Genomic DNA, 122,200 nt, shown 5'->3' on the forward strand with positions numbered 1-122,200 from the left:
GGTAGTCACGGCCGGTGCGGGAGGCCCCTGAAATGAAAGCAAGAAAACTAAGCAGCAGCACAAACCAGGGCGCAGTCCCGGCCGGTGCGCGAGACCCATTCAAACGGAAGCCACCTCAAGAGACTGCTGCCAACAAGGCCCCTAAGGGAGCCAAGGGTAGTCACGGCCGGTGCGGGAGGCCCCTGAAATGAAAGCAAGAAAACTAAGCAGCAGCACAAACCAGGGCGCAGTCCCGGCCGGTGCGCGAGACCCATTCAAACGGAAGCCACCTCACAAGACTGCTGCCAACAAGGCCCCTAAGGGAGCCAAGGGTAGTCACGGCCGGTGCGGGAGGCCCCTGAAATGAAAGCAAGAAAACTAAGCAGCAGCACAAACCAGGGCGCAGTCCCGGCCGGTGCGCGAGACCCATTCAAACGGAAGCCACCTCACAAGACTGCTGCCAACAAGGCCCCTAAGGGAGCCAAGGGTAGTCACGGTCGGTGCGGGAGGCCCCTGAAATGAAAGCAAGAAAACTAAGCAGCAGCACAAACCAGGGCGCAGTCCCGGCCGGTGCGCGAGACCCATTCAAACGGAAGCCACCTCACAAGACTGCTGCCAACAAGGCCCCTAAGGGAGCCAAGGGTAGTCACGGCCGGTGCGGGAGGCCCCTGAAATGAAAGCAAGAAAACTAAGCAGCAGCATAAACCAGGGCGCAGTCCCGGCCGGTGCGCGAGACCCATTCAAACGGAAGCCACCTCACAAGACTGCTGCCAACAAGGCCCCTAAGGGAGCCAAGGGTAGTCACGGCCGGTGCGGGAGGCCCCTGAAATGAAAGCAAGAAAACTAAGCAGCAGCACAAACCAGGGCGCAGTCCCGGCCGGTGCGCGAGACCCATTCAAACGGAAGCCACCTCACAAGACTGCTGCCAACAAGGCCCCTAAGGGAGCCAAGGGTAGTCACGGCCGGTGCGGGAGGCCCCTGAAATGAAAGCAAGAAAACTAAGCAGCAGCACAAACCAGGGCGCAGTCCCGGCCGGTGCGCGAGACCCATTCAAACGGAAGCCACCTCACAAGACTGCTGCCAACAAGGCCCCTAAGGGAGCCAAGGGTAGTCACGGCCGGTGCGGGAGGCCCCTGAAATGAAAGCAAGAAAACTAAGCAGCAGCACAAACCAGGGCGCAGTCCCGGCCGGTGCGCGAGACCCATTCAAACGGAAGCCACCTCACAAGACTGCTGCCAACAAGGCCCCTAAGGGAGCCAAGGGTAGTCACGGCCGGTGCGGGAGGCCCCTGAAATGAAAGCAAGAAAACTAAGCAGCAGCACAAACCAGGGCGCAGTCCCGGCCGGTGCGCGAGACCCATTCAAACGGAAGCCACCTCACAAGACTGCTGCCAACAAGGCCCCTAAGGGAGCCAAGGGTAGTCACGGCCGGTGCGGGAGGCCCCTGAAATGAAAGCAAGAAAACTAAGCAGCAGCACAAACCAGGGCGCAGTCCCGGCCGGTGCGCGAGACCCATTCAAACGGAAGCCACCTCACAAGACTGCTGCCAACAAGGCCCCTAAGGGAGCCAAGGGTAGTCACGGCCGGTGCGGGAGGCCCCTGAAATGAAAGCAAGAAAACTAAGCAGCAGCACAAACCAGGGCGCAGTCCCGGCCGGTGCGCGAGACCCATTCAAACGGAAGCCACCTCACAAGACTGCTGCCAACAAGGCCCCTAAGGGAGCCAAGGGTAGTCACGGCTGGTGCGGGAGGCCCCTGAAATGAAAGCAAGAAAACTAAGCAGCAGCACAAACCAGGGCGCAGTCCCGGCCGGTGCGCGAGACCCATTCAAACGGAAGCCACCTCACAAGACTGCTGCCAACAAGGCCCCTAAGGGAGCCAAGGGTAGTCACGGCCGGTGCGGGAGGCCCCTGAAATGAAAGCAAGAAAACTAAGCAGCAGCACAAACCAGGGCGCAGTCCCGGCCGGTGCGCGAGACCCATTCAAACGGAAGCCACCTCACAAGACTGCTGCCAACAAGGCCCCTAAGGGAGCCAAGGGTAGTCACGGCCGGTGCGGGAGGCCCCTGAAATGAAAGCAAGAAAACTAAGCAGCAGCACAAACCAGGGCGCAGTCCCGGCCGGTGCGCGAGACCCATTCAAACAGAAGCCACCTCACAAGACTGCTGCCAACAAGGCCCCTAAGGGAGCCAAGGGTAGTCACGGCCAGTGCGGGAGGCCCCTGAAATGAAAGCAAGAAAACTAAGCAGCAGCACAAACCAGGGCGCAGTCCTGGCCGGTGCGCGAGTCCCAGTCAAACGGAAGCCACCTCACAAGACTGCTGCCAACAAGGCCCCTATGTGGGCCAAGGGTAGTCATGTCCGGTGCGGACGTCCCCTGAAAGGAAAGCAAAAAAACTAAGAAGCAGCACAAAACATGGCGCAGTCCTGGCTGGTGCGCGAGACCCATTCAAACGGAAGCCACCTCACAAAACTGCTGCCAACAAGGCCCCTAAGGGAGCCAAGGCCGGTGCGGGAGACCCCTGAAATTAAATGAAAAAAAAAATAACAACAAGAAAACAACCATCAGCACAAAACCAGGGTGTAGTAGCATCTGGTGCGCAAGACCGATTAAAACTATGACCTTTTCACCATACTGTTGCAAATAAAGCTCAGAAGAATGCCAGAGGTAGGCAAAGCCAGTACAGGAGACCACTGAAATAAAATTAAAAAGGAACCAAGCAGCAACACAAACCTGAGTATAGCCCTGGCCAGTGAGTGAGGACTTTTCAATCTAAGATACCTTCAAAGCTGCTGAAAATCAGGTCCCAAAGGATAGGTTGTCTTGGATCGTGTGAGGGACCCCTGAAGTGAATGGGAAAAAAAGAAAACAAAGCAACAGCACAACCACCGGTGTCCGTTAAAGCAGACGTGTTAAAGGACTTAACAACTAATAAATATATATTTATCTAAATTCATTGCAGTTTAATGAATAAGATAAATTCTCCACTGAATTATGTCTTGCAAATACTTTACAGCCTATGGCAGCAGATTAGCAAAGTGTTTAATACCTAAGTGTTAAGTAACACAGCATCAACCATATGCAGCCTGTTTCGCTATATTGGGACTCAGTCTCATTTAAATCAATATGGTTGATGCTGATGTATTTGAGTATTTCATCTTTTGCTATAGGGCTGCCTTTCAGATTGATAAGTGAATAAGTTGTTTGCTCTACTTAATGCAGTGGAGAGATGATGAGCCCCAAATAGGCCAAACAGGCTGTCTATGGTTGGTGTTGTTGTTTGACTCAAGTATTCATTTTAACACTGTAAAGTAGGAGGATGAGAAATTGTGTTATCAGTCACAGAACTAGCAAAAAGCTTTAAGGCTTAAATCAATGCTTGAGTCAAATAACTTAACACCTACACCATACTGATGAGCCCCAAAAAGGGCGAAACAACCTGTCTATAGCTTGTTGTGTTGATGATGGTTTTCATATATGCAGTTTCACTCAATCTTTATCCCTTCTAATGTGAGAATAACATTTTCAATGCTGGATTTGAGAACAAGACTAATATTAATAGAATGAGAAACAACAAAATTAGTTTTAAAGATCATTTAACATTAACAATGTAACAATAATCAAATTTAAATGACTTATGTACTATTTATTAGAGATTTATTTTGTGATGAATTAAATATAATACTTATGAAATTTAGACCTGTATCGATGTCCAGTACTGCTGCAAAATAGATACACATCCAAGTGTTTTTTTGCTGTCGCTATTGAAAGTGGAGAAATGCATTTGCTAGGCAAGCAGAAAAGAGTCAAGGAATTACTCTTGGTTCTTTGCCTCTTCACCAGCTGGTGATTACATGAAAATAAACATGTCGGCCAGCTTCCTGCTGATTATAATTATAACCAATGGGGGAAAGAGCATAAAGACAATGTTTATACTGCATAGTTGTTGAAGATCAAGCTCTCCCAGTTCAATAATCCTATTAGAGATTAGTGAGCATGAATACATATAGTGGAGCTATTAAAGAGCTGCAAACCCCAAAAAGTTAAAAGCTTTGCAGAGAACAAAATAAAACCCAATGATTCCTCATAGAAGTCTATTAATTATTTAAAATTTTTCCATAAGTAAGTTTAATTAAAATATATTTGGTTTCACACTCCTACCCAACCACTGTCTGGAATGCGTGCCACCATGTTGTGTGCAGAACTAATTGTGGCTGGATGATTAATTCCCTACATCACAACTGTGCATGCAAGCTCTCTACCATGACACAGCAACATTTAGAGCATTACTACTATGATTATATTTTTTAATCTATGGAAATCCAAGCAATGCACAAAGGAGATGTGCCTAAATCCACTGAAAATGTGTTTATTGGTAACATGCAGGAAGACATCTCTATTCACATTGAAAGTGGATTTTAGTTCATCCTCTCTGTGAAGACACTTGCCCTATTCCTGATCCCTTTCTTACATCTGCAATAAATAAACACTAAGCACTAATGCCAACATTCTAACTGATACTTAGTGCAGATGATGACTGGTCACTGTACCTTTATCTTAAGGAGCAATTCTGAATAAGAAAAAAATATGCAGAAGCTCACTATGCAGAATGCTGTGATTAGAGTAGCCCACAAAAAGATTTACCCCTTATTTTAATAGCAGGTTACAACCGGAATTCTTGCTATATTGTTGTAAGTATATATAATAAAAAAATATATAATCATTTTATATACATTTATTAGTTTGTAACTACAAATGAAAAGTGACCTGACACTTTAACGCATTGAGGGTGAGTTTTTTTTTTAAAGCAAAGAATCATAGGTAAGGTCTGGCCACTTGAAACATGGTATACAAACCTTAAAAATGGTGCATCCTTTACGCAGAACGCTCAACTTAGAGAAAATTTCATAAAAATTGCATTCAGATGGTACCTCCATCCCACTAGGACACACGAAACAGGGGGCTCACTATCACAGCTTTGTTATAGAGAGTGCGGGGAAAGAGGCACATATATCCACATGTGGTGGGAATGCGAGCAAATTAAGAAAACCTGGGATTACACCTCACAACTTTTAAGTGCAATCTTCCAAAAACAAATAACATTAACGATAGAGCAAGCTCTGCTTCATTTCCCAATCCCAGGAATTCCAAAGACCCACCTTAAATTAGTCATGATGGTATGCACTATAGTCAAAATCAGCATAGCCCAATTCTGGAAATCCACTCCGCCTGACGTAACCTTTATCTATAATAAATTAGAGTATCATTATAATATGGCAAGTGCAGCAGCCGAAACCCTTAACGATACTGAAAGATTCCTCACAAGATGGGATCCTTTTGTAATGTACCATGAGTCAAAAAGAAAAACCACCCAGAATAATGCTCATGCTCCAGATTCTATAATTTGAAACAAGACCCGGGGCCCTTGATGAGGACAAGTGTAAGGATGGTAAAGAGCATATAAATATCCTGTTTTCACTGAACTGTAAACCATGGATAGATTTTATTTCTGCTGAGGTTATATACTGTAAAACATGAACATTACGAAGAAAAATGATTGACACATGTATTTTATTTTATTTTATTCTATATTATTTGTTTTTATTTGTTTTGTTATATGTAAAACTTCAATAAAAACAATTCAACATAAATATATGTGGATATATATAAATATATATATAAATATGTATATATATGTAAATATGTGTGGGTATATATATATAGATATATATGGATATATATATGTATGGATATGTGTATATATAGATATATATAGATATGTATATGGACATATGTATATATGTAGGTATATATGTATATATGGAAGAAAAAAAAGAAAGTGGATTTTAGTTCATCCTCTCTGTGAAGACACTTGCCCTATTCCTGATCCCTTTCTTACATCTGCAATAAATAAACACTAAGCACTAATGCCAACATTCTAACTGACGCTTAGTGCAGATGATGACTGGTCACTGTACCTTTATCTTAAGGAGCAATTCTGAATAAGAAAAAAATATGCAGAAGCTCACTATGCAGAATGCTGTGATTAGAGTAGCCCACAAAAAGATTTACCCCTTATTTTAATAGCAGGTTACAACCGGAATTCTTGCTATATTGTTGTAAGTATATATAATAAAAAAAATATAATAATTTTATATACATTTATTAGTTTGTAACTACAAATGCAAAGTGACCTGACACTTTAACGCATTGAGGGTGAGGTTTTTTTTTAAAGCAAAGAATCAGAAAAAGGTGCCATACCAAATACAAGATGTACCATTTTAGAACTTGAGACACATAGCTGCAGATACAGACTTTAACAGTTATCAAAACTAAAAAGAGATGTTTGGCCTTAGCTGACTTAGCTAAAGATTTTATTTCATTTTTTTCATGTATAATTTTAATTTTTGTATTTACTTTAAGTAAATGTTTAAAAAAATGATGTAAAATAGTGATGCAATGGTTATCTGGTGCAATTAATGTAAAGTTATAATAAATAAATAAATACATAATTATTTGCAAAAGTTGTTGAGCCCCTGCCCGAGATTTGATTGGAGAGTTGTGTAATAGAGTCCCATGTGCATACTAGCAAGTTTCAGAATAAAGGAAGAGAACAGTAAATGCTAAAGATTTATTCTTTCCATTACCAGGACACAATAACCACCTGCTACATCTGGCACGTGTGCGGTTGCAGCAACAGTCAGATGGAGTTCACTAGAGGTACTTTCTGGTTATGGAACTGAGCCGTAAATTTAAAATGGCCTTTTAGACTTGGTCACAGTGAAGTAACTTTATTAAGCAGGAACTGTTAATGTACAGTATCACAGGTTTGACTCAAAGATTATAAAACTGGTTACCTGTGAACAGATAATGTATGCAGCATGCAGTCACACTGGAGGAAAAAAATATTTTAGGACACAAAAAGCAGACGAACGCTAGTTCCAGTAAAGTAAGCAGACTCATAGAAACTCAGAAAACTTACAAATACTTTGAGACTGACAAGAGACTGGATACCCATATATTGTTGTTACTGATAGGGCACACAGGTACACAGTAGGCATGCTGGTAACTGAATACACAACTACACTGTGACAGGCCAGTAACTGGATACTCACGTACACTGTGGCTACAGGAGACAGGATAAGTAAATAATACAGTATTAGGAACATACATACTTAGCAAGTTAGCCTAGTTAAAGGGAAAGTCAACACCAGAATTTTTATTGTTTAAAAAGATAGATAATACCTTTATTACCTATTCCCCAGTTTTGCATAACCAACATAGTTATAATAATGCACATTTTATGTCTGTAAATACCTTGTATCTAAGCCTCTGCAGACTGCCCCCTTATATCAGTTCTTTTGACAGATGTGCATTTTAGCCAATCAGTGCTCACTGCTCGGTATATTTTTGTGCGTGAGCTCAATGTTATCTATATGAAACACATGAACTAATGCCCTCTAGTGATAACAAACTGTCAAAATGCATTTAGATTAGAGGCGACCTTTAAGATCTAAGAAATTAGCATATAAACCTCCTAGGTTTAGCTTTCAACTAAGAATACCAAAATAACAAAGCAAAATTGTTGATAAAGGAAATTGGAAAGTTGTTTAAAATGACATGCCCTATTTGAACCATAAAAGTTTTTTTGGGCCTTGACCACTTTAACATATGATAATCATAAAATATAACATTAAAAATGTTATGAGCTGCTTATTCTATTTTCTTTATTTTATATTTTTAACCAAACATTTCCTTTTCTTTTACTGAACCCTTCTCTGAAACTGCAGATAATAAGTTACACAAACATATAACTTTGTTTTGGCTTTTCTCATATCTAAATATCTTAAAATCAAGGCCTCTTTGTCTAGTATTATTTTTCCAACCCAATTAGCCTCTGGCCAAATTCCGAGAAAGCATATCTTACTAATTCTAACATAGGGAACCTGTATTTTTTAGCAACCACTAATCACATGAGATTTATTAGCCAATTGTTTTTTTTTTTTAAACTTTTATTTATAACCAATAAAGGGTGCAAAGTTACAGGGTGCTTATCCAGCCCATCTCGCAGGATGAGCCAGGAAGGCAGATAGTACAGTACAATCAATCAATTGCAATTTCATATGATAACATGCAGATATCTTCATAAACTTTCAATAGGCAGTTATTGTTCTAAAAGACAAGGGTTTGCACCGCTATATTGGGGTTTTTTAACCTTATTATAAAACAAAACAAGACAAACAGGGGAGGCAAACAAAAAAAAGGGGGGAGGTGAGGGAATGGGAGAATGGGAAGGAAAGGGGGAAATAAACAGAACAGGGGAGACAAAGGGAGGCTAGGGGGAAGTCGGGGAGGGGAAAGGATAGAGTGGTAAGAGGTGAGGGGGGCCTAGTAGGCTCCTATTATAAGGGCGTATCTCCCTGTGCAGGGCATATTGAGAATATCTGTTAGGACATTAGTACATTAGTCAGAACGAGATACCCTATAGCATGCAAATTAGGAATTTTCTTTTATTTTTATTTATGAGTTATCCAGATGCCCCGCCCAGTATCTAGGGGTTATGGTCTAAGATTGAAAGTAGAAATATGAGATGGCAGTTAAAGGGAGACATCTGTGCCACAGCAATCTAGTATTAAGTAATATACTAAAAGTTAGTAATGTATAGTTAGTTATGAAGCCTCAGTATAACTTGGGGTATTTACAAGTTTAAGTGGGGTGGTGGGGAATAGCTTGCAGGTTAAATTTAATGGCAAGGTGGTTGCAGGTTACATTTAATGGCAAGGTGGTTGCAGCATTGGCGAGAGAAGCATGAGTATGGAATCCAACATCTGCTACTGCAACGTGTGGCACTACACATGATATATCAACACATTCTTCAAGAGAGTAGGGATTAACAAAATAAAATAACATTACAAAATTTCCAAAGATTAAAACAGTAAGCACACAACTAAGAAAATATAACTCTTGTAATACAACAGACATTTGTGTAGTCATCAGACAACAATATAGGTTTCATTGATAAACTATGTAGGGTCTATGAGAGCAGGGGGTCTGTAATAAAAGCTACTGAGATAACTGCAGGCATACAATAAGGAAACTTGATAGGTATGCTGATGTATTTGGACAGAATATAGGGTTGACACTTATATTTAATAACAAGGGCAAGGACTAAGCCCACAGAAACATTAGAACAGTAACATGCTGCAATCTTGTATAGGTTGATTTGGTTCAGATGCTTTGAATAATATAGTGACCTGTGTAGCACCACACTGATATGATATTAATGATCCTTTAGTTAAAACAGTGTAAGCGTTAGCAGGGCGGTATATTTAAAAGTATCACTAATGTAGACTTGGGATCGCTGCCCTGATTAATGATGTACTAGTATAGCCATTTTCGTCGGGGCCAGAAATCCACGCCCCGGGCAGAGAGAGTGCAAATCAGCCGATACCCACAGCCAAACGATTCCCACAAGCCGGCCAAATGAAGCTTGAATCCGCCATAGTCTGAGGATGAAAGCAAAAGGGTCTCCTCACAGCAATGCCCTGATTCTTCCGGTGATCTGTGGCTGATTCTATAGAGAGGCTTACAGGCAGACGTTTAACTTTAGCATAGGGCAATGCCGCCCCAGCTTTAGGTGCCATCATAGTAGTGACGGAGAATTTTCTATGCTCCTGTCTCTTTACTGAAGTCCTGTCTCTTTACTGAAGTAGCAGGAGGGTTTGTAGCGGCTTGTATGGAAGGACTTGCAGGCGGGTTTTCAATTGCAGCATGACTCAGCGTCGCTCCAGCCACAGTTGCCATCTTAAAGATATCGGAGTTAGCCGCCTGTTCAGCCGTCCCTAAAACATAATAGTAAGAGGTGTCAGGTTCAAGGCAATCTGCAGCCTGTCCAGTCGACTCTGTCAAAGAATTATCTTCATCCAGGCAGGGTACGAGTTCCGTTTTTTCTCCGCGTCCCTGGGGAGATCTCTCCTCTGCAATGTCGCAGTTGTTATTAGAAGATACAGCTTCTAATCGGCGCCATCTTGTCAAAACATTTTTAGATCCTGGTGCCTGGATCTCCGTTAACAATTGGTGTGTAGCTTCTTCCAGCTTAATGAATGCTGGTAGTAACAGGGTTTTTAAAGAAAGCACTAGTTCCAAGAGTTGGTTATCTTCTGAGCATGAGCTAACCATCTTGTAGTCTAGGCTGCACAGGATGACACTCTGTACACTGCTCCGGTTCTAAACTTTCCGGATTTCACTCAGTTCTCTGACTTCTCGGGGGCCAGGTGATATTAATCCTGATCCCAGAAAGGTTCCCAAACAGCCAAACTGCTAAGGGAGATTAGGATGGCTTGAAATATGGCCACTTTCAAATAGAAATTTTAAGACGATATGCAGAGCTTCATAGTCTTGCGGCCATCTTGGGTCGCCGCCCACCGGAAGTCCAACCTATTAGCCAATTGTTATCAGCCAATTAGCTCTCTGCTTTGTAAGGAACTGTAATAGTATAAAAATGCATGTAGATGAAAATGTGTTAGTCTTGCGTTGCTGTGTTTTGTGCTGGGACTCTGTTGCAACAATGTAATAAAGATAACCTCTCCTGAGGTGAGCCCTTGTTTGTTTAATATCTGGTCTGGACCTCTTTATTACTGCACCTGAGACAAGCTCACTCACGACAAAATGTTATAAGAAAATGTAAATATTTGCTCACTAGTAGGCAAATGAGAATGTTAATGTAATATATTAATAAATACAGGAAAATGAGAGAACAGAGGGGCGCCTCATGTGTGCATTAGCTGATGCTAAGTCTGATAAACGCGTTGCATTACATGTAACCATTGCTTGTTACTGGTTTTAATATTGTTTTAAATAAACTAACTTGTTTTACACAAGCTCTGGTTCAGCACCTTCTTGAGCAGTATTTTACTGTTCCTGACTATTTTTGGAAACCAATATACACCGTGTGTGGCAGGATACCCCTCCACTGGTCAATCTGCACCTGGAGAGGGTTAGCCGGTACACCCGAAGTTACCAGCCAGCTTCTACTAGTACATAAGTGTACTTGGGCAGAATGTGAGTACCCATTTTGCATTGCCTGTTTGATTTATTCTGACAAACTGATGCACACATGAGGCGCCCCTCTGTTCTCTCATTTTCCTGTAGCTACTTCCGGACAAGTCTGTGAGGAGGAGAGCAGCTTTTATCCTGTGCCCCATTCAGAAAGTGGGACTATCTGATTATACTGGAATTACCACACCCTAATCTAAACCAATAACCCAATTGGGACTCTTTGTTGGGACTGTTGCAATCCACGACCATTAGATCTTATGGTTTGATCTTATGGTCTGATGAATATGCTATATTAACATTTGTCTTTATCAATGTTTTTTTAAAAAAAATAATTGTATTAAGTATACATAAAATTATATTGGTATATAGAGCATTAGAGTGCCCCCTCAAACTCTGGTATTTATCATTTTTATATTAATAAATAGCTTGTTAGATCGAGACTATATACACAAATATTTTATATCCAATAATTAGTTTAAGGCCATAAATAAATTACTAATATCAGTGTAATGTATTAAGCAGTAACTTGCCAGAGGAGATTCAGAAATAAAATGCACTTAAAAGAAAAATACATTAGTTTAGTTTATTTTTTTATATATTAAAATTATTTAGTAAGACCAAGAATAAATGAGTCTACTAAGTAATAGCAAACAAGGTTTAAATATTTATACATGGCGCATCCAGACACACATATGACAATGGTAGTAGCAGCTGCATCCCTTGCACCCCTAGCACTTCTGTCTATACTTAAACAAACAGACAAACCTCCCCTAGCAAATGTAACCCAACGTGTATACTCCTCGGCCTCTCTGTTTACCCATTCACTCTTATTATCCTCTCCTGGGCTTCCCAGAGTTGCTAATTGGAAGGTAAATGAAATCATTTTACTTATTTAGAAAGTGAAATAAAACATCATATAACCATGGATTCAAGTACAGCGCACTTTTGGAAAAGTAATATTTAAAGGGATAGTCAACACTAAAATGGTTATTGTTTAAAAAGTTAGATAATGCCTTTACTACCCATTACACAGCTTTGCACAACCAACATCGTTAAATTAATATACTTCATAACATTTAAACCTCTAAATGTCTGCCTGTTTATAAGCCACTATAGACAGCCTCTTAATGACATGCTTTTTATTTGCTTTTCCCAACAGGAGACTGCTAGTTCATGTGGGCCATATAGATAACATTGTGCTCACACCCGTGGGTTCTTCACAACACAGCTAAAATGCAAGTCAATAGATAATAAATAAAAAGTCATGTGATCAGGGGGCTGTCAAAAGAGGCTTAGATAGAAGGTAATCACAGATTTTAAAGTATAATAATATAACCATGTTCACTGTGCAAAACGGGGGAATGGGTAATAAAGGGATTATCTATCTTTTAAAACAAGAAAAGTTTTTAGTTGACTGTCCCTTTAACTTAAAAGGGCATTTTAGTCTAAATACACATAGGTCTATGCACCAATCGCCAGCTTTGTAGGCTTTAAACAACTAGAAAAGGAATTGGATCAATGTGTAAAATATGTATGGCTGGTGGTTTTTCTAATTACAGTATATTTGGAACTCGGAACAAATATAACAGGGCCACAAAGCCCCAGTAACCTTTAGACTAGAATGTCCGTTTAGCTTGTATTTAAATTATCACTTGCTAAAAGCTAAAGCCAAAAGCTACCAACCGTGTGTAACAGTGTTGGTTAATTAAACGGACAGTCTAGACCCAATACTTATTCTTTATTACTTATTGTTACATACCAGACAAGCATCTTGCAATGGGCTCCACATCTATAAGTTTGTAATAATGACATGAAACTTTTAATTGATCATTATTTGTTAGCAGCTGAAAATGGCCGCCAATCTTTGAACCACAGCTTTCTTCTTGTCCCGGTAGCTGTTCTCTTGTATGACAGTTTAGTGGTGCACGTTTAATATCTTTTAGTTAGCTATTTCAAATTACACATGCACAAACTAGCTTGTGCAAGTAGGAAAACTTATTCACGAGTCGGTCATGATTGGAGAAACTTAACATATCAAAATACACATGCAATTGGTGGGCGGGGTTTGGTAGCCATTTTCAACTCCTAAAAAACTATGAACATTTAAATGTTTCATGTACTTCTTACAAGCGTATAGATGTGGAACCCATTGCAAGATGCTTGGATTGTATATAACAATATATAATCAAAATGATGTATTGGGTCTAGACTGTTCCTTTAAGACAAAATGCTGTGCTAGCCGGACAGATTTTATGAACTTACCTGTTAAAGCTCATCAGCTGCTCAGTCATTGGGCAAGTGACTCACCACTACAATCTGGAATTAAACATAAAAATGTTAACCATTAATAGTCACATCACATGTTACCAAACCAGCTCTCTATTATTAGAATCTGAAGGCACTATATGACTTACTATTATTTACAATTATTCAAAATCTAATAGCAAGATACAAGGATAAAAATAACTATATACCCCTTAAAAAGACAGGGACTTCAGCACTTGTAAAAAATTACTAATTACATACATACACATACAAAATTACATACATACAAACCTACATACGTACATATACACCTATACACATACACACATGCATATATATATATATATATATATATATATAAAACACACACCTACATACATACAAAATTACATACATACAAACCTACATACATAAATACATACATATACACCTATATACATACATATACCTACATGTACAATATACATACACATACATACATATACCTACATACATATACATACATTGATACACCTACATACATACATGCACATTTATATACGTACATACACACATATATCCAAACACATACAAATACACACATACATTTACACCTTTCAGCCCTTCCCAGTCCAACACCTTGTCATATACCATATGTTTTTTTATTTCACTGTTAAAACATTTATTTCAATATAAAAACTTTATTTTACATTTAAAATTAATATTACAAATAAATAAATGAATAAATATATATACAGTAAATATATTGAACAAAAAACAAGCACTCTTTGGTCTTTTTAAAATTAATCTTTTACTGTGAAAAGGAGTCTGAGGAAGGGGATAATTTGTCCCCGAAACGTCACTACTTTTCACAGTAAAGGATTAATTTTAAAAAGACCAGAGAGTGCAAGTTTTTTGTTCTGCTGTACTCACTCTGCACTAGCACCCTGACAGTTGTTTTATTGAGTGAGAGTATATATATATATATATATATATATATATATATAAATACTTTGATACATTATACATGTGTTTTGTTATGTATATATTCTAGCCTTAAAGGGATAGAAAAGTCAAAATTAAACTTGCATAATGCAGAAAGAGCATATAATTGTAAGACACTTTTAAATTCAATTCTATTATCAAATGTGCTTTGTTCTCTTGGTATCCATTGTTGCAAAATAATACGCACATATCAAACACTAGTGGGAGCTGGAAGCAGATTGGTGCCTGTACACATTAGTCTCTTGTGATTGGCTAACTAGATGTGTTCAGCTAGCTGCCAGTAGTGCAAAGCTGTTCCTTCAGCAAAGGATAACAAGAGAATGAAGAAAATTTGATAACAGAAGTAAACTGGAAAGTCATTTAAAATTGTATGTTCTATCCAAATCATGAAAGAATTTTTGGCGTTTCCTGTACCTTTAATACTTTACTTTTCCAGCACTATTGTTTGTTGCATTTGAGCACAACACATATCTCGAGAAAGAGATAGAGAGGGCACCACATAGCGTGATATTGTTTCAAAAGGAGTGATACAAAAGCAGTGAGGTAATGCGCTTACCAATAACTGTGGTGCTGTGCTGTGACCAGTACAATCTCGCCTGCTAGCACTTAAATCAGTGGCTAGTACACTGTCAGACAGGATCCTTCTGACAGTGTACTAGCCACTGATTTAAGTGCTAGCAGGCGAGTCCCAGGAAGGATCCTTCTGACAGTGTACTAGCCACTGATTTAAGTGCTAGCAGGCGAGATTGTACTGGTCACAGCACAGTACCACAGTTATTGGTAAGCGCATTACCTCTCTGCTTTTGTATCACTCCTTTTGAAACAATATCACGCTATGTGGCGCCCTCTCTATCTCTTTCTCTAAACAGTTACATCTCCGCTCTCTGGGAATAAGAGGAGCTGCCTTCACAGAAACATCGACGATCAAGATTACCACATACAAACGGACCGTTAATCATTTTTTCCACAGCCATCAGCCGAGTAAGATATACTCGATAAAGACTGAGTAACTATTTGCGAGAATATTATATGTCTAGGATTATATTTTCTTTTTTTATTGTATGTCTTTTATGTCTATAACAGCGCGCCTTTGTATCCCCTTATGAGATACTATACAACACATATCTCACCTTTTGTAATATGAACAATGATAGCGCACCCTGCTCTATCCATTAAAAGTATAGGTTGTGCTAAAAAACCATGTCATTGCATTAAGGTTCTCTGTTTATTCTTATTACCATTCCCTTGCAATACCATGTTGTGTAATATTCTTAGAGGGGAGTGATATGGATAATGCACTCTGTGCTATCAATTACGCTACACTTGTAATCTACGCTATGATTGGCTGTAGCACAATGTAAAAGTTTAATTTAGTTGCTTCAATAAAAACTAATGGCTCCTTTTGGAAGGTCACAATGATTCGCCAGGTAAGGAGCTTCTTAACCCCATTCACAATATCACTGATACCTAAGTCATACAAGTACCAGTGTAACTGCCTGATATTCCTAACTGTAATTTGCCTTAACCACAATTATCCTTAAAGGGACATTAAACCCAACATTTTTCTTCCATGATTCAGATAGAGAATACAATTTTAAAAAATATCCCAAATGACTTCTTTTATCTAATTTGCTTCATTCTTTAGATATCCTTTGTGGAATAACTAGAAATGCACATGGGTGAGCCAATCACACAAGGCATCTATCTGCAGCCACCAATCAGCAGCTACTGAGCCTATCTACATATGCTTTTCAGCAAAGGATATAAAAAGAATTAAGCACATTAGATAATAGAAGTAAATTAGAAAGTAGTTTAAAATTGCATGCTCTTTCTAAATCATAAAAGACAAAATTTGTGTTTCATATCCATTTAATCCCCAACACAACTAAACCTAATTGTTACCCTGCCACTCAAATGCAAGTGTCCCTTATCACAACCCAACGCTACATCTGCTAGTATTCCTTAACAGAACCCAGGTTTACAACTACTAGTGTCCTTCATCACAATTGAGACTCACACGTTCAATTACTTGGCTTTCTATGCAATTAACATTCATTGCAACTTGTGCCAGATGCAAATATCTATATCTGTGATCCAGCTGCCCAAAACTATTAACCCTAACTGTAAAATCACAACACAGCCCTCATCAAAAATGATCATGCTAGTGACCTGTCTTGCCAATATAATATATCTCTAGGGATATGTGTGTTGCTATACCCACCGCACATACCCCTAACAATTCAAAACCAGGACCTTTCCATTTAATCATGAGTATTCAAAATCAAAACTGACCCCTGACTATTATACCGACCTAGAACCATTAAACTGAGTTGGCCCAACTATGTTGGCCCAACTATACAACCTCAATGTCCCCTAACCTTTAAAATATAAAGAAGAAGAGCACAACACCCAAAAACCCACACCCAAATCAGACCTAAGGTTAGATCCTACAACCCCATATCCACATCAAGGGTCCAATCGTTAACCAGACCCTGCATTCCCATTCACACATCCCACTTCTGATCAGATCCCTAACACTGCAACCCCATGCCCTAACCAGCGGTCTCATACCTTTGGGGGTCTCAAGGCCAGGTCACATTCACGTGACTCTGGTTCTCCTAGTAAGCAGTAAGTTGAAAACAGAAGATGAAAAAGGAAAGCTACTTACCTGTCAAAGCATCCCCACTGCACTTCTAAGGCACCACTCTCTGTATTGTTTTCAATAACTACAAACACAGTGACTTTTTCCTCTCTCTCCATCTAAATTGTAAATAAAAAAAGTTATTGTCACTATTTTATAAAACATCACATTTATAAAAAAGAAAATAAATAACGTCTAGAATAACGTATTTTAAACTTTCTCTTTGAAAGTCATTAGCTTGTTTTAACCATCAATAATAAAAAGATAATTACAGGTGGCCCTCGTTTTACAACGGTTCAATTTACACCGTTTCAGAATAACAACCTTTTTTTCCAGTCATGTGACTGCTATTGAAAAGCATTGAGAAGCAGTGCATTTATTAAAATAGCCAGTAGGTGGAGCTGTCCGCTTGTATTGCAGCAAAGCCAAGCAAGCTGAAAATAATCAGTTTAACCAGACCTGAGCTATCGAACAGATTTCAAAGGAACAAGATCTTCCTGTTTATAAATCAGTCCAGATTGGAATGCATAGAAAGAACTGTTTGCAGAAAAATGCAAGTGAAGTCTGTCTTGTGTGATTATTTTATTAGGTTTATAATGCTGTTTAGCAAATGTTTTTGTTCATTTAACTTAGTTTAATTATATATTCTGTGTTGTGTGATTATTTTATTAGGTTTATAATGCTGTTTAGCAAATGTTTTTGTTCATTTAACTTAGTTTAATTATATATTCTGTGTTGTGTGATTATTTTATTAAGTTTATAATGCCGTTTACCATTTAAAGTCTTCATTTCAAAGCTTTAAAAATAATGTATTAGGTCAGTGATTTTCAATTTTTTTTTGCCGTGGCACACTTTTTTACATTAACCATCCCAAAATTTTACAAAATCACACATTGTAGCCTAATACAGCATATATTATACATCATAATGATTGTCTGTGAATGAATGTCAATATGTCATGGTTGTAAATGATGCCTGCCTGTCTGCCTGATGAGCCTGTCACATCAAAACAAGCAACATTTAAAAAATATGTCACACTGTTGTCAGTCTGCCGCGGCATACCTGAGGATCTCTCACGGCACACTAGTGTGCCATGGCACACTGGTTGAAAAACACTGTATTAGGTGATACTTATGTCAATTTTGAGAGGGGCCTGGAACCTATCTCCCTCACTTCCCAATGACTTACATTATAAACTGGGTTTCAATTTACAATGGTTTTGATTTACAACCATTCCTTCTGGAACCTAACCCCGGCGTAAACTGAGGGCTACCTGTAATGTAAAAAATGCTGGTTTTAAGATGCGCCACATCCAGCCTGTTTCACAGCAGTTAAACGAATACGGTATGACAAGAAGGGACTGTACTTATAAGCACATTCATTTCTAAACAAGTCCCTGTGACATCACTAAGAAACAACAGTGGTGTCTACTGAACTAACAGAACACAGTACTTGGCCTACCCACTGATCGTACTTCTCACAATGTGCGATCAAAAACAAGAAAATGCTGATGTGTAAGGTGTGGCTGGCACCTCTTGGCCTAAGGTGTATAAAATGATGCTTCTTGAGAACAAATTATTTTGTGATATAAATGTGATCTATAAAAGATATATGGATCTCGGCCCCTAAGATTGCAGGTAAATAGTGTAAAAATATATTACAAAGATCTCGGCCCCTTTAAGATTTCAGGGAAATGGTGTAAAAAATATAATACAAAGATTTATGGATTATAAAAATCATGTAGGTAGTAGCAACAAACACTGTGGGGGACTTTAAAAATGCATGGGACAAGCATAGGGCTATCCTACGAACTAGATAAGTTTATACTGTTAGGTAAGGTCGGGCAGACTTGCTGGGCCTATGGCTCTTATCTGCCGTCAATATCTATGTTTCTATGTACATAAAAAATGAATAAATTAATACAACAAATTGCTGCATAATGGATGCTAAATTTGACTCAATAAAAATTAACGACACCGGTGTCTAAATATTCTAACTCAATAAAAACACATTTCTCCAACATTGGTGTGTCCGGTCCACGGTGTCATCCATTACTTGTGGGACATTCTCCTCCCCCACAGGGAAAGGCAAGGAGAGCACACAGCAAGAGCTGTCCATATAGTCCCTCCCAGGCTCCGCCCCCCAGTCATTCTCCTTGCCGCTCTGAACAAGTAGCATCTCCTCGGGGATGGTGAGGAGTTTGTGGTGTTTAGTTGTAGTTTTTTATTCTTCTATCAAGAGTTTGTTATTTTAAAATAGTGCTGGTATGTACTATTTACTCTGAAACAGAAAGGGATGAAGATTTCTGTTTGTGAGAGGAAGATGATTTTAGCAGACAGTAACTAAAATCGATTGCTGTTTCCACATAGGACTGTTGAGATGAGAGAACTTCAGTTGGGGGGAACAGTTAGCAGGCTCTTCTGCTTAAGGTATGACTAGCCATATTTCTAACAAGACCATGTAATGCTGGAAGGCTGTCATTTCCCCTCATGGGGACCGGTAAGCAGTGACGTGCAGTGACGTCAGAGGCTGGTGAGGCAGTGGCAGGATACGCCTTCATTCTTTGTATATCCTTTGTTGAAGAAATAGCAATGCACATGGGTGAGCCAATCACATGAGGTATCTATGTGCAGCCATCAATCAGCAGCTACTGAGCATATTTAGATATGATTTTCAACAAAGGACATCAAAAGAATGAAGAAAATTAGATATTAGATGTAAATTGGAAAGTTATTTAAATTTGCATATGGGTTTCATATGGGTTTCATGTCCCTTTAAATGGTGTCTTGGAAAACTGGTCAACTTAGTAAACATCTGATTTTAGTTTAAAGGATTGTAACAGAAACTCTTGCCAGATAACACACTGCTTGCTCTGATTATGAGATCTAGAAATCCATGCCCATTAAAATATGTTTAAAACATACTTTTTACTTTAATGCTGCAAATTATGCTTATAGATTCTTTCATTACATAAGGGATGACAGTCAGAGGGGGGGGGGGGGGGAAGAGAGACAGAGAGAGAAAGAGACCATGGGGGAGAACAACACATAAGGAGAGAGATGGATAGATAGAGAGAGAGACACACACACAAGGGGGGGGGAGAGGGATCACTGCATTTTAAAGTAATAAAACAGCAGAGCTACAGAGAGTTCAGAAATTTAGTGTGAAGGACAGAGGCAAGCTGCTAAGTTAGTGGGTGTAAAGTTTGAGTAAACAAAATACAAAAACGACCCTGCTATAAAAGAGTAAAAAACACTAAACCACATTCATTAAATTATCATTTTCACTAACAGAATCTCTTTCAGTAAAATCTTACTTTAATAAGATGTGGGTGAAACACTGCTCTCTGTGCCTCTCTCCTGCTCTGGAAGGATTCAGGAAGTGAAAGTGGCACATTCCACTGCACTTAGAGGGGAAGAACAGAACTCTCTTTTTTACTTTAGCAAAGCTAGCAGGTTCACAGGACAGCAACAAAATATATAAAAGTTGTTTTTTTCCGTTCTTGTTTTGTTTTATATGATTTAACATCCAGCCCCAACCCTATGTTCCACTTACTAATGCCTCTCGCTGGATTAGTTCAGCCCAAATAGGACTGTCTCAAATAAGCAGTTAATGGGCCATGCAATGATCTTAACCACTTGCATCCAGTAGATGGCGCAGCATGTTGTGTAATGGTGGGCAGACCTACTTGTGCCTCTTCATTGCACAACATATAGCTGTGAGGAAAAAAAATGCTGGGAAAAAAAATTACAATTTTTTTTAAAGCCAATAAAAAAAAATATATTTTTGCCCATATGAGAGGTGATGCACTGCCTCACCTGCCTCTAGTGACTGCACATCACTGCCGGTAAGCCATTTTCTTAGTCTCAAACAGAATAAAGGGCTTATTATGGGCTATAAACTGGTAGACACTTTTAGGGGCTAAATCGATTGCTTTATTTAAGTATTATATGCAGTTTGAAGTTGTATTTCACACTTTTATAACATTGGGGAACGTTTTTAGCACCAGGCACTTGTTAAGACACCTTCCCAGTCAGGAAGGGCCTTTCTCTGTAGTAGGCAGAGCCTCATTTTCGCGTCATTACTGTGCAGTTACTTTTGAGTACAGTACATGCAGCTGCATGTGTGAGGGCCTGGAATCCACTAAAAACGTTCCTAGAAGGCTTCATTTGATATCATATACCCCCCTGGGATTGGTGAAGTTGCAGCAAAGGCTGTGGCTGGGACTGTAAGGGGGTTAAAATTAAAAACGGCTCCGGTTTCCACATTTTAAGGGTTAACAGCTTGAAAATTGGGGTGCAATACTTTGAATGTATTAAGACACTGTGGTAAAAATTTGGTAAAGATTGGATAATTCCTTCATAGTTTTTCACATATTCAGTAATAAAGTGTGCCCTGTTTAACATTTAAAGAGACAGTAACGGTTTTGTTTTAAAATGGTTTTTGTGCTTTATTAACCAGTTTAAGCCTGTTTAACATGTCTGTACCTTCAGATAGATCATGTTCTGTATGTATGGTAGCCAATGTGGTTCCCCATTCAAATATAGTGTTATAATTGTGCCATTGCGTCCAAACAAAGTAAGGACAGAACTGTCACAAATTGTAAAGTTGCCCAGGATGATTCCTCAGATGAAGGAAGTAGACATAGTTCTACATCATCTCCTTCTGTGTCTATACCAGTTATGCCCGTGCAGGCGACTCCTAATACTTCTAGCGCGCCAATGCTTGTTACTATGCAGTAATTGACGGCAGTAATGGATAACTCCATAGCTAATATTTTATCCAAAATGCCAGCATTTCAGAGAAAGCGCGATTGCTCTGTTTTAAACACTGTAGAGCAGGAAGGCGCTGATGATAATTTTTCTGTCATACCCTCACACCAATCTGAAGTGGCAGTGAGGGAGGGTTTGTCAGATGGGGAAATTTCTGATACAGGAAGAATTTCTCAGCAGGCTGAACCTGATGTTGTGACATTTAAATTTAAATTAGAGCATCTCCGCGCATTACTTAAGGAGGTACTATCTACTCTGGATGATTGTGACAATCTGGTCAACCCAGAAAAATTGTGCAAGATGGACAGTTCCTTGAGGTCCCGGTGCACCCTGATGCTTTTCCGATACCTAAACGGGTGGCGGACATAGTGAATAAGGAGTGGGAGAAGCCAGGCATACCTTTTGTCCCTCCTCCTATATTTAAGAAATTGTTCCCTATGGTCGACCCCAGGAAGGACACATGGCAAACAGTCTCTAAGGTCGAGGGGGAGTTTTCTACTCTAGCCAAGCGCACGACCATTCCTATTGAGGACAATTGTGCTTTCAAAGATCCTATGGATAAAAAATTGGAGGGTTTGCTTAAAAAGATTTTTGTACAGCAAGGTTACCTCCTTCAACCTATTTCGTGCATTATTCCTGTCACTACAGCGGCGTGGTTCTGGTTCGAGGAACTGGAAAAGTCGCTCAGTAGGGAGGCTCCGTATGAGGAAGTCATGGACAGAATTTACGCACTTAAATTAGCTAATTCCTTTATTTTAGACGCCGCTTTTCAGTTAGCGAGGTTAGCGGCAAAAAATTCAGGGTTTACAATTGTGGCGCGCAGAGCGCTCTGGCTAAAGTCTTGGTCGGCGGATGTATCTTCCAAGACAAAATTGCTTAATACCCCTTTCAAAGGTAAGACCCCTTTTGGGCCAGAATTGAAAGAGTTTATTTCAGTCATCACTGGGGGAAAGGGACATGCCCTCCCACAAGATAAACCATTCAAGGCTAAGAATAAGTCCAATTTTCGTTCCTTTCGCAATTTCAGGAACGGACCGGCTTCCAACTCGGCAGCCTCTAGACAAGAGGGTAACGCTTCCCAGACTAAACCAGCTTGGAAATCAATGCATGGCTGGAACAAGGGTAAACAGGCCAAGAAACCTGCTGCTGCTACCAAGACAGCATGAAGAGGTAGCCCCCGATCCGGAACCGGATCTAGTAGGGGGCAGACTCTCTCTCTTTGCTCAGGCTTGGGCAAGAGATGTTCAGGATCCCTGGGCACTAGAAATAGTCTCTCAGGGTTATCTTCTAGAATTCAAGGAACTACCCCCAAGGGGAAGGTTCCACATGTCTCACTTATCTTCAAACCAAGTAAAGAGACAGGCATTCTTACATTGTGTAGAAGACCTGTTAAAGATGGGAGTGATACTCCCAGTTCCAACTGTGGAACAAGGTCAGGGGTTTTACTCAAATCTGTTTGTAGTTCCCAAAAAAAAAAAAAAAAGAGGGAACTTTCAGACCAATTCTGGATTTAAAAATTCTAAACAAATTTCTCAGAGTGCCATCGTTCAAAATGGAAACTATTCGAACGATTTTACCTACAATCCAGGAGGGTCAATTTATGACTACCGTGGATCTAGAGGATGCGTATCTGCATATTCCTATCCACAAAGATCATCATCAGTTCCTAAGGTTCGCCTTTCTGGACAAACATTACCTATTGTGGCTCTCCCATTCGGACTAGCCACTCCTCCAAGGATTTTCACAAAGGTGCTCGGGTCCCTTCTAGCGGTTCTAAGACCCAGGGGCATTGCAGTGGCACCTTACTTGGACGACATCCTAATTCAAGCGTCGTCTCTTTCAAAGACAAAGGCTCACACATTGTTCTAGCCTTTCTCAGATCTCACGGGTGGTAGGTGAACATAGAAAAATGTTCCCCGTCTCCGTCAACAAGAGTCCCTTTCTTGGGAACAATAATAGATTCTTTAGAAATGAAGATTTTCCTGACAGATGTCAGAGAGTCAAAGCTTCTAAACGCTTGTCAAGTTCTTCACTCTGTTCTACGGCCTTCCATAGCTCAGTGCATGGAAGTAGTAGGGTTGATGGTTGCAGCAATGGACATAGTTCCTTTTGCGCGAATTCATCTAAGACCATTACAACTGTGCATGCTCAAACAGTAGAATGGGGACTATACAGACTTGTCTCCAGTGATTCAAGTAGATCAGAAGACCAGAGACTCACTCCGTTGGTGGCTGACTCAGGATCACCTGTCCGAGGGAATGAGCTTCCGCAGACCAGAGTGGGTCATTGTCACGACCGACGCCAGTCTATTAGGCTGGGGCGCGGTCTGGGATTCCCTGAAAGCTCAGGGTCTATGGTCTCGGGAATAGTCTCTTCTCCCGATAAACATCCTGGAACTGAGAGCGATATTCAATGCTCTCCGGGCTTGGCCTCAACTAGCAAAGGCCAGATTCATAAGATTCCAATCAGACAACATGACGACTGTTGCTTACTTCAACCATCAGGGGGGAACAAGGAGTTCCCTGGCGATGAGAGAGGTGACCAAGATCATCAAATGGGCGGAGGATCACTCCTACCACCTGTCTGCGATCCACATCCCAGGAGTGGAAAACTGGGAGGCGGATTATCTGAGTCGTCAGACCTTTCATCCGGGGGAGTGGGAACTCCACCCGGAGGTGTTTGCCCAGTTGACCCAATTATGGGGCATTCCAGACATGGATCTGATGGCGTCTCATCAGAACTTCAAGGTTCCTTGCTACGGGTCCAGATCCAGGGATCCCAAGGCGACTCTAGTGGATGCATTAGTGGCGCCTTGGACTTTCAACCTAGCTTATGTGTTTCCACCGTTCCTTCTCATTCCCAGGCTGGTAGCCAGGATCAAACAGGAGAAGGCCTCAGTGATTTTGATAGCTCCTGCGTGGCCACGCAGGACTTGGTATGCAGACCTGGTGAATATGTCATCGGCTCCACCATGGAAGCTACCTTTGAGACAGGATCTTCTAGTACAAGGTCCATTCGAACATCCAAATCTAGTTTCTCTCCAGCTGACTGCTTGGAAATTGAACGCTTGATTTTGTCTAAGCGTGGGTTTTCGGATTCTGTGATAGATACTCTGGTACAAGCCAGAAAACCTGTGACTAGAAAGATTACCATAAAATATGGAAAAGATATATCTGTTGGTGTGAATCCAAGGGATTCTCATGGAGTAAGATTAAAATTCCTAGGATCCTTTCCTTTCTCCAAGAAGGTTTGGATAAGGGATTATCAGCGAGTTCTATAAAAGGACAGATTTCTGCTTTATCTGTCTTGTTACATAAACGACTGGCTGCTGTGCCAGATGTTCAAGCTTTTGTTCAGGCTTTGGTCAGGATCAAGCCTGTTTACAGACCCTTGACTCCTCCCTGGAGTCTAAATTTGGTTCTTTCAGTTCTTCAAGGGGTTCCGTTTGAACCCTTACATTCCATAGATATCAAGTTGTTATCTTGGAAAGTTCTGTTTTTGGTTGCTATTCTTCTGCTAGAAGAGTTTCTACATTATCTGCTCTGCAGTGTAATCCGCCCTATCTGGTGTTCCATTCAGATAAGTTTGTTTTGCGTACTAAACCTGGTTTCCTTCCAAAGGTTGTTTCCAACAAGAATATTAACCAGGAAATAGTTGTGCCTTCTTTGTGTCCGAATCCAGTTTCAAAGAAGGAACGCTTGTTACACAATTTAGATGTAGTCCGTGCTTTAAAGTTCTATTTAGAAGCAACAAAGGATTTCAGACAAACGTCTTCTCTGTTTGTAGTTTATTCTGGCAAGAGGAGAGGTCAAAAAAGCTACTGCTACCTCTCTTTCCTTTTGGCTGAAAAGCATCATACGATTGGCTTACGAGACTGCCAGACGGCAGCCTCCTGAACGAATCACAGCTCACTCTACTAGGGCTGTGGCTTCCACATGGGCCTTCAAGAACGAGGCTTCTGTTCATCAGATATGTAAGGCAGCGACCTGGTCTTCTCTGCACACTTTGTCCAAATTCTACAAATTTGATACTTTTGCTTCTTCGGAGGCTATTTTTGGGAGAAAAGTTTTGCAAGCCGTGGTGCCTTCTGTTTAGGTAACCTGATTTGCTCCCTCCCTTCATCCGTGTCCTAAAGCTTTGGTATTGGTTCCCACAAGTAATGGATGACACCGTGGACCGGACACACCAATGTTGGAGAAAACAGAATTTATGCTTACCTGATAAATGACTTTCTCCAACGGTGTGTCCGGTCCACGGCCCGCCCTGGTTTTTTAATCAGGTTTGAAGAATTTCTTTCTCTATACACTACAGTCACCACGGCACACTATAGTTTCTCCTTTTTTTCTCCTAACCGTCGGTCGAATGACTGGGGGGCGGAGCCTGGGAGGGACTATATGGACAGCTCTTGCTGTGTGCTCTCCTTGCCTTTCCCTGTGGGGGAGGAGAATGTCCCACAAGTAATGGATGACACCGTGGACCGGACACACCGTTGGAGAAAGTAATTTATCAGGTAAGCATAAATTCTGTTTTTAAAAACACATTTTGACTTACAATCCAACTATAAGCGTGATTTCATATAAAACCACAAATATACAATCACAATTGATCAAATCCTGGGCAATTAATGTTATTACTGTATATACCTAAACTTTAGTTTGAAGCGGTTAATTTGCGCTATATTATATAGTCTCTTACGTGCGCAATTTCTGAACTAATTCGTTGGTTAAAGTGACAGTAAGCAATTGTGTATATCTCTCCTATTTGTGGGTACGATGATATATTCAACTTTTGTTTGAACTGTCCCTTTATGAATATTTGGGAAATCCGCTATGTTCTGATTTACAAAGCAACTTGAATTTTGCAAAAACCTTTAACTTAGGCACTCCTTTGATGTTGAACCATTAATGGTCAAAAATTACCGATATGAGCAGTGTGAATATCCGATTGCAATAGATGGATACAAAGTTACTGATGTATGTACAATTTTTGTAAACCGCAAGTGTTTCTTTTGAAAGTGTTGCAATTGTTGCAATAACCCCTCTGGGTGTAAGCGATGTAGCTTGCGTTCACACTGAATTGTACTCACTGATTCTTCGGAGTCCCTGCCAGACCGATAACTCTCTGCGGTCAGTTGGTGATGCGTGTGTCTTTTGCCCAATCTGTTCAAGGGAGTGAAATGTGCGCACTTATTCGAAAAACAACTTGTCTCTTTTTCAAGCTCCTATCGCTTAATTATTTGACAATTCTCAATTAAGTGGTTATGGGAGTTCATCCGAGATTGGTATCTAGATACTGTGGAGCTGTAAAATGGAACGTCTACGCGTTTCAGCTACTAAGAGCCTTTGTCAAGATGGTCCTCTTTTCCAGCTCCTCGTTTATATAGGGTTATATATTAACCCTTCCTTCACTTAGCATCATTCGATCTTTGCTTATTCTTCTTGGTTTATTAAGTAATCTGAAATATTTTGGTCAAACCAGTAGGAAGTAAAGGGAACATCTATTAGGTATTGAACATAATAGAAAAGATACTTATTCAAAAATTATTAGGTTAATCACAGCACCACTGTAGTATTCTATCCACGGTCAAAACATTCCAATGAAGAATTATTTAGATATTTAGGGTGCAAGAGTCTAGTAAAACCTCCAATTCTACCATATACAAATAACAAAAAAGAACTCAGCACACCTCAATTTAACAAAAATTTTAAATGCATTTTATTATAAAGTATCTAAATACAATTCTATAGTATGAATCCACAACTTTCAGTCCATCCACACATGCAAACCACTTTCATTCATAAAACAATCAGATTCAACACAGGCGTCCCTGGAAGAATCAACAAAGGCTCTCAAAAAACCGCTATTATATCTTAGAAAGTTCATTTAGATGAAAAAATGGACAGTCCCTTAGACATGCAGAACTTTCACAGTTATATTTAAATGTATAATCTTTGATGCAATTTATCAGATACAGTTGCTGTGAGAATTTTTTCTTTTGATTACAAACATATCCTCTTAGGCATGAGATTTGAATGACATTTTGAAAGATGTAATCATTCCCTTGTTCAGCATACACCTTTTCATGATAGGTATAAGCACATCTATAGGTTAGTGCAAAACAAAACAACAGCCGTTAGTTCATCCAGCATATGTATTAAAGTCAATCTTGTGTTAACACTCAGTATACTCCAAGGCTCTTTCCAAGTTCCCCTCTTTAAACCACACTTGCGGTCGGGTAATATTCAGCCCGGGTATCAGTGCATAACTATTCTAACAGTTCATGTTGTAACATATGCATAAAGTTTCTATCACTTCCCAGCATTAGTATGTTAGTGAATTAGAGCGTCTCTAATGTGGTAGAAGCCGTGAGTTAAATCAGCATGTGTATCACCAATCATCTGTATTGCGTCTGAATTAGTATAGAAGCTGGCCAGTTAGAACATGCATGTTAATTAGCTTTATAATACTTGCGATTTCATGTCCTTTCGAACAAATGGAGATACCCCCGACATTTATCCACTCATGCGGACGGGAGAACAAACACCACTTGATTCGGTCTTGTATCCTTATAGAACAACGGCTCTTTCTGTAATCTTTTTGCATCAAAGTCCTTGTATCAACAAGCGGTTTAGTGAGCTGCCTTACACTCCGACGCGCGTTTCGGGACTCCGCCCTTTTTCAAGGAGTATACGTCATCCAGTGACGTGCAGTGACGTCAGAGGCTGGTGAGGCAGTGGCAGGATACGCCTTCATTCTTTGTATATCCTTTGTTGAAGAAATAGCAATGCACATGGGTGAGCCAATCACATGAGGTATCTATGTGCAGCCATCAATCAGCAGCTACTGAGCATATTTAGATATGATTTTCAACAAAGGACATCAAAAGAATGAAGAAAATTAGATATTAGATGTAAATTGGAAAGTTATTTAAATTTGCATATGGGTTTCATATGGGTTTCATGTCCCTTTAAATGGTGTCTTGGAAAACTGGTCAACTTAGTAAACATCTGATTTTAGTTTAAAGGATTGTAACAGAAACTCTTGCCAGATAACACACTGCTTGCTCTGATTATGAGATCTAGAAATCCATGCCCATTAAAATATGTTTAAAACATACTTTTTACTTTAATGCTGCAAATTATGCTTATAGATTCTTTCATTACATAAGGGATGACAGTCAGAGGGGGGGGGGGGGGGAAGAGAGACAGAGAGAGAAAGAGACCATGGGGGAGAACAACACATAAGGAGAGAGATGGATAGATAGAGAGAGAGACACACACACAAGGGGGGGGGAGAGGGATCACTGCATTTTAAAGTAATAAAACAGCAGAGCTACAGAGAGTTCAGAAATTTAGTGTGAAGGACAGAGGCAAGCTGCTAAGTTAGTGGGTGTAAAGTTTGAGTAAACAAAATACAAAAACGACCCTGCTATAAAAGAGTAAAAAACACTAAACCACATTCATTAAATTATCATTTTCACTAACAGAATCTCTTTCAGTAAAATCTTACTTTAATAAGATGTGGGTGAAACACTGCTCTCTGTGCCTCTCTCCTGCTCTGGAAGGATTCAGGAAGTGAAAGTGGCACATTCCACTGCACTTAGAGGGGAAGAACAGAACTCTCTTTTTTACTTTAGCAAAGCTAGCAGGTTCACAGGACAGCAACAAAATATATAAAAGTTGTTTTTTTCCGTTCTTGTTTTGTTTTATATGATTTAACATCCAGCCCCAACCCTATGTTCCACTTACTAATGCCTCTCGCTGGATTAGTTCAGCCCAAATAGGACTGTCTCAAATAAGCAGTTAATGGGCCATGCAATGATCTTAACCACTTGCATCCAGTAGATGGCGCAGCATGTTGTGTAATGGTGGGCAGACCTACTTGTGCCTCTTCATTGCACAACATATAGCTGTGAGGAAAAAAAATGCTGGGAAAAAAAATTACAATTTTTTTTAAAGCCAATAAAAAAAAATATATTTTTGCCCATATGAGAGGTGATGCACTGCCTCACCTGCCTCTAGTGACTGCACATCACTGACGTCATCATGGAAACGGCCTCTTTTAGAAAGGCCCAAGCGTGATTCTATTGGTGCATTCACACACACCTATCTAATGCGTCACCCATTCAATTATCATGTGGAACATAAACAATATAACTTAAGACTATATTAAAACAGACTGAATGTGGTAATCTCACTTCAAGAGATTAATATTTATTGATGCAGCAACGATGCAACAAAATGACAAGGTCACAACATACCAAACGAACATATGTAAATGAGAGTTAATTCGTAGCCTACATGTTTTTTGTTACTTAAACATGTATAGACCTGCTTGTACAAAACAGGTCTCTTTATAAGGGATTAAATTCTCACTCAACTAGATGGGTATTATATTAGATTCAATCTACCTGTATTGTTGCGAACCTAATAAAAGGCTCTATATCACAATTACTGTTTGCTGACTGAATTTATAACACAAAGAAAGGGGGACAAAATAAATATCTACATGGGGATTACTTTATCCAGACTATCTAAATAATATTATTGTATTCTAAGATCCCATTGGATATTTAGTCACAATGGGAAAATCTTATTCATACAAAATGCCCCCAAGAGATGTCTCTATTAAGGCCCCTAGGTGACAATGTGTCCAATTTTCTTATCCATTGGGCTTCTTTCTTAAATAGTGCTTTTTGTCTATCCCCTCCTCTCCTAAAAGGAGGGACATCGTCTACTATTTGAAACCCCAATTGGCTTTTATTATGGGATGCCATTGTGAAATGATGAGATACTGGAGCATCCCAGTCTGAGTTGCCTATGGCTGCTTTGTGTTGTCTGACCCTGTCACGGACACATTGGGTGGTCTCTCCCACATAGGCAAATCCACACGGACACTTAATGACATATATCACATAGCTTGAGTTGCATGTGTATGTGTTCTTAATTTCTATTTTACGTCCAGTGTGTGGATGTGTCACAATATCACCTTTTATCATGGAATTGCATTGTGCACAGTTATAACAAGGGAAACAACCTTTCTTTTGTAAAGATGGAGCTGGACTTCTAGTCCCTAGATCAGCTCTAACGAGTACATCTTTCAGGTTTTTGTTTCTCTTGTATGATAAAAGGGGTGGATCTTTGAAAATTTCTGCCAATTGTGGTTCCTCTTTTAGAAGGTACCAATGTTTATTAATACAGGTTTTAAGTTTTCTACTATGAAACCCATATTGTGTTATCAGGGGTACAGAGAATTGTTTCTTTTCCTTGAATTTAGGTTCAAGGAGAGTAGCTCTCTCAATCTGATCTACTACTACTCTTGCACCCTAAATATCTAAATAATTCTTCATTGGAATGTTTTGACCGTGGATAGAATACTACAGTGGTGCTGTGATTAACCTAATAATTTTTGAATAAGTATTTTTTGCCTCTTTGAGTCACATGCACACAACCTTAATTGAGTATTTATAATGGCTTTCTTACAAACACAAAACACTGAAGGATCCAAACTTTTTGCCTATTCTGAATTTGATGCAGCAAGGATAGCAACATTATGTACAGGAAATAGGGATTTTCTCACTAATGAACAATGTAATGCTGAGCCAATAACACTAGAACAAATTACTAAACAAAGAATCATGTATGATTTACATTCAGTGACATTGGCTGAATATTACAGACAGAAAAGAATACCTAGGGGACTAAGGAGCAATTTACATCCAACTTTATTCAGAGAAAATAATGAATATTGCGATAAATTTGAAGGCATACTGAACAAATGTGCATATGATATAATTATTTTGACGATAGAGTATATTCAAAAAGAATTACCAAAATTGCAGAATGAAATTGACATGTTAGAAGGGAACATGAGATCTGTTAAAACAGAATCTGAGTTTAAAGATATGAAATCCAAATTGGATGAGGACATGTCAAATTTCAAAAAACAATTAGAGAGTAAAAAATACAAAAAATTTCAGAGAGATTTATCAGATTATCAAAATAATAAAGTATATAGATGGAGGAATCCAGATTTCGTCCCTTTTAGGAGAGACAATAGGAGGACATACAGATCTAATGAGTTACTGGGAGATACATCGTCAGAAAGTGATACAAATGATCAATCTCCGTTTTTTTCTATCAGGGGTCGTGGAACCAGGGGTACAAGAAGAAGAAGACGAGAAGAGGGGGGAGGAAATATAGGAAGTCGAGGTCAAACCAATTATCGAATGACAACCAGACAGAACAGACGATAGAACAAGAGAGCCTGGTAGTAAATATTTCAAAAAGGTCATTTGATGAGGCAACTCTGAAAGTCTTACAAAAAGGTTTATCATTTATACCATCTACACAGCCAAATTTCTTTGAAATTGAACGTGATCTCCAAAGATTTTTTAGACAAATTAGACTTAAGAGTTACTTTGCGAATAACCCTATTGAATACACAGAAGGAGACAATTCAGCCTTCCAATTCCATCTAAAAGATATTAGACCAAAAAGTAAATTTAATCCTCCTCCCACGAATTCAGCAGTTGAAGCGTACATCATACTAGTAAAGAGAGATTTTGAAAAGATGCGCAGAAATTTTAAATTTAGACACAAACATAATTTAACAATAGAACAGAAGAAATTATTGACAGAGGTACAAAGTGACAATACAATTGTATTGAAATCGGCGGACAAGGGCGGAGCTATCGTCATCATGGATCGTGATGACTATAGAAATGAGATTCTGTCCCAATTATCCAAACAGGAAAATTACAAAATGATCTATTTTGATCCAACTAAAAGGATACAGAATAAAATACTGGAAATAGTAGAGATGGCAAAAGAAATGAACATAATTACATCTAAACAAATGAAATTTCTTATTAATCAACATCCTATTATTCCAGTATTTTATATCTTACCCAAGATTCATAAGAACTTGAAAAAGCCTCCTGGCCGCCCAATAGTGGCAGGCACAGATTCAATTTTTCAACCTATTGCCATATTCTTAGACACTCTAATTAGACCGCTCTTGGGAAGTATTGCATCTTATCTACAAGACACTACTGACTTCATAAATAAAATCAAACAGATTAGGGTACCCTCTAATGCAATTTTGGTTACTATGGACATTTCAAATTTATACACCTCTATTCCACATGAATTGGGCATGGAAGGTGTCTTCTATTACATTGATAAAGAAAGGCTATTTACACCTTCAGAAAGAAGATTAATATCTGACTTATTTAAAATAATCCTTTATGAAAGTTACTTTATGTTTGAAGACACCTTCTATGTACAAACCAAAGGGACCGCAATGGGCTCTAATGTAGCCCCTACATACGCAAATCTTTTTGTAGGAAAATTTGAGGAACAATATGTCTATAATGAGGAACTATTTAAGACCAACATAAAATGTTGGTATAGATATATAGACAATGTATTCCTATTATGGACAGGAGAAGAAAATACTCTTATACAATTTCTAGAGACCCTTAATTCAAAAACAGATTATCTAAAATTTACCATGGAAAGTAGTACAGAGAGAATTAGCTTCTTAGATACAATGGTATATATTGAAGAAGGCAAATTAGAATGCGATATATTTTCAAAAGCAACAGACCGTAATAATCTACTTAGCTTTGATAGCTTTCATCCTCCTAATACCATAAGAAGCTTACCATATAGCCAGCTACTCAGAACGAAGAGAATCGTATCTGATTCTAACAAATTACAAATAAGATTAGATGAAATGGCAAGTAAATTCAGGGAAAGAGGATATCCTAATCAAGTAATACAAGAAAATTTGGAAAGAGTAGATCAGATTGAGAGAGCTACTCTCCTTGAACCTAAATTCAAGGAAAAGAAACAATTCTCTGTACCCCTGATAACACAATATGGGTTTCATAGTAGAAAACTTAAAACCTGTATTAATAAACATTGGTACCTTCTAAAAGAGGAGCCACAATTGGCAGAAATTTTCAAAGATCCACCCCTTTTATCATACAAGAGAAACAAAAACCTGAAAGATGTACTCGTTAGAGCTGATCTAGGGACTAGAAGTCCAGCTCCATCTTTACAAAAGAAAGGTTGTTTCCCTTGTTATAACTGTGCACAATGCAATTCCATGATAAAAGGTGATATTGTGACACATCCACACACTGGACGTAAAATAGAAATTAAGAACACATACACATGCAACTCAAGCTATGTGATATATGTCATTAAGTGTCCGTGTGGATTTGCCTATGTGGGAGAGACCACCCAATGTGTCCGTGACAGGGTCAGACAACACAAAGCAGCCATAGGCAACTCAGACTGGGATGCTCCAGTATCTCATCATTTCACAATGGCATCCCATAATAAAAGCCAATTGCGGTTTCAAATAGTAGACGATGTCCCTCCTTTTAGGAGAGGAGGGGATAGACAAAAAGCACTATTTAAGAAAGAAGCCCAATGGATAAGAAAATTGGACACATTGTCACCTAGGGGCCTTAATAGAGACATCTCTTGGGGGCATTTTGTATGAATAAGATTTTCCCATTGTGACTAAATATCCAATGGGATCTTAGAATACAATAATATTATTTAGATAGTCTGGATAAAGTAATCCCCATGTAGATATTTATTTTGTCCCCCTTTCTTTGTGTTATAAATTCAGTCAGCAAACAGTAATTGTGATATAGAGCCTTTTATTAGGTTCGCAACAATACAGGTAGATTGAATCTAATATAATACCCATCTAGTTGAGTGAGAATTTAATCCCTTATAAAGAGACCTGTTTCGTACAAGCAGGTCTATACATGTTTAAGTAACAAAAAACATGTAGGCTACGAATTAACTCTCATTTACATATGTTCGTTTGGTATGTTGTGACCTTGTCATTTTGTTGCATCGTTTCTGCATCAATAAATATTAATCTCTTGAAGTGAGATTACCACATACAGTCTGTTTTAATATAGTCTTAAGTTATATTGTTTATGTTCCACATGATAATTGAATGGGTGACGCATTAGATAGGTGTGTGTGAATGCACCAATAGAATCACGCTTGGGCCTTTCTAAAAGAGGCCGTTTCCATGATGACGTATACTCCTTGAAAAAGGGCGGAGTCCCGAAACGCGCGTCGGAGTGTAAGGCAGCTCACTAAACCGCTTGTTGATACAAGGACTTTGATGCAAAAAGATTACAGAAAGAGCCGTTGTTCTATAAGGATACAAGACCGAATCAAGTGGTGTTTGTTCTCCCGTCCGCATGAGTGGATAAATGTCGGGGGTATCTCCATTTGTTCGAAAGGACATGAAATCGCAAGTATTATAAAGCTAATTAACATGCATGTTCTAACTGGCCAGCTTCTATACTAATTCAGACGCAATACAGATGATTGGTGATACACATGCTGATTTAACTCACGGCTTCTACCACATTAGAGACGCTCTAATTCACTAACATACTAATGCTGGGAAGTGATAGAAACTTTATGCATATGTTACAACATGAACTGTTAGAATAGTTATGCACTGATACCCGGGCTGAATATTACCCGACCGCAAGTGTGGTTTAAAGAGGGGAACTTGGAAAGAGCCTTGGAGTATACTGAGTGTTAACACAAGATTGACTTTAATACATATGCTGGATGAACTAACGGCTGTTGTTTTGTTTTGCACTAACCTATAGATGTGCTTATACCTATCATGAAAAGGTGTATGCTGAACAAGGGAATGATTACATCTTTCAAAATGTCATTCAAATCTCATGCCTAAGAGGATATGTTTGTAATCAAAAGAAAAAATTCTCACAGCAACTGTATCTGATAAATTGCATCAAAGATTATACATTTAAATATAACTGTGAAAGTTCTGCATGTCTAAGGGACTGTCCATTTTTTCATTTAAATGAACTTTCTAAGATATAATAGCGGTTTTTTGAGAGCCTTTGTTGATTCTTCCAGGGATGCCTGTGTTGAATCTGATTGTTTTATGAATGAAAGTGGTTTGCATGTGTGGATGGACTGAAAGTTGTGGATTCATACTATAGAATTGTATTTAGATACTTTATAATAAAATGCATTTAAAATTTTTGTTAAATTGAGGTGTGCTGAGTTCTTTTTTGTTATTTGTATATGGTAGAATTGGAGGTTTTACTAGACTCTTGCACCCTAAATATCTAAATAATTCTTCATTGGAATGTTTTGACCATGGATAGAATACTACAGTGGTGCTGTGATTAACCTAATAATTTTTGAATAAGTATCTTTTCTATTATGTTCAATACCTAATAGATGTTCCCTTTACTTCCTACTGGTTTGACCAAAATATTTCAGATTACTTAATAAACCAAGAAGAATAAGCAAAGATCAAATGATGCTAAGTGAAGGAAGGGTTAATATATAACCCTATATAAACGAGGAGCTGGAAAAGAGGACCATCTTGACAAAGGCTCTTAGTAGCTGAAACGCGTAGACGTTCCATTTTACAGCTCCACAGTATCTAGATACCAATCTCGGATGAACTCCCATAACCACTTAATTGAGAATTGTCAAATAATTAAGCGATAGGAGCTTGAAAAAGAGACAAGTTGTTTTTCGAATAAGTGCGCACATTTCACTCCCTTGAACAGATTGGGCAAAAGACACATGCATCACCAACTGACCGCAGAGAGTTATCGGTCTGGCAGGGACTCCGAAGAATCAGCGAGTACAATTCAGTGTGAACGCAAGCTACATCGCTTACACCCAGAGGGGTTATTGCAACAATTGCAACACTTTCAAAAGAAACACTTGCGGTTTACAAAAATTGTACATACATCAGTAACTTTGTATCCATCTATTGCAATCGGATATTCACACTGCTCATATCGGTAATTTTTGACCATTAATGGTTCAACATCAAAGGAGTGCCTAAGTTAAAGGTTTTTGCAAAATTCAAGTTGCTTTGTAAATCAGAACATAGCTGATTTCCCAAATATTCATAAAGGGACAGTTCAAACAAAAGTTGAATATATCATCGTACCCACAAATAGGAGAGATATACACACTTGCTTACTGTTACTTTAACCAACGAATTAGTTCAGAAATTGCGCACGTAAGAGACTATATAATATAGCGCAAATTAACCGCTTCAAACTAAAGTTTAGGTATATACAGTAATAACATTAATTGCCCAGGATTTGATCAATTGTGATTGTATATTTGTGGTTTTATATGAAATCACGCTTATAGTTGGATTGTAAGTCAAAATGTGTTTTTAAAAACAGAATTTATGCTTACCTGATAAATTACTTTCTCCAACGGTGTGTCCGGTCCACGGTGTCATCCATTACTTGTGGGACATTCTCCTCCCCCACAGGGAAAGGCAAGGAGAGCACACAGCAAGAGCTGTCCATATAGTCCCTCCCAGGCTCCGCCCCCCAGTCATTCGACCGACGGTTAGGAGAAAAAAAGGAGAAACTATAGTGTGCCGTGGTGACTGTAGTGTATAGAGAAAGAAATTCTTCAAACCTGATTAAAAAACCAGGGCGGGCCATGGACCGGACACACCGTTGGAGAAAGTAATTTATCAGGTAAGCATAAATTCTGTTTTCTCCAACATTGGTGTGTCCGGTCCACGGTGTCATCCATTACTTGTGGGAACCAATACCAAAGCTTTAGGACACGGATGAAGGGAGGGAGCAAATCAGGTTACCTAAACAGAAGGCACCACGGCTTGCAAAACCTTTCTCCCAAAAATAGCCTCCGAAGAAGCAAAAGTATCAAATTTGTAGAATTTGGACAAAGTGTGCAGAGAAGACCAGGTCGCTGCCTTACATATCTGATGAACAGAAGCCTCGTTCTTGAAGGCCCATGTGGAAGCCACAGCCCTAGTAGAGTGAGCTGTGATTCGTTCAGGAGGCTGCCGTCCGGCAGTCTCGTAAGCCAATCGTATGATGCTTTTCAGCCAAAAGGAAAGAGAGGTAGCAGTAGCTTTTTTGACCTCTCCTCTTGCCAGAATAAACTACAAACAGAGAAGACGTTTGTCTGAAATCCTTTGTTGCTTCTAAATAGAACTTTAAAGCACAGACTACATCTAAATTGTGTAACAAGCGTTCCTTCTTTGAAACTGGATTCGGACACAAAGAAGGCACAACTATTTCCTGGTTAATATTCTTGTTGGAAACAACCTTTGGAAGGAAACCAGGTTTAGTACGCAAAACAACCTTATCTGAATGGAACACCAGATAGGGCGGATTACACTGCAGAGCAGATAATGTAGAAACTCTTCTACCAGAAGAATAGCAACCAAAAACAGAACTTTCCAAGATAACAACTTGATATCTATGGAATGTAAGGGTTCAAACGGAACCCCTTGAAGAACTGAAAGAACCAAATTTAGACTCCAGGGAGGAGTCAAGGGTCTGTAAACAGGCTTGATCCTGACCAAAGCCTGAACAAAAGCTTGAACATCTGGCACAGCAGCCAGTCGTTTGTGTAACAAGACAGATAAAGCAGAAATCTGTCCTTTTAGAGAACTCGCTGATAATCCCTTATCCAAACCTTCTTGGAGAAAGGAAAGGATCCTAGGAATTTTAATCTTACTCCATGAGAATCCCTTGGATTCACACCAACAGATATATCTTTTCCATATTTTATGGTAATCTTTCTAGTCACAGGTTTTCTGGCTTGTACCAGAGTATCAATCACAGAATCCGAAAACCCACGCTTAGACAAAATCAAGCGTTCAATTTCCAAGCAGTCAGCTGGAGAGAAACTAGATTTGGATGTTCGAATGGACCTTGTACTAGAAGATCCTGTCTCAAAGGTAGCTTCCATGGTGGAGCCGATGACATATTCACCAGGTCTGCATACCAAGTCCTGCGTGGCCACGCAGGAGCTATCAAAATCACTGAGGCCTTCTCCTGTTTGATCCTGGCTACCAGCCTGGGAATGAGAAGGAACGGTGGAAACACATAAGCTAGGTTGAAAGTCCAAGGCGCCACTAATGCATCCACTAGAGTCGCCTTGGGATCCCTGGATCTGGACCCGTAGCAAGGAACCTTGAAGTTCTGACGAGACGCCATCAGATCCATGTCTGGAATGCCCCATAATTGGGTCAACTGGGCAAACACCTCCGGGTGGAGTTCCCACTCCCCCGGATGAAAGGTCTGACGACTCAGATAATCCGCCTCCCAGTTTTCCACTCCTGGGATGTGGATCGCAGACAGGTGGTAGGAGTGATCCTCCGCCCATTTGATGATCTTGGTCACCTCTCTCATCGCCAGGGAACTCCTTGTTCCCCCCTGATGGTTGAAGTAAGCAACAGTCGTCATGTTGTCTGATTGGAATCTTATGAATCTGGCCTTTGCTAGTTGAGGCCAAGCCCAGAGAGCATTGAATATCGCTCTCAGTTCCAGGATGTTTATCGGGAGAAGAGACTCTTCCCGAGACCATAGACCCTGAGCTTTCAGGGAATCCCAGACCGCGCCCCAGCCTAATAGACTGGCGTCGGTCGTGACAATGACCCACTCTGGTCTGCGGAAGCTCATTCCCTCGGACAGGTGATCCTGAGTCAGCCACCAACGGAGTGAGTCTCTGGTCTTCTGATCTACTTGAATCACTGGAGACAAGTCTGTATAGTCCCCATTCCACTGTTTGAGCATGCACAGTTGTAATGGTCTTAGATGAATTCGCGCAAAAGGAACTATGTCCATTGCTGCAACCATCAACCCTACTACTTCCATGCACTGAGCTATGGAAGGCCGTAGAACAGAGTGAAGAACTTGACAAGCATTTAGAAGCTTTGACTCTGACATCTGTCAGGAAAATCTTCATTTCTAAAGAATATATTATTGTTCCCAAGAAAGGGATTCTTGTTGACGGAGACGGGGAACATTTTTCTATGTTCACCTACCACCCGTGAGATCTGAGAAAGGCTAGAACAATGTGTGAGCCTTTGTCTTTGAAAGAGACGACGCTTGAATTAGGATGTCGTCCAAGTAAGGTGCCACTGCAATGCCCCTGGGTCTTAGAACCGCTAGAAGGGACCCGAGCACCTTTGTGAAAATCCTTGGAGCAGTGGCTAGTCCGAATGGGAGAGCCACAATAGGTAATGTTTGTCCAGAAAGGCGAACCTTAGGAACTGATGATGATCTTTGTGGATAGGAATATGCAGATACGCATCCTCTAGATCCACGGTAGTCATAAATTGACCCTCCTGGATTGTAGGTAAAATCGTTCGAATAGTTTCCATTTTGAACGATGGCACTCTGAGAAATTTGTTTAGAATTTTTAAATCCAGAATTGGTCTGAAAGTTCCCTCTTTTTTTTTTTTTTTTTTTGGGAACTACAAACAGATTTGAGTAAAACCCCTGACCTTGTTCCACAGTTGGAACTGGGAGTATCACTCCCATCTTTAACAGGTCTTCTACACAATGTAAGAATGCCTGTCTCTTTACTTGGTTTGAAGATAAGTGAGACATGTGGAACCTTCCCCTTGGGGGTAGTTCCTTAAATTCTAGAAGATAACCCTGAGAGACTATTTCTAGTGCCCAGGGATCCTGAACATTTCTTGCCCAAGCCTGAGCAAAGAGAGAGAGTCTGCCCCCTACTAGATCCGGTTCCGGATCGGGGGCTACCTCTTCATGCTGTCTTGGTAGCAGCAGCAGGTTTCTTGGCCTGTTTACCCTTGTTCCAGCCATGCATTGATTTCCAAGCTGGTTTAGTCTGGGAAGCGTTACCCTCTTGTCTAGAGGCTGCCGAGTTGGAAGCCGGTCCATTCCTGAAATTGCGAAAGGAACGAAAATTGGACTTATTCTTAGCCTTGAATGGTTTATCTTGTGGGAGGGCATGGCCCTTTCCCCCAGTGATGACTGAAATAATCTCTTTCAATTCTGGCCCAAAAGGGGTCTTACCTTTGAAAGGGGTATTAAGCAATTTTGTCTTGGAAGATACATCCGCCGACCAAGACTTTAGCCAGAGCGCTCTGCGCGCCACAATTGTAAACCCTGAATTTTTTGCCGCTAACCTCGCTAACTGAAAAGCGGCATCTAAAATAAAGGAATTAGCTAACTTAAGTGCGTAAATTCTGTCCATGACTTCCTCATACGGAGCCTCCCTACTGAGCGACTTTTCCAGTTCCTCGAACCAGAACCACGCCGCTGTAGTGACAGGAATAATGCACGAAATAGGTTGAAGGAGGTAACCTTGCTGTACAAAAATCTTTTTAAGCAAACCCTCCAATTTTTTATCCATAGGATCTTTGAAAGCACAATTGTCCTCAATAGGAATGGTCGTGCGCTTGGCTAGAGTAGAAAACTCCCCCTCAACCTTAGGGACTGTTTGCCATGTGTCCTTCCTGGGGTCGACCATAGGGAACAATTTCTTAAATATAGGAGGAGGGACAAAAGGTATGCCTGGCTTCTCCCACTCCTTATTCACTATGTCCGCCACCCGTTTAGGTATCGGAAAAGCATCAGGGTGCACCGGGACCTCAAGGAACTGTCCATCTTGCACAATTTTTCTGGGTTGACCAGATTGTCACAATCATCCAGAGTAGATAGTACCTCCTTAAGTAATGCGCGGAGATGCTCTAATTTAAATTTAAATGTCACAACATCAGGTTCAGCCTGCTGAGAAATTCTTCCTGTATCAGAAATTTCCCCATCTGACAAACCCTCCCTCACTGCCACTTCAGATTGGTGTGAGGGTATGACAGAAAAATTATCATCAGCGCCCTCCTGCTCTACAGTGTTTAAAACAGAGCAATCGCGCTTTCTCTGAAATGCTGGCATTTTGGATAAAATATTAGCTATGGAGTTATCCATTACTGCCGCCAATTACTGCATAGTAACAAGCATTGGCGCGCTAGAAGTATTAGGGGTCGCCTGCGCGGGCATAACTGGTATAGACACAGAAGGAGATGATGTAGAACTATGTCTACTTCCTTCATCTGAGGAATCATCCTGGGCAACTTTACAATTTGTGACAGTTCTGTCCTTACTTTGTTTGGACGCAATGGCACAATTATCACACTATATTTGAATGGGGAACCACATTGGCTACCATACATACAGAACATGATCTATCTGAAGGTACAGACATGTTAAACAGGCTTAAACTGGTTAATAAAGCACAAAAACCGTTTTAAAACAAAACCGTTACTGTCTCTTTAAATGTTAAACAGGGCACACTTTATTACTGAATATGTGAAAAACTATGAAGGAATTATCCAATCTTTACCAAATTTTCACCACAGTGTCTTAATACATTCAAAGTATTGCACCCCAATTTTCAAGCTGTTAACCCTTAAAATGTGGAAACCGGAGCCGTTTTTAATTTTAACCCCCTTACAGTCCCAGCCACAGCCTTTGCTGCAACTTCACCAATCCCAGGGGGGTATATGATATCAAATGAAGCCTTCTAGGAACGTTTTTAGTGGATTCCAGGCCCTCACACATGCAGCTGCATGTACTGTACTCAAAAGTAACTGCACAGTAATGACGCGAAAATGAGGCTCTGCCTACTACAGAGAAAGGCCCTTCCTGACTGGGAAGGTGTCTTAACAAGTGCCTGGTGCTAAAAACGTTCCCCAATGTTATAAAAGTGTGAAATACAACTTCAAACTGCATATAATACTTAAATAAAGCAATCGATTTAGCCCCTAAAAGTGTCTACCAGTTTATAGCCCATAATAAGCCCTTTATTCTGTTTGAGACTAAGAAAATGGCTTACCGGTCCCCATGAGGGGAAATGACAGCCTTCCAGCATTACATGGTCTTGTTAGAAATATGGCTAGTCATACCTTAAGCAGAAGAGCCTGCTAACTGTTCCCCCCAACTGAAGTTCTCTCATCTCAACAGTCCTATGTGGAAACAGCAATCGATTTTAGTTACTGTCTGCTAAAATCATCTTCCTCTCACAAACAGAAATCTTCATCCCTTTCTGTTTCAGAGTAAATAGTACATACCAGCACTATTTTAAAATAACAAACTCTTGATAGAAGAATAAAAAACTACAACTAAACACCACAAACTCCTCACCATCCCCGAGGAGATGCTACTTGTTCAGAGCGGCAAGGAGAATGACTGGGGGGCGGAGCCTGGGAGGGACTATATGGACAGCTCTTGCTGTGTGCTCTCCTTGCCTTTCTCTGTGGGGGAGGAGAATGTCCCACAAGTAATGGATGACACCGTGGACCGGACACACCAATGTTGGAGAAATGTGTTTTTATTGAGTTAGAATATTTAGACACCGGTGTCGTTAATTTTTATTGAGTCAAATTTAGCATCCATTATGCAGCAATTTGTTGTATTAATTTATTCATTTTTTATGTACATAGAAACATAGATATTGACGGCAGATAAGAGCCATAGGCCCAGCAAGTCTGCCCGACCTTACCTAACAGTATAAACTTATCTAGTTCGTAGGATAACCCTATGCTTGTCCCATGCATTTTTAAAGTCCCCCACAGTGTTTGTTGCTACTACCTACATGATTTTTATAATCCATAAATCTTTGTATTATATTTTTTACACCATTTACCTGAAATCTTAAAGGGGCCGAGATCTTTGTAATATATTTTTACACTATTTACCTGCAATCTTAGGGGCCGAGATCCATATATCTTTTATAGATCACATTAAGGGTGAAACTTTCTATACCTTACCTGCTATGTGATACCATACACTTAACCCAATAACCCCAATAAGACACAGACACCAGTTATGGGAGAAAAAACCCTTTCCCCGTCCGGGGAGAAGGGTTACATTTATTAAAGAATAACTTGAATAACTTAATAATATTAACTTATCGCTGGCCGGCAAGAAAACATCCCTGTCCTAAAAACTCCTAAGAAAGGGGTGAGACCGCCCTAAAGGAATGAGGGACGCCCCCCATTCCGACAGCCTGGAGGGCTTTTTTAGGAGGAATCGTGCAGGGAGCCACCGAGGGTCGGCCCTTGCGGCTGTCGTTTAAATGTGCTCGCCTGTCCCCCTCCTCTTATTACCCGCCAGGCTGCCCCACTGGATATTTGTCTCTGGTTGGGCGACATTGGATCCCTTTGGGAGTTTGTTAATCAGCTGAATAGTGCAACTACACATATTAAGTTTACACTTAAGCACAGTGAGGAAAGTATTGAATTTCTTGACACTAAAGTTTATAAATCAGGCAATAGTTTTGAAACAGATCTGTTCACTAAGCCCACTGATAAAAACAGCCTGCTTCACTTTGATAGCTTTCACCCAGAATCCCTTAAAAGGTCTTTACCTCGCAGTCAACTCTTGAGAGTGAGAAGAATTGTGTCAGAGGACAAATTTGTGAGACAGAGATTGAACCAAATGGGTGACAAATTTATGGTGAGGGGGTATCCAAGTGATTTGGTTAACAAAGAAATTGAGGAAGTGGCAACAGTGTCACGTAACAACTTACTGGAGACAACAAAACCTAAAGTTAAGATGAAACAAAATCGAGTTGTCTTTGTTACAAAGTTTAACTCATTAAGCAGTAACATTAATTCTATTCTTAGGAGACACTGGCATATATTGAGTCAATGTAACCCTCATGTAATTGAGTTTCAGTCAGAATTCATGCCAGCCTATAAAAGAAGTAAGAATCTTAGAGATAGGCTAATTAGGGCTGATATAGGTACTGCCAAAACTAAAATACAGAGCTATATTACAGATAAAAATATGGGATGCTACCCATGTTTAGGCTGTGCTAGTTGCAATAATATGGTGAAGGGTAAATTTTTCTATCATCCACGTACAGGCAAGAAATATAACATCAGGGGATTATTTACATGTAGAACCACTTTTGCCATTTATATGATTAAATGCCCATGTGGGCGGAGTTACATCGGGGAGACCACTAGGATGGTCCGTGACAGGATATGTGAACACAAATCAGACATCAGAAATGGCAAAATAAAAAATCCAGTAGCAGAACACTTTATTCAGGCAGAACACAGGGTATGTCAATTAAGGTTTCAAATAATTGACCAGATTAGTTTACCCAGAAGGGGTGGTAATAGGGAGCTCTGGATATTTGTCTCACCCCTACTGCCACCGCAACAGGAACATGGCGCCATGTTCCTACAAACAGGAGTTGAGGGACCCCCGAACTCCGAAGACAACGGTTCCTCGGCCAAAAGACTGTTAGATCCGAGGGGGGGTCCCTAAAACAGAAATTAAAGCACTTTGGGCTTACTAAGGTCCGAGTGACTATTCAGCCCCCAGCCAAAGTGATACTATTGCCAGCATCTTCTCAGACCACCATCCGCTGGAATACACCATCCATAACTGGAACAGAGCATCTGTAACTTGGGGAGGGAAGGGAGGGAAGACAAGAAACAGGTTAGTGACACTACTTCCTGCCTGCAGCCCCTAATATAGGCTCTGCAACATCTCCCTCTAGCTGTAAGCCCAGCTAAGACACCTAGACAGTAATACACTTAGCACTCCAGTCAAAAGTTAACCCTTAAGTTGCTGCGCGCTTAATCAGCTCTCCACTTTCCTAAGGGTGAAACTTTCTATACCTTACCTGCTATGTGATACCATACACTTAACCCAATAACCCCAATAAGACACAGACACCAGTTATGGGAGAAAAAACCCTTTCCCCGTCCGGGGAGAAGGGTTACATTTATTAAAGAATAACTTAAATAACTTAATAATATTAACTTATCGCTGGCCGGCAAGAAAACATCCCTGTCCTAAAAACTCCTAAGAAAGGGGTGAGACCGCCCTAAAGGAATGAGGGACTCCCCCCATTCCGACAGCCTGGAGGGCTTTTTTAGGAGGGATCGTGCAGGGAGCCACCGAGCGTCGGCCCTTGCGGCTGTCGTTTAAATGTGCTCGCCTGTCCCGCTCCTTTTATTACCCGCCAGGCTGCCCCACTGGATATTTGTCTCACCCCTACTGCCGCCACCCAAAGAGGACACGGAACTCTTGCCGCCACTAAAAACAAAGGGAAGCCAGGGAACGCCTAATATTGTCCAGAAACATATCGGTACCCGTATCTGAAAGATGTACCTCATCCCTGCGGAAGAGACCAGGGGAATCAATCCTGATGGTGTCATGGGTGATAACCTTACCCCCTGCTGCTAACACTGCCTTACCTACATCCCTATTCAAATTTCTCTTCACCCTAAAACCAGCCTTACGAGAATTCATATGCCTCCAAACATTTCTGGAAATAATTTGCGACCACACAATTTAGACCCCAGGAAACTGGGTCGCCAACCACCTAATGTCCGCCATCATGATACTGGCCAAATCCCCCATGGGCATAGTCCCAACATAATTTCCCCCCAAGTGCAATACAATCACATGGGGGCACCCCCATCGCCTTCTGGCCTCGGCCACTTGGGTCGGCAAATCCGACCACATCCTTCCTTGCTTCCAAGCCTTTGAATGCCCATCCTTTGTGACGGCAACCTCAGCTGCAAGCCTCCTGCACCAGCCGCTGCACGCAAGGCTGCCCAGTGGACATATGAATGCCCCACTATCCATACTCTTTTGCACGGCATCCCCTCTCCTGCAATAACCAAGAAATAAACAAACCTGGCTTCCCTGACCTAACAACAGCAAAACGAATAAGAGCTACCAGAGAAATGTCTAAATAACATCTTGCTTCAGTGGACGTATATATTTCTTAAATTTAGCTGAAGCTCATGACCCAAAACTTAATTTCTTTCTCAGAAGACCCAGCCAAGGCCGCGTCCAGAGCGGCACCTATCCTAAAGGAGTGTGGGGCCACTACAGAGGGATTCCAACCTAACTCAAAACCACTTTCTTCATGACTACCCGAAACTGAAACCCAGATAAAAATGACCCATTTTTTGTGAACCAGGAACGCCCCCTCCACACCTGGCCTAATTTCCAAATACCGCCTGCGCAACCTAACTGGGCAGATTGCTGGCTCCACCTGCGAAAGCAAATTGAGCCATCTACCCTTACCCGCCTGATCCGTCTTGGAACGTGCCACTAAAACTAAAATAGCTTCCTCTTCTATTCTCACATGATCCCTGAGCAGCGCTGGCCCTGTTGAAACCTTTGATGGAGCTACCAACCCACTAATGCGCAGCGCAGTGAAGTATGCTAGGGAGAATGCTGCTGCAAAGAGGACGACTTCGTACTCAGAGCTGCAAACTGTCGGGAGGACCTGTATCATGTTACTTAGCCGCTCCCTAGTGATCAGTTCCCTAGAATCCCTATTAACCCCTTTTAATCTATGCGCTCCCTTAATAGCAGCCCTTGCCAAGAATGATTTGGGTACGTCAGGGACTCCATACAATTTGGAGAAAAAGGAATGGCTGCCGCCCTGCTGCCTATGGCGCCCGGCGCCATGCCCTTCTCGTGCAAGCAGGCAACCCACTGCACAAAACTGTGTGTCCTGCATTCTCCAAGATAACCCCCGTCTGGGCAAAAATTCCTCCCGTTCGCCCCATTACCTGTGGTACTATTGCCAGGTCTTTGTTGCCAGCGACCCTTGCAGCAACCTTAACGCAGTTCCCCAGAACTCACCACCTGCCAGAGATAAGTGGGACAGACGTCACCCCGAACTACAGCAGCGGGCGCTACCTCCCTAAACCTATCCCATTGCCCCCTGGACAGAGCATCCGCGATGACATTGCGAGTTCTGGGTACATGCCTGGCCGTGAATGAAATGTTATGCCACAAACAGAGCAAGACTAATTGTCGCTATACGTTAACTACCGGGGGGGGGGGGGGTGAAGCAGACAGACTATTGATGTCGGGAACTACGCTCAAATTGTCACACCAAAATTTGACGGCCCGGTTCTGTAAGCGCCCGGACCATAAGTCTACAGCCACTGAAATGGGAAGAGCTCAAGCAATGTCAAGTTTTTTAACCACCCTGTGCCGCTCCATTCGGCCGGCCAGGTGGTTACACACCAGGATCCCTCAAAATAAGCCCCCCCAACCCATGACTCCCTGCGGCATCGGTGTACAATTGCAGCTGCTGGCTGCTGACCGGTTGGGGCAACCAGATCCTTACGCCATTGAATTCCCGCAAGAACCAAAACCCGGACAGCTAAATCTTTCCGGATATCTAAAGAAATCCTCACCAGGGCCCTAGGCAGCCTAAGCCCCCTAGTCACGGCTTCCATCCTGCGGTTAGATATCCTACCCATCGGGATAATCCTGGACGCGAAGTTCAATAAGCCTAGCAACGACTGGAATTCCCTAAGTGTGGCTTTGCCAGCCTCCCTGATAGCCTGAATGGCTGCCAATGCAGAATCAACTTTCGCTCTTGGCAACCTGCATACCCCGTCCACGGTGTCAATTTCAATGCCTAAGAATACAAGGCGTGTGCACAGGCCCTCTGTCTTCTCGGCTGCGAGCGGGACGCCTAAACACGAGAACAAATGCTGCATGCTAGTGAGAAGCCTAGCGCAATCTCCTGATCCCGCCCTCCCTAAGAAAAGGAAATCCTCTAAATAATGTGCTACCTGCTCCAGCCCGGACTCGGGAACCACCGCCCAATGTAAAAATGAACTAAACCGTTCAAAGTATGCGCACGATATGGCGCAACCCATTGGCAAGCAGCTATCCACGTAATACCGATCCTGGAACTTGCATCCCATCAGGTAGAAGCTCTCAGGATGAATAGGGAGGAGTCGAGAGGCGGATTCTATGTCCACCTTCGCCATCTCTGCCCCTGAACCAAGCCCTTAAATGACCGCCAGGGCAGACTTGAAGAACTGATACAACACTGAAGTGTCACCTTCACCGAGAGGGTCATTCATTGACGCTCCCTCCTGGTGAGATAAATGCTGAATGAGCCTAAACTTCCCTGGCTCTTTCTTTGGTACTATACCAAGTGGGGAGATAACCAGGTTCTCTAAAGGGACACGCGAATAAGGCCCCGCCCTACGCCCCAAGCTAAGCTCTTTTGCCCATTTTTCTGCAATGGCTTGGGGCTGTTGAACAACAGATTAAAGATTACGGGCCACCGAAGAGGGAAAAAACGGAAAGCCTAACTGGGATGCGAAACCAATATGATAAACCTGATCTGAGGAAGCCTGCCGCAGGAGCCGACCTAAATGGAGCCCTCCTTCCGCCTGACTCACGACGCCTGGGGCAATCAGCCCCAGCATGGGGCCCACCGCAATATATGCAGATGTGCCGCAAAAGACATTGCGCAGCTTTGCCACACTGCTTTTCCTGAAACCGCCAACACTCCCTCCCCGCCGTCTGAATTGTCTATTTGACATGCTTGACATTGGGGGCCTTGCCGATGCAAGGACTGCACTGTCAGATAACTCTAAACCTGAGAACAAATCCATTTCCTTCATCCCCAAGGTAAGAATAGGATTCGACTCTAACCTGCACCTGAATTCGGCATCATATTGTCGCCAGGCTGTCCCCTTTCCTCTGGTGTGAATGTCATCTATGACTTCCATATATTTGAGGATATTGAGGTTATGCTGAGGATTAGCCTCCAAGTAACAGGAAGCCAACACGCGGAAGCAACGCATCCACTCCTCATAAGTCTCAGGCCACTTAACTTCTTTATCTCCTGACCCCTCTTCTACTCTTTCCTTCAGATCTTGAGCTAACCTAGAAAGCTCAAATATCTTGACTCTTTAATGCGCCTGGCTATCCGAGGTTTCAAATGGGAATGCAGCGAGTGCACGATGCAAGGATACGTATCTGATGTGCGCGCTACCAACAACTTGGAGGAGCGTGTTTGACCTCCTGACAAAGAATTATTGCCTGTCATTCCCTGAGATCCTGTTGACGCACCTAAAGCAACAGTTCCTACAGCGCTAGCTCCTTTCGCATCTGCTATCGTCCTAATGTATCTCAATAGCTTGCGCTGACCCTTATCTTTAAACTCTGAAGAACTGTCAGAATCCCCTGTGGAGTAACTCTCCTCCCCCCTCAAGTGTGGTGCAATTAGGGGCTCACGCGTTCCCGTTACCGCCTCAGCTCCAGAAGACGCAGGAACAGCTGCCAAAGGCGTAGGTCGAGGGATCTGTTCCGCCGCAGAAGTCACTGTAGCCAATGATGTCCCAGCCTGCATCTGCAGCGGCGCAGCAGGTTCAGTGGTAGATACTGCAGTATCCGATGACGCCATTGCGACCTGTAAAACAAGAGGGCAAGTGGGGGTATCACCGGAATCGACAAAGAGGCCCTTAGCACCCTGCCCCTGTGTCTGTAGTCCACCCACACCCTGTAAACTGCATGGCCCCCTAGCTAGCAGCCTCTTTTTAAGGCCAGATAGAATAATCATATATCCCCTTGAGCTTGTTATATTTTTTCCAGTGGGGGTTAATTCTCCTAAGTTATGTCCTCCTCTAACTGCCTCCCTTCCATTTCGTGCCTTTTTAACCCTTGATCCTTTTTAAGGACTCTTTCCCTTTCCTACCGCCACACTGCCCTTTCTTAAAAGCTGCCTCCTCACCAGGGCGGTCATTGCCAGCTCCGGATACCCCACTTACCTTAGTGGGTATCCGTGCAGACACTGGCCCTTTTGCTCCTTGCCTCTGTGTCCCCTCCGGTCTCTGCGCACTTACTTGGGAAAAAACAAGATGGCGCAGAGACACGGAGGGCGCGTGACGTCACGGGGGGCGGAGTTAGTGACGTCACGCGCGCGAGGAGATGAAGTGGACGACCGCATGGCTCCTAAGCCATGCGGTATAGAAGGCCCCTGATCCGCCTCTCCTCTACTGACTACCCTCTGTCTGGGAGTAAGAGGGGGAGAGTCGGATCGTTCTGACACAGCCGTGTTACTCAGTAAGAGTGACATGGGCTCACTAACTTGCCCAAAGCTGAAGGGATATGAAGGGGTGCAGGACCGGGGGCTTGATGAATTAGGGGAGCAGGAGCATTGGGAATAATACTCGTGGCCAAGGGGGTAATTCCGGGGGGGGGATGGGGGCAAAAGAGGAATGGGATAAGGGAACATAATTGCCATAAGAGGGTACAGAAAAAAGAGCAAGGAAGAGGAATAAATAGGGACAGACAGAGAGGAAGAAAAATATACAGCAGAGACAGAAGAAGGGGAAAAAAAAAAATAAAAGCAGATAGAACAGAATAAGAAGGGAGAGACATGGAATAGGCAGGGAGAAAAAAAAAAAAAAGGAGCAGCAGCAGGAGACAGGAGAGAATATGTAGCATGGGGAAAAGGCATAGCAAAGAGCACAGAAGGAGAGGGAGGTATAACATCACCCATTGTAGAGACTACAGTTTTCTTTCTCTTTTCAGTTGTCTCCTGTTCTTTGCCAAAACGCCTTGGAGCCTTGAAGGAGCGACGAGGCTTCACCATGCTTCCACCTGCAAGACAAGAAACAGGTTAGTGACACTACTTCCTGCCTGCAGCCCCTAATATAGGCTCTGCAACATCTCCCTCTAGCTGTAAGCCCAGCTAAGACACCTAGACAGTAATACACTTAGCACTCCAGTCAAAAGTTAACCCTTAAGTTGCTGCGCGCTTAATCAGCTCTCCACTTTCCTTATATCACAAAATAATTTGTTCTCAAGAAGCATCATTTTATACACCTTAGGCCAAGAGGTGCCAGCCACACCTTACACATCAGCATTTTCTTGTTTTTGATCGCACATTGTGAGAAGTACGATCAGTGGGTAGGCCAAGTACTGTGTTCTGTTAGTTCAGTAGACACCACTGTTGTTTCTTAGTGATGTCACAGGGACTTGTTTAGAAATGAATGTGCTTATAAGTACAGTCCCTTCTTGTCATACCATATTCGTTTAACTGCTGTGAAACAGGCTGGATGTGGCGCATCTTAAAACCAGCATTTTTTACATTACAGGTAGCCCTCAGTTTACGCCGGGGTTAGGTTCCAGAAGGAATGGTTGTAAATCAAAACCATTGTAAATTGAAACCCAGTTTATAATGTAAGTCATTGGGAAGTGAGGGAGATAGGTTCCAGGCCCCTCTCAAAATTGACATAAGTATCACCTAATACAGTGTTTTTCAACCAGTGTGCCATGGCACACTAGTGTGCCGTGAGAGATCCTCAGGTATGCCGCGGCAGACTGACAACAGTGTGACATATTTTTTAAATGTTGCTTGTTTTGATGTGACAGGCTCATCAGGCAGACAGGCAGGCATCATTTACAACCATGACATATTGACATTCATTCACAGACAATCATTATGATGTATAATATATGCTGTATTAGGCTACAATGTGTGATTTTGTAAAATTTTGGGATGGTTAATGTAAAAAAGTGTGCCACGGCAAAAAATTGTTGAAAATCACTGACCTAATACATTATTTTTAAAGCTTTGAAATGAAGACTTTAAATGGTAAACAGCATTATAAACTTAATAAAATAATCACACAACACAGAATATATAATTAAACTAAGTTAAATGAACAAAAACATTTGCTAAACAGCATTATAAACCTAATAAAATAATCACACAACACAGAATATATAATTAAACTAAGTTAAATGAACAAAAACATTTGCTAAACAGCATTATAAACCTAATAAAATAATCACACAACACAGACTTCACTTGCATTTTTCTGCAAACAGTTCTTTCTATGCATTCCAATCTGGACTGATTTATAGACAGGAAGATCTTGTTCCTTTGAAATCTGTTCGATAGCTCAGGTCTGGTTAAACTGATTATTTTCAGCTTGCTTGGCTTTGCTGCAATACAAGCGGACAGCGCCACCTACTGGCTATTTTAATAAATGCACTGCTTCTCAATGCTTCTCAATAGCAGTCACATGACTGGAAAAAAAGGTTGTTATTCTGAAACGGTGTAAATTGAACCGTTGTAAAACGAGGGCCACCTGTAATTATCTTTTTATTATTGATGGTTAAAACAAGCTAATGACTTTCAAAGAGAAAGTTTAAAATACGTTATTCTAGACGTTATTTATTTTCTTTTTTAGAAATGTGATGTTTTATAAAATAGTGACAATAACTTTTTTTATTTACAATTTAGATGGAGAGAGAGGAAAAAGTCACTGTGTTTGTAGTTATTGAAAACAATACAGAGAGTGGTGCCTTAGAAGTGCAGTGGGGATGCTTTGACAGGTAAGTAGTTTTCCTTTTTCATCTTCTGTTTTCAACTTACTGCTTACTAGGAGAACCAGAGTCACGTGAATGTGACCTGGCCTTGAGACCCCCAAAGGTATGAGACCGCTGGTTAGGGCATGGGGTTGCAGTGTTAGGGATCTGATCAGAAGTGGGATGTGTGAATGGGAATGCAGGGTTTGGTTTACGATTGGACCCTTGATGTGGATATGGGGTTGTAGGATCTAACCTTAGGTCTGATTTGGGTGTGGGTTTTTGGGTGTTGTGGTCTTCTTCTTTATATTTTAAAGGTTAGGGGACTTTGAGGTTGTATAGTTGGGCCAACTCAGTTTAATGGTTCTAGGTCGGTATAATAGTCCAGGGGTCAGTTTTGATTTTGAATACTCATGATTAAATGGAAAGGTCCTGGTTTTGAATTGTTAGGGGTATGTGCGGTGGGTATAGCAACACACATATCCCTAGAGATATATTATATTGGCAAGACAGGTCACTAGCATGATCATTTTTGATGAGGGCTGTGTTGTGATTTTACAGTTAGTGTTAATAGTTTTGGGCAGCTGGATCACAGATATAGATATTTGCATCTGGCACAAGTTGCAATGAATGTTAATTGCATAGAAAGCCAAGTAATTGAACGTGTGAGTCTTAATTGTGATGAAGGACACTAGCAGTTGTAAACCTGGGTTGTGATAAGGAATACTAGCAGATGTAGCGTTGGGTTGTGATAAGGGACACTTGCATTTGAGTGGCAGGGTAACAATTAGGTTTAGTTGTGTTGGGGATTAAATGGATATGAAAGACAAATTTTGTCTTTTATGATTTAGAAAGAGCATGCAATTTTAAACTACTTTCTAATTTACTTCTATTTTCTAATGTGCTTAATTCTTTTTATATCCTTTGCTGAAAAGCATATCTAGATAGGCTCAGTAGCTGCTGATTGGTGGCTGCAGATAGATGCCTTGTGTGATTGGCTCACCCATGTGCATTTCTAGTTATTCCACAAAGGATATCTAAAGAATGAAGCAAATTAGATAAAAGAAGTCATTTGGGATATTTTTTAAAATTTTATTCTCTATCTCAGTGATTTTTAACCTTTTTTTTGCCGTGGCACACTTTTTTACATTAAAAAATCCTGTGGCACACCACCATCCCAAAATTTTAAAAAAAATCACACATTGTAGCCTAATACAGCATATATATATATATATATATATATATATATATACACACAAACACACACATACTGTATGTATTGTGCTGTTATGCCATGCCTCATACAAACTACCCCTGCACTGGGAGTAAAATACAAGCAAAGTTTAAAAAATATGTCACACTGTTGTCAGTCTGCCGTGGCACACCTGAGGATCTCTCACGGCACACTAGTGTGCCACGGCACACTGGTTGAAAAACACTGCTCTATCTGAATCATGGAAGAAAAATGTTGGGTTTAATGTCCCTTTAAGGATAATTGTGGTTAAGGCAAATTACAGTTAGGAATATCAGGCAGTTACACTGGTACTTGTATGACTTAGGTATCAGTGATATTGTGAATGGGGTTAAGAAGCTCCTTACCTGGCGAATCATTGTGACCTTCCAAAAGGAGCCATTAGTTTTTATTGAAGCAACTAAATTAAACCTTTACATTGTGCTACAGCCAATCATAGCGTAGATTACAAGTGTAGCGTAATTGATAGCACAGAGTGCATTATCCATATCACTCCCCTCTAAGAATATTACACAACCTGGTATTGCAAGGGAATGGTAATAAGAATAAAAAGAGAACCTTAATGCAATGACATGGTTTTTTAGCACAACCTATACTTTTAATGGATAGAGCAGGGTGCGCTATCATTGTTCATATTACAAAAGGTGAGATATGTGTTGTATAGTATCTCATAAGGGGATACAAAGGCGCGCTGTTATAGACATAAAAGACATACAATAAAAAAAGAAAATATAATCCTAGACATATAATATTCTCGCAAATAGTTACTCAGTCTTTATCGAGTATATCTTACTCGGCTGATGGCTGTGGAAAAAATGATTAACGGTCCGTTTGTATGTGGTAATCTTGATCGTCGAGGTTTCTGTGAAGGCAGCTCCTCTTATTCCCAGAGAGCGGAGATGTAACTGTTTAGAGAAAGAGATAGAGAGGGCGCCACATAGGGTGATATTGTTTCAAAAGGAGTGATACAAAAGCAAAGAGGTAATGCGCTTACCAATAACTGTGGTACTGTGCTGTGACCAGTACAATCTCGCCTGCTAGCACTTAAATCAGTGGCTAGTACACTGTCAGAAGGATCCTTCCTGGGACTCGCCTGCTAGCACTTAAATCAGTGGCTAGTACACTGTCAGAAGGATCCTGTCTGACAGTGTACTAGCCACTGATTTAAGTGCTAGCAGGCGAGATTGTACTGGTCACAGCACAGTACCACAGTTATTGGTAAGCGCATTACCTCTCTGCTTTTGTATCACTCCTTTTGAAACAATATCACGCTATGTGGTGCCCTCTCTATCTCTTTCTCGAGATATGTGTTGTGCTCAAATGCAACACACAATAGTGCTGGAAAAGTAAAGTATTAAAGGTACAGGAAACGCCAAAAATTCTTTCATGATTTGGATAGAACATACAATTTTAAATGACTTTCCAGTTTACTTCTGTTATCAAATTTTCTTCATTCTCTTGTTATCCTTTGCTGAAGGAACAGCTTTGCACTACTGGCAGCTAGCTGAACACATCTAGTTAGCCAATCACAAGAGACTAATGTGTACAGGCACCAATCCGCTTCCAGCTCCCACTAGTGTTTGATATGTGCGTATTATTTTGCAACAATGGATACCAAGAGAACAAAGCACATTTGATAATAGAAGTGAATTTAAAAGTGTCTTACAATTATATGCTCTTTCTGCATTATGCAAGTTTAATTTTGACTTTTCTATCCCTTTAAGGCTAGAATATATACATAACAAAACACATGTATAATGTATCAAAGTATTTCATATATATATATATATATATATATATATATAATATATATATATATATACTCTCACTCAATAAAACAACTGTCAGGGTGCTAGTGCAGAGTGAGTACAGCAGAACAAAAAACTTGCACTCTCTGGTCTTTTTAAAATTAATCCTTTACTGTGAAAAGTAGTGACGTTTCGGGGACAAATTATCCCCTTCCTCAGACTCCTTTTCACAGTAAAAGATTAATTTTAAAAAGACCAAAGAGTGCTTGTTTTTTGTTCAATATATTTACTGTATATATATTTATTCATTTATTTATTTGTAATATTAATTTTAAATGTAAAATAAAGTTTTTATATTGAAATAAATGTTTTAACAGTGAAATAAAAAAACATATGGTATATGACAAGGTGTTGGACTGGGAAGGGCTGAGAGGTGTAAATGTATGTGTGTATTTGTATGTGTTTGGATATATGTGTGTATGTACGTATATAAATGTGCATGTATGTATGTAGGTGTATCAATGTATGTATATGTATGTAGGTATATGTATGTATGTGTATGTATATTGTACATGTAGGTATATGTATGTATATAGGTGTATATGTATGTATTTATGTATGTAGGTGTGTATGTATGTAATTTTGTATGTATGTAGGTGTGTGTTTTATATATATATATATATATGCATGTGTGTATGTGTATAGGTGTATATGTATGTATGTAGGTGTGTGTTTTATATATATATATATATATATATATATATATATGCATGTGTGTATGTGTATGTGTATAGGTGTATGTATTTAGGTTTGTAATGTATGTAATTTTATATGTGTATGTATGTAATTTGTAATTTTTTACAAGTGCTGAAGTCCCTGTCTTTTTAAGGGGTATATAGTTATTGTTATCCTTGTATCTTGCTATTAGATTTTGAATAATTGTAAATAATAGTAAGTCATATAGTGCCTTCAGATTCTAATAAAAGAGAGCTGGTTTGGTAACGTAATGTGACTATTAATTGTTAACATTTTTATGTTTAATTCCAGATTGTAGTGGTGAGTCACTTGCCCAATGACTGAGCAGCTGATGAGCTTTAACAGGTAAGTTCATAAAATCTGTCCGGCTAGCACAGCATTTTGTCTTAAAGGAACAGTCTAGACCCAATACATAATTTTGATTATATATTGTTATATACAATCCAAGCATCTTGCAATGGGTTCCACATCTATACGATTGTAAGAAGTACATGAAACATTTAAATGTTCATAGTTTTTTAGGAGTTGAAAATGGCTACCAAACCCCGCCCACCAATTGCATGTGTATTTTGATATGTTAAGTTTCTCCAATCATGACCGACTCGTGAATAAGTTTTCCTACTTGCACAAGCTAGTTTGTGCATGTGTAATTTGTAATAGCTAACTAAAAGATATTAAACGTGCACCACTAAACTGTCATACAAGAGAACAGCTAACGGGACAAGAAGAAAGCTGTGGTTCAAAGATTGGCGGCCATTTTCAGCTGCTAACAAATAATGATCATTTAAAAGTTTCATGTCATTGTTACAAACTTATAGATGTGGAGCCCATTGCAAGATGCTTGTCTGGTATGGAACAATAAGTAATAAAGAATAAGTATTGGGTCTAGCCTGTCCGTTTAATTAACCAACACTGTTACACACGGTTGGTAGCTTTTGGCTTTAGCTTTTAGCAAGTGATATTTTAAATACAAGCTAAACGGACATTCTAGTCTAAATGTTACTGGGGCTTTGTGGCCCTGTTATATTTGTTCCGAGTTCCAAATATACTGTAATTAGAAAAACCACCAGCCATACATATTTTACACATTGATACAATTCCTTTTCTAGTTGTTTAAAGCCTACAAAGCTGGCGATTGGTGCATAGACCTATGTGTATTTAGACTAAAATGCCCTTTTAAGTTAAAGGGACAGTCAACTAAAAACTTTTCTTGTTTTAAAAGATAGATAATCCCTTTATTACCCATTCCCCCGTTTTGCACAGTGAACATGGTTATATTATTATACTTTTAAAATCTGTGATTACCTTCTATCTAAGCCTCTTTTGACAGCCCCCTGATCACATGACTTTTTATTTATTATCTATTGACTTGCATTTTAGCTGTGTTGTGAAGAACCCACGGGTGTGAGCACAATGTTATCTATATGGCCCACATGAACTAGCAGTCTCCTGTTGTGAAAAGCAAATAAAAAGCATGTGATTAAGAGGCTGTCTATAGTGGCTTATAAACAGGCAGACATTTAGAGGTTTAAATGTTATGAAGTATATTAATTTAACGATGTTGGTTGTGCAAAGCTGTGTAATGGGTAGTAAAGGCATTATCTAACTTTTTAAACAAAAACCATTTTAGTGTTGACTATCCCTTTAAATATTACTTTTCCAAAAGTGCGCTGTACTTGAATTAATGGTTATATGATGTTTTATTTCACTTTCTAAATAAGTAAAATGATTTCATTTACCTTCCAATTAGCAACTCTGGGAAGCCCAGGAGAGGATAATAAGAGTGAATGGGTAAACAGAGATGCTGAGGAGTATACACGTTGGGTTACATTTGCTAGGGGAGGTTTGTCTGTTTGTTTAAGTATAGACAGAAGTGCTAGGGGTGCAAGGGATGCAGCTGCTACTACCATTGTCATATGTGTGTCTGGATGCGCCATGTATAAATATTTAAACCTTGTTTGCTATTACTTAGTAGACTCATTTATTCTTGGTCTTACTAAATAATTTTAGTATATAAAAAAATAAACTAAACTAATGTATTTTTCTTTTAAGTGCATTTTATTTCTGAATCTCCTTTGGCAAGTTACTGCTTAATACATTACACTGATATTAGTAATTTATTTATGGCCTTAAACTAATTATTGGATATAAAATATTTGTGTATATAGTCTCGATCTAACAAGCTATTTATTAATATAAAAATGATAAATACCAGAGTTTGAGGGGGCACTCTAATGCTCTATATACCAATATAATTTTATGTATACTTAATACAATTATTTTTTTTAAAAAACATTGATAAAGACAAATGTTAATATAGCATATTCATCAGACCATAAGATCAAACCATAAGATCTAATGGTCGTGGATTGCAACAGTCCCAACAAAAAGTCCCAATTGGGTTATTGGTTTAGATTAGGGTGTGGTAATTCCAGTATAATCAGATAGTCCCACTTTCTGAATGGGGCACAGGATAAAAGCTGCTCTCCTCCTCACAGACTTGTCCGGAAGTAGCTACAGGAAAATGAGAGAACAGAGGGGCGCCTCATGTGTGCATCAGTTTGTCAGAATAAATCAAACAGGCAATGCAAAATGGGTACTCACATTCTGCCCAAGTACACTTATGTACTAGTAGAAGCTGGCTGGTAACTTCGGGTGTACCGGCTAACCCTCTCCAGGTGCAGATTGACCAGTGGAGGGGTATCCTGCCACACACGGTGTATATTGGTTTCCAAAAATAGTCAGGAACAGTAAAATACTGCTCAAGAAGGTGCTGAACCAGAGCTTGTGTAAAACAAGTTAGTTTATTTAAAACAATATTAAAACCAGTAACAAGCAATGGTTACATGTAATGCAACGCGTTTATCAGACTTAGCATCAGCTAATGCACACATGAGGCGCCCCTCTGTTCTCTCATTTTCCTGTATTTATTACTATATTACATTAACATTCTCATTTGCCTACTAGTGAGCAAATATTTACATTTTCTTATAACATTTTGTCGTGAGTGAGCTTGTCTCATGTGCAGTAATAAAGAGGTCCAGACCAGATATTAAACAAACAAGGGCTCACCTCAGGAGAGGTTATCTTTATTACATTGTTGCATCAGAGTCCCAGCACAAAACACAACAACGCAAGACTAACACATTTTCATCTACATGCATTTTTATACTATTACAGTTCCTTACAAAGCAGAGAGCTAATTGGCTGATAACAATTGGCTAATAAATCTCATGTGATTAGTGGTTGCTAAAAAATACAGGTTCCCTATGTTAGAATTAGTAAGATATGCTTTCTCGGAATTTGGCCAGAGGCTAATTGGGTTGGAAAAATAATACTAGACAAAGAGGCCTTGATTTTAAGATATTTAGATATGAGAAAAGCCAAAACAAAGTTATATGTTTGTGTAACTTATTATCTGCAGTTTCAGAGAAGGGTTCAGTAAAAGAAAAGGAAATGTTTGGTTAAAAATATAAAATAAAGAAAATAGAATAAGCAGCTCATAACATTTTTAATGTTATATTTTCTGATTATCATATGTTAAAGTGGTCAAGGCCCAAAAAAACTTTTATGGTTCAAATAGGGCATGTCATTTTAAACAACTTTCCAATTTCCTTTATCAACAATTTTGCTTTGTTATTTTGGTATTCTTAGTTGAAAGCTAAACCTAGGAGGTTTATATGCTAATTTCTTAGATCTTAAAGGTCGCCTCTAATCTAAATGCATTTTGACAGTTTGTTATCACTAGAGGGCATTAGTTCATGTGTTTCATATAGATAACATTGAGCTCACGCACAAAAATATACCGAGCAGTGAGCACTGATTGGCTAAAATGCACATCTGTCAAAAGAACTGATATAAGGGGGCAGTCTGCAGAGGCTTAGATACAAGGTATTTACAGACATAAAATGTGCATTATTATAACTATGTTGGTTATGCAAAACTGGGGAATAGGTAATAAAGGTATTATCTATCTTTTTAAACAATAAAAATTCTGGTGTTGACTTTCCCTTTAACTAGGCTAACTTGCTAAGTATGTATGTTCCTAATACTGTATTATTTACTTATCCTGTCTCCTGTAGCCACAGTGTACTTGAGTATCCAGTTACTGGCATGTCACAGTGTAGTTGCGTATTCAGTTACCAGCATGCCTACTGTGTACCTGTGTGCCCTATCAGTAACAACAATATATGGGTATCCAGTCTCTTGTCAGTCTCAAAAGTATTTGTAAGTTTTCTGAGTTTCTATGAGTCTGCTTACTTTACTGGAACTAGCGTTCGTCTGCTTTTTGTGTCCTAAAATATTTTTTTCCTCCAGTGTGACTGCATGCTGCATACATTATCTGTTCACAGGTAACCAGTTTTATAATCTTTGAGTCAAACCTGTGATACTGTACATTAACAGTTCCTGCTTAATAAAGTTACTTCACTGTGACCAAGTCTAAAAGGCCATTTTAAATTTACGGCTCAGTTCCATAACCAGAAATTACCTCTAGTGAACTCCACCTGACTGTTGCTGCAACCGCACACTTGCCAGATGTAGCAGGTGGTTATTGTGTCCTGGTGATGGAAAGAATAAATCTTTAGCATTTACTGTTCTCTTCCTTTATTCTGAAACTTCCTAGTATGCACATGGGACTATATTACACAACTCTCCAATCAAATCTCGGGCAGGGGCTCAACAACTTTTGCAAATAATTATGTATTTATTTATTTATTATAACTTTACATTAATTGCACCAGATAACCATTGCATCACTATTTTACATCATTTTTTTAAACATTTACTTAAAGTATATACAAAAATTAAAATTATACATGAAAAAAATGAAATAAAATCTTTAGCTAAGTCAGCTAAGGCCAAACATCTCTTTTTAGTTTTGATAACTGTTAAAGTCTGTATCTGCAGCTATGTATCTCAAGTTCTAAAATGGTACATCTTGTATTTGGTATGGCACCTTTTTCTGATTCTTTGCTTTAAAAAAAAAACTCACCCTCAATGCGTTAAAGTGTCAGGTCACTTTGCATTTGTAGTTACAAACTAATAAATGTATATAAAATGATTATATATTTTTTTAATTATATATACTTACAACAATATAGCAAGAATTCCGGTTGTAACCTGCTATTAAAATAAGGGGTAAATCTTTTTGTGGGCTACTCTAATCACAGCATTCTGCATAGTGAGCTTCTGCATATTTTTTTCTTATTCAGAATTGCTCCTTACGATAAAGGTACAGTGACCAGTCATCATCTGCACTAAGTATCAGTTAGAATGTTGGCATTAGTGCTTAGTGTTTATTTATTGCAGATGTAAGAAAGGGATCAGGAATAGGGCAAGTGTCTTCACAGAGAGGATGAACTAAAATCCACTTTCAATGTGAATAGAGATGTCTTCCTGCATGTTACCAATAAACACATTTTCAGTGGATTCAGGCACATCTCCTTTGTGCATTGCTTGGATTTCCATAGATTAAAAAATATAATCATAGTAGTAATGCTCTAAATGTTGCTGTGTCACGGTAGAGAGCTTGCATGCACAGTTGTGATGTAGGGAATTAATCATCCAGCCACAATTAGTTCTGCACAGAACATGGTGGCACGCATTCCAGACAGTGGTTGGGTAGAAGTGTGAAACCAAATATATTTTAATTAAACTTAGTTATGGAAAAAATTTTAAATAATTAATAGACTTCTATGAGGAATCATTGGGTTTTATTTTGTTCTCTGCAAAGCTTTTAACTTTTTGGGGTTTGCAGCTCTTTAATAGCTCTACTATATGTATTCATGCTCACTAATCTCTAATAGGATTATTGAACTGGGAGAGCTTGTTCTTCAACAACTATGCAGTATAAACATTGTCTTTATGCTCTTTCCCCCATTGGTTATAATTATAATCAGCAGGAAGCTGGCCGACATGTTTATTTTCATGTAATCACCAGCTGGTGAAGAGGCAAAGAACCAAGACTCATTCCTTGACTCTTTTCTGCTTGCCTAGCAAATGCATTTCTCCACTTTCAATAGCGACAGCAAAAAAACACTTGGATGTGTATCTATTTTGCAGCAGTACTGGACATCGATACAGGTCTAAATTTAAGTAAGTATTATATTTAATTCATCACAAAATAAATCTCTAATAAATAGTACATAAGTCAGTTAAATTTGATTATTGTTATATTGTTAATGTTAAATGATCTTTAAAACTAATTTTGTTGTTTCTCATTCTATTAATATTAGTCTTGTTCTCAAATCCAGCATTGAAAATGTTATTCTCACACTAGAAGGGATAAAGATTGAGTGAAACTGCATATATGAAAACCATCATCAACACAACAAGCTATAGTCAGGTTGTTTCGCCCTTTTTGGGGCTCATCAGTATGGTGTAGGTGTTAAGTTATTTGACTCAAGCATTGATTTAAGCCTTAAAGCTCTTTGCTAGTTCTGTGACTGATAACACAATTTCTCATCCTCCTAATTTACAGTGTTAAAATGAATACTTGAGTCAAACAACAACACCAACCATAGACAGCCTGTTTGGCCTATTTGGGGCTCATCATCTCTCCACTGCATTAAGTAGAGCAAACAACGTATACACTTATCAATCTGAAAGGCAGCCCTATAGCAAAAGATGAAATACTCAAATACATCAGCATCAACCATATTGATTTAAATGAGAGTCCCAATATAGCGAAACAGGCTGCATATGGTTGATGCTGTGTTACTTAACACTTAAGTATTAAACACTTTGCTAATCTGCTGCCATAGCCTGTAAAGTATTTGCAAGACATAATTCAGTGGAGAATTTATCTTATTCATTAAACTGCAATGAATTTAGATAAATATATATTTATCAGCTGTTAAGTCCTTTAACACGTCTGCTTTAACGGACACCGGTGGTTGTGCTGTTGCTTTGTTTTCTTTTTTCCCCATTCACTTCAGGGGTCCCTCACACCATCCAAGACAACCTATCCTTTGGGACCTGATTTTCAGCAGCTTTGAAGGTATCTTATATTGAAAAGTCCTCACTCACTGGCCAGGTCTACACTCAGGCTTGTGTTGCTGCTTGGTTCCTTTTTAATTTTATTTCAGTGGTCTCCTATACTGGCTTTGCCTACCTCTGGCTTTCTTCTGAGCTTTATTTGCAACAGTGTGGTGAAAAGGTCATAGGTTTAATCGGTCTTGCGCACCAGATGCTACTACACCCTGGTTTTTTTCTGATGGTTGTTTTCTTGTTGTTATTTTTTTTTTTTCATTTAATTTCAGGGGTCTCCCGCACCGGCCGTGACTACCCTTGGCTCCCTTAGGGGCCTTGTTGGCAGCAGTCTTGTGAGGTGGCTTCCGTTTGAATGGGTCTCGCACACCAGCCAGGACTGCGCCCTGGTTTGTGCTGCTGCTTAGTTTTCTTGCTTTCATTTCAGGGGCCTCCCGCACCGGCCGTGACTACCCTTGGCTCCCTTAGGGGCCTTGTTGGCAGCAGTCTTGTGAGGTGGCTTCCGTTTGAATGGGTCTCGCGCACCGGCCGGGACTGCGCCCTGGTTTGTGCTGCTGCTTAGTTTTCTTGCTTTCATTTCAGGGGCCTCCCGCACCGGCCGTGACTACCCTTGGCTCCCTTAGGGGCCCTTGTTGGCAGCAGTCTTGTGAGGTGGCTTCCGTTTGAATGGGTCTCGCGCACCGGCCGGGACTGCGCCCTGGTTTGTGCTGCTGCTTAGTTTTCTTGCTTTCATTTCAGGGGCCTCCCGCACCGGCCGTGACTACCCTTGGCTCCCTTAGGGGCCTTGTTGGCAGCAGTCTTGTGAGGTGGCTTCCGTTTGAATGGGTCTCGCGCACCGGCCGGGACTGCGCCCTGGTTTGTGCTGCTGCTTAGTTTTCTTGCTTTCATTTCAGGGGCCTCCCGCACCGGCCGTGACTACCCTTGGCTCCCTTAGGGGCCTTGTTGGCAGCAGTCTTGTGAGGTGGCTTCCGTTTGAATGGGTCTCGCGCACCGGCCGGGACTGCGCCCTGGTTTGTGCTGCTGCTTAGTTTTCTTGCTTTCATTTCAGGGGCCTCCCGCACCGGCCGTGACTACCCTTGGCTCCCTTAGGGGCCTTGTTGGCAGCAGTCTTGTGAGGTGGCTTCCGTTTGAATGGGTCTCGCGCACCGGCCGGGACTGCGCCCTGGTTTGTGCTGCTGCTTAGTTTTCTTGCTTTCATTTCAGGGGCCTCCCGCACCGGCCGTGACTACCCTTGGCTCCCTTAGGGGCCTTGTTGGCAGCAGTCTTGTGAGGTGGCTTCCGTTTGAATGGGTCTCGCGCACCGGCCGGGACTGCGCCCTGGTTTGTGCTGCTGCTTAGTTTTCTTGCTTTCATTTCAGGGGCCTCCCGCACCGGCCGTGACTACCCTTGGCTCCCTTAGGGGCCTTGTTGGCAGCAGTCTTGTGAGGTGGCTTCCGTTTGAATGGGTCTCGCGCACCGGCCGGGACTGCGCCCTGGTTTGTGCTGCTGCTTAGTTTTCTTGCTTTCATTTCAGGGGCCTCCCGCACCGGCCGTGACTACCCTTGGCTCCCTTAGGGGCCTTGTTGGCAGCAGTCTTGTGAGGTGGCTTCCGTTTGAATGGGTCTCGCGCACCGGCCGGGACTGCGCCCTGGTTTGTGCTGCTGCTTAGTTTTCTTGCTTTCATTTCAGGGGCCTCCCGCACCGGCCGTGACTACCCTTGGCTCCCTTAGGGGCCTTGTTGGCAGCAGTCTTGTGAGGTGGCTTCCGTTTGAATGGGTCTCGCGCACCGGCCGGGACTGCGCCCTGGTTTGTGCTGCTGCTTAGTTTTCTTGCTTTCATTTCAGGGGCCTCCCGCACCGGCCGTGACTACCCTTGGCTCCCTTAGGGGCCTTGTTGGCAGCAGTCTTGTGAGGTGGCTTCCGTTTGAATGGGTCTCGCGCACCGGCCGGGACTGCGCCCTGGTTTGTGCTGCTGCTTAGTTTTCTTGCTTTCATTTCAGGGGCCTCCCGCACCGGCCGTGACTACCCTTGGCTCCCTTAGGGGCCTTGTTGGCAGCAGTCTTGTGAGGTGGCTTCCGTTTGAATGGGTCTCGCGCACCGGCCGGGACTGCGCCCTGGTTTGTGCTGCTGCTTAGTTTTCTTGCTTTCATTTCAGGGGCCTCCCGCACCGGCCGTGACTACCCTTGGCTCCCTTAGGGGCCTTGTTGGCAGCAGTCTTGTGAGGTGGCTTCCGTTTGAATGGGTCTCGCGCACCGGCCGGGACTGCGCCCTGGTTTGTGCTGCTGCTTAGTTTTCTTGCTTTCATTTCAGGGGCCTCCCGCACCGGCCGTGACTACCCTTGGCTCCCTTAGGGGGCCTTGTTGGCAGCAGTCTTGTGAGGTGGCTTCCGTTTGAATGGGTCTCGCGCACCGGCCGGGACTGCGCCCTGATTTGTGCTGCTGCTTAGTTTTCTTGCTTTCATTTCAGGGGCCTCCCGCACCGGCCGTGACTACCCTTGGCTCCCTTAGGGGCCCTGTTGGCAGCAGTCTTGTGAGGTGGCTTCCGTTTGAATGGGTCTCGCGCACCGGCCGGGACTGCGCCCTGGTTTGTGCTGCTGCTTAGTTTTCTTGCTTTCATTTCAGGGGCCTCCCGCACCGGCCGTGACTACCCTTGGCTCCCTTAGGGGCCCTGTTGGCAGCAGTCTTGTGAGGTGGCTTCCGTTTGAATGGGTCTCGCGCACCGGCCGGGACTGCGCCCTGGTTTGTGCTGCTGCTTAGTTTTCTTGCTTTCATTTCAGGGGCCTCCCGCACCGGCCGTGACTACCCTTGGCTCCCTTAGGGGCCCTGTTGGCAGCAGTCTTGTGAGGTGGCTTCCGTTTGAATGGGTCTCGCGCACCGGCCGGGACTGCGCCCTGGTTTGTGCTGCTGCTTAGTTTTCTTGCTTTCATTTCAGGGGCCTCCCGCACCGGCCGTGACTACCCTTGGCTCCCTTAGGGGCCCTGTTGGCAGCAGTCTTGTGAGGTGGCTTCCGTTTGAATGGGTCTCGCGCACCGGCCGGGACTGCGCCCTGGTTTGTGCTGCTGCTTAGTTTTCTTGCTTTCATTTCAGGGGCCTCCCGCACCGGCCGTGACTACCCTTGGCTCCCTTAGGGGCCCTTGTTGGCAGCAGTCTTGTGAGGTGGCTTCCGTTTGAATGGGTCTCGCGCACCGGCCGGGACTGCGCCCTGGTTTGTGCTGCTGCTTAGTTTTCTTGCTTTCATTTCAGGGGCCTCCCGCACCGGCCGTGACTACCCTTGGCTCCCTTAGGGGCCTTGTTGGCAGCAGTCTTGTGAGGTGGCTTCCGTTTGAATGGGTCTCGCGCACCGGCCGGGACTGCGCCCTGGTTTGTGCTGCTGCTTAGTTTTCTTGCTTTCATTTCAGGGGCCTCCCGCACCGGCCGTGACTACCCTTGGCTCCCTTAGGGGCCCGTGTTGGCAGCAGTCTTGTGAGGTGGCTTCCGTTTGAATGGGTCTCGCGCACCGGCCGGGACTGCGCCCTGGTTTGTGCTGCTGCTTAGTTTTCTTGCTTTCATTTCAGGGGCCTCCCGCACCGGCCGTGACTACCCTTGGCTCCCTTAGGGGCCTTGTTGGCAGCAGTCTTGTGAGGTGGCTTCCGTTTGAATGGGTCTCGCGCACCGGCCGGGACTGCGCCCTGGTTTGTGCTGCTGCTTAGTTTTCTTGCTTTCATTTCAGGGGCCTCCCGCACCGGCCGTGACTACCCTTGGCTCCCTTAGGGGCCTTGTTGGCAGCAGTCTTGTGAGGTGGCTTCCGTTTGAATGGGTCTCGCGCACCGGCCGGGACTGCGCCCTGGTTTGTGCTGCTGCTTAGTTTTCTTGCTTTCATTTCAGGGGCCTCCCGCACCGGCCGTGACTACCCTTGGCTCCCTTAGGGGCCTTGTTGGCAGCAGTCTTGTGAGGTGGCTTCCGTTTGAATGGGTCTCGCGCACCGGCCGGGACTGCGCCCTGGTTTGTGCTGCTGCTTAGTTTTCTTGCTTTCATTTCAGGGGCCTCCCGCACCGGCCGTGACTACCCTTGGCTCCCTTAGGGGCCTTGTTGGCAGCAGTCTTGTGAGGTGGCTTCCGTTTGAATGGGTCTCGCGCACCGGCGGGACTGCGCCCTGGTTTGTGCTGCTGCTTAGTTTTCTTGCTTTCATTTCAGGGGCCTCCCGCACCGGCCGTGACTACCCTTGGCTCCCTTAGGGGCCTTGTTGGCAGCAGTCTTGTGAGGTGGCTTCCGTTTGAATGGGTCTCGCGCACCGGCCGGGACTGCGCCCTGGTTTGTGCTGCTGCTTAGTTTTCTTGCTTTCATTTCAGGGGCCTCCCGCACCGGCCGTGACTACCCTTGGCTCCCTTAGGGGCCTTGTTGGCAGCAGTCTTGTGAGGTGGCTTCCGTTTGAATGGGTCTCGCGCACCGGCCGGGACTGCGCCCTGGTTTGTGCTGCTGCTTAGTTTTCTTGCTTTCATTTCAGGGGCCTCCCGCACCGGCCGTGACTACCCTTGGCTCCCTTAGGGGCCTTGTTGGCAGCAGTCTTGTGAGGTGGCTTCCGTTTGAATGGGTCTCGCGCACCGGCCGGGACTGCGCCCTGGTTTGTGCTGCTGCTTAGTTTTCTTGCTTTCATTTCAGGGGCCTCCCGCACCGGCCGTGACTACCCTTGGCTCCCTTAGGGGCCTTGTTGGCAGCAGTCTTGTGAGGTGGCTTCCGTTTGAATGGGTCTCGCGCACCGGCCGGGACTGCGCCCTGGTTTGTGCTGCTGCTTAGTTTTCTTGCTTTCATTTCAGGGGCCTCCCGCACCGGCCGTGACTACCCTTGGCTCCCTTAGGGGCCTTGTTGGCAGCAGTCTTGTGAGGTGGCTTCCGTTTGAATGGGTCTCGCGCACCGGCCGGGACTGCGCCCTGGTTTGTGCTGCTGCTTAGTTTTCTTGCTTTCATTTCAGGGGCCTCCCGCACCGGCCGTGACTACCCTTGGCTCCCTTAGGGGCCTTGTTGGCAGCAGTCTTGTGAGGTGGCTTCCGTTTGAATGGGTCTCGCGCACCGGCCGGGACTGCGCCCTGGTTTGTGCTGCTGCTTAGTTTTCTTGCTTTCATTTCAGGGGCCTCCCGCACCGGCCGTGACTACCCTTGGCTCCCTTAGGGGCCTTGTTGGCAGCAGTCTTGTGAGGTGGCTTCCGTTTGAATGGGTCTCGCGCACCGGCCGGGACTGCGCCCTGGTTTGTGCTGCTGCTTAGTTTTCTTGCTTTCATTTCAGGGGCCTCCCGCACCGGCCGTGACTACCCTTGGCTCCCTTAGGGGCCTTGTTGGCAGCAGTCTTGTGAGGTGGCTTCCGTTTGAATGGGTCTCGCGCACCGGCCGGGACTGCGCCCTGGTTTGTGCTGCTGCTTAGTTTTCTTGCTTTCATTTCAGGGGCCTCCCGCACCGGCCGTGACTACCCTTGGCTCCCTTAGGGGCCTTGTTGGCAGCAGTCTTGTGAGGTGGCTTCCGTTTGAATGGGTCTCGCGCACCGGCCGGGACTGCGCCCTGGTTTGTGCTGCTGCTTAGTTTTCTTGCTTTCATTTCAGGGGCCTCCCGCACCGGCCGTGACTACCCTTGGCTCCCTTAGGGGCCTTGTTGGCAGCAGTCTTGTGAGGTGGCTTCCGTTTGAATGGGTCTCGCGCACCGGCCGGGACTGCGCCCTGGTTTGTGCTGCTGCTTAGTTTTCTTGCTTTCATTTCAGGGGCCTCCCGCACCGGCCGTGACTACCCTTGGCTCCCTTAGGGGCCTTGTTGGCAGCAGTCTTGTGAGGTGGCTTCCGTTTGAATGGGTCTCGCGCACCGGCCGGGACTGCGCCCTGGTTTGTGCTGCTGCTTAGTTTTCTTGCTTTCATTTCAGGGGCCTCCCGCACCGGCCGTGACTACCCTTGGCTCCCTTAGGGGCCTTGTTGGCAGCAGTCTTGTGAGGTGGCTTCCGTTTGAATGGGTCTCGCGCACCGGCCGGGACTGCGCCCTGGTTTGTGCTGCTGCTTAGTTTTCTTGCTTTCATTTCAGGGGCCTCCCGCACCGGCCGTGACTACCCTTGGCTCCCTTAGGGGCCTTGTTGGCAGCAGTCTTGTGAGGTGGCTTCCGTTTGAATGGGTCTCGCGCACCGGCCGGGACTGCGCCCTGGTTTGTGCTGCTGCTTAGTTTTCTTGCTTTCATTTCAGGGGCCTCCCGCACCGGCCGTGACTACCCTTGGCTCCCTTAGGGGCCTTGTTGGCAGCAGTCTTGTGAGGTGGCTTCCGTTTGAATGGGTCTCGCGCACCGGCCGGGACTGCGCCCTGGTTTGTGCTGCTGCTTAGTTTTCTTGCTTTCATTTCAGGGGCCTCCCGCACCGGCCGTGACTACCCTTGGCTCCCTTAGGGGCCTTGTTGGCAGCAGTCTTGTGAGGTGGCTTCCGTTTGAATGGGTCTCGCGCACCGGCCGGGACTGCGCCCTGGTTTGTGCTGCTGCTTAGTTTTCTTGCTTTCATTTCAGGGGCCTCCCGCACCGGCCGTGACTACCCTTGGCTCCCTTAGGGGCCTTGTTGGCAGCAGTCTTGTGAGGTGGCTTCCGTTTGAATGGGTCTCGCGCACCGGCCGGGACTGCGCCCTGGTTTGTGCTGCTGCTTAGTTTTCTTGCTTTCATTTCAGGGGCCTCCCGCACCGGCCGTGACTACCCTTGGCTCCCTTAGGGGCCTTGTTGGCAGCAGTCTTGTGAGGTGGCTTCCGTTTGAATGGGTCTTGCGCACCGGCCGGGACTGCGCCCTGGTTTGTGCTGCTGCTTAGTTTTCTTGCTTTCATTTCAGGGGCCTCCCGCACCGGCCGTGACTACCCTTGGCTCCCTTAGGGGCCTTGTTGGCAGCAGTCTTGTGAGGTGGCTTCCGTTTGAATGGGTCTCGCGCACCGGCCGGGACTGCGCCCTGGTTTGTGCTGCTGCTTAGTTTTCTTGCTTTCATTTCAGGGGCCTCCCGCACCGGCCGTGACTACCCTTGGCTCCCTTAGGGGCCTTGTTGGCAGCAGTCTTGTGAGGTGGCTTCCGTTTGAATGGGTCTCGCGCACCGGCCGGGACTGCGCCCTGGTTTGTGCTGCTGCTTAGTTTTCTTGCTTTCATTTCAGGGGCCTCCCGCACCGGCCGTGACTACCCTTGGCTCCCTTAGGGGCCTTGTTGGCAGCAGTCTTGTGAGGTGGCTTCCGTTTGAATGGGTCTCGCGCACCGGCCGGGACTGCGCCCTGGTTTGTGCTGCTGCTTAGTTTTCTTGCTTTCATTTCAGGGGCCTCCCGCACCGGCCGTGACTACCCTTGGCTCCCTTAGGGGCCTTGTTGGCAGCAGTCTTGTGAGGTGGCTTCCGTTTGAATGGGTCTCGCGCACCGGCCGGGACTGCGCCCTGGTTTGTGCTGCTGCTTAGTTTTCTTGCTTTCATTTCAGGGGCCTCCCGCACCGGCCGTGACTACCCTTGGCTCCCTTAGGGGCCTTGTTGGCAGCAGTCTTGTGAGGTGGCTTCCGTTTGAATGGGTCTCGCGCACCGGCCGGGACTGCGCCCTGGTTTGTGCTGCTGCTTAGTTTTCTTGCTTTCATTTCAGGGGCCTCCCGCACCGGCCGTGACTACCCTTGGCTCCCTTAGGGGCCTTGTTGGCAGCAGTCTTGTGAGGTGGCTTCCGTTTGAATGGGTCTCGCGCACCGGCCGGGACTGCGCCCTGGTTTGTGCTGCTGCTTAGTTTTCTTGCTTTCATTTCAGGGGCCTCCCGCACCGGCCGTGACTACCCTTGGCTCCCTTAGGGGCCTTGTTGGCAGCAGTCTTGTGAGGTGGCTTCCGTTTGAATGGGTCTCGCGCACCGGCCGGGACTGCGCCCTGGTTTGTGCTGCTGCTTAGTTTTCTTGCTTTCATTTCAGGGGCCTCCCGCACCGGCCGTGACTACCCTTGGCTCCCTTAGGGGCCTTGTTGGCAGCAGTCTTGTGAGGTGGCTTCCGTTTGAATGGGTCTCGCGCACCGGCCGGGACTGCGCCCTGGTTTGTGCTGCTGCTTAGTTTTCTTGCTTTCATTTCAGGGGCCTCCCGCACCAGCCGTGACTACCCTTGGCTCCCTTAGGGGCCTTGTTGGCAGCAGTCTTGTGAGGTGGCTTCCGTTTGAATGGGTCTCGCGCACCGGCCGGGACTGCGCCCTGGTTTGTGCTGCTGCTTAGTTTTCTTGCTTTCATTTCAGGGGCCTCCCGCACCGGCCGTGACTACCCTTGGCTCCCTTAGGGGCCTTGTTGGCAGCAGTCTTGTGAGGTGGCTTCCGTTTGAATGGGTCTCGCGCACCGGCCGGGACTGCGCCCTGGTTTGTGCTGCTGCTTAGTTTTCTTGCTTTCATTTCAGGGGCCTCCCGCACCGGCCGTGACTACCCTTGGCTCCCTTAGGGGCCTTGTTGGCAGCAGTCTTGTGAGGTGGCTTCCGTTTGAATGGGTCTCGCGCACCGGCCGGGACTGCGCCCTGGTTTGTGCTGCTGCTTAGTTTTCTTGCTTTCATTTCAGGGGCCTCCCGCACCGGCCGTGACTACCCTTGGCTCCCTTAGGGGCCTTGTTGGCAGCAGTCTTGTGAGGTGGCTTCCGTTTGAATGGGTCTCGCGCACCGGCCGGGACTGCGCCCTGGTTTGTGCTGCTGCTTAGTTTTCTTGCTTTCATTTCAGGGGCCTCCCGCACCGGCCGTGACTACCCTTGGCTCCCTTAGGGGCCTTGTTGGCAGCAGTCTTGTGAGGTGGCTTCCGTTTGAATGGGTCTCGCGCACCGGCCGGGACTGCGCCCTGGTTTGTGCTGCTGCTTAGTTTTCTTGCTTTCATTTCAGGGGCCTCCCGCACCGGCCGTGACTACCCTTGGCTCCCTTAGGGGCCTTGTTGGCAGCAGTCTTGTGAGGTGGCTTCCGTTTGAATGGGTCTCGCGCACCGGCCGGGACTGCGCCCTGGTTTGTGCTGCTGCTTAGTTTTCTTGCTTTCATTTCAGGGGCCTCCCGCACCGGCCGTGACTACCCTTGGCTCCCTTAGGGGCCTTGTTGGCAGCAGTCTTGTGAGGTGGCTTCCGTTTGAATGGGTCTCGCGCACCGGCCGGGACTGCGCCCTGGTTTGTGCTGCTGCTTAGTTTTCTTGCTTTCATTTCAGGGGCCTCCCGCACCGGCCGTGACTACCCTTGGCTCCCTTAGGGGCCTTGTTGGCAGCAGTCTTGTGAGGTGGCTTCCGTTTGAATGGGTCTCGCGCACCGGCCGGGACTGCGCCCTGGTTTGTGCTGCTGCTTAGTTTTCTTGCTTTCATTTCAGGGGCCTCCCGCACCGGCCGTGACTACCCTTGGCTCCCTTAGGGGCCTTGTTGGCAGCAGTCTTGTGAGGTGGCTTCCGTTTGAATGGGTCTCGCGCACCGGCCGGGACTGCGCCCTGGTTTGTGCTGCTGCTTAGTTTTCTTGCTTTCATTTCAGGGGCCTACCGCACCGGCCGTGACTACCCTTGGCTCCCTTAGGGGCCCTTGTTGGCAGCAGTCTTGTGAGGTGGCTTCCGTTTGAATGGGTCTCGCGCACCGGCCGGGACTGCGCCCTGGTTTGTGCTGCTGCTTAGTTTTCTTGCTTTCATTTCAGGGGCCTCCCGCACCGGCCGTGACTACCCTTGGCTCCCTTAGGGGCCTTGTTGGCAGCAGTCTTGTGAGGTGGCTTCCGTTTGAATGGGTCTCGCGCACCGGCCGGGACTGCGCCCTGGTTTGTGCTGCTGCTTAGTTTTCTTGCTTTCATTTCAGGGGCCTCCCGCACCGGCCGTGACTACCCTTGGCTCCCTTAGGGGCCTTGTTGGCAGCAGTCTTGTGAGGTGGCTTCCGTTTGAATGGGTCTCGCGCACCGGCCGGGACTGCGCCCTGGTTTGTGCTGCTGCTTAGTTTTCTTGCTTTCATTTCAGGGGCCTCCCGCACCGGCCGTGACTACCCTTGGCTCCCTTAGGGGCCTTGTTGGCAGCAGTCTTGTGAGGTGGCTTCCGTTTGAATGGGTCTCGCGCACCGGCCGGGACTGCGCCCTGGTTTGTGCTGCTGCTTAGTTTTCTTGCTTTCATTTCAGGGGCCTCCCGCACCGGCCGTGACTACCCTTGGCTCCCTTAGGGGCCTTGTTGGCAGCAGTCTTGTGAGGTGGCTTCCGTTTGAATGGGTCTCGCGCACCGGCCGGGACTGCGCCCTGGTTTGTGCTGCTGCTTAGTTTTCTTGCTTTCATTTCAGGGGCCTCCCGCACCGGCCGTGACTACCCTTGGCTCCCTTAGGGGCCTTGTTGGCAGCAGTCTTGTGAGGTGGCTTCCGTTTGAATGGGTCTCGCGCACCGGCCGGGACTGCGCCCTGGTTTGTGCTGCTGCTTAGTTTTCTTGCTTTCATTTCAGGGGCCTCCCGCACCGGCCGTGACTACCCTTGGCTCCCTTAGGGGGCCTTGTTGGCAGCAGTCTTGTGAGGTGGCTTCCGTTTGAATGGGTCTCGCGCACCGGCCGGGACTGCGCCCTGGTTTGTGCTGCTGCTTAGTTTTCTTGCTTTCATTTCAGGGGCCTCCCGCACCGGCCGTGACTACCCTTGGCTCCCTTAGGGGCCTTGTTGGCAGCAGTCTTGTGAGGTGGCTTCCGTTTGAATGGGTCTCGCGCACCGGCCGGGACTGCGCCCTGGTTTGTGCTGCTGCTTAGTTTTCTTGCTTTCATTTCAGGGGCCTCCCGCACCGGCCGTGACTACCCTTGGCTCCCTTAGGGGCCTTGTTGGCAGCAGTCTTGTGAGGTGGCTTCCGTTTGAATGGGTCTCGCGCACCGGCCGGGACTGCGCCCTGGTTTGTGCTGCTGCTTAGTTTTCTTGCTTTCATTTCAGGGGCCTCCCGCACCGGCCGTGACTACCCTTGGCTCCCTTAGGGGCCTTGTTGGCAGCAGTCTTGTGAGGTGGCTTCCGTTTGAATGGGTCTCGCGCACCGGCCGGGACTGCGCCCTGGTTTGTGCTGCTGCTTAGTTTTCTTGCTTTCATTTCAGGGGCCTCCCGCACCGGCCGTGACTACCCTTGGCTCCCTTAGGGGCCTTGTTGGCAGCAGTCTTGTGAGGTGGCTTCCGTTTGAATGGGTCTCGCGCACCGGCCGGGACTGCGCCCTGGTTTGTGCTGCTGCTTAGTTTTCTTGCTTTCATTTCAGGGGCCTCCCGCACCGGCCGTGACTACCCTTGGCTCCCTTAGGGGCCTTGTTGGCAGCAGTCTTGTGAGGTGGCTTCCGTTTGAATGGGTCTCGCGCACCGGCCGGGACTGCGCCCTGGTTTGTGCTGCTGCTTAGTTTTCTTGCTTTCATTTCAGGGGCCTCCCGCACCGGCCGTGACTACCCTTGGCTCCCTTAGGGGCCTTGTTGGCAGCAGTCTTGTGAGGTGGCTTCCGTTTGAATGGGTCTCGCGCACCGGCCGGGACTGCGCCCTGGTTTGTGCTGCTGCTTAGTTTTCTTGCTTTCATTTCAGGGGCCTCCCGCACCGGCCGTGACTACCCTTGGCTCCCTTAGGGGCCTTGTTGGCAGCAGTCTTGTGAGGTGGCTTCCGTTTGAATGGGTCTCGCGCACCGGCCGGGACTGCGCCCTGGTTTGTGCTGCTGCTTAGTGTTCTTGCTTTCATTTCAGGGGCCTCCCGCACCGGCCGTGACTACCCTTGGCTCCCTTAGGGGCCTTGTTGGCAGCAGTCTGGTGAGGTGGCTTCCGTTTGAATGGGTCTCGCGCACCGGCCGGGACTGCGCCCTGGTTTGTGCTGCTGCTTAGTTTTCTTGCTTTCATTTCAGGGGCCTCCCGCACCGGCCGTGACTACCCTTGGCTCCCTTAGGGGCCTTGTTGGCAGCAGTCTTGTGAGGTGGCTTCCGTTTGAATGGGTCTCGCGCACCGGCCGGGACTGCGCCCTGGTTTGTGCTGCTGCTTAGTGTTCTTGCTTTCATTTCAGGGGCCTCCCGCACCGGCCGTGACTACCCTTGGCTCCCTTAGGGGCCTTGTTGGCAGCAGTCTTGTGAGGTGGCTTCCGTTTGAATGGGTCTCGCGCACCGGCCGGGACTGCGCCCTGGTTTGTGCTGCTGCTTAGTTTTCTTGCTTTCATTTCAGGGGCCTCCCGCACCGGCCGTGACTACCCTTGGCTCCCTTAGGGGGCCTTGTTGGCAGCAGTCTGGTGAGGTGGCTTCCGTTTGAATGGGTCTCGCGCACCGGCCGGGACTGCGCCCTGGTTTGTGCTGCTGCTTAGTTTTCTTGCTTTCATTTCAGGGGCCTCCCGCACCGGCCGTGACTACCCTTGGCTCCCTTAGGGGCCCTTGTTGGCAGCAGTCTTGTGAGGTGGCTTCCGTTTGAATGGGTCTCGCGCACCGGCCGGGACTGCGCCCTGGTTTGTGCTGCTGCTTAGTTTTCTTGCTTTCATTTCAGGGGCCTCCCGCACCGGCCGTGACTACCCTTGGCTCCCTTAGGGGCCCTGTTGGCAGCAGTCTTGTGAGGTGGCTTCCGTTTGAATGGGTCTCGCGCACCGGCCGGGACTGCGCCCTGGTTTGTGCTGCTGCTTAGTTTTCTTGCTTTCATTTCAGGGGCCTCCCGCACCGGCCGTGACTACCCTTGGCTCCCTTAGGGGCCTTGTTGGCAGCAGTCTTGTGAGGTGGCTTCCGTTTGAATGGGTCTCGCGCACCGGCCGGGACTGCGCCCTGGTTTGTGCTGCTGCTTAGTTTTCTTGCTTTCATTTCAGGGGCCTCCCGCACCGGCCGTGACTACCCTTGGCTCCCTTAGGGGCCCTGTTGGCAGCAGTCTTGTGAGGTGGCTTCCGTTTGAATGGGTCTCGCGCACCGGCCGGGACTGCGCCCTGGTTTGTGCTGCTGCTTAGTTTTCTTGCTTTCATTTCAGGGGCCTCCCGCACCGGCCGTGACTACCCTTGGCTCCCTTAGGGGCCCTGTTGGCAGCAGTCTTGTGAGGTGGCTTCCGTTTGAATGGGTCTCGCGCACCGGCCGGGACTGCGCCCTGGTTTGTGCTGCTGCTTAGTTTTCTTGCTTTCATTTCAGGGGCCTCCCGCACCGGCCGTGACTACCCTTGGCTCCCTTAGGGGCCCTTGTTGGCAGCAGTCTTGTGAGGTGGCTTCCGTTTGAATGGGTCTCGCGCACCGGCCGGGACTGCGCCCTGGTTTGTGCTGCTGCTTAGTTTTCTTGCTTTCATTTCAGGGGCCTCCCGCACCGGCCGTGACTACCCTTGGCTCCCTTAGGGGCCTTGTTGGCAGCAGTCTTGTGAGGTGGCTTCCGTTTGAATGGGTCTCGCGCACCGGCCGGGACTGCGCCCTGGTTTGTGCTGCTGCTTAGTTTTCTTGCTTTCATTTCAGGGGCCTCCCGCACCGGCCGTGACTACCCTTGGCTCCCTTAGGGGCCCTGTTGGCAGCAGTCTTGTGAGGTGGCTTCCGTTTGAATGGGTCTCGCGCACCGGCCGGGACTGCGCCCTGGTTTGTGCTGCTGCTTAGTTTTCTTGCTTTCATTTCAGGGGCCTCCCGCACCGGCCGTGACTACCCTTGGCTCCCTTAGGGGCCTTGTTGGCAGCAGTCTTGTGAGGTGGCTTCCGTTTGAATGGGTCTCGCGCACCGGCCGGGACTGCGCCCTGGTTTGTGCTGCTGCTTAGTTTTCTTGCTTTCATTTCAGGGGCCTCCCGCACCGGCCGTGACTACCCTTGGCTCCCTTAGGGGCCCCTGTTGGCAGCAGTCTTGTGAGGTGGCTTCCGTTTGAATGGGTCTCGCGCACCGGCCGGGACTGCGCCCTGGTTTGTGCTGCTGCTTAGTTTTCTTGCTTTCATTTCAGGGGCCTCCCGCACCGGCCGTGACTACCCTTGGCTCCCTTAGGGGCCCTTGTTGGCAGCTGTCTTGTGAGGTGGCTTCCGTTTGAATGGGTCTCGCGCACCGGCCGGGACTGCGCCCTGGTTTGTGCTGCTGCTTAGTTTTCTTGCTTTCATTTCAGGGGCCTCCCGCACCGGCCGTGACTACCCTTGGCTCCCTTAGGGGCCATGTTGGCAGCAGTCTTGTGAGGTGGCTTCCGTTTGAATGGGTCTCGCGCACCGGCCGGGACTGCGCCCTGGTTTGTGCTGCTGCTTAGTTTTCTTGCTTTCATTTCAGGGGCCTCCCGCACCGGCCGTGACTACCCTTGGCTCCCTTAGGGGCCTTGTTGGCAGCAGTCTTGTGAGGTGGCTTCCGTTTGAATGGGTCTCGCGCACCGGCCGGGACTGCGCCCTGGTTTGTGCTGCTGCTTAGTTTTCTTGCTTTCATTTCAGGGGCCTCCCGCACCGGCCGTGACTACCCTTGGCTCCCTTAGGGGCCCTGTTGGCAGCAGTCTTGTGAGGTGGCTTCCGTTTGAATGGGTCTCGCGCACCGGCCGGGACTGCGCCCTGGTTTGTGCTGCTGCTTAGTTTTCTTGCTTTCATTTCAGGGGCCTCCCGCACCGGCCGTGACTACCCTTGGCTCCCTTAGGGGCCTTGTTGGCAGCAGTCTTGTGAGGTGGCTTCCGTTTGAATGGGTCTCGCGCACCGGCCGGGACTGCGCCCTGGTTTGTGCTGCTGCTTAGTTTTCTTGCTTTCATTTCAGGGGCCTCCCGCACCGGCCGTGACTACCCTTGGCTCCCTTAGGGGCCTTGTTGGCAGCAGTCTTGTGAGGTGGCTTCCGTTTGAATGGGTCTCGCGCACCGGCCGGGACTGCGCCCTGGTTTGTGCTGCTGCTTAGTTTTCTTGCTTTCATTTCAGGGGCCTCCCGCACCGGCCGTGACTACCCTTGGCTCCCTTAGGGGCCCTGTTGGCAGCAGTCTTGTGTGTTGGCTTCCGTTTGAATGGGTCTCGCGCACCGGCCGGGACTGCGCCCTGGTTTGTGCTGCTGCTTAGTTTTCTTGCTTTCATTTCAGGGGCCTCCCGCACCGGCCGTGACTACCCTTGGCTCCCTTAGGGGCCCTGTTGGCAGCAGTCTTGTGAGGTGGCTTCCGTTTGAATGGGTCTCGCGCACCGGCCGGGACTGCGCCCTGGTTTGTGCTGCTGCTTAGTTTTCTTGCTTTCATTTCAGGGGCCTCCCGCACCGGCCGTGACTACCCTTGGCTCCCTTAGGGGCCCTGTTGGCAGCAGTCTTGTGAGGTGGCTTCCGTTTGAATGGGTCTCGCGCACCGGCCGGGACTGCGCCCTGGTTTGTGCTGCTGCTTAGTTTTCTTGCTTTCATTTCAGGGGCCTCCCGCACCGGCCGTGACTACCCTTGGCTCCCTTAGGGGCCTTGTTGGCAGCAGTCTTGTGAGGTGGCTTCCGTTTGAATGGGTCTCGCGCACCGGCCGGGACTGCGCCCTGGTTTGTGCTGCTGCTTAGTTTTCTTGCTTTCATTTCAGGGGCCTTCCGCACCGGCCGTGACTACCCTTGGCTCCCTTAGGGGCCTTGTTGGCAGCAGTCTTGTGAGGTGGCTTCCGTTTGAATGGGTCTCGCGCACCGGCCGGGACTGCGCCCTGGTTTGTGCTGCTGCTTAGTTTTCTTGCTTTCATTTCAGGGGCCTCCCGCACCGGCCGTGACTACCCTTGGCTCCCTTAGGGGCCTTGTTGGCAGCAGTCTTGTGAGGTGGCTTCCGTTTGAATGGGTCTCGCGCACCGGCCGGGACTGCGCCCTGGTTTGTGCTGCTGCTTAGTTTTCTTGCTTTCATTTCAGGGGCCTCCCGCACCGGCCGTGACTACCCTTGGCTCCCTTAGGGGCCTTGTTGGCAGCAGTCTTGTGAGGTGGCTTCCGTTTGAATGGGTCTCGCGCACCGGCCGGGACTGCGCCCTGGTTTGTGCTGCTGCTTAGTTTTCTTGCTTTCATTTCAGGGGCCTCCCGCACCGGCCGTGACTACCCTTGGCTCCCTTAGGGGCCTTGTTGGCAGCAGTCTTGTGAGGTGGCTTCCGTTTGAATGGGTCTCGCGCACCGGCCGGGACTGCGCCCTGGTTTGTGCTGCTGCTTAGTTTTCTTGCTTTCATTTCAGGGGCCTCCCGCACCGGCCGTGACTACCCTTGGCTCCCTTAGGGGCCTTGTTGGCAGCAGTCTTGTGAGGTGGCTTCCGTTTGAATGGGTCTCGCGCACCGGCCGGGACTGCGCCCTGGTTTGTGCTGCTGCTTAGTTTTCTTGCTTTCATTTCAGGGGCCTCCCGCACCGGCCGTGACTACCCTTGGCTCCCTTAGGGGCCTTGTTGGCAGCAGTCTTGTGAGGTGGCTTCCGTTTGAATGGGTCTCGCGCACCGGCCGGGACTGCGCCCTGGTTTGTGCTGCTGCTTAGTTTTCTTGCTTTCATTTCAGGGGCCTCCCGCACCGGCCGTGACTACCCTTGGCTCCCTTAGGGGCCTTGTTGGCAGCAGTCTTGTGAGGTGGCTTCCGTTTGAATGGGTCTCGCGCACCGGCCGGGACTGCGCCCTGGTTTGTGCTGCTGCTTAGTTTTCTTGCTTTCATTTCAGGGGCCTCCCGCACCGGCCGTGACTACCCTTGGCTCCCTTAGGGGCCTTGTTGGCAGCAGTCTTGTGAGGTGGCTTCCGTTTGAATGGGTCTCGCGCACCGGCCGGGACTGCGCCCTGGTTTGTGCTGCTGCTTAGTTTTCTTGCTTTCATTTCAGGGGCCTCCCGCACCGGCCGTGACTACCCTTGGCTCCCTTAGGGGCCTTGTTGGCAGCAGTCTTGTGAGGTGGCTTCCGTTTGAATGGGTCTCGCGCACCGGCCGGGACTGCGCCCTGGTTTGTGCTGCTGCTTAGTGTTCTTGCTTTCATTTCAGGGGCCTCCCGCACCGGCCGTGACTACCCTTGGCTCCCTTAGGGGCCTTGTTGGCAGCAGTCTTGTGAGGTGGCTTCCGTTTGAATGGGTCTCGCGCACCGGCCGGGACTGCGCCCTGGTTTGTGCTGCTGCTTAGTTTTCTTGCTTTCATTTCAGGGGCCTCCCGCACCGGCCGTGACTACCCTTGGCTCCCTTAGGGGCCTTGTTGGCAGCAGTCTTGTGAGGTGGCTTCCGTTTGAATGGGTCTCGCGCACCGGCCGGGACTGCGCCCTGGTTTGTGCTGCTGCTTAGTTTTCTTGCTTTCATTTCAGGGGCCTCCCGCACCGGCCGTGACTACCCTTGGCTCCCTTAGGGGCCTTGTTGGCAGCAGTCTTGTGAGGTGGCTTCCGTTTGAATGGGTCTCGCGCACCGGCCGGGACTGCGCCCGGGTTTGTGCTGCTGCTTAGTTTTCTTGCTTTCATTTCAGGGGCCTCCCGCACCGGCCGTGACTACCCTTGGCTCCCTTAGGGGCCTTGTTGGCAGCAGTCTTGTGAGGTGGCTTCCGTTTGAATGGGTCTCGCGCACCGGCCGGGACTGCGCCCTGGTTTGTGCTGCTGCTTAGTTTTCTTGCTTTCATTTCAGGGGCCTCCCGCACCGGCCGTGACTACCCTTGGCTCCCTTAGGGGCCTTGTTGGCAGCAGTCTTGTGAGGTGGCTTCCGTTTGAATGGGTCTCGCGCACCGGCCGGGACTGCGCCCTGGTTTGTGCTGCTGCTTAGTTTTCTTGCTTTCATTTCAGGGGCCTCCCGCACCGGCCGTGACTACCCTTGGCTCCCTTAGGGGCCTTGTTGGCAGCAGTCTTGTGAGGTGGCTTCCGTTTGAATGGGTCTCGCGCACCGGCCGGGACTGCGCCCGGGTTTGTGCTGCTGCTTAGTTTTCTTGCTTTCATTTCAGGGGCCTCCCGCACCGGCCGTGACTACCCTTGGCTCCCTTAGGGGCCTTGTTGGCAGCAGTCTTGTGAGGTGGCTTCCGTTTGAATGGGTCTCGCGCACCGGCCGGGACTGCGCCCTGGTTTGTGCTGCTGCTTAGTTTTCTTGCTTTCATTTCAGGGGCCTCCCGCACCGGCCGTGACTACCCTTGGCTCCCTTAGGGGCCTTGTTGGCAGCAGTCTTGTGAGGTGGCTTCCGTTTGAATGGGTCTCGCGCACCGGCCGGGACTGCGCCCTGGTTTGTGCTGCTGCTTAGTTTTCTTGCTTTCATTTCAGGGGCCTCCCGCACCGGCCGTGACTACCCTTGGCTCCCTTAGGGGCCTTGTTGGCAGCAGTCTTGTGAGGTGGCTTCCGTTTGAATGGGTCTCGCGCACCGGCCGGGACTGCGCCCTGGTTTGTGCTGCTGCTTAGTTTTCTTGCTTTCATTTCAGGGGCCTCCCGCACCGGCCGTGACTACCCTTGGCTCCCTTAGGGGCCTTGTTGGCAGCAGTCTTGTGAGGTGGCTTCCGTTTGAATGGGTCTCGCGCACCGGCCGGGACTGCGCCCTGGTTTGTGCTGCTGCTTAGTTTTCTTGCTTTCATTTCAGGGGCCTCCCGCACCGGCCGTGACTACCCTTGGCTCCCTTAGGGGCCTTGTTGGCAGCAGTCTTCTTAGATGGCTTCCATTTAAATGGGTCTTGTGCACCGGCCGGGACTGCGCTCTGGTTTGTGCTGCTGCTTAGTTTTCTTGTTTTCATTTCAGGGGCCTCCCGCCCCGGCCGTGACTACACCTGGCTCCCTTAGGGTCCTTGTTGTCATCAGTCTTCTTAGATGGCTTCCGTTTAAATGGGTCTTGTGCACCGGCTAGGACTGAGCCCTGGTTTGTGCTGCTGCTTCGTTTTCTTGCTTTTAGTTCAGGGGCCTTCAAAACCTGCCGTGACTACCCTTGGCTTGTCGTCAGCAGTCTTCTGAGATGGCTTCCGTTTGAATGGGTCTCGCGCACTGGCCGGGACTGCGCCCTGGTTTGTGCTGCTGCTTAGTTTTCTTGCTTTCATTTCAGGGGCCTCCCGCACCGGCCGTGACTACCCTTGGCTCCCTTAGGGGCCTTGTTGGCAGCAGTCTTGTGAGGTGGCTTCCGTTTGAATGGGTCTCGCGCACCGGCCGGGACTGCGCCCTGGTTTGTGCTGCTGCTTAGTTTTCTTGCTTTCATTTCAGGGGCCTCCCGCACCGGCCGTGACTACCCTTGGCTCCCTTAGGGGCCTTGTTGGCAGCAGTCTTGTGAGGTGGCTTCCGTTTGAATGGGTCTCGCGCACCGGCCGGGACTGCGCCCTGGTTTGTGCTGCTGCTTAGTTTTCTTGCTTTCATTTCAGGGGCCTCCCGCACCGGCCGTGACTACCCTTGGCTCCCTTAGGGGCCTTGTTGGCAGCAGTCTTGTGAGGTGGCTTCCGTTTGAATGGGTCTCGCGCACCGGCCGGGACTGCGCCCTGGTTTGTGCTGCTGCTTAGTTTTCTTGCTTTCATTTCAGGGGCCTCCCGCACCGGCCGTGACTACCCTTGGCTCCCTTAGGGGCCTTGTTGGCAGCAGTCTTGTGAGGTGGCTTCCGTTTGAATGGGTCTCGCGCACCGGCCGGGACTGCGCCCTGGTTTGTGCTGCTGCTTAGTTTTCTTGCTTTCATTTCAGGGGCCTCCCGCACCGGCCGTGACTACCCTTGGCTCCCTTAGGGGCCCTGTTGGCAGCAGTCTTGTGAGGTGGCTTCCGTTTGAATGGGTCTCGCGCACCGGCCGGGACTGCGCCCTGGTTTGTGCTGCTGCTTAGTTTTCTTGCTTTCATTTCAGGGGCCTCCCGCACCGGCCGTGACTACCCTTGGCTCCCTTAGGGGCCTTGTTGGCAGCAGTCTTGTGAGGTGGCTTCCGTTTGAATGGGTCTCGCGCACCGGCCGGGACTGCGCCCTGGTTTGTGCTGCTGCTTAGTTTTCTTGCTTCCATTTCAGGGGCCTCCCGCACCGGCCGTGACTACCCTTGGCTCCCTTAGGGGCCTTGTTGGCAGCAGTCTTGTGAGGTGGCTTCCGTTTGAATGGGTCTCGCGCACCGGCCGGGACTGCGCCCTGGTTTGTGCTGCTGCTTAGTTTTCTTGCTTTCATTTCAGGGGCCTCCCGCACCGGCCGTGACTACCCTTGGCTCCCTTAGGGGCCTTGTTGGCAGCAGTCTTGTGAGGTGGCTTCCGTTTGAATGGGTCTCGCGCACCGGCCGGGACTGCGCCCTGGTTTGTGCTGCTGCTTAGTTTTCTTGCTTTCATTTCAGGGGCCTCCCGCACCGGCCGTGACTACCCTTGGCTCCCTTAGGGGCCGTGTTGGCAGCAGTCTTGTGAGGTGGCTTCCGTTTGAATGGGTCTCGCGCACCGGCCGGGACTGCGCCCTGGTTTGTGCTGCTGCTTAGTTTTCTTGCTTTCATTTCAGGGGCCTCCCGCACCGGCCGTGACTACCCTTGGCTCCCTTAGGGGCCTTGTTGGCAGCAGTCTTGTGAGGTGGCTTCCGTTTGAATGGGTCTCGCGCACCGGCCGGGACTGCGCCCTGGTTTGTGCTGCTGCTTAGTTTTCTTGCTTTCATTTCAGGGGCCTCCCGCACCGGCCGTGACTACCCTTGGCTCCCTTAGGGGCCTTGTTGGCAGCAGTCTTGTGAGGTGGCTTCCGTTTGAATGGGTCTCGCGCACCGGCCGGGACTGCGCCCTGGTTTGTGCTGCTGCTTAGTTTTCTTGCTTTCATTTCAGGGGCCTCCCGCACCGGCCGTGACTACACCTGGTTCCCTTAGGGTCCTTGTTGTCATCAGTCTTCTTAGATGGCTTCCGTTTAAATGGGTCTTGTGCACCGGCTAGGACTGCGCCCTGGTTTGTGCTGCTGCTTCGTTTTCTTGCTTTTAGTTCAGGGGCCTCCAAAACCTGCCGTGACTACCCTTGGCTTGTCGTCAGCAGTCTTCTGAGATGGCTTCCGTTTGAATGGGTCTCACGCACTGGCCGGGACTGCGCCCTGGTTTGTGCTGCTGCTTAGTTTCTTGCTTTAATTTCAGGGGCCTCCCGTACCGTCCGTGACTACTCTTGTCTCCTGTAGGGGAATTATTTGCAGCAGTCTTGTGTGATGGCTTCAGTTTAAATGGGTCTCGCACTCCAGCCAGGACTGCACGCTGGTTTTTAGTGCTTCTTAGTTTTTTGCTTTCATTTTAGGGGTCTCCCTCACAGGCTGTGACTACCTTTGGGGCCTTATTTGCAGCAGTCTTGTCACATTGCCTTAGGTTTAATTTTTTTCACACACTGGCCGGGACTACACACTGGTTTGTGCTGCTGCCTAATTTTGTTGTTTTTTTGCTTTCATTGCAGGGGTCTTCCGCACCAGCCGTTACTACACTTGGCTCCTTATTAGGGCCTATTTTCAGCAGTCTTGTGACAGCCTTAGGTTGAATGGGTCTCTCGCACTGACTGGAACTACAACCTGGTTTGTGCTGCTGCTTGGTTTTGTTATTTTTTCATTTCATTTCAAGAGCCTCCCACACCGGACATGAATTCAGTAGTTTGGGGCCTTCTTTGCAGCAGTTTTGTAAAATTGCTGTAGGTTGAATGAGTCTCATTCTGGTTCCTGGTTTTGTTGTTTTTTAAATACATTTCAGGGTCCGGCCGTTGTTTTTTTTCTGATTATGACTACAACCCTTGTTCTTAAGACAGTTCTGTTTCCAATGAACTGAGTTTGCAGGATGAGCAGGTTCTCCTAATTTATAACTATGAAAATGAAAAAAATATATATATATATACTGTATATGTATATATACGCACACACAAAAATGACAATACTCAGAGAGAGAGGTTTACCTCCTTTTTATATAGCTTTTCTATAAAGAATATATCAGGTGTGCTAGCTGGAGGCGCTGGTTCAGCTTGTATCAGTCGTTGGTATCTTCCTTTCCTTCCTCAGTTGTATAAGTCTAGGTGCAAAATAGTGGTGCTGAAATTCACACAGACCTTGGGAGAGACTGTGGGACGGCTGCGGTTCACCAGAAGGGGAAAGTATTAATACATATTATACACCTGTTTGCATGTATTTCTATAAAGAATATTGCAATAGTTGTATTTTTATCACCGGTGGTGGTTTATAATTATAAAACAGCAATTATAACAAAGGTAAACAATTTAACATACTCCACTCAATTTAATAAACCCCAGTGGATAGAATGGATCACTGGCAACACATTAAAGAAAAATATTTACAGCACTATGTCCTAGTTAACCACCACTAATAATGGTAAATTGTCCAGAACTGCTCACTTGAATAGCTGTAACCATCTCCACCATATTTATCTCATGTTAACCCATGCTGCTGCAATCCAGTCACTTATTGTATGAATGGCATGACCTAGCAATGGAATTTTCACCTTAATATACCCCTACTAAGCAGAGACGTTACCTTATCCAACTATAATGATCCTCTGTAAGGGACCTCACTATCCATAATGGTCAAAGTACCCCAATGATACAATGGTAACCATGATGGAACACCCTAATGCCAGGCTTCACTGACACCTAAAGGCCTTTTCGTTCATAAATAATTAAAAACTTAAACCTTTATGTAATGCACAGGCCCCCCAGAATGATGCCTTATCTGAAAACAAATACCCTAGCTAGCTAGTCCCCCTTAATGCCTAAAGGTCCCACTTTATGAGTTTTCAGCCACAAAACACCACACTTTCACAGCCCAAACACAGTGTCACATCTATTAGTACCCAGGTCAAACTGACATCCCCACTTTATAACCCCTATAAGAGATAAAGAACCACTACATGACCCTTCACCACTACCCCACAGCACATAAGGGCCATTATATAAACACAAACCACATTTCCCCCACCACCTGGAGCTATAACAGAAACAAATATGCTCTTGTGTGTGTCTTACAATGGCCTAAAATACCAGCAAATAAGCTTTAATATATACCGTATACTCTCATCCCACACAAAGCTTTTATAAAGTCTAATTTTCAGCCAAAAATTATATTTTTTATTTTTAGGCATAGAAAATGTAACTGAAGTAAATTACATAATTGTTTTAGCTGCTAGACAATGTTTCTAAGGGAATATATTTATAATTTGTAAGAAAGATGTACATATTACCCATAATGCAACTGGCTGCTTCCAGATTAAAAATACTGTTGTAAACACACTGTATATAATATTAGTTTGTTTTTTTTAGCTTTACCATGGAGCTATAATTTCCATCTTTTCAACATGTCACTTATTTAGACAGTAGTTCTAATGTGTGCCCATAACCAAAATTGTTAATTATTAAAGGGATATGTTTCAGTCTACGTATAGAAAGGGCTAAGTATTAAAAGTTTTAAAAATGTAACATCACTCACCCACTTACATGAATTCAGTGTTGTGAGTCATAGACCTCTATTTTAACCTGCAGTGACCCATTGGTAATTGTAACCCACAAAACCATGTTCAAAATGACTGTATGAGCCTCCTCATTGCACTAACCTGAGCAGATGTTGTGCAGCCAGTGAGATGACAGCTGATGGTGGGCACCTGTCTCTTGAGAAATAGCAGAGAATGGTCTCTCTGTAGGATTGTATGCTCCTCACAGAACTGCAGTGACAAAATCTTCACATTGCAGCAGGCAGGGTATAGACAAGAAGCCTCAGACACACTTTCCTCATCACTAACTGCACAGAATGAGCAGATCCGTTGGAGTCTGTTAAGCACCAACTGCCATTTTAGTTTTTTTCTGCAGCCAGCCAATCAGTATTGAGAGCTATGTTGCTGTAGCCAATCAGCAGTAAGTTACTATAATAACCTGCAGCTGCTACTTCATAGTACATATTAAGTTTATAATATTAATAAAATATTGCTATTATTAGTAAACCCTACAGCATAATTAAGTAAATGCACATTCATTTGCTAGATCTTTTCTGCCTCAAGCACAATCCTGACCCTGTGTATTTCTCACATTGGTCCTATAGTTATATACAAGCAAACATCCTTTACTCACTTCTTTTTTTAAGTGGGACCAGCTGTCTAGTTTTCAGGCATTTTGGTTTTAAGAATATATTGCTGTTTTTTTCTGTTTGTTTTTAATCAGATCAGAGTGATTTTAAAATGCAGTAACACTGTAACAAATCCATAACCATTAGCCTTAAAGGGATATGAAAAGTTCCTTATGTGATTCAGACAGAGGATATCATTTAAAAAAAAAAGTTTCCAATTTATTTCTATTATCAATTTTTATTTGTTCCCATGATATTCAGTGTTTAAGAGATACCTATGTTTGCCTCTGGGGCATTGCACAGCAGTAGTTAGTGCTGCCCTCTAGTGCTCTAGCAAATGTATAACATTCTTGCAAAACTGCTGCCCTATAGAGCTCCAGATATGACCGACTCCTACGTTCTTGTTTTTCAACAAAAAATACAAAGAGAACAATGAAAAATTGATAATATAAGTAAATTATAAAGTTTAAAATTTTAAATAGAGCATTTTTGCAAGATACTTCCTTTAGCAAAAATGCCTCTAGTAAAAGGTATTACTGTTTTTTTCAACAGCATATGTAAATATGTTATGTGTGCCCTGTGTATCAGCTTCTCAGAGTCAGCAGTGGTTTGTATGATATAAAGTTCGTCCTTACTGGAACAAAACCCCACTGCCAGCTCTTTAAAAAGCTGTGGTATTTGAATGCTGGTGCACGCCACTAACAGCATATGTGCATATGCCACTGAAAACAATGATAACGTTTTTTCTAATGGAACGACTAGATTACGAGTTTTGCGTTATGAGGGGTGCGTTGCCAACGTGCACGTTATTGTAACCGCTCACTTACCTAAATCGCTGGTATTACAGGTTTTTACAAACCCGGCGTTAAAAGGCAAGAAGTGAGCGTAGAGCCAAATTGAGCTCCATACCGCACTCCAATACCAGCGCTGCTTAAATCAGCAGTGAGCTGGTCGTACGTGCTTGTGCACGTGCACGATTCCCCCATAGACATCAATGGGGAGAGCCGGCTGAGAAAAAGTCTAACACCTGCAATAAAGCAGCGTAAAGCTCAGTAACGCATCCCCATTGATTCCTATGGGGAAACTAAATTTATGTCTACACCTAACACCCTAGCATGAACCCCAAGTCTAAACACCCCTAATCTTACACTTATTAACCCCTAATCTGCCGCCCCCGACATCACCGACACCTACATTATATTTATTAACCCCTAATCTGCCGATCCGGACATAGCCATCACTATAATAAACATATTAACCCCTAAACCGCCGCACTCCCGCCTCGCAAACACTAGTTAAATAGTATTAACCCCTAATCTGCCACCCCTAACATTGCTGCCACCTACCTACATTTATTAACCCCTAATCTGCCGCCCCAACGTCTCCGCCACTGTACTAAATTTATTAACCCCTAAATCTAAGTCTAACCCTAACACCCCCTAACTTAAATATAATTAAAATAAATATAAATCAAACCTACTATTAATAACTAAATAATTCCTATTTAAAAATAAATACTTACCTGTAAAATAAACCTTAAGCTAGCTACAATATAACTAATAGTTACATTGTATCTAGCTTAGGGTTTATTTATATTTTACAGGCAAGTTTGTATTTATTTTAACCCCTTAATGACCGGAACATTTTTCAATTTTCTTACCCTTAATGACAATGGCTATTTTTACATTTCTGTGGTGTTTGTGTTCCGCTGTAATTTTCCTCTTACTCATTTACTGTACCCACACATATTATATACCGTTTTTCTCGCCATTAAATGGACTTTCTAAATATACCATTATTTTCATTATATCTTATAATTTACTATAAAAAAATTATAAAATATGAGGAAAAAAATGGAAAAAACACACTTTTTCTAACTTTGACCCCCAAAATCTGTTACACATCTACAACCACTAAAAAACACCCATGCTAAATAGTTTCTAAATTTTGTCCTGAGTTTAGAAATACCCAATGTTTACATGTTCTTTGCTTTTTTTGTAAGTTATAGGGCCATAAATACAAGTAGCACTTTGCTATTTCTAAACCACTTTTTTTTCAAAATTAGCGCTAGTTACATTGGAACACTGATATCTGTCAGGAATACCTGAATATCCATTGACATGTATATATTTTTTTTTAGAAGACATCCCAAAGTTTTGATCTAGGCCCATTTTGGTATATTTCATGCCACCGTTTCACCGCCAAATGCGATCAAATTAAAAATTTTTTTCACTTTTTCACACATTTTGTCACAAACTTTAGGTTTCCCACTGAAATTATTTACAAACAGCTTCTGCAATTATTACAATAAATATACCAAATATCACAAAGAAAAAAAAATGTGAAATAAATGTGATAACAAAAATCATAAAAGGAAAACCAAATAAAGTTCTGAATAAAGGATATGTCTGTGTCCTCTGGATGAGTTTTTCAGCTTGTTAGCATTCCTCAGTGAGATCCCATAAAAAAGGAAACAGAAAATTGCAACATAGTGTGAATCTGTAATGGCACTTTGAGGCAGAAAATTGCAACATAGTGTGAATCTGTAATGGCACTTTGAGTGTACTGTTTTCCCATCAGTATAAAGTGGGAGTGCGCATATCCTTGAGCTTAGTGGAAAGCTCCAACAAATGTGAGTAGTCATTTGTTACAAAACAACTACTTTCTCAAAGTGCCATTACAGATTCACACTATGTTGCAATTTTCTGTTTCCTTTTTTATGGGATCTCACTGAGGAATGCTAACAAGCTGAAAAACTCATCCAGAGGACACAGACATATCCTTTATTCAGAACTTTATTTGGTTTTCCTTTTATGATTTTTGTTATCACATTTATTTCACAGCTTCTGCAATTATGGCACAAATGGTTGTAAATGCTTCTCTGGGATTGCCTTTGTTCAGAAATAGCAGACTTATATGGCTTTGGGGTTGCTTTTTGGTAATTAGAAGGCCGCTAAATGCCGCTGCGCACCACACGTGTTTTATGCCCAGCAGTGAAGGGGTTAATTAGGGAGCATGTAGGGAGCTTGTAGGGTTAATTTTAGCTTTAGTTTAGTGTAGTAGACAGCTCCAAGTATTGATCTAGGCCAATTTTGGTATATTTCATGCCACCATTTCACCGCCAAATGCGAGCAAATAAAAAAAACCTTTAAATTTTTCACAATTTTAGGTTTCTCACTGAAATTATTTACAAACAGTTTGTGCAATTATGGCACAAATGGTTGTAAAAGCTTCTCTGGGATCCCCTTTGTTCAGAAATAGCAGACATATATGGCTTTGGCGTTGCTTTTTGTTAATTAGAAGGCCGCTAAATGCTGCTGCGCACAACACGTGAATTATGCCCAGCAGTGAAGGAGTTAATTAGGTAGCTTGTAGGGCGCTGGCAGGGTTAATTTTAGCTTTAGTGTAGAGATCAGCCTCCCACCTGACACATCCCACCCCCTGATCCCTCCCAAATAGCTCTCTTCCCTCCCCCACCCCACAATTGTCCCGCCATCTTAAGTACTGGCAGAAAGTCTGCCAGTACTAAATAAAAGGAGTTGTTTTTTGTTGTTGTTTTTTTTTAAATGTATTCTGCTGTAATGGAGCCCTGCCTTAGCCCCCAACCTCCCTGATCACCCACCAAACAGCTCTATAACCCTCCCTGCTACTTAATTGCCGCCATCTTGGGTACTGGCAGCTGTCTGCCAGTACCCAATTTGCCCCCAAAAATATTTATAAACTTTTGCCCCCAAAAATATTTATAAACTTTTCTGTAGTGTAGCAGCCCCCCCCTCAATACCCCCAAACCCCCCCCCCAGATCCTTTTATATATATATATATATTTTTTTTTTTATGTTTTGAACTTTTTATTTTTTCCATTGGTGTCAGTGGCTAATATGCACGCGCGCCCCCACGTGCACACGCGCGCGCCCCACGTGCACATTCACGCGTGCCCCCCACGTGCACACGCGCGCCCGCACGCTGCTGCCTCCTTGCTTCCCCCCGGAACACAGCACCATTGTTACCGGTGCAGAGAGGGCTACAGAGTGGCTCTCTCTGCATCGGAGGCTTGTTAAAAGGTATTGCAGGATGCCTCCATATCGAGGCATCACTGCAATACCCTGAGAGCTGCTGGAAGCGATTGCGATCGCTTCCAGCACTCTCTTAAACAACTGACGTACCAGGTACGTCCATTGTCACTAACTGCTAGTTTTTGCAGGACGTACCTGGTACGTCAGTTGTCATTAAGGGGTTAACTAGGTAGAATAGTTACTAAATAGTTATTAACTATTTAATAACTACCTAGCGAATCAGCCAATAGGATTGAGCTGGCATTCTATTAGCTGATTGGAACAGCCAATAGAATGTGAGCTCAATCCTATTGGTTGATTGGATCAGCCAATATGATTGAAGTTCAATCCTATTGGCTGATTGCATCAGCCAATAGTATTTTTTTCAACCTTAATTCCGATTGGCTGATAGAATTCTATCAGCCAACCGGAATCTAAGGGACACCATCTTGGATGACGTCACTTGAGATATTCATTCTGGAAGAAGACTTCGTCAGAAGAGGATGCTCCGTGCCGGATGTCTTGAAGATGGAGCCGCTCCGCGCTGGATGGATGAAGATAGAAGATGCCGTCTGGATGAAGACTACTGCCCGTTTGTAGGACCACTTCTCCCGGCTTGGATGAAGACTTCTCCCGGCTTTGTTGAGGACATCTTGCCGCTTCGATTAGGACTTCTCCCGGCTTCGTTGAGGATGGATGTCGGATCTTCAAAACTGTAAGTGGATCTTCAGAGGTTAGTGTTAGGTTTTTTTAAGGGTTTATTGGGTGGGTTTTATTTTTAGGTTAGGGCTTTGGGCCGCAAGCTAAATGCCCTTTTAAGGGCAATGCCCATCCAAATGCCCTTTTCAGGGCAATGGGGAGCTTAGGTTTTTTTAGTTAGGGTTTTATTTGGGGGGTTGATTGTGTGGGTGGTGGGTTTTACTGTTGGAAGGGTTGTTTGTATTTTTTTTTCAGGTAAAAGAGCTGATTTCTTTGGGGCAATGCCCCTCAAAAGGCCCTTTTAAGGGTTATTGGTAGTTTAGTTTAGGCTAGGGGGTTTTATTTGGGGGGGGGGGGCTTTTTTTATTTTGATAGGGCTATTAGATTAGGTGTAATTAGTTTAAATATCTTGTAATTTATTTTTTTATTTTGTGTAATTTAGTGGGGTTTTTTTTGGTAATTTAGGTAATTGTATTTAATTTATTTAATTTAGGTAATTTATTTAATTGTAGTGTAGTGTTAGGTGTTAGTGTAACTTAGGTTAGGTTTTATTTTACAGGTAAATTTTTATTTATTTTAGCTAGGTAGTTAGTAAATAGTTAATAACTATTTAGTAACTATTCTACCTAGCTAAAATAAATACAAACTTGCCTGAAAAATAAAAATAAACCCTAAGATAGCTACAATGTAACTATTAGTTATATTATAGCTAGCTTAGGGTTTATTTTACAGGTAAGTATTTATTTTTAAATAGGAATTATTTAGTTATTAATAGTAGGTTTGATTTAGATTTATTTAAATTATATTTAAGTTAGGGGGTGTTAGGGTTAGACTTAGATTTAGGGGTTAATAAATTTAGTATAGTGGCGGCGTTGGGGCGGCAGATTAGGGGTTAATAAATGTAGGTAGGTGGCGGTGATGATAGGAACAGCAGATTAGGGGTTAATAACATTTAACTAATGTTTGTGATGCGGGAGGGCCTCGGTTTAGGGGTTAATAGGTAGTTTATGGGTGTTAGTGTACTTTTTAACACTTAAGTTATGAGTTTTATGCTACAGCGTTGTAGTGTAAAACTCATAACTACTGACTTTAGAATGCGTTACGAATCTTGACGGGATAGGGTGTACCGCTCACTTTTTGGCCTCCCAGGACAAGCTTGTAATACCGGCGCCATGGAAGTCCCATTGAAAATAGACTATACGCAATTTGCGTAAGTTGATTTGCGGTAAGGCCAAAAAAGTGTGTAGTGCCCCTAAATCTGCAAGACTCATAATACCAGCGGTAGTAAAAAAGCAGCGTTATGAGGCTTAACGCTGCTTTTTTACTCATAACGCAAGACTCGTAATCTAGCCGGAAGTTTGCTGCAAAAGTGCTTTTATTTTAAATTGAAATCCATTAATACTCAATTGAAGTTGACCTTTTTATCCCTGTAAATGTAATTATATGACCATATACTAAGGAGCGTAAGCTGCTGGTGCGCACATGCCAGCTTGCCTCCCGCTATTTAAAAAGCAGCGGTCACTATACCGCTGCTTAACGTGCGGATCCCGCCATTATATTGAATATAGTTTGCGCCCGCTACCAGAGCGAACTACATTCAGTTCAATGGAGCAATCGGGAGAGCTGTGATTAGACAGCGCGCCTGCTAATCGCTTTTGAAAAACAAGACCCGCTTAGTAGAGCCTAGAGCGGAAACCAGGTAAGTCCAACTTTGGAATAAAAAAATCTTACAATGCTTTTGATTTATAAAGCTGCTGCTAAGATAATGTTATATAATTCTGCACGGGGACTGCACTCTCATACCGAACCGGGTACACATCCCATGACCCTGCAACATTCTCAGCCCTGGGTGCTCACGGGCACTCACAGGAAGCTGTGCTGTCCCCAGAGTCACAGGCAGTTAACCCCAGACAGGTCTGGGTGCAAGAACCATAGGGTTACAAAACAAATTAATACAACACACAGAGAAAGTCTAGCACTCACAAGCTCTAAGCTAAGATTTAAAAGCAAAAATGGAAAGGTTAGTTACCGCATCTAGCCAAATGGGACAATCCCAGGTACCACGTCAAGGTCCTTTCCAATACCTGGGACCCTAAAACAGCCACACAATGCAAGCTCTCAAATCCAAACAAACTGGGAACAAGGGAAGGGTGCACAGGCTTATGTAATCACCCTAGACATATACAAAACACGGAAGGGGACTGCACTCTCATACCGGACAGGGTACACATCCCATGACCCTGCAACATGCTCAGCCCTGGGTGCACACGGGCACTCACAGGAAGCTGTGTTGTCCCCAGAGTCACAGGCAGTTAACCCCAGACAGGTCTGGGTGCAAGAACCATAGGAAAAATTACAAAACAAATTAATACAACACACAGAGAAAGTCCAGCACTCACTTACAAGTTCTCAGCTAAGATTAAAAGCAAAAATGGAAAGGTTAGTGGTACCTGGGCTTGTCCCATTTGGCCAGATGCGGTAACAAACCTTTCCATTCTTGCTTTTAATCTTAGCTGAGAGCTTGTAAGTGAGTGCTGGACTTTCTCTGTGTGTTGTATTAATTTGTTTTGTAATTTTCCCTATGGTTCTTGCACCCAGACCTGTCTGAGGTTAACTGCCTGTGACTCTGGGGACAACACAGCTTCCTGTGAGTGCCCGTGAGCACCCAGGGCTGAGCGTGTTGCAGGGTCATGGGATGTGTACCTGGTCCGGTATGAGAGTGCAGTCCCCTTCCGTGTTTTGTATATGTCTAGGGTGATTACATAAGGCTGTGCACCCTTCCCTTGTTCTCAGTTTGTTTGGATTTGAGAGCTTGCATTGTGTGGCTGTTTTAGGGTCCCCCAGGTATTGGAAAGGACCTTGACGTGGTACCTGGGCTTGTCCCATTTAGCCAGATACGGTAACTAACCTTTCCATTTTTGCTTTTAAATCTTAGCTGAGAGCTTGTGAGTGCTGGGTTTCCTCTTTGTGTTATATATATATATATATATATATATATATCTAAAAGCAGGAAAAGCGTCAAAACTTAAAATGTATTCTGTTCAATAACAATTAAGCTTTTTTCTTCAGATAATTTCTTCATGTGTCAGCCAACAAGTATATAAGCTTCACATTTGTTCTTAGCCAGTCGTGACTATAGTTGCCACCTCAGCCATGTTTTCCTGGACACTTATACGTTACACATGCTGCAGGGTGTGCAGGAAGGAACATGTATTGTGTTTCTGGACAGATCTATTCATATTCCGCACCATAGGAAATATCAGACAAATAGATTTTTATTAACAAGGATAAGGAAGAGCTACCAAGGCGAGTACCTCAGAGGAATAACGTGAGCTAGTAATTGGCATCTTTGTCCCTTCCCTTACACAGGAGCAGGTGCAACTGATTACAATGTGCTTACAGTGTTGTCCTACTAGGAGCTGTGATTTCTTTAGGTTAAACAGAACTTTTCTTTCTAATAGCTGTGAGAGTCCATTAATCTGTTAATTTACCTATGGGAAATACCTCACCTGGCCACCAGGAGGAGGAAAAGACACCCCCAACAAGGCTTTACATATCCCTCCCACTTCCCTTACCCTCTCAGTAGTTATTTTCCTTGTTTCATGGAGGTAGGCAGAGAAGAGATGTTATGCTAAAAGAAGATTTCAGCCCTCATATGGATTGTTTACCTTTAAAAGAGGACAGGGGAAGTGAGACCATAGAGTCACTGGATATCCTGCTGAGGTGGATGAACATGTGTGCCTCTTGTCGTTGGTTCACCGGATGCAGTGACTAGACCTTTGTGCCTCTTGTCATTGGTTCACCAGATGCAGTGACTAGACCTTTGTGCCTCTTGTCATTGGTTCACCGGATGCAGTGACTAGACCTTTTTTGCCTCTTGTCATTGGTTCACCGGATGCAGTGACTAGACCTTTGTGCCTCTTGTCGTTGGTTCACCGGATGCAGTGACTAGACCTTTGTGCCTCTTGTCGTTGGTTCACCGGATGCAGTGACTAGACCTTTGTGCCTCTTGTCATTGGTTCACAGGATGCAGTGACTAGACCTTTGTGCCTCTTGTCGTTGGTTCACCGGATGCAGTGACTAGACCTTTGTGCCTCTTGTCGTTGACTCGCCACCTGTGTTCAGCTAGCTCCCAGTTGTGCATTGCCTACCTTTCTACAAAGGACACCAAGAATTAAGCAAGAATTAAGCAAATTTGATAGTACAAGTGAATCAACAAGTGGCTGAAAATTGTACGCCCTATCTGAATCGTGAAAGAAAACTTTGGGGTAAATTGTGTGATTTTCTATGCCAAAAGGTTTATTTTCTTTCTATGACATTTTTTAAGGGTTTACTTGCACGTGTTGCAGACAGGGGGGAAAGAGATGCATGTGCACAGCATAGACTTAAAGGGACAGTCAAGTCCAAAAATAACATGTTTCAAATAGGGCATGTAATTTTAAACAACTTTCCAATTTACTTTTATCACCAATTTTGCTTTGTTCTTTTGGTATTCTTAGTTGAAAGCTAGACCTAGGAAGGTTCATATGATAATTGCTAAGCCCTTGAAGGCCGCCTCTAATCACATGCTTTTGTATTTGCTTTTCACAGCAGGGGAGAGCTAGTTCAGGTAAACCCTATAGATAACATTGTGAGCACGCCCGTGAATTGTGGCAGACACTGCACTAATTGGCTAAAATAAAAGTCAATAGATAATAAATAAAATGTCATGTGATCAGGGGGCTGTCAGAAGATGTTTAGATACAAGTTAATCACAGAGGTAAAAAGTGTATTATTATAACTGTGTTGGTTATGCAAAACTGGGAAATAGGTAATAAAGGGATTATCTATCTTTTAAAACAACAAAAATTCTGGTGTTGACTGTCCCTTTAAAGGGACAGTTCACCCAAACATTTCCTCCAATTTAAATTGTTCTCAATGATCCATTTTACCTGCTGGAGTGTATTAAATTGTTTACAAGTTGCTCCTTTACCCCTATTTTGGCCTTTGAAATAGCTGGTTTAGCTTGTGGTATCCCAACCTATACTGAAAGTTTTGATACTGGAGTCTCAGCTATTGAAAAGCCTATGTAATCACAGCCAGTAGAAAAAAATGACACTCCCAGTGGGGTGCATGATAATTAAGTAATAACATGGTAATTTTCCATTGTTTTCTCTATGTATTGAACTTAGTTTTTTAGACAAATATAAGACAAGGAAGCAAGTGTGTGTACAAATTGATAACATAATGAGATATGATATTACCTAAAGTTCAACCCATTGTAATAGGCTGTGGTTTAAAAGCACAAAACCAGCTACTTCATATACACAAATAAACCTGAAAATGCAATTTCTCATACTTTTTATACTCTGCAGCTTGTATAACAAGTCATTGAAAATACATTAAAGGAACATTATACGCTACTTTTTCCTTTGCATAAATGTTTTGTAGAGGATCTATTTATATAGCCCATAAAGTTTTTTTGTTTTTTTTAAATGTATAGTTTTGCTTATTTTTAAATAACATTGCTCTGATTTTCAGACTCCTAACCAAACCTCAAAGTTTTATGAGAATACCGTCAGCTACCTTCTCCAGCTTTGCTCCTGTTTGTGTAAAGGGTCTTTTCATAAGCAAAAGAAGGGGGAGGGGGGAGTGTCTTATTTCCCACTTACAGTGGGCTTTCCAGCTACCTTTTAAACAGAGCTAAACTGAGAGCTTCTAAGTAAGTTTTTAAACAGTTTTATACTGGGTTTTTATATCAGTATCTGTGCATCTTATTCTTTATAGTAGTGTCTATAACATGCAGTTATATGAAAATAAGTGTATACTGTCCCTTTAATATGAAAACAATTTTACAGTGTACTGTCCCTTTAATCTATGCTCTTAGGTTAATTGAGGGTTGATTCTGACTCTAAAGAGGCTACTAAAGTTTGAAACTTGAATAAAGCATGAACCCATGTAGCCCTTGGTAAAGTTGCTGCCAAAGTTTTCATTGTGTAGCAGTCGGAGAGGCTCGCTAGCAGTGTGCTTAGGGTTGCCACCCAGCCGGTATTTTACTGACACGTCCGGTATTTTTAAGGTTCATGTCAATGTAGAAAATAAAGAATAAATATTGAAAGAAAGCCCCTGTCAAAGTGAAACATCTTCTGAGTGTGATGAATACTAGCTATAAACAAATGAGCATTTAAAATCAGACCTATCAGCTTTAGTTTTTGAGTTATGCTGTTTAATTATGTATGCAAATTTATGTTAATTAGCATGGCCGGTATTTTCTTCCAAGAAAGGTGGCCAGAGGCGTAACTAGAAACCACAGGGCCCAGGTGCAAAAATATAAAAAGCCCCCCCCCCCCCCCCCAAAAAAAAGTGAATTTGATACGTAACTTTTTTTTTTTTTACATTTAACACAGAAAACAAATGTGAATCAGATTACGTCTGCAAAAGGAGGTACCCTGTGCCCACAGTCTGTGAGATGGTCTGACCCCCTATTACTGTATATAGTGACACTGTTTAAGCTACCATTACTGTATATAGTGAGTCTATAATCTGCCGGTGAGATGGCTGGCCTGACCCTACCCCCCAGTACTTTATATAAAGTGACCCCAGTAGTCTGACATGGTCCAGCCCCCCCGTACTGTATATAGTGGTACTGTATAGACTGACACTGTTTACCCCCCACCCCCATGCTGTAGTAACAAGGTCTTTCATATGCTGGTTCCACAAACACACACACACACATGCATAAATACACACACAGTCACATACATACATACATACACATACATAAACACCAATGGGTAAAACAGAAACACTAACCCACCCCTGTAGTCAGAGACACTAGTGACGCATCATGTCACACTCACGTGATATCAGTGCAGGCAGTAGCAGGTCAACGTTTTTTATTATAAAAAAAAGAAAAATAAATTTTAAGCTGGGCCCCCACCCTTGGGGGCCCAGTCGAAATTGCGAACTCTGCACCCCCTGTAGTTTCGTCCCTGAAGGTGGCAACCCTAAGTGTGCTCCAACTAAAGGCAGCTTAGCATGGCTGCCAGATATAATGTGAGGTTTTCACCTGCTTTTATTTCGTTATCCGCCTGGCCAGTGGGCTCGATTCGATTGCACCTTTTGTTAAATCAGTCTCATTTACATACTCCCAGCCTGCACGTCATTTTAAATGAGGGGCTTTTAAGTTGGGTTAAGTTTTTCCGGCGCTTCACAGCATTTTGATAGGGTGCTTATGGCAATGCACCTTAGAGGGAGATTTGCCAAGTACAGAGAAAAGTGCAACTGGTGGCCAGTGTTAACGAGCCTGCTTTGCTTCAAGTGTAAGAGAGTGCATGGTGAAGTGGGCAAAGAGATAGAAAAAAAGATCAAAGTCTTCCCGGGTTGAGAAAACTTGTCCCATATTGGTTTAGAGGTCCCCTGTAGACTTGGGTTCCCCAGACTCCACCGGTATATTGCTTGGATGTTCGCCGGCAGTTGCATTATGCATCATTAAGCATTTTTTTAAATTTTATTCTTATTTTATATTACCAAAATGTTTTTTTTTTGCCTGGAACTTTTCTGGGGGGGAGGGCCGGGCAGAGAGTCAGTCACAGTGAAGTGTGGGCAGGAAGTGGAAGGAATAGGTTAGTCCTGCTGTAGCCCACAGCTTTAGAGAGGTTGCCTAGAGTCTTTTTTTTAATCTTTAGTCTTATACACTATTTATAGAAATAAAGGTTTAAACCTCTGAGAAGCCGGGGAAATTTAAATATAATGCCAGAAAAAAAGCATAAATACATGAATATATATCTGTGTCTGCAGCTCTACTGTCTGCATATTATAGTTATGTACAAAGGCAAATCAGAGCACTGAGTATTACAAATATGCTATAATTAATTATTGGGATTAAAGAAATAATAGTCTAAACTGCATGGCCCCTGTTTATTTATTTACCACTAATCCTCACTTTTCACATTCTAGTTTTCTATCTAACTAGTTGTTGTTTCTTTAAATAGATAAATATAGATTCACATGAGTAACTGCCTATGGGACATTATCGCTGCTGTTTCCTACATATGCACTAACTTTTTCTTTAGATCGTTACTTGCTCTTTTGCCAGCATTGGTCTAACATTGCCCTATATTTATGTGTCTGCTTGTAATAATCTGTAGTTTTGTAGGTTAGTGCCTTATCACGGATTGCATTTATTTAGGATTCTTGGGCATATAGCTTAGATATATTGATACTAACTTAGTGTGTGAAATTGTATATATCTTATTTTATGTATCTGTCATTTCCTCTCAACAGGTGTGTGTAAATCATGATAGATTTCCCTATTCTATAGGCATTAGTTGTTGATGTTTTGCAAATGAATGTTTGTACACTTGAACTTTATATCCATTTTTTCCGGTCTCATATTCTGTGCATTGTAATTGGTTCACGTCTTGTTTTTCTCAGCCATTGATCTTTCAGGAAATGTGTGAGAAGTAGGTGTGAGAGTTTTATCCAATCAGATGAGTTTTAAGGATTTAAATAAGTGCCCAGTAAAGTTGACATTATGGCTATGAATATGGCGTAAAGCCGAAACCCGTAAGCCTGTCTTGCTTACACCTACTCACTAATTTTTTATGCCTTATTCCATTTGAGATTTTAACATTTTGAAACAAATGTGGATGTTTTATTTTACGAGCGTGTAGCCCCTTCTTTTGTTTGTTCACTGAGTAACTAAACTTGATTCACAAAATCATTTAAAATGATATAAATTGATTACGTTTTACTCGTAATGAGATTTAACGCTTGCATATTAAAATATTGATCTATATTAACAGCACCGTGCTATTTTTACAAGCCCGTTGCCCTTGTGCATCTATTGATATGATATAGAGAAAAACGCCCTTGTCCTGCAACAGACATTGTAAATTGGGAAGATAAAAGGGTTAATGAGAACTTTGTGTGTGTTTTTTGTACACTCAGGTCTCACATAACTACTACATACTTTATCAGCATAATGTGATTTGTACTATATAATAATTGGCACCTTTATATTACAAAATATATATTAAAACAAAACACTCATTTATATAAGAATACAACACTAGGGGAGCCGAGCTTTTTTAAAATCACTAACGGCTCTTGTAACCAATCAAATGAGGACACAGTAAGTCAGCTAATTAATTTTAAGCATCACAAGCTCCGCCTACATGTTCCTATTCAGGTTCTATAAATATATAAACCAAACACTAAGCAACATGAAACCTTATTATTCATTCAATGCAGAAAACATTTTCTTTTAATCATCCCCATAAGATTGTGTATATGTTGCGATTTATCCTGTACACGTTTATAATAAAATAAATCACTTCAGATCCTTTTTGTTTCTTTTTCAAATAATAAACCCAGATTTAATTGAATAGGTATGAACAAGGAACCAATGTAAGTGATGCAGATTATTCTGAAATGTTTTAAAACCAAGTTGTTGATTTGTTTTCTCTTGTAAGGTGTATCCAGTCCACGGATTCATCCATTACTTGTGGGATATTCTCCATCCCAACAGGAAGCTGCAAGAGGATCACCCACAACAGAGCTGTCTATATAGCTCCTCCCCTAACTGCCACCTCCCAGTCATTCTCTTGCAGCTCTCGACAAGGGAAGTAGCTAGAGAGATGTGGTGCATTAAAGTAGTTTATCTTCAATCAAAAGTTTGTTATTTTCAAAAGGTACCGGAGTTGTACTATTTTAGCCTCAGGCAGAAAGTTGAAGAAGAGGTTTTTGATGATCTTAGCAGGTTGTAACTAAGATCCACTGCTGTTCTCACACATAACTGAAGAGATAGGTAACTTCAGCTGGGGGAATGGCGTGCAGGGTCTCCTGCTCTGAGGTATGTGCAGTTTTAAATTTTTCTAGAGAGATGATAAGCTAGAAAATGCTGACAATACCGAATTTATTTAAGGTAAGCCTGATTACAGTGATTTAATAACGACTGGTATCATGCTTGCTGTAAAGGGTAATATTTTTATTATTTACTCACATTACTGAATAGATATTACGTTTGCTTGAAGGTGTTTAAACGTTTATTACATTTTGGTGATAAAACTTTATTCTGGGGCCTAGTTTTTCCACATGGCTTGCTAGATTTTGCCTAGGGATAGTTTTTTAAGGCCCTCTCACTGTGAGTACAGGCTGGGAGGGGTCTATTTTCACATTAGTTTTTGCAGCTTGAGACATCCAGCTTCCCTGAAGGAGTCCCCTGAACATATAGGACCTCTCTAAAGGGTTTTTGTGCCTTCCAAAGTCGTTGTATGGGCAGGTAGGGCCACAGTAGAGCTGTGGCAGTTTGTTGTGACTGTTTAAAAACGTTTATCGTTTTTTTTTATCTGTTTTGAAACTAAGGGGTTAATCATCCATTTGCAAGTGTTTGCAATGCTCTTGCAGCCTATTATACACACTGTAAAAATTTCGTAAGATTTACTGCTTTTTTCACTGTTTTGCAGTTTCTGTGATTGTTTTTTTCTCTTAAAGGCACAGTACCGTTTTTATTTTTTGCTTGTTCACAGTTATTAAAGTGTTTTCCAAGCTTGCTGGTCTCATTATTAGTCTGTTTAAACATGTCTGACATAGAGGAAACTAATTGTTCATTATGTTTAGAAGCCATTGGGGAACCCCCTCTTAGAATGTGTACCAAATGCACTGATGTTACCATAGATTACAAAGACCAGATTCTGGCTTTAAAAAATGTATCACCAGAAGAAATTGACAAGGAGGGAGTTATGCCGTCTAACTCTCCCCACGTGTCAGATCTTATAAATCTCGCTCAGGGGACGCCTAGTACATCTAGCGCGCCCATTGCGTATACCTTTCAAGACATGGCGGCAGTTATGAATCATACCCTTACAGAGGTATTATCTAAACTGCCAGGATTGCAAGGAAAGCGAGATAGCTCTGGGACTAGAATAAATACAGAGCTCTCTGACGCTTTAGTAGCTATGTCTGATACACCCTCACATTATACTGAAGCTGAAGCAGGGGAGCTTCAATCTGTGAGTGATTTTTCTGGTTCATGGAAGATACTTCAATCTGATTCTGATATGTCTACATTTAAATTTAAGCTTGAACACCTCCGCGTATTGCTCAGGGAGGTTTTAGCAACTCTGGACGACTGTGACACTATTGTAGTCCCAGAGAAATTATGTAGATTGGATAAATACTATGCAGTACCTACTTACACTGATGTTTTTCCAATCCCTAAAAGGTTTTCTGAAATTATTACTAAGGAATGGGATAGACCAGGTGTACCGTTCTCTCCCCCTCCTGTTTTTAAAAAGATGTTTCCTATAGACCCCACTACTCAAGACTTATGGCAGATGGTCCCTAAGGTGGAGGGAGCAGTTTCTACTCTAGCTAAGCGTACCACTATCCCTGTCGAGGACAGTTGTGCTTTTCTAGATCCAATGGATAAAAAATTAGACGGTTACCTTAAGAAAATTTTTATTCAACAAGGTTTTATTCTCCAGCCTCTTGCATGCATTGCCCCAGTCAATGCTGCCACGGCTTTCTGGTTTGAGTCCCTAGAGGAGGCTCTACAGGTTGAAACCCGTTGGAAGATATTATTGACAAGCTTAGGGCCCTTAAGCTAGCCAATTCATTTGTTTCTGATGCCGTTGTTCATTTAACCAAGCTAACGGCTAAAAATTCAGGTTTTGCTATTCAGGCGCGTAGGGCGCTATGGCTTAAATCCTGGTCAGCTGATGTGACTTCAAAGTCTAAACTTCTCAACATTCCCTTCAAAGGACAGACCCTATTCGGGCCTGGACTGAAGGAGATAATTTCTGACATCCCTGGAGGAAAAGGTCACGCCCTTCCTCAAGACAGGTCCAACAAATTAAGGACCAAACAGTCTAGTTTTTGCAAAACAAGAGGGAACTTTTGCCCAGTCTAAGCCGGTCTGGAGACCTAACCAGGCTTGGAACAAGGGGAAACAGGCCAAAAAGCCTGCTGCTGCCTCTAAGACAGCATGAAGGAGTAGCCCCCGATCCAGAAACGGATCTAGTAGGGGGCAGACTCTCTCTCTTCGCCCAGGCTTGGGCAAGAGATGTCCAGGCAAATCTGGAGTCTGAGGTTAGGTGTGAGGCTTGTAAAATGTCTTTGCAAATCTGGAGTCTGAGGTTAGGTGTGAGGCTTGTAAAATGTCTTTGCAAATCTGGAGTCTGAGGTTAGGTGTGAGGCTTGTAAAATGTCTTTGCAAATCTGGAGTCTTAGGTTAGGTGTGAGGCTTGTAAAATGTCTTTGCAAATCTGGAGTCTGAGGTTAGGTGTGAGGCTGTGGAAAGAGAGAGGAGTGTAAACATGGGAGGAGGGGTTTGAGACACAGCAGAGGGGGAGAAGCAAAGTGTATCGACTAAAATAGGAGAGGAACAGCTTAAGGGAAATTGACTTTACTGAATGGGAAGGTTAGGGGGTTGGGGGCTAGGAGTAGCCCCCTCCTTTGAATAGTACAGCTATGGCAGGACAATAGAAGTAGGGATGGGCAGTGTAGATAAGATGCAACTAGCTGATCCTGAATAGGCTAGCACAGGGATTGGCCAGGATGGTGAGAGGGGGTGTGAACAGGAGTTGAGGGGATTAACTGTCTATAAAGATGATTGCACAATGTTTGGAGCTCACAATAATTATTTTCTTTTTTACTTACAGGTATTTCAACGATTCCAGTTGTAGAAAACTGCACGATGGCTTCAAGAAGCAGGCGAATTCCCAAGAAATTCCTGGAAGGAGAGAATCATTGGACCACTGCTGCTGGGAAAGAGGAGAAGAGAGCGGCAAAAAGGAAGAGGAATGCTGGAGGACTCGCAGGAAGAGAAGCTCAGGGAGTGGTCCTCCCAGATCGGGTAGGGAAGTTTAGGCAAGATGCCACCGAGGTAAGTGTCGCGCCCCTTCTCCCCTTCCCGCAGCCCACATCCCCCGCCCACTCCGCGTTATCATACGCGGCCTCCTCCGGGTCCAACGCAGCCCAATCCCCGGCACCACCCCCGCTAGTCAGGTCACTGGTGCTGGGGGACGACTCGCCACCAGGGATCCCGTTAGCCCAGGCGCGGCCCGTCGCATCGGCATTTAGCCCGGCCGAGCGGGACCAGGCACAGGGTCATAGAGTACCCGGCAGCAGATCAGGCGAGGGAGGGTTCCAGGGGGCATCGCCGCTTTTGTTTTTTAGCGATCACGGCCCCGGTTCCGACCGCGCACCCCCACGCACGCCGACGCTAATGGCGCATGTCAGTGACGTCAGCGGCGTGCATGGGGGGGCGGGGTCGGCGCCGCGACCGTTAGTCAGGGACCAGGTGTCATACAGGAGAAGAGTAGTGGAGGAGGGGAACTACTTACATGCGGTAATGGGAAATTTTAGCGGGAGGACAGCGGTGACACAGGGGGGCAACAGGGAATACCTGGAGGGCCAAATGGTTGGATCCCCAGTGGGGGAATTTCGGGCTGGGCCACATATCAGCGGGGGAGGGAGGAGCGGTCACAGGAACCTGACGCAGGCGGTCCCAATACAGAGGGAATACATTTACGTAGTGGGGGAAAACTCAGCTGGCAATAATTATAGGCGCAGCAGGGAGGCCGCAGACCCTGACTACGAGGTGGGGGGCATAGAGTACGCGCAGCATCATGCGAACGCACACATTAACCCTGAGATAGGCTCATACGTAAGAGGCAGGGACGGGCTGCTATATAAGAGGGTACACGAGAATGATAGGGCCGGCCAAGAGATGCCACACAGCAAAAGGACTGTAAATAACATGTTTTGTCCACAGGCACTTAAAGCGGTCGCGCCTGTCGCTGCGGTGGGGGGACAAAGCGAGCTCCGGCAAGCAGAGGAGCAGAGGGACCACAGAACAGAGGGACCTCTCGAGCATCCTGGAACCAGCGGAGGGGGAGCAGCAATGGAGCAGCAATCCAACTCATCACAGACAAAGACAAAAGGTAAGAAACATAGTGATAAGATTTATTCTGATAGTTCAAGCAGTAATTCTGACTCTGATGGGGATTCTGATGTGTTAAGGGGCCCCAATAAGAAAATATTGAAAATAGTTCGGAAAATTTATGCAAAACAGGGTCATAAAGAGGAGCAAAAGGGCTCTGAGTCAGAGGGCAGTGAAGAAGGGGGGGCCCAGGTTGAAGATGAAATGAGCGGGGTACGCTTAGTCCCGCTGGCTGCGCACTTAAAATCTAAGTTAGTACGTAAAGCAAAAAAAAGGGAGATACTTAGATTTCTTTGACATAACTAGAGAAGCGATTGCCACTAAATCCAGGGGAGAGGGGGCAAAAAATAGAAAAAAGAGTTCATTTGCAGAATGGGTTAAAGGGTTTGCAGTATACGCGGAAAGTTTCCTAGAGGCGCACCCCAGACAAATGAAGGGTATGATGAGATACCTGCACTTAATCGCAGATTGCTTTACAACGTATGGGGGGTTTTCCTGGAAGGAATATGATGAGGAGTTCAGGAGGGGCAGTGTGGCCACAGGGGGGAAAGGTAGGAAGGATTTCGGGGTAAAAATCATAGATACATGGTCCCGCCTGGTAAAGATAGCAGAGGGGCAAGGAGGTAGTAGAATGCAATACGGGAGTGCGTTCGTAGCAAAAGGGATTAAGCAGGAGGTAAAAGAATGCTGGGCGTATAACGATAAGCGCTGCGATAGAGGAACGGCTTGTAGATTCAAGCACATTTGCAGGCATTGCACAGGGAATCACCCCGGGGTGGAATGCAGAAAGAACCAAGGGGGTAAAAGTTATTCCTTTCGTGCCCCAAATAAGTTTCAAAGGGGAGGGGCTGGGGCTGGCCAGAACCCCTCCCCTTTGAAACTTAGTTTCAAAGGGAAGGCTGGAAAAAATAAGCTGGTGGAGGCCCTACAAGGATACCCCAAGGTGAAGGAGAGGGAAAGATTAAAGGGGGGGCTACTATACGGGTTCAAGATACCCATACAGGGGAGGGTTGAAGCCACAAAAAAGGAGAAAAACCTAAAGTCTGCACATGAATTGCCTGAAGTGTTAAGGGGTAAATTAAAGAAAGAGGTGGAGCTGGGAAGAATGGTAGGTCCTTTTTTAAGAAAGCCAATAGAGGGGTTGGTAGTGTCCCCCCTAGGCGTAGTCCCCAAGAAAGAATTAGGTAAATTTAGGCTGATTCAGCACTTATCGTATCCTAGAGGGCACTCGGTAAACGATGCCATAAGCAAAGAAGACGCATCAGTAGCTTATCAATCTTTTGACCAAGCGGTTAACCTAGTCAAGGCAGCGGGAATAGGAGCAGAATTGGCAAAAGTCGACATAGAAGCCGCTTTTAGGCTATTACCACTGCACCCCGAGAGCTTCAGATTGATGGGGTGTAAGTTTGAAGGCGGCTACTATGTCGATAAATGCTTGCCAATGGGGTGCTCAATCTCTTGCGCGTATTTCGAGGAGTTTAGCTCCTTTTTGCATTGGCTGATACAAAAGAGAACAGGTAGTAACTTGCTAGTGCATTATTTGGATGATTTCATGATTGTTGGTAAGCGCGGCGCAGGCGAGTGCGGGAGAATACTGGGGGAAGTGTTGGCAATTTTCAGGGAGCTCGGAGTGCCAGTAGCACTAGACAAATCAGAAGGCCCCTGTACATCACTGGCCTTTTTGGGGATAGAAATTGATTCGTTAAATAAACAATGCAGACTACCGGGGGAAAAAATTGGAAAAATTAGGATGGCCATAGAACAAATGCTAAGTAAGAGGAAGGCCACCCTCAGAGAGATGCAGAAATTGCTGGGCCTCATTAATTTCGCATGCAGAGTGATACCCCTGGGTAGAATTTTTAAGCGAAGGCTCGAGATAAGCACAAAAGGGGCAATATTACCTAACCACAACATTAGGCTAAGCAAGAGATTAAAGGCAGACCTGAGAGTATGGGATCGTTTTTTGGAAAACTTTAATGGGATAAGAATTTGGGAGGAGAGAATCTTAGCAACCGAACTGCAATTATACACAGATGCCACAGGCGGGTCAGGTTTTGGGGCATACCTTAACGGCAAATGGTGCGCAGGAAAATGGCCACAGCTATGGGTGGAAAAGGGATGGACTAGGAACTTAGTGTTATTGGAATTATTCCCCATAGTGGCCGCAATAGAACTGTGGGGCGGGGACTTGGCTAATAAGAATATTATGTTTTGGTCAGATAACATGGGGGTTGTAGAGGTGTTAAACAACCTATCGGCATCTTCCGCCCAGGTTATCCCATACGTGCAGCACCTAGTCCTTAAAGCGCTCGAGAATAACATAAGCTTCAGGGCCAAACACATCCCAGGTGTAAACAATGTTATTGCGGATGCGTTATCAAGGTTTAAATGGGATCTATTCAGGCAGCTGGCGCCTAAGGCAGAGCTAAATGGTGAAGAATGCCCCATTTCTCTTTGGCAGATTGGGAACGGTTAGAAATAATCAAAAGCTTGATAAAAAGGTCTTTGGCCCCGCGGACGTGGACAACATATAGTAAGCACTGGGAAGGCTGGAAAAAATTTATGGGGACAAAAAAGGGCACTGAGGAAGAGCTATTCCTAGAATACTTAGTACACTTGAAACAGGCAAAAATAAAAAAAGGGAAACTGACTACAATACTGGCAGCTGTATCATATTTTTCCCAGCTACTAGAGGTACACGACGTGACGAAAAGATTCATAGTTAAGAAGGCAGTTAAGGGATGGGCAATAGAGGAGGAAGAAAAGAAGGACAGGAGGGAGCCCATCACGGTAGACAGGTTGAGAGCATTACTTGACTCGCTAGGTCAGACTTGCAGAAACGACTTTGAGGCAAATTTATTTTCGGCAATATTTGTCATCGCATTCTCCGCAGCATTGCGCATAAGCGAGCTAGTAGCAGTAAGTAAGACAGCGGGAGGATACGGACTAAGAGCAGGGGACGTCAAGGTAGAAAGAAAGTCAGTCTTAGTGTTTATTCGGAAATCCAAAACTGACAGGGAAGGAAAAGGGACATGGTTAGTGTTAAAGGAGACAGGGGACAAAATTTGCCCAGTCGCAGGCGTAAATAAATACTTAATGGCAGGAGCAGCGAAAGGGGACATGTTCTTTAGACACAAGAATGGAGACCCAGTGACTAAATTCCAGTTTAGGAGGGTATTGCAATTAGCAGTCAAGAAACTAGGTTGGGACCCCCACACACTTGCACCACATTCATTTAGGATAGGAGCTGCCACAAATGCAGCGGCAAGTGGGGCGCCAGCAGAACATATAAAGAAATTGGGAAGGTGGAAATCAAACGTTTTTAAAAAGTACATAAGACCACTATAAGAAGGGATAAGGTCCGCCCTACATAAGGGCAGCTAAGCAGGCACTGCATGTTTTTCCGTTGTGTGCAAACTTTGTCAATAATCAAGTTAACAGCCAAATTGTTTTATGTTACAGAAAGAGCGTTAAGAGTCTGGGTCTTAGGACACTCCTACGTGCATTGGGCCGCAAAGCAAGCGGCAAAATCCAAGCAAGGAGAAAACTTAGGTTTCAATACGGGCGCAGTCGGAATCAGGTGGATAGGGCAGAGAGGAATGAAATGGGGACAGTTAATGGGTGTAGCGCTAGATTCAAGGAGAAAATGGGGGAAACCTGACATCCTGATCATCCACCTAGGGGGTAACGATATAGGTTCAACACCCTCAGTTGAGCTGCAAGAACAGGTCAGGGAGACCTTGCGATGGTTCAAAGCAGCGTGGCCAGACACAAAACTAGTATGGTCTAGCATCATTGCAAGAAGGTATTGGAGGGACTGCGTATCCCAGAAAGGGGGTTTCAATTGTAAGAAGAAGGTAAATCAGGCAGGAAGGAAAGGGATGGAAGAAGTAGGAGGGCAAGTACTGGAACACCCGCTTATCGGGGTCCGGAACCCTGAGCTATACAGGGCAGACGGTGTTCATCTGACAGAGCAAGGCAACAATCTATTCCTGGAGGATCTGAGGGCCATTGTAAAGACCCTTACAAGGTAAGAAAAGGTCACTGAGTGTGCTTTGGTTGGCGGCAAGAGGGTCCTCTTTTGGTGGCGGGAAGTGGGCGTCCTGGCACGTGGGTAATGCAGTAATGGGGGGAGGTGTGTAGGGTACAGGGGCGGGGTATTGGTCTGTCGGTCAAACCCACAAGCCCTCCTAGTCTGCAGACCTTTCGGCGGGTTACTAGCAAATTGACGCCCCTGAGTTGCGCGCGGTCACGCTCCTTGGTTACGTGGGGACGCCCAGTTCTCTCGTCATGCTGGTGCATGAATTGTGTTATCAATTCAAATCCAAATTGGATTAAGGATATGTTATTATCCTAGTAGTTGAGGATCGCTCATTTTTCTCATAATTTAGATTTGAATTTAATAAATGTGACCTTTTCTAATGCCAAATCTGTGTCTGTCATTATTGGTATATGAAAATTGGGGGAAAGGGGTTACCGAACTAAAGGTAAAATGGGAGCGTTTGGGTAGCAGGTACCTGGGAAGATAGTTAAAGTGTAAATCCCTTAGCAAAGTGTATCGACTAAAATAGGAGAGGAACAGCTTAAGGGAAATTGACTTTACTGAATGGGAAGGTTAGGGGGTTGGGGGCTAGGAGTAGCCCCCTCCTTTGAATAGTACAGCTATGGCAGGACAATAGAAGTAGGGATGGGCAGTGTAGATAAGATGCAACTAGCTGATCCTGAATAGGCTAGCACAGGGATTGGCCAGGATGGTGAGAGGGGGTGTGAACAGGAGTTGAGGGGATTAACTGTCTATAAAGATGATTGCACAATGTTTGGAGCTCACAATAATTATTTTCTTTTTCCCTCCCTCCCTCCCTAGAAACGACAAAGCCTAGCCCAAGGAAGAGGTCACACACAAGAGCGATTACAAGCGACACGGCTAAGGGCAAATGCTGTGGTGTTTCCGCCACTCTGAATAAGACCGCCCGTGTAGCGCCCCTTAAGGGTTTTTTCGCCACGAAGCAAGAAATCGGCTACTGGTCTGTCGGTCAGAGCTGGTGGATGGCATAGAGAAATCATGGCGTTTTTAGTGGTTTATTTCATGACGCGGCGGGAAGTGGGCGTCCTGGCACGTGGGTAATGCAGTAATGGGGGGAGGTGTGTAGGGTACAGGGGCGGGGTATTGGTCTGTCGGTCAAACCCACAAGCCCTCCTAGTCTGCAGACCTTTCGGCCCGTTACTAGCAAATTGACGCCCCTGAGTTGCGCGCGGTCACGCTCCTTGGTTACGTGGGGACGCCCAGTTCTCTCGTCATGCTGGTGCATGAATTGTGTTATCAATTCAAATCCAAATTGGATTAAGGATATGTTATTATCCTAGTAGTTGAGGATCGCTCATTTTTCTCATAATTTAGATTTGAATTTAATAAATGTGACCTTTTCTAACGCCAAATCTGTGTCTGTCATTATTGGTATATGAAAATTGGGGGAAAGGGGTTACCGAACTAAAGGTAAAATGGGAGCGTTTGGGTAGCAGGTACCTGGGAAGATAGTTAAAGTGTAAATCCCTTAGAAGTTTGGAAACAAAGATTGGAGACAAAGATTGCAATATTACAATGAGATTTAAAAATAATTCCATCATAGCCCAACAGAAATAAGGAATAATTGCAATCAGTATCTTGATTGGAGAGAGGCCAGTCAGGTGAATTACCTTGTAAAATGTCTTTGCAAATCTGGAGTCTGGGGTTAGGTGTGAGGCTTGTAAAATGTCTTTGCAAATCTGGAGTCTGAGGTTAGGTGTGAGGCTTGTAAAATGTCTTTGCAAATCTGGAGTCTGAAGTTAGGTGTGAGGCGTGTAAAATGTCTTCGCAAATCTGGAGTCTGAGGTTAGGTGTGAGGCTTATAAAATGTATTTGCAAATCTGGAGTCTGAGGTTAGGTGTGAGGCTTGTAAAATGTATTTGCAAATCTGGAGTCTGAGGTTAGGTATGAGGCTTGTAAAATGTCTTTGCAAATCTGGAGTCTGAGGTTAGGTGTGAGGCTTATAAAATGTCTTTGCAAATCTGGAGTCTGAGGTTAGGTGTGAGGCTTGTAAAATGTCTTTGCAAATCTGGAGTCTGAGGTTAGGTGTGAGGCTTGTAAAATGTCTTTGCAAATCTGGAGTCTGAGGTTAGGTGTGAGGCTTGTAAAATGTCTTTGCAAATCTGGAGAGACTATATAATAAAATAAAAAGTTTAGGTATATACAGTAATAACATTAATTGCCCAGGATTTGATCAATTGTGATTGTATATTTGTGGTTTTATATGAAATCACGCTTATAGTTGGATTGTAAGTCGATATGTGTTTTTAAAATGTGTTTTTATTGAGTTAGAATATTTAGACACCAGTGTCGTTAATTTTTATTGAGTCAAATTTAGCATCCATTATGCAGCAATTTGTTGTATTAATTTATTCATTTTTTATGTACATGATTTTTATAATCCATAAATCTTTGTATTATATTTTTTACACCATTTACCTGAAATCTTACAGGGGCCGAGATCTTTGTAATATATTTTTACACTATTTACCTGCAATCTTACAGGGGCTGAGATCCATATATCTTTTATAGATCACATTTATATCACAAAATAATTTGTTCTCAAGAAGCATCATTTTATACACCTTAGGCCAAGAGGCGCCAGCCACACCTTACACATCAGCATTTTCTTGTTTGTTTTTTTTTGTTTTGTTTTTTTATAATTTTTATTGAGGTTTAGTGAAAGACATACATAGATCATAATAACACGTTCTCTTATCATATGGGATAAGGCTTCAATGTTACAGGAGTAATAAAGTAAACATGCAAGAGACGTTTAGCCAACAATTTACATAGGCCTAGATTTGGAGTTTGGCGGTAGATGGGTTGTTAACGCTACGCGGGCTTTTTTCTGGCCGCACCATAAAATTAACTCTGGTATCGAGAGTCCAAAAAAATGCTGCGTTAGGCTCCAAAAAAGGAGCGTAGAGCATTTTTACCGCAAATGCAACTCTCGATACCAGAGTTGCTTACGGACGCGGCCAGCCTCAAAAACGTGCTCGTGCACGATTCCCCCATAGGAAACAATGGGGCTGTTTGAGCTGAAAAAAAAACCTAACACCTGCAAAAAAGCAGCGTTCAGCTCCTAACGCAGCCCCATTGTTTCCTATGGGGAAACACTTCCTACGTCTGCACCTAACACTCTAACATGTACCCCGAGTCTAAACACCCCTAACCTTACACTTATTAACCCCTATTCTGCTGCCCCCGCTATCGCTGACACCTGCATTATATTATTAACCCCTAATCTGCCGCTCCGTAAACCGCCGCAACTTACATTATCCCTATGTACCCCTAATCTGCTGCCCCTAACACCGCCGACCCCTATATTATATTTATTAACCCCTAATCTGCCCCCCTCAACGTCGCCTCCACCTGCCTACACTTATTAACCCCTAATCTGCCGAGCGGACCGCACCGCTACTATAATAAATGTATTAACCCCTAATCCGCCTCACTAACCCTATCATAAATAGTATTAACCCCTAATCTGCCCTCCCTAACATCGCCGACACCTAACTTCAATTATTAACCCCTAATCTGACGACCGGAGCTCACCGCTACTATAATAAATGGATTAACCCCTAAAGCTAAGTCTAACCCTAACACTAACACCCCCCTAACTTAAATATAATTTACATCTAACGAAATTAATTAACTCTTATTAAATAAATTATTCCTATTTAAAGCTAAATACTTACCTGTAAAATACATCCTAATATAGCTACAATATAAATTATAATTATATTATAGCTATTTTAGGATTAATATTTATTTTACAGGCAATTTTGTAATTATTTTAACCAGGTACAATAGCTATTAAATAGTTAAGAACTATTTAATAGTTACCTAGTTAAAATAATAACAAAATTACCTGTAAAATAAATCCTAACCTAACTTATAATTAAACCTAACACTACCCTATCAATAAATTAATTAAATAAAATACCTACAATTACCTACAATAAAACCTAACACTACACTATCAATAAATAAATTAAATACAATTCCTACAAATAACTACAATTACATAAACTAAATAAAGTACAAAAAATAAAAAAGAACTAAGTTACAAAAAATAAAAAAATATTTACAAACATAAGAAAAATATTACAACAATTTTAAACTAATTACACCTACTCTAAGCCCCCTAATAAAATAACAAAGACCCCCAAAATAAAAAAATGCCCTACCCTATTCTAAATTAATAAAGTTAAAAGCTCTTTTACCTTACCAGCCCTGAACAGGGCCCTTTGCGGGGCATGCCCCAAGAAAATCAGCTCTTTTGCCTGTAAAAAAAAACATACAATACCCCCCCCCAACATTACAACCCACCACCCACATACCCCTAATCTAACCCAAACCCCCCTTAAATAAACCTAACACTAAGCCCCTGAAGATCTTCCTACCTTGTCTTCACCTCAACAGGTATCACCGATCCGTCCTGGCATCCGGTGCTGAAGAGGTCCAGAAGAGGCTCCAAAGTCTTCCTCCTATCCGGCAAGAAGAGGACATCCAGACCGGCAAACATCTTCATCCAAGCGGCATCTTCGATCTTCTTCCATCCGGTGCGGAGCGGGTCCATGTTGAAGCAGCCGACGCGGATCCATCCTCTTCTTTCGGCGTCTCCCGACGAATGACGGTTCCTTTAAGGGACGTCATCCAAGATGGCGTCCCTCGAATTCCGATTGGCTGATAGGATTCTATCAGCCAATCGGAATTAAGGTAGGAATATTCTGATTGGCTGATGGAATCAGCCAATCAGAATCAAGTTCAATCCGATTGGCTGATCCAATCAGCCAATCAGATTGAGCTCGCGGCTGATCGGAACAGCCAATAGAATGCGAGCTCAATCTGATTGGCTGATTGGATCAGCCAATCGGATTGAACTTGATTCTGATTGGCTGATTCCATCAGCCAATCAGAATATTCCTACCTTAATTCCGATTGGCTGATAGAATCCTATCAGCCAATCGGAATTCGAGGGACGCCATCTTGGATGACGTCCCTTAAAGGAACCGTCATTCGTCGGGAGACGCCGAAAGAAGAGGATGGATCCGCGTCGGCTGCTTCAACATGGACCCGCTCCGCACCGGATGGAAGAAGATCGAAGATGCCGCTTGGATGAAGATGTTTGCCGGTCCGGATGTCCTCTTCTTGCCGGATAGGAGGAAGACTTTGGAGCCTCTTCTGGACCTCTTCAGCACCGGATGCCAGGACGGATCGGTGATACCTGTTGAGGTGAAGACAAGGTAGGAAGATCTTCAGGGGCTTAGTGTTAGGTTTATTTAAGGGGGGTTTGGGTTAGATTAGGGGTATGTGGGTGGTGGGTTGTAATGTTGGGGGGGGTATTGTATGTTTTTTTTTACAGGCAAAAGAGCTGATTTTCTTGGGGCATGCCCCGCAAAGGGCCCTGTTCAGGGCTGGTAAGGTAAAAGAGCTTTTAACTTTATTAATTTAGAATAGGGTAGGGCATTTTTTTATTTTGGGGGTCTTTGTTATTTTATTAGGGGGCTTAGAGTAGGTGTAATTAGTTTAAAATTGTTGTAATATTTTTCTTATGTTTGTAAATATTTTTTTATTTTTTGTAACTTAGTTCTTTTTTATTTTTTGTACTTTAGTTAGTTTATGTAATTGTAGTTATTTGTAGGAATTGTATTTAATTTATTTATTGATAGTGTAGTGTTAGGTTTTATTGTAGGTAATTGTAGGTATTTTATTTAATTAATTTATTGATAGGGTAGTGTTAGGTTTAATTATAAGTTAGGTTAGGATTTATTTTACAGCTAATTTTGTTATTATTTTAACTAGGTAACTATTAAATAGTTCTTAACTATTTAATAGCTATTGTACCTGGTTAAAATAATTACAAAGTTGCCTGTAAAATAAATATTAATCCTAAAATAGCTACAATGTAATTATCATTTATATTGTAGCTATATTAGGATGTATTTTACAGGTAAGTATTTAGCTTTAAATAGGAATAATTTATTTAATAAGAGTTAATTAATTTCGTTAGATGTAAATTATATTTAAGTTAGGGGGGTGTTAGTGTTAGGGTTAGACTTAGCTTTAGGGGTTAATCCATTTATTATAGTAGCGGTGAGCTCTTGTCGTCAGATTAGGGGTTAATAATTGAAGTTAGGTGTCGGCGATGTTAGGGAGGGCAGATTAGGGGTTAATATTATTTATGATAGGGTTAGTGAGGCGGATTAGGGGTTAATAACTTTATTATAGTAGCGCTCAGGTCCGCTCGGCAGATTAGGGGTTAATAAGTGTAGGCAGGTGGAGGCGACGTTGAGGGGGGCAGATTAGGGGTTAATAAATATAATATAGGGGTCGGCGGTGTTAGGGGCAGCAGATTAGGGGTACATAAGGATAACGTAGGTGGCGGTGCTTTGCGGTCGGCAGATTAGGGGTTAATTATTTAAGTAGCTGGCGGCGACGTTGTGGGGGGCAGGTTAGGGGTTAATAAATATAATACAGGGGTCGGCGGTGTTAGGGGCAGCAGATTAGGGGTACATAAGTATAACGTAGGTGGCGGTCGACAGATTAGGGGTTAAAAAAATTTAATCGAGTTGCGGCGATGTGGGGGGACCTCAGTTTAGGGGTACATAGGTAGTTTATGGGTGTTAGTGTACTTTAGGGTACATTAGTTAAGAGCTTTATGAACCGGCGTTAGCCCAGAAAGCTCTTAACTCCTGCTTTTTTTCTGCGGCTGGAGTTTTGTCGTTAGAGCTCTAACGCTCACTTCAGAAACGACTCTAAATACCGGCGTTAGGAAGATCCCATTGAAAAGATAGGATACGTAATTTACATAAGGGGATCTGCGGTATGGAAAAGTCGCGGCTGAAAAGTGAGCGTTAGACCCTATTTTGAGTGACTCCAAATACCGGCGGTAGCCTAAAACCAGCGTTAGGAGCCTCTAACGCTGGTTTTCACGGCTACCGCCAAACTCTAAATCTAGGCCATAGTTTGCAAACATTAAATAGATAAGATGCTAATCTTTCAGGAGCCTTCTACATGACACAATAAATTACTCTTGGGCCAACAAAAGTAGCAAGGAATAATGGAGCGAAAGAAGGAACTTGTAACTAAGGAGACCACTTTTGGATCTCAATGATAAACCTCTATTTTTTTAAATTTAATTGCATTTTTGTTCTGGAGGACCTGAAAATTCATATAACATAAGAGGCATTCACTAGAAATACTGATGAATCCACAGGGCTACTCAAACTTTATGTAAATTCAAGCGTATAGCAACGTTCTTGAAACAAATAAAGTAGTTAGAGTATAACCAATATATACAATGCTATGTAAAATATAAAATAATATTCACTTCCTATAGTGATAAACAGAATCTGAGGTGGAGTATTTAAATATAATATTTACTTCCTGAAGTAATAGATCATGTCTGAAATGGTATATTCAATCTAGCACCTTGATAGGGGCTACCAGACGCTGTGTTAGGAGCATATATACAGATGGAAGGTAATAGTGATCAGTCCTGCTGATCTGGATGGTCTTACAGATTCTTCTCTTAAATATTATGTGGGAATTAAAGCTTAGGAAGCGAGAAATGCAATAGTTAGATTGCGGTATACACAAGACAAACCGCGTATTGAGCCCCTCTAAAATAGAGGGTGCATTATCATGGATGGGGGGGGGGGGGAGGTGATTTAAATATATGAAGAATCCATATTACTAATATTCTATGCATTGGCCTGAGGTATATTGTAGGGGAGGGAGGTGATAGGTTGAGTACTATGATTAAATATTTAGCATAGGAAACTTTTGAAGTGTAGGGTATCAACTATAGATAGATAAGGCAACCCTCAAGGGTTTATGCTATGTGTTGGCAACTAGAAATTCAGTGATTACTGTTGGGACATCAGTTTAGCAATATCAGACATATAATATAAGACATAAGTTATAAAATAAAAGGGATTATTGAGCTTGAAGAGAAATTATATAGGTGATGCTCTGCAAGGAAAACCACGCAGAAACACTTTGGGCATAGTTATGGAAGCCAAAGTATTTTGTAGGTTGGGGGGAGGGCGTAGAATACTCAGTAATTATGGAATATAGAAAATAGAAATCCTATGGGTATATCCATAGTAATGGCGATAAACCAGCCACTAGTTAACCACAGTAAGTGATGCTGTTCGATATATGGCTATATACATTTATTCTAGGCGTAGAACAAAGAGCACAATAAACCTAACTAGGTGAATAATGGGCTTTAAGATACAAGATCATCTCATCTAGGTTCAAAAACTCTCCTATTGAGCATAAGCTGCTTTAGGATGATCTATGGGGTACTCATCATGCACAGAACAAATATATAACCTTCTAAAGTGGTTCAAAAGACCAGCAAAAAGAACCTAAGAAAATAAACGTCATGTTGATAACCAAAATCGTATGTTGCATGCTTAATGAAAGGGAGTCTTAAATATTCAGAGATTGCATCTCCTTCAGATTGTGGGAAGTGCTATTACATTTGGGGAGAAATATAAACAATTAGAAAATTTAAAGTTTATCCAAACCCCTAGTTAAATCAGACATGATAGTGAAAATAGGGAGTATAGATTTTCCCCAAATTTTAATGCCTTGACACCCAGACACGGGCCCTATGTCCAAGTGACAGGCAAGACAATTATATATAAAGATGCATAGTGTCTAACAATTGTCTGCTTAACCTCCCTGAACTGCTTGAATAGTGATTATAAATAATACCTATTGTGCTAAAACAGTAGTCCAAGCTGAAAAGGTAATAACCATTACATATGTAGCATTTAGTATCTGAAAAATATAAACATAAGCAAAACAATAGGAAGCCCCCCCAAACCATCAAGGCAACACATAGCCCTTCAAAAGACATCTGATCAGTGTTAGAAGTCCAGTATGTCACATCCATTTCTCCACTTAGTAAGGCGCATCTGTTAGCTAGCTGTAGCAATTATCCTGACTCCTGGCAAGATCCCCATTTCTCAAATAAAGATCGGCAAAGTTTTCAGGGATGCCCAAGTTGTCTATTAAGCCTAAAGTATAGGAGAGTTACCACATTTGCAACAACCATCCTCTAGCCTCAACAGTGTTCTTATGGTGTCTTAAATCCGTTATGAGAGCTGACCGGTAGAGAGAGTCCATAGATACAAAACCGAGTCCATGAAACCGCTAGGGCTAGGTTGTAGATCTTTTGTGGCCCACTTGTTCTAGGTCCTCTTAGCCATGGAGCGATATCGCAATCTGTGCCATGCTCCAAAGAGAGATGTCGGCAGGTGAGTAGGTAGACGGCAGCCACGCGGGGATCTCTCAGCCAGCGCCATCTTTTATTGCGATAGTGAGTATCTGTCAGCGTTACCGCATCTGAGCCCCTGCAAAGCGCTTCTGATTGTGGATCCTGAAACATAGAGGTAGAATCCAGGTCTCTACCGGTATCTTGCTCTGCAGTCCCCTTTTGGCCGTGATGAAGTGAGAGATGTCCTGGTGTGGGGAGTAAAGATGGCGGCGGCCGTGGGTCAATTACAGCTACAGCGCACTGAACCTCACAGGCAGGTAGAGCAACTGAGGCTGCAGTAAGGGCACTAGAAGGTCGAAAAGCTCCAACAGGGCCTCATTGTGTCGATCCAACAAATCTTTTAGTTGTGCTAAAAGGAGCGCGGCCATGAGTTCAAGTGCTCGGTATCTCTATGGAAGGTAGAGAGCCGGGATTGAGACAATTGAGACGCTAGGTGCTGCAAAGTACCTCCAGTTTAGATCCAAAAAAGAGCTTTCAGTTGAATCCTCAACTATATAGTCATAAGCGGTTAACATAGATAATAAATTCTTTTAAGTTTATGGTAAATGGCAGGAGCTCCTAAGATTTGCGTCTTACTTCGGTGAAGGTTGGCTCCGCCCCAGCATTTTCTTGTTTTTGATCGCACATTGTGAGAAGTACGATCAGTGGGTAGGCCAAGTACTGTGTTCTGTTAGTTCAGTAGACACCACTGTTGTTTCTTAGTGATGTCACAGGGACTTGTTTAGAAATGAATGTGCTTATAAGTACAGTCCCTTCTTGTCATACCGTATTCGTTTAACTGCTGTGAAACAGGCTGGATGTGGCGCATCTTAAAACCAGCATTTTTTACATTACAGGTAGCCCTCAGTTTACGCCGGGGTTAGGTTCCAGAAGGAATGGATGTAAATCAAAACCATTGTAAATTGAAACCCAGTTTATAATGTAAGTCAATGGGAAGTGAGGGAGATAGGTTCCAGGCCCCTCTCAAAATTGACATAAGTATCACCTAATACAGTGTTTTTCAACCAGTGTGCCATGGCACACTAGTGTGCCGTGAGAGATCCTCAGGTGTGCCGCGGCAGACTGGGAACAGTGTGACATATTTTTTAAATGTTGCTTGTTTTGATGTGACAGGCTCATCAGGCAGACAGGCAGGCATCATTTGCAACCATGACATATTGACATTCATTCACAGACAATCATTATGATGTATAATATATGCTGTATTAGGCTACAATGTGTGATTTTGTAAAATTTTGGGATGGTGGTGTGCCGCAGGATTTTTTAATGTAAAAAAGTGTGCCACGGCAAAAATTTTTTGAAAATCACTGACCTAATACATTATTTTTAAAGCTTTGAAATGAAGACTTTAAATGGTAAACGGCATTATAAACTTAATAAAATAATCACACAACACAGAATATATAATTAAACTAAGTTAAATGAACAAAAACATTTGCTAAACAGCATTATAAACCTAATAAAATAATCACACAACACAGACTTCACTTGCATTTTTCTGCAAACAGTTCTTTCTATGCATTCCAATCTGGACTGATTTATAGACAGGAAGATCTTGTTCCTTTGAAATCTGTTCGATAGCTCGGGTCTGGTTAAACTGATTATTTTCAGCTTGCTTGGCTTTGCTGCAACACAAGCGGACAGCTCCACCTACTGGCTATTTTAATAAATGCACTGCTTCTCAATGCTTTTCAATAGCAGTCACATGACTGGAAAAAAAGGTTGTTATTCTGAAACGGTGTAAATTGAACCGTTGTAAAACGAGGGCCACCTGTAATTATCTTTTTATTATTGATGGTTAAAACAAGCTAATGACTTTCAAAGAGAAAGTTTAAAATACGTTATTCTAGACGTTATTTATTTTCTTTTTTATAAATGTGATGTTTTATAAAATAGTGACAATAACTTTTTTTATTTACAATTTAGATGGAGAGAGAGGAAAAAGTCACTGTGTTTGTAGTTATTGAAAACAATACAGAGAGTGGTGCCTTAGAAGTGCAGTGGGGATGCTTTGACAGGTAAGTAGTTTTCCTTTTTCATCTTCTGTTTTCAACTTACTGCTTACTAGGAGAACCAGAGTCACGTGAATGTGACCTGGCCTTGAGACCCCCAAAGGTATGAGACCGCTGGTTAGGGCATGGGGTTGCAGTGTTAGGGATCTGATCAGAAGTGGGATGTGTGAATGGGAATGCAGGGTCTGGTTTACGATTGGACCCTTGATGTGGATATGGGGTTGTAGGATCTAACCTTAGGTCTGATTTGGGTGTGAGTTTTTGGGTGTTGTGCTCTTCTTCTTTATATTTTAAAGGTTAGGGGACATTGAGGTTGTATAGTTGGGCCAACTCAGTTTAATGGTTCTAGGTCGGTATAATAGTCCAGGGGTCAGTTTTGATTTTGAATACTCATGATTAAATGGAAAGGTCCTGGTTATGAATTGTTAGGGGTATGTGAGGTGGGTATAGCAACACACATATCCCTAGAGATATATTATATTGGCAAGACAGGTCACTAGCATGATCATTTTTGATGAGGGCTGTGTTGTGATTTTACAGTTAGGGTTAATAGTTTTGGGCAGCTGGATCACAGATATAGATATTTGCATCTGGCACAAGTTGCAATGAATGTTAATTGCATAGAAAGCCAAGTAATTGAACGTATGAGTCTCAATTGTGATGAAGGACACTAGCAGTTGTAAACCTGGGTTCTGTTAAGCAATGCTAGCAGATGTAGCGTTGGGTTGTGATAAGGGACACTTGCATTTGAGTGGCAGGGTAACAATTAGGTTTAGTTGTGTTGGGGATTAAATGGATATGAAACACAAATTTTGTCTTTTATGATTTAGAAAGAGCATGCAATTTTAAACTACTTTCTAATTTACTTCTATTATCTAATGTGCTTAATTCTTTTTATATCCTTTGCTGAAAAGCATATCTAGATAGGCTCAGTAGCTGCTGATTGGTGGCTGCAGATAGATGCCTTGTGTGATTGGCTCACCCGTGTGCATTTCTAGTTATTCCACAAAGGATATCTAAAGAATGAAGCAAATTAGATAAAAGAAGTCAATT

The 122,200-nt window shown here is 43.7% G+C and overlaps 1 long non-coding RNA gene across 1 annotated transcript; it reads left to right on the forward strand.

Moving 5' to 3' along the window:
* Window positions 1-52,677: 52,677 nt before the first annotated feature.
* On the forward strand, window positions 52,678-121,143 carry LOC128662282 (uncharacterized). The gene is made up of 3 exons (XR_008402739.1): window positions 52,678-52,696; window positions 56,717-56,770; window positions 121,062-121,143. It is a non-coding gene; the product is annotated as an uncharacterized LOC128662282 (long non-coding RNA).
* The last annotated feature ends 1,057 nt before the right edge of the window (window positions 121,144-122,200 follow it).

The sequence above is a fragment of the Bombina bombina genome, chromosome 6 (genome assembly GCF_027579735.1).
Source record: "Bombina bombina isolate aBomBom1 chromosome 6, aBomBom1.pri, whole genome shotgun sequence".
Lineage (NCBI taxonomy): Eukaryota > Metazoa > Chordata > Amphibia > Anura > Bombinatoridae > Bombina > Bombina bombina.